Source organism: Manis javanica, chromosome 14 (assembly GCF_040802235.1).
Source record: "Manis javanica isolate MJ-LG chromosome 14, MJ_LKY, whole genome shotgun sequence".
Lineage (NCBI taxonomy): Eukaryota > Metazoa > Chordata > Mammalia > Pholidota > Manidae > Manis > Manis javanica.
In genome coordinates, this window is record NC_133169.1 from 68,508,933 (window position 1) to 68,653,111 (window position 144,179).

Below are 144,179 nucleotides of genomic sequence, written 5' to 3' on the forward strand. Positions count from 1 at the left end.
CATCCATGGTGTGTTCCCAAGTGTCACTGACGTAAATGAAGCACACATAAGTCACCAGGCAAGGGTGCCTCCATGTCCCAACTGCATAAAAAAACAACAAACAAAAACTTATAAAACCGCCTTTGGAGTGAATTACCGGTAACAAAGGCTAATTCATCCTAAAATGTATATTAACATTTTTGTGCAACGCAATTTGGATGTTTTTTAAATGACAGCAAATTGCATGTTTTTATGAAGCAAATGTGTGTCTCGCAAAATTATTGCAATATAAAACGTGAATCACTAGGAACCTGCTGTAATCAGGGTGCACCTCTCCATTATATTGCACTGTACTATTTTTTTTTAAAGCTGCAAACTCAAAACTTGCTTTATGTTCCTTGGTACTTTCCCAGAACTAACTGTGTTCTCTGAATATATTCATTTATTAATAGAAGGTTGAAGTGTTTATAGCTAATGTTTCAAATATTATTATATTCACAAGTGAAACTGCTTATATTAGGATTTTCCATAGAGGGCCACTCAGTTTGGTACTGTAATGGTAAATGAGACAAAAATATATACCCCCCAACTGGAGGTGAAGAATAAACTACATGTATTCTTTCATAGGTCTGTAGCTCCATGTTATTCATTATAATATAGGGAACATAATGTGATAAAGATTTGTGGAAGGATAAAATGTACAGATATTATGTGCACATAGTAAGAAGTCAGTAACATAGTGCAAAATTTGTTACAATTTCATACAGTGAAAATGCTGGCTTATGGACAGGTTTATACCACATAGTGTGTTTGTGATCTATTGTGTTACACAGTGATTTTAAGTCACACCGAAGTCCTGGTATTGTGGATATTGCCTCTGCCAGCCACCTGCCAAATAAATGAAACCTTGGGCACACTTTTCCACCTTAAGGACGCTCATCTGCAAAAAAAAAAAAAAAAAAAAAAAAAGAGTAAATAGAGGAGGCAGGTGCTCACAGGGGACTTTGTTGCATTATGTCATATCAAATGTAAAGACACTGGATTATTTCATTTATTCCTTGCAGTGTATCAAGGATTTTATTCTAGGAGAACAAAAATTCAATGGCTCCATGCAATAAAACAATAGCAGGACTAGGATTTGCCCAACTCCTGGGCAAACTCTGTGCTGGCTTTGGAATATGCAGAATGAAATGAACAAAAATTATGTAACCTATTAAAATACTTCCAGCACATGTTAAGGTAATAGGTATGGGTACTGTGCAATTTGATGGTGGCAAAAGGTAAATCACATAATTTACTGCCATTTCCTTTGATGGTGTGTGTATATACACATGCATGTTTGTTTAAAATTGCTTAATTAGTACATTGTGATTGTCATGTTGACCAAAATAAAACTGAGAATTTCATTGTTTTTAAAGGATGATTTTTTCATTGTATGTATGTAACACATCTTTTTTAACCTTTCATAATGAAAGGACATTTAGCTTGTGTCAGTATCCTGCTTATCGTGAATAATGCAGCTGACCCTGGGAATGAAGGGAAGACATTTATAATAGAAATATTTCCCTAAAGGTACTTTCCCCAACCCACAGCATTGTATTTTATGTTCATCCACTTTTAATACACTAAATATTTTATTTATTTTCTATGACCACAAGTATAACAAAATATTTATTCATTGTTGTATTTTCAAAAACCAGACAGAACCAGCCAAAAAATAGCTGGGTCATAGATATTTGTTGAATTAAAACACATGAATGAATAGATTTAAGTACATCAACAGAGCTATTTTTATTTTCTAGAATCATATGGTTTAAATTTCTTTATTATCAGTATTTAGCTATAAGCTTGCTTTCTTGTTTTATACCTTTAAGTAGATATGTCACCATAGATGAATTTCTTATCATAATTTATGCAAAATGTATAAAATTACTGCATAATTTGATATCACATAACATAATTATTAGCTTTTGAATAGATTTTCTTTAGAGTTCACAATTAACTGTTTTCATTATCTGGGGTTTAGTACTGTGTTGAGATAAATTGGAACCTTCAAATGTACAAAATTCTAATTGATACTCTACGAAGACAATGAACACTTGGCAGTGATCAGAATGGATAAAATGTGAGAAATATTTTTTCATTTCTATAGACAATGGCACATCACACTATGGGGAGTTTACTTACACGGTGGTTATGTGTCAGTCTGTGATGTGATGATGTTTTTTGAGAAGGTTCCTCTGTTTTTCCACAGCTTTGTCACATTCATTTGTGAATTTGAAGCTGTTGTTCTTTATACTGGCTTCACATTCTCAGAAAATAATAGAAAAAACATTATATTTGTACCAACCTTGAAACAGAAAGGACAACAATCAATCACAAGAGGATGGAGACTCTCCCCAGATCTGAGCAGTGAGTGGCCTCCTGGAATAAGATATGAACTGAGTGGCCTAACACGTCACGTCTTTTCAAGGCCTGGCCCAGCCAGGAGGGACGTGATTAGAGACCAGAGTGCAGGAGTGACCTGGAAGCTAAAGGAGTTCAGCATGCTGATTAAGCCCATGGGAAACAGAGAGTATAACATTAAATTTTGTGCAATAATTGAAGTGGTACTGGTGGGAGGTTGGTGACTCAGAAAGGGGAGAAAGTAATGAAAACTTATTTTAAGTGACATCAAGGCAAAGACTCTCACAGATTCAATCCATCCTTAGAGCAGAGAACAAAGCAGAACTACCCCATGGAAACTACACTGAACTCATGGCTTCTGATAAGGCATTTTATGCAACACAAGCTAACAGCTGTAACTACCTCTGCTACAGTAGAGTTATTACTATTTTTAGGGGCACAACTTATGCCTTCTTTGAATGATTAAGTGAAGTTTTATATCTAATATCATTTTCTGATTTCAATGTGTGTTGGGTAATATTTTAATAAAAATAATATACCTTGGAAATTACATATAGCTGAACTTGAATTTATTTTCTGTAAGGAAATTTCTATTTTTAGTATACTTAAGAGACAGTGCAGTTAGATATGTAGGATGATTTTCATATGTTCTACTACTGATTTTTTTAATATAAAATTTTCTATTTGTTAACCATATTGGAATAAACAACTCATGATTTTCATACAACTTTTATTATGACAGACATTTTAATTTATCATATAAATAGTGGAAGATTATGTTTGCTTATTTGATTCCAGGAATGTGACACATGCCACCTTACTGTGGTATCATAGTACCTCGTACAGGGAGAATATGTTTTCAACAGAAAGGTAAAGGTACAAGTTAAGAAAATTTCCCATTTGCCCAAGTTCACTCTGGGGACAAATCAAGCTAAGGCCCTCCTGAATTCACTCGTGTTGATTCAGGAACTCATTTTGTGATCATTTTTATCCAGCCATACTCAAATATAATGAATACATATACATTAAGGTGTTAAATGGGATGATTTGATGAGTGTACATGTTACAAAATGATTACCATATGTGAGCTACCACATACAGCACTGCACATTGGAACAGCATTTTCATTGTAATAAGAGGGTTTGAAATCTACTCTTTTAGCAAGTTGCAAGAATACAATGCATACGCATTAACTGTTGTCATGCACTGTATATTAGATCTCCAGGATTTAGTGAACTTATACCTGGAATTCAGTTCTTTGACCCCCTTCATCTAGCCTCACACTCCCATTTCCAGCCCTAGTATGCACATTGTATGCCTAGTTGCTATGAAACATTTTATTTTTATTTATAGTCCACATGCAAGTGAAAGAATATACTATTTATTTCTGTGTGTCTTATTTCACAAATCAGATTATCCCCCATGTTTACCCAAGATGTCACAAATCACAATATTTTTTTCTTTATGGCTGTATCATATTCCATGGTGTGTGCTATATATTACAATGTCTTAGAACATAAATACGTTGATTGAAACTTCTGCTGTTAGCATGTTTTGGTGGTATAAATAGTTCTGCAATGAGCACAGAGGGCAGATACCTCTTGGACACAGTGACTTTATTTCCTTCAGATATGTACCCACCTCCACTGTCAAACAGGTCAGTGCAGAGATGTTCACAGTGGGATTCTGAAGGAGAGTGACCAATGTGTTTCTCAATTTCAACCAGAGAGATCTGAAGTATCATTTTGATTATGAATTTCAATCCATTACTTGGACAGAGAAGACACTGGTGGTTGCCACAGGTGAGGGTGGTGAGGGGACTGATGAGCTAAGGGAAGGTAAAAATATTCTGCTATCACTTCACATCTTGACCTGGGGGATGGTAACCTGTGTATATCTGCATGTCTGAATTCATTTAACTCTAGTATTTGTGCATTTTATTGTATGTACTTCACAAAATCCAAAAACAAGTCAATAAATATGTACTCTGAACAGAGAAAGCCCATTTTTTTCAGAGCTAATGTATCTTAAAGAAAGATAAATTAATCATTTTACATGAAACAATATGCACATAGAATGAGTATTTTCATGTGCTGCTTTGTATAAACAGGAATAAAAGCAGTGATTAGTAATAATGAGAGGCAGGTGTTATTCTCAATGTAAAGGTCGCTTTATTCACTTAGTAACTAGGACAGAAGGATTGGAGAGCTGAAATGGCCTGGCCCTGGCAGTGGGGTCATCTGAGCGTCTCTATCTCTCAGGCCCAATCAGGGGATCACCCTTGTGGTTTGTGCAGCCACCTGATCTCTATCAAGAATTACAGAATAGGCCAGTTAGGAAATTCCTGTAGGATGCTGCAGACATGGCCTCACTGCACTGTCATACAAAACATATATTGCTGAATGTGGCTTTTATCACTGAAACTAGATGTGAGAGTTTCTATGTTGTTGTAGGTACTATTAGGAACAGGGAAAATGTGTGAAATGCACATGTGAGAGAATACATCCTGTTCTTAACAATTTTTATTTTCTGCAGACAGAGATGGTTCATCAACTACAAAATGAAACAATAGGCAGATGCATTGGTTAAGTCACTCCTCAACTTTGCTCCATTGCAGTCTGATTCTATGGCACTTATTGTGGGCACTGGGGGTTTTGCAGTGAATCCTTCTGCTCTACTAATGAAAGTGATGATGGAGATTTCTGGAACAATTCAGAATGAACTAGAGGCCCTTTGCTCAAGAGTTCACACTACTCAGTGCACCCTTATTTTTTTAGACTCATGATTCTGAAGAGAAAAAGCCAAATAACTCACCCTCCTCCTTCTAATCCCACTAAATTTGAACTAAACTGTAAATGGGCTCCACCAATGACTGGAATATTCTTCCAGAAACATTGTTCTAACCATTTTCATACTGCAAGTTTCAATGAAGGTTCATCAACTAAAGATCAACTATGAATCATCATCCTGTCATTATTTTGCAACAACGTAAATTGTAAAACACTTCTCTGCCTCAGTGATGTCCAATATGAAGCATGCACCTCTGTTAGAATTTAAGAAATGTATTATTTCCCCAGCACTCTCAAATATACATAAAATATTTTCTGTAGTACTTTAATCAGAACCCTGTCCAGAGCTGCCTTCATATCCTTATTTCTCAGGCTGTATATGATGGGGTTCATGACTGGAGGAAACACAGTATAAGAAACAGACAAAAGGAGGTCCAGGATGGTCTGAGAGGGGGAGGGCGGCTTCAAGTAGGCCAAGGCAGCTGTGAAAGTGAACAGCGCCACAACCACCAGATGAGGGATGCATGTGGACAGGGTTTTGGACCTTCCCTCCTTGGAGGAGATCTTCAGGAGAGCAAGAGAGGATGTTGACGTAGGAATATTAAATGGAAGTGAAGCACATTATTGTCATAATTACAGCTATTAATGTCACTGGAGCTTCATCTATGTTCATTTTGGAATTTGAGATCAAAATAATCTGAGAGATATCACAGAAGAATTGATGGATTTTATTGGAGCTGAAATTTGTTGAAAATGTCCCTGAAGTGTGCATGGCTCCATAAACCAGTGCTCTGACATGTGAAGCCACCATCATCTGCCCACAGGCCCCCTTGTCCATGATGGTCTCATAGTGCAGTGGCTGGCAGACGGCCACATAGCGGTCATAGAATAACATTGTGAGGATGGCAATTTCAGCATCACCAAAACCTGCAAAGAACAGCACCTGGAAAACACACCCAAGAAAAGATATTGTGTTCCTGTTCATGAGGGAGTTGAAAACAAATTTAGGAACAGTTACAGAAATGTAGCAGAGGTATATGAGTGACAGGTTCTTCAGGAAGAAATACATTGGTGTGTGAAGCTGAGGGTCTGACATAATGACAATGATTATGAGTCCATTTCCTAACAGGGCTGCTAGGTTAGCCACTAGGAACAGGACTCCAATAAGGTTGTGCCTCCTCAGGTCCTCAGAGAATCCCAGTAGGAGAAACTCATTGACTCCTGTGAAGCTGATCATCACATCCATGGTGTGTTCCCAAGTGTCACTGCTGTAAATCAAGCATACATGAGCCACTGGGCAAAAGTGCCTCCATGTCACAACTACACAGAAAAAAAACATCTTTGGAAGTGAAATTACATGTATCAAAAGCCAATGAATCCTAAAATGCATTTGAACCATTTGATGGAATGTAGTATTGCAGTTTTTACAGTGAGAGCCAAAAATAAATTTTTATGTAGGAGAAAGTGTCACTTACAAAATTAATGAAATATAAAATGTGAATCAGTATGAATCTTCTGTAATCTGAGCCAGGGAAAAACCTCTCTATTATTTTACCTAACTGCATTTTATTTTGTTTTGGATTTTATTGTGCTTAAAAAATTAAATGTCTTTAATGCACTTTTTCATTGGGAACATGACATTAAAACAATGCACCATTTTTCACAAAGATTTTCCTGTTGTCAGTCATCTAGGGTGCTTTCTGATATTTTTCCAACACATGTAACAGTATGAGTCAAGGATACCCATTATCATCATTTACTAGGTAATTTAACATTTTAGAATGACATGAAGAAGCCATAATCAGTAAAAGACAAAATCATCTCTCTTTTTTGGATAGATGATAATTGGAAACATATAAAATCAATGATAAATGATAAATATTGCATTAGAATGAATAAGAGAATCCAGCAACGTTGTTGGTTACAAGATCAGCATTTAAAAAAATCAGTGGTATACTTGTATACCAACAAAGCCAGTTAGAATATTACATTTGTAAATTTAGTTAGAAACCAGATCCCAAGAGGCATTTTAGAGAACCTTCATAGCTTACCCTAAAATTCATATGGAAGCATATGCTTCATTTTCTATTATCATGTACTCCCTGTCAGTGCTATCATATAATATACATTATCTTCAGTGTCTTGTTATTTTAGCCTAATGTTATTTATTTTATTAGATTCATCTTAATATATATGGATTTTTAAAAATTTGAAACTCAATACTTGCCCCTCAGTTCCCTTGTTGCTTTTCCAGGGCTGCCTATATTCTCCAAATATATTCCTATATTAACAAAAGGTTGAAATATCCATAATTAGTATTTCAAATATTGATATCCAATAATGAAATAAAGGGTATATTAGGATTTTCCATAGAGGCTTGCCAAGGGTGAGGATGACAGTAGTGAAGAGGGCTGCCCCCATGGGCCTCTAGAGGTATTGATTAAACTATATATATTTCTTCACAGGGTCAGGCTCCATGGTATGTCTCTGTGACACTGAGAAGGTAATATAAGCTACAAATATTTATTTACAGATACAGTGTATTGAAATTATGTACACTTAGTAAGAAATCAATAATATTTCATGCCATGAAAATGCTGGCATATGGACTGGCTTATCCCACCTAGTGGGTGTGTGATTTACTGTGCCCAACACTGATTTCAATCTTTGGTGGAGACAGAGTTCCTGGCATTGTGGACATTGCCTCTGCCAGTCACCTGCCAAAGAAATGAAACTTCCCGCGGAACTTCCCACCTTACGGATCTTCATCTGAAAAACAGGAGTAAACAGGTATCAAGAAGCTCTCTTGGAAAGTGAATCTGAGTCCATAATTTTTTAAATATGCATTCCCCCATTCTATACCAATGGCCACAGTTTCCTCCACATCAGCTTAGGGAGTTTTATACTTTCGTGGGGATTATGTGTCAGCCTACAATGCACTGAATGAAAATTGAGATGGTTGCTCTTTTTTTTTTTATCACATACGAGTCACTTTTATATTTGGGTATGAAAGCATTGTTCTATATAACTCCAACAATTCTGAAAAGATTAAAGCATACAGTTACATTTGTATACCAACCTTAGAATGGACACACAACTTCCTGTCACAGAGAACATGGGAAACAGTGGCAGATCTGAGCAGTGTGTCACCTCCTGGCACACTGTGGATTCTGAGTCCAAGCAGCATCCTAACATTTCAATTCTTTTCAAGACCTGGAACTGCCAGGAGGGACAGAATTGGAGAGAATCCAGTGGTGATGCGGCTTAGAAATTAAGGGACTTCAGCATGTTGATTAAGCCCATGAGACCAGACAGGGTGCCTTCCTCTTGTGTGCGGTTTGAGATGGTCTTGGTGTCAGGGGAGTGAGCTGGAAGGGGGTCAAAGCAATGAAAAGTCCATGTAGAAAAGATCTGAAGTGACATCAAGGTAAAGTCTATTCCATACCCAAAAGTCATTAGAGCAGAAGAAATGCATAGCCTCCAATGGAAACTTCATCCAAGTATATGTATGGAACCCTTAAGACTCAACAGCAAATCAAAAATTTTAAAATGAGCATATATCTGAGTTGACATTTTTCAACAGAAGGCATACAAGGGGCCAATAGTTTTATGAGGAGGTGCTTAATAGCACTTACATTATGAAAATGCAAATCAAAACTACAATATTACCTCACAAATATTACATGGGCTATTACCAAATTTCAGAAGACTGTAAGGGTTTCTGTGGGTGTGGATAATAAGGACACCTAGTACACTCTAGGTGGGAAGGTAAATTGGCACAGACACAAGTCAAAACAACATGATAGCCCCCCAAAATTAAAACTAGGACTACGATATGATCCAGCAAATCCTCCTCTGGACATGTACATTGTGGAAATTAAGTAGCTATCATGAAATTCAGAGGTACCTGAGTGTCACTTCTGTGTTATTTCTCCCCCCCCCAAGGCATGGAAACCACTTTTAAGTGTGCATCACAGAGGAATGGATATGGTGGCCCATTCAGTAGATATACTGGAGTGTCTATAATTTATGATTATTTTATTTTCCCCCTTTATTGACTATTTCTCATGTAGTGACTTTCTTAGTTTCTGTGAGGTTTTGACAAAGCCTGTATCCTTTGATAGCTGTACAACCCACACCCTATTTTTTGTGGTTTCCATTTGTATGGAATTTAGTTTTCCATCTCCTCACTTTAAGGCAATGTGTGTCTTTGGGCTACAGTGACTCTCTTGTAGGGAGCATGCATTTGGGCCTTTCTTTTTTAATCCATTCATCCACTCCAAGTCATCTAATATCTCTTTCCAGTTTGTAAATTATCACTATTCACATATTGTGTGAAAGTTAAAATTTTAAGTGTGTGAAAAGGAACATCAAAATCCTAAACATCAGGGCCAGAGCAAAGATGGAGGCATGAGTAGTTCAGTGGAAATCTCCTACCCAAACATATATATTTACGAATATCCAATAAATACAACTATTCCTAAAAGAGACACCAGTGGATACAGTACAACAGTTAAGATACATCTACATCTGTAAGAACTCAACATCACATGAAGGGGGTAAGACACAAGCCATGGCCCAGCAGGACCTGGGCATCCCCCACCCCAGAAACCGGTGGGAAGAAAGGAGTAGGAATGGAGAGGGAGTGAAAGCCAGGACTGCTAAACAACATCTAGAAATCCTCACCCAGATCACAGACACAAGGTGCACTGGGTGCTGGATATTAGAGAAATGGAAAAGCAAAACCTGTGGGCAGGTCTCCATACACAGAGCTCCTGAGACAAAAGAAAAGTGAATGCTTTTTGCAAGTCTTAAAGAGACAGGTACCCCACAGCTGGACGAAGTCATCCTGGCACACTTAGCCAACAGCTGGGAAAACCAAGTAACCTAAGGTGCCCTAACCCCCTGGGTGACCACACAGCTCTGAAGCCCCTCATGGCACTAAGCAGCCGGCCAGTGGCTCCCTGAACTGTCACGGACCCTGAAACACCAGTCCAGTAGTGGGAGAGTGGCAGCACAAACCAGGGTCGTCATCACCAGAGGTGAAAGGGAGTGGCCCATGCGAGCCCGCCATGGCGGTGACCGTGTGGCCCAGGAGTGGCCTGTGTGCACCAGCAGTGGTGGCAGAAGAACAGCCCAGGAGGAGCTGCACTCCCCACAGATGACCAGAATCCCAGCCCAACATATAGCTGCCCGGGCCAGAACCAAAGGCCGGTGCTGGCACACAGCTGCCCAGCAGGGGTGCCGGTATCATGGAGGAGAACACCCGGTGTGCCTGCCAGTCCCCACATGGCACTGTGCTGCTCTGACAGACACCCTGCCCACAGCAGCTTAGAGGATTAACCTGTTGGATGCTCCAGGCAGTGGAGAAGGTCAAGGCATCCAGAAAGTAGGAAAGAACTTTCTTCTCCCAGCTGACACACCTGCAACCTGCCTACAGCAACCGCTATCACCATGAAAAGGCAGAAAACTTAGTCCAGCCCAAAATAGTCCAGAAAAATCCTGAGAGAGGATCTGCAGAGATAGACCTAACCAGTCTCCCTGAAAAATAATTCAAAATAAAAATGGATCTGCAGATAAATATGCAAGAGCTAAAGGAACAAGTACAGAAGGAGACTACAGAAACCAAACAATCTCTGGAAGGACTTAAAAGCAGAATGGACAGGATGCAAGAGGCCATTAGTGGATTAGAAACCAGAGAACAGGAATGCATAGAAGCTGATGCAGAGAGAGATAAAAGGATCTCCAGAAATGAAACAATATTAAGAGAACTGTGTGAAAAATCCAAAAGGAAAAATATATGCATTATAGGGGTACCAGAAGAAGAAGAGGGAGAAAAAGAGATAGAAGGAGTCTTTGAATAATTGCTGAAAATTTCCCCAAACTGGGGGAGGAAATAGTTGCTCAGACTACGGAAGCACACAGAACTCCCAACAGAAGGGACCCAAAAGGACAACAACAAGACACATAATAATTAAAAAGGCAAAGATCAAGGACAAGGACAGAGTATTAAAGGCAGCATGAGAGTGAAAAAAGGTCACCTACAAAGGAAAATTCATCAGGCTATCATCAGACTTCTCAACAGAAACCTTACAGGCCAGAAGAGAATGGAATGATATATTTAATGCAATGCAACAGAAGGGCCTTGAACCAAGGATACTGTATCCAGCACGATTATCAATTTATTATCAAGTAGGGATTAAACAATTCCCAGACAAGCAAAAGTTGAGGGAATTTGCCTCCCACAAACCACCTCTACAGGGAATTTTAGAAGGACTGCTCTAGATGAGAGCACTCCTAAACAGAGCACAGAACAAAACACCCAATATATGAAGAAAGGAGGAGGAGGAATAAGAAGGGAGAGAAATAAAGAATCATCAGACTGTGTTTATAATAGCTCAATAAGAGAGTTAAGTTAGACAGTAAGGTAGTAAAGAAGCTAACTTTGAACCTTTGGTAACCACAAACTTAAACCCTGCAATGGCAATATGTACATATTTTTCAGTAATCACCCTAAATGTAAATGGACTGAATGAACCAACCAAAAGACACAGAGTAATGGAATGGATAAAAAAGCAAGATGCATCTATATGCTGCTTACAAGAGACTCACGTCAAACCCAAAGACATGCACAGATTAAAAGTCAAGGGATGGAAAAAGATATTTCATGCAAACAATAGGGAGAAAAAAGCAGGTGTTGTAGTACTAGTATCAGACAAAATGGACTTCAAAACAAAGAAAGACACAAGAGATAAAGAAGGACATCACATAATGATAAAGGGCTCAGTCCAACAAGAGGATATAACCATTATAAACATATATGCACCCAATAGAGGAGCACCAACATATGTGAAACAAATACTAACAGAACTGAAGGAGGAAATAGAATGCAATGCATTCATTTCAGGAGAATTCAACACATGACTCATACTCCAAAGGACAGATCCACCAGACAGAAACTAAATAAGGACACAGAGGCATTGAACAACACACTAGAACTGATGGACCTAATAGACAACTATAGAACTCTTCATACAAAAGTAACAGGATACACATACTTCTCAAGTGCATGTCGAACATTCTCCAGAATAGACCACATACTAGGCCACAAAAAGAGCATCAGTAAATTCCAAAAGATTGAAATTCTACCAACCAACTTTTCAGACCACAAAGGTATAAAACTAGAAATAAATTGTACAAAGAAAGCAAAAAGGATCACAAACACATTTAACAACATGCTCCTAAATAATCAATGGATCAACAAGCAAATTAAAATGGATATCCAGCTATATATGGAAACAAATCACAACAAAAACACAAAATCCCAAATTTGTGGAACTCCGTGAAAGCAGTCCGAAGAGGAACGTATATAGCAATCCAGGCATATTAAAAGAAGGAAGAACAATCCCAAATGAATAGTCAAATGTCACAATTATGAAATTGGAAAAAGGAGATCAAGTGAGAAATAAGTTCAGCAGAAGGAGGGACATAATAAAGACCAGAGAAGAAATAAATAAAATTGAGAAGATTAAAGTAATAGAAAAAAATCAATGAAACCAAGAGCTGGTTCTTCGAGAAAATAAAATAGATAAGCCTCTAGCCAGACTTATTAAGAGAAAAAGCATCCGCACACATCAACAGAATCAGAAACAAGAAAGGAAAAATCATGACGGACCCCACAGCAATACAAAGAATTATTAGAGATTACTATGAAAACCTATATGCTAATACACTGAAAAACCTAGAAGAAAAGGACAACTTCCTACAAAAATACAACTTTCCAAAACTGACCCAGAAAGAAACAAAAAATCTAAACATACCAATTACCAGCAACAAAATTGAAGCAGTAATCAAAAAACTACCCAAGAAAAAAATCTCTGGGCCAGATGGATTTACCTCAGAATTTTATCAGACAGACAGAGAAGAATAATACCCATTCTCCTTAAAGTTTTCCATAAAATAGAAGAGGAGGGAATACTCCCAAACTCATTCTATGAAGCCAACATCACACCAATACCAAAACCAGGCAAAGACCCCACCAAAACAGAAAACTACAGACCAATATCCCTGATGAACGTAGATGCAAAAATACTCAACAAAATATTAACAAACCAAATTCAAAAATGCATCAAATGGATCATACACCATGACCAAATGGGATTCATCCCAGTGATGCAAGGATACTACAACATTAGAAAATCCATGAACATCATCCATCACATCAAGAAAAAAGGAGAAAAACCACATGATAATTTACATAGATGCTGGAAAAGCAGTCGACAAAATCCAACATCCAATCATGATAAAAACTCTCAACAAAATGGGCATAGAGTGCAAGTACCTCAACATAATAAAGGCCATATATGATAAACCCACAGCTAATATCATACAGAACAGCAAGAGGCTGAAAGCTTTTCCTCTGAGATCAGGAACAAGACAGGGATGCCCACTCTCCCTACTGTAATTCAACATATTGCTGGAGGTCCTAGCAATGGAAATCAGACAAAACAAAGAAATACTAGGAATCCAGGTTGGTAAAGAAGAAGTTAAACTGTCACTATTTGCAGATGACATGATATTGTACATAAAAAACCCTAAAGACTCCACTGCAAAACTAATAGAACTAATATCAGAATTTAGCAAAGTTGCAGGATACAAAATTAACACACAGAAATGTGTAGCTTTCCTATACATTAAAAATGAAGTAATAGAAAGAGAAATCAAGGAAACAGTTCCATTCACAATAGCATCAAAAAGAATAAAATACCTAAGAATAAATCTAACCAAAGAAGTGAAAGACCTATACCCTGAAAACTACAAGATACTCTTAAGAGAAATTAAAGAGGTCAATAACAAATGAAAACTCATCCCATGCTCCTGGCTAGGAAGAATTAATATCATCAAAATGGCCATCCTTCCCAAAGCAATATACAGATTTGATGCAATCCCTATCAAATTACCAACAGCATTCTTCAATGAACTGGAACAAATAGTTCAAAAATTCATAGGGAAACACCAAGACGCTGAATAGCCAAAACAATCCTGAGAAAGAAGAATAAAGTGGGGGGAGGATCTTGCTCCCCAACTTCAAGCTCTACTACAAAGCCACAGTAATCAAGATAATTTGGTACTGGCACAAGGAGAGAGCCACAGACCAGTGGATCAGAATAGAGAGTCCAAACATTAACCCAAACATATATGGCTAATTAATATAAGATAAAGGTGTCATGGACATACAATGGGGAAATGTCAGTCTCTTCTACAGATGGTGCTGGCAAAACTGGACAGCTACATGTAAGAGAATGAAACTGGATCACTGTCTAACAACATACACAAAAGTAAATTCAAATGGATCAAAGACCTGAATGTAAGTCATGAAACCATAAAACTCTTAGGAAAAAACATAGGCAAAAATCTCTTAGACATAAACATGAGTAAATTCTTCATGAACATATCTCCCTAGAAAAGGGAAACAAAAGCAAGAATGAACATGTGGGACTATATTAAGCTGAAAAGCTTCTGTACAGCAAAGGACACCATCAATAGAACAAAAAAGGTACACTACAGTATGGGAAAATATATTCACAAATGACAGATCCGACAAAGGGTTGACATCCAAAATATATAAAGAGCTCATTGACCTCAACAAACAAAAAGCAAAGAATCAAATTAAAAAATGGCAGAGGAGCTGAATAGACAGTTCTCTAAAGAAGAAATTCAGATAGCCAACAGACACATGAAAAGATGCTCCACATCACTTGTCTTCAGAGAAATGTAAACTGAAACCACAATGCGATATCACCTCATACCAGAAAGGATGGCCACCATCCAAAAGACAAAGAACAACAAATGTTGGCGCTTTTGGGGAGAAAGGGGAACCCTCCTACACTGTTGGTGGGAATGTAAATTAGTTCAACCATTGTGGAAAGCAGTGTGGAGGTTCCACAAAAAGCTCAAAATAGGACTACCATTTGACCCAGGAATTCCACTTCTGGGAATTTACCCTAAGAATGCAGCACTCCAGTTTGAAAAAGACAGATGCACCCCTATGTTGATTTCAGCACTATTTACAATAGCCAAGAAATGGAAGCAACCTAAGTGTCCACCAGTACATGAATGGATAAAGAAGACATGGTACATAAACACAGTGGAATAGTATTCAGCCATAAGAAGAAAACAAATCCAACCATTTGCAACATGGATGGAGCTATAGGGTTTTATGCTTAGTGAAGTAAGCCAGGTGGAGAAAGACAAGTACCAAATGATTTCACTCATATGTGGATTATATGAACAAAGAAAAACTGAGGAAAAAAACAGCAGAAGAATCACCGAACCCATGAATTGACTAACAGTTACCAAAGGGAAAGGGACTGGGGAGGATGGGTGGGAAGGGAGGGTGAAGGGTGTGGAAAAACAAAGTGGGCATTACAATTAGCATGTATAATATGGGGGGGGTAACAGGTGGGCTCTAAAACACAGAGAAGACAAGTAGTGATTTTACAGCATCTTAGTTTGCTGATGGACAGTGACTGTGAAGGGGTATGTGGGGGTCTTGGTGAAGGAGGAGCCTAGTAAACATAATGTTCTTCATGTAATTGTAGATTAATGATAACAAAAAAATCCTACACATCATTTTAAAAAATTGTAATTTCCATAAAAGAGAAATATGAACAGCAGTTTCAATAACCCAAAATATACTATGACTGATGTGGGAATTGGTGGCACATCTTCATACCTCTGGTTAATATACTCACAGATAATTAATTTTTTGCCCATATTTTTCTATGCAGAATGTAACTGATTGAAAGACATAGAATGATAATGGAAATTATTTTAGCATACATAATTTGAAGCATTATAAAGAGTATTTGAATCTTTGAAAGTTGGAATATTTCTTATAAGAGAATTCAAATACCTATATATTTTTTTAAATGACCAAATATTGATTTCCCTACTCTTAAAGCAAAATATTGGAGATAAAGACTTGACAAAAAGTGCTTGGAAAAAAACCATTTCATCACTGAAATAGCCTACCAGAAAGATTAATTATAAGCACACACTCAGAAACATCAATATGGACTTTCATTAATTAATCCATCATTTGATATTATATGATGTAATAAAGAGATGTATAAAGGATAAAGAATCACAAGTGTGCTTTATTTTTATCAAGTATCACAGTGGTTGAAATACAATAGATCTTAAAAATCAAACATTTTGGAGGTTAAATCCATAGACATAAATTCTAGATATAAATTAATATATATACATTATATATCCATCATCTATATATGTGTATATAAATGGAGACAGGTCTTAAGAAGGGCATATTCACTGATATGGTGACTATAAATGTAACCCTTAAAATTTATAAGTGTGTTACTGGAATGCAAAAACTGAGCAGTGATGTATTTTCCCAGGAAACAACATTGCACGTGGCCCAGGTATGAACAAGTGTGTTTTAAGAGGAAACACGATGGAATGTTAAGTTAACGAATGTCTTAAAAGACTGAGAACATATTTCAGGCACTGGAGAATTGTGGCCAAAGTTCAACGTTGTTCAAGTATTTTTTGTTCAAGCTTTTCATACTCATTTATTACTTGTTTTTACACTAAAAAATACCTAATGAATCACCATAAATCTTTTAAGTCAGTTACACAAGTTCCTAAATCCTGAGCCTTTTGCTGATGGGGATTTGGATTCTGAAGTATAAGTGCAGACTTTTATGGGATTCAGTTCTCAGATATATAAGGTTAACATTTTTACCCAGGGGAATTCTGGCTTAGCTTTAGGAAATGACACAAATCAAACTGTTTCTGTTTGAAAAGTTTCACATTCATGTCACCTTTTCAGTGGGCAAAATTCTGGTACAAGGAACATCTGGTTCCACCCAGGAAAACTCCAGCACAAGTTATTGCCGCCTCTCACTCCACAATGTAGCTACATATTCCTTTAATTCCTCATGCAAAATGATTGGATAAATCAGGCATGACCTACATTTTTGCCTCCATAGAGGAAGGAGGGAACATGAGCATCTAACTATGTTCCTAGTTGAAGGTCAGTGGTTCTAAAGTCCACCATTGCACATAGTAAACTAAGGTTTCAAGGCTTCCAGAAACCAGAGAGAAGCTGGCTTCCCGTGGTCTCAATGTCTTTATCCTCCCCCTCTGTGTCTAAATTCCTTACTTATCTCTCAGTTCTAATCCTTCATTACTTGACCCACCTTCTTTTTAAGAATGAACAGAAATAGAAGAATATATTTTTATTTTTATTGAACTACTTTGATATACAACATTATATTGGTTTCAGTTGAACAATGTGGTAAATAGGCAAGTATATACATCACAAAATTCTCACCTGTACGAGCGTAGTTACCAAATGTCAGCATACAAAGAAACAGCAACATTATTGACTGTATTCCCTATGATGCACCTTTCATCCCCATAACTTGCTGATTTTAAATGAAAGTTTGTAGCCAAAGAGAACAATTTAAATAGTGAAGTTCTCCACCCAAGCCACTACAGTCAGCAGGACCCAGGATCCTGAAGATCTCTTATACAAACAGGTGCTTATAAAGAACTAATATACAGACATGATTTTCTCCATATGAGGTCTTCCTTTATGTTGTGATCAAATCATTCCAACCGTTTACTAAAACTCTTTCAGAATATTCTCAGGTTTTTTTTACTCTCAAGAATCATGTATCAATTATATGAAAAGTTTTCAGTAAGAAATAAACATAAGGAAAGCTAAAGGTGACTCCAAAAAGAGTATATGAAACATATAAAGAATACTAGCACTAGATATTTCATTAAAAGAGATTAAAAATTAAGTGTATCTGTTTATCCATCCACCTGTATTCACACTGTGGGATAAATGACAGAATTTCCAGAATCTCCTGCCCAGACTTTGTTCATTTATATATCAGTATATGTTTACCATTGTAGAGGCCCCGTGGATCTGGGGCAAAGGGTGGAGAGAAAATGGCCAGTCTCTCCTCTCCTCCATTCCTTGTACATAATTGGTCTGTCATCTGCTAGTCACCATGGACCCACCAATGAAGTTCCTCAAAGAAGGGGTGCACAGGAGGTAGAGAGCATGCCAGGGCAGCAGAGAGTGAGCCCCAACTGGAGGAGATTTACGGTGCCAAACCTGGCCAGCGAATTTGAGCAAGATGTGAGCAACAAAAATGGTTTCTCTCAATTTACCCTTTTCCTTGACTTATTATGGTTACTTTGGTATCACAGAGAATTCAACCCAGGCCAGAAACACCTTCCCCTTGGATCTGTACACACACACACACACACACGCTAAACTTACATCAGTCCTGTTTTTAAACATTTTTATTGGAGATAATTATTGTGCGTTTTTTCAAAATAGCTCTTGTACATCTTGCATAGAGCAGTGTTTATCTGCCTGTTCCACAGACTGTAGATGATGGGGTTTAAGAAATGGGGCACCATGGTGTAGAACATGGCTGTCAGCAGATTTTCAAGAGATGCATTATTTGCAATGGGACCTAAGATAGCAATCAATCCAGAAAATGTAAACAAAAGATTTACCAACTGAGGGGTACAGGTGGATAAGGCTTTATTGTGGGCTTCCACTGAACGGATCTTAAATGCTGTTGAGAATATATTGACATACGATATAACCAAAAAAGAAAAGCATACTAAGACAATACAAGCACTTATTACAAAGATCACTGATTGAGAATACTGAACATCTGAAGATGATATTCTCATTATCTGTGTACATCACAGAAATATTGGTTGATCACTTTGGACTTGGTGAAGGGAAGCCTGAACAGGTTACCAGAGTGGGTGGCAGAATAGACCAGCCCACTGCCCCACGAGTCCCTGCTGCCGGTGAGCACACACAGGGGGTGATGGACAACCTGTAGTGCAGAGGGTGGCAGTTGGCAATATAGCGGTCATAGGACATGAACACAAGGAAAGCAAGCTAAGCAAATGCTAAGAAGGAATACAGGAAAATCTGAGCAGCACATCCTGTGAGGGAAGTGGACTTACTACCTGTCAGGGAATTCACAATTGATTTGGGAACCACTACTGAGATGCTGCAAAGATCTATGAGGGATAAATTGCATATAGAGAAGTACATTGGAGAGTGAAGGCATGGGTCTGTCACAATGACAGCAATGGTCACCAGATTTTCAGTCAGGGCACCCTGATAGATCAGTGACAACAGCAGACCTTGCAAGACTTGGAGCTCTTGGGAACTTGAGATGTCCATAAGGAGGAATTCCGTGACGGTGGTGAGGTTGTCCATGCCTGCTAATATGCTGCGGGTGTCCTGGAGTCACAAAACAAAGGGATAAGCTGGAGTGGTAAGGGACCAAATGGAGATACTCCACAAAATCCATAAATTAAATTGGCATCACTGTATGGCTTTGAACCACAACATACAATAGAGGAAATGGAGAGAAAGAGAGAGCCTATCAAAATAAATGAATGTGCATATTTATTGTTTGTGTTTTCTTTCAGTTTTCGCTGAGATATCATAGGAGTTTCAACTGTCATAGGTTTGGAGAATTGAACATACATAGAATTTAAAATGAAACCAAGCCCTTGGCAACCATTTAGCTCATGAGACACATGCAGTATTTCTTTAAACATGTCTAATTCTGCCAGTACACATCCCATAACTATGTTCCCATTTATTTCAAAATCTAACATTTGTCCCAGAAATACTCTGTGCAGGATTCCGTGTCAGCCCTCAGGGTTTGAACACTCTGCAATCTGTCTGCATTATGCACTCTCATGTACTAGAGGACTGGGATGATTTTCATGTCTTCCATTCTGTGTCCAGCTGCTCTAGAAAGTTTTACTTAACAAAGTTCATGTTGACCCTGAGCTCCCTCAGAAGTATGTAACTTCACCAGATATGTCATAATTTCTTTCCATTTTTTAAGAAGTACCTTAATTTTTATTAGACTATATTTTAAAGCAGTTTATGTTCACAATAAAATTGAGCAGAAGGTACAGAGATTTCCCATGTATCTTCTGCCCAGACACATACATAGCCTCCCCCATTGTCAACATCCCCCACAAAAGAGGTATGTTTGTTCCAACTGATGAACCTATATTGACACATAATGATCATCCAAAGCCCAAAGTTCACGTTGTAAGTATCCTTTTATCATTTTGCCTCAATGAATGTCCATGATAAATCATCAGCCTGCACATTTCTCTGTTATGTTTAATATACAGCTCAAGAAATATATCATCTGTGGCACCTGCCGTCCTTCATTTCCATGACAATTTTTTGTCAGTGTAGTTTATATTTTTGCAAATACTCTGTATCACACACCTTCAGAGACCATTTTTAAAATAAAAATTAATCACCTAAAATAAATCTAGAACCAGAAACATTTAGTATACAATATAAGAACAGATGTTTTATATGGGAGGAAAAATAATGCTAGGGATATTGAGACATACCAGAGCTATTTCAGTGATGTATTCATTAGCAACTTTGAAGAAACACATAAAATACAACTTACCAAAAATTCCTGAGAAATGAAGTAAGAAGCTTATCTTCCCTAACAGGTATATTGCTTTTGTGCAGTTTGAAGGCAGTTGACTTTTTGATTGTGCCTCTTTCTTCAGTGAGTAAACTTCAAGTAGCAAATTTTCAGAGATGTTCCCACTTATAAATCATTCAAACAATTCTGCTTCTGGATTATTTAAAGATGTGGTTACCCTTTAAGAAGCAAATATCAGAGTCATACCTCTGGCGAGTCCTGGGGAATATGGAATTTTAGCCTTCAGGAAGGCCAGCCTTATTCAAATGCCTGGCTGTTAAATATTCTTTGACCACAATGATTTCACTTGTATGTGGAGTATAAGAACAAGGGAAAACTGAAGGAACAAAACAGCAGCAGAATCACAAGCCCACGAATGGACTAATAGTTACCAAAGGGAAAGGGACTGGGAAGGATGGGTGGGAAGGGAGGGACAGGGTGGGGAAAAAGAAAGGAGGCATTACGATTAGCATGTATAGTGTGTGGGGGGCACGGGGAGGTCTGTGCAACACAGAGCAGATAAGTAGTGATTTTACAGCATCTTACTACGCTGATGGACAGTGACTGTGAAGGGTTATGTGGGGGTTACTTGGTGAAGTGGTGAGCCTAGTAAACATAATGTTCTTCATTTAATTGTTGATTAATGATACCAAAATAAAAAAATTAAAAGAAAAAAAAATTCTTTGACCACACCATTTGAGATCAATTAAATATGTTAAAGGGTTTTATGGCAATGAAATTACTATTTTTCTTATGTGTGTGACACCTAAAAAAGAGAATTATTTTAAAGTGTTTCTTAGGTCACTGGAGATCCAGTATATTTTCAAATTGATATAAGTAATTAGAAAAGTTATTTCTATACATTACAGGAAATCCATAAACTACATAACTCCTAATATAATTATATTTTGTTATGGTTTTGGATTTAAATTATGGCATAAAATATCATATTCAATTAAAATTATTAAAAATCAGCAATCAATTTTGAAAGCAAGGAGCGACACACAGCAGCAATTCACCGGAGAATTCCGCTTTATTAGGGAAAGGTGCTGGGTTATATAGGAAGGGGCATGAGGTGATTGTGGTGTTTCTTCTATGGGGCTGGTGGCTATTGGGTAGGTGCTGGTATTGGGAGGGGGGAGTGAGGTGATTGGGCTTCAGGTGGTGCCAGCAGGAACCAAGGACCCTGAAGAGAAGCCAGAAGTTTGCCATCTTATTGGTGGGGGCCCTTCATTCAACCCTTTCTCCTCTATGGGGTTGTGGACATTGGTTTCTCTCTGACTGCTTCCTGCTGAATTGGGGTGGATAAGGGAGTGAGGGCTTGAGGATTGGGAGGAAAGGGTTGATAGGATTCCCCACAGTAAGGACGAGTAGATGTGGTCTTCTTCAGGTTGGAAATCAATGAAGGTTCCCTGTAACCATAGGTCAAGGACTTGTTGATTCCAATGGTGCCAAGAGGATACGGGTGCCAGAAGCCAGGCATCTGTGGCCAGTGTTTACAGGAACAGTTTCCAGTGGAGAGAGGGGTCCATCTCAGCATTTGCTGAGGAGGTTACATGAGGGTGAGGGATCTTCTGTGGCTAGAAGCTGATAGTTCCTGAGTAAAAGTTGGTTGAAAGTTTGATTAGAGATTTTACCGACTTGGGATTTGATGAACTTTATTATACAGGGTAAGAAGAGACAGGCGAGAAGAATGATTATTATGGGGCTTGCAATGGGTCAGAGCCAGGTGAGGAAGGGGTTTGTTAGTATTGAAGAGAATGGGTTGGAATTGGAAGCAGAGTGGAGGCTGGAGGCAAGGTTGGTGAGTCTGGTAATGTCAGTTTCTACAATGCTGGATTCGTTGATGTAATAGCAGCACTCTTCCCAGAGGAAGATGCAGGTGCTGCCCTTCTCGGCTGTAAGCAGATCTAAGGCCCGCCGGTTTTGAAGGGTGACCTTAGCTAGCGAAGTGACTTGTTTTTGAAGAGAGGCCAGGGAATCGGCAGTGGATGTCAGGGCCCCCTCAAGTTTGGTGTTGAGATCTCTAATTGCCCATAGAGAGTGACCCAATGCTCCTCCCCCTGGAAATCCTGCCCCAATGGTTGAAGTGGCTAGGGAAATACTGACCATAATGGGAAGGAAAGCAGCCCTTCTTGTGCGCAAGGGCAAAGGAGGTTGGAGCTCAAGGAATTCTGCCATGCTGTAAAGTGTAAACTGTGGGATTAGGGTGACGAGAATGCAGGGTGTGCTGGAGTCAGGAGGCAGTGAGTTAAAAAGACTGCCATTACACCAAAAGAAGTGTCCCAGCTGCATATAAGTTCTAGAGCCGGACGGAGGGGTGTGGATAGAGAGACAGTGAAGTGTGCTGGAGGGGGGTGGAGTTGGGCCTACACAGTGGTTGATAGTGAGATTGTTTGCATATTCTGGTTCCCATAGGGGTATGTCTTCCAGGGGTGGAAGGGTTGTTCTTATGCATGAAAGGAGTAATTGGAAATGTTAAGGAGCATGGCGGCTAGCAGTGGGCGCTGTAGTGATGCGCACAAGAAACAATTGGCGGTGTTAAGGGTGTGGTTGAGAAAGATGGTGGTGTCCTGAATGAGCTGTAACCAAGAGTAGGAGGAATTGGAAGAGGGGTGGGGGTGAGAAGATGAAGAGGCACCGTCAAGAGTTTGGATAATGACTTTTTTAGAATGTTCGATATTGTATGCAACTTGAGAGATTTGGGAATGAGAGGGAACATATTCTCAAGAGATATGAAGGGTACATTGGGGGGTCGAGGACCCCCCATAGTAAACTGAGGCTGTGACTCCGGCGGCCCATCGAGAGTCCCAGGGATCTGGGATTGATAAGGAGAATGAGCCATTGGGATATTTCATGAAACAGTTGGAGGAGTAATACTGTGGGTACTGGGAGTTACCCATGTAGTGAATGGTGCAAGACTAGTAGGGACATCCCCCGTAGGTGTCTTGCCATCGCCTGCAATAGGCTTGTTTTTGGTCATAGAGGAAGCAGAGGTAGGGAGAATAAAGGTAACTGCTAGTGAACACTTCGGTGGAGGGAGGAAAGTGGAGGTATAAAGGCCTGGGGCAGCCTTTTAGAGGGCAGTCTAATGTGGCAATGAGAGCAGTAACTTTTGTTCAATGCTGTGTGTAAGTCTGTCTGACTTTGAACTGCCATACAAAGGAGGCTGGAGTGGCGGGGAAGACAAAAGGAATGAGGAAAAAAAGCGAGAGAGCAGTAAAGAAGGAAAAAATCATGATTCGGGTATGGATGGCAAAGGGGGTGAATGGGAGATGCGGAGTTTCAAGGGATCAGAGGGATGAGACTTGGTAGAGTAGACAGCATCTTTGGCTGTATTCAAAGGACTCTGGATTGTGACTGATGGGTCTTGGGTATCCAGAGAAGGTGGGTCCTGGGTGTTTGGTTTCAACCTGGAGATATGAATCCAAGGGGTGACAGAGTTATCAGGCAGTAAGAGCTTGGCGGCTGAGGGGGTGCAGAGAATAACTGGGTGTGGACCTTCCCATTTCGGGGTGAGAGAGGGCCGATCCTCTGGCGGCTTATAAAACACTAGTTGGCCGGGCTGTAAGACAGGAGGATTTTGGGAGGCGGATGGATCAGGAAGGAGCCAATCCTGATATTTCCACAATTCAGTGTGGAGGAGAGAGAGTAGCAGAAGGGCCATATTGGGAGGAATCGATCCTTTGTGGGAAGGGAGCGCCGGGGGTAGAATTGGGCCTCTGTTCATGATCTCAAAGGGCGATAAGAAAGAAGGTTTTTTTGGGACGGCCCAAATGCGATTAGAGCTAAGGGAAGTAAGCGAACACAGTCAAGGTGTAGTTCTAGAGAAAGTTTGGTCAGGATGTCCTTTATAATTCTATTGGCTCTTTCTACTTTTCCTGAAGCCTGTGATCGATATGGACAATGTAAATGCCAGGGGAGCAAGAGAGACTTGGAGAGGTTCTGGATAATTTGAGCAGTGATCTCAGGGCAGTTATCTGATTGGAGGGAAGTGGGCATCCCAAACCTAGGAAAGATCTGGGTGAGGAGGATAGAGGCCAATGCGGATGCTCATTTGTTAGTGGTGGGGAAAGCTTTGACCCATCCTGAAAATGTATCTACTAACACGAGTAGGTATCTGGTACACCATACGGGGGGCATGTTAGTGAAGTCTATTTGCCAATCTGCGGCAGGGACATTACCCCTTGCTTGATGAGCTGGGAAGGGTCGGGCCTTGAGGGGGGTATTAGGGTTAGTGTGTTGGCATATGGTGCACCTGTGGGCGATTTGGTTAAGTAGGGTTTTGTCTTCAGGAGAGAGAGAAAAAAAGGATTGTAAAAAATGGATCAAGGATTGGGGGCTGGCATGGAACAGAGCATGTAAGAAGCAGAAGAGAGACTCTTTGTTCTGGGAACAGAGGGTGTCTTGTGATAAGGCTAAAACCGCAAGGGCAGACGAATTGTTGTCTGGTGTGTCCTCTGATAGGGCAACTGACCAGGCTACTCTGTTGGCTTTGTTGTTACCTCTTGCAATGGGGGAGTCATCCTTTTGATGTGATTTGCAGTGGACTATGCCCAGTCGGTGTGGGAGTTGTGAAGCCTCTAGAAGTTTAGTAATTAAGGCTGAATTAGTGATGGAATTTCCTTTTGTGTAGACGAGGCCTTGTTCTTTCCATACTGCTGTGTGAGACAAGAGAATGTGGAATACGTATTTGGAGTCAGTGTACAGTGTGAGAGACGTGTCCTGGGCTAGAGTGCAAGCTCTGGTGGCTGCAATGAGTTTGGCCTGTTGATTGGTTGTAGCGGGGGGTAGGGCTTGTATCTTGATGACATCTTCGAGGGAAACTACTGCATATCCTGCATAGTGGGTGCCCTCATGTTTAAAGGAGGACCCATCAGTAAACCAGATGAGGTCGGAGTGTGAGAGGGCTCCTTCGGAGATCGTGGAGTGGCACGGAAGGAAGTTGTGAAGGGCTTTCTGGCAATCATGTGAGGGAGTATGAGGAGAGTAGGTTAGAGGAAGAAGAGTGGCCGGATTCAGGGGTCGGTAGGGGAGGAAAGAAATGTCTGGATTTTGTAGGAAAGAGGACAGTAAGATCAGGAGTCTGGAGGGAGGGAGAGTCTGTAAACTTTTGTAGGTTAAGAGATCTTTTAGGTGATGTGGGGACAGAATGGTAAGAGGTGCCCTGTATGTTACTTTATGAGCTTCTTTCTGCAAGAGTTGCCCAGCAGCTAATGCCCATAGGCAGGGGGCCCATCCCCGAACTGTGGGGTCTAATTGCTGGAAGAGATAAGCTACAGGGGCTAAGGATGGGCCATAATATTGGCCTAGGACTCCTAGTGCTTGATTGGAACTTTCATGGATGTATAATGAGAAGGGCTTCGACAAATCAGGAAGATGGACAGTTGGGGCTTCCACAAGGGCTTGACGGAGCTTAATGAAGGAGTGTCGGGATGAGGAGGATAATGGTTCTTCAGGGTGCCCTTGCTGAGGTCGTGTAGCGGTCTTGCCAACAGGGAGAAGTTAGGGATCCATGCTCTAAAATACCTGGCCAGGCCAAGAAAGGAAAGGATTTCTGCCTTGCTTTTGGGAAAGGGCACGTCAGAGAGGAGTCATTTTCTGTCTAAGGTAATGGACTTTCTTTATTGCGACAGAAGAAATCTGAGGTAAGTGACAGAAGGGGAAGATATTTGAGCTTTGACGGGGCATACCTAGTAACCTCTGGAAGCTAGAAGGTTAAGTAGGGAGGCAGTGACAAATTGAGACTGTTCCCACGAGGGACTGCAGAGTAGAAGATCGTCTACATATTGTAATAAGGTGGACTCGGAGTGATCATGATGAAACTGTTTGAGGTCCTGAGCTAGGACTTGTCCAAAAATACGGGGAGTATCTTGAAAGCCTTGTGGCAAAACTGTCCAAGTGAGTTGCTCAGAATGTCTTGTGTATGGGTCTGTCCAGGTGAAGGTGAAAAAATCTTGGGAGGAGGGGTCCAGAGGCATAGAAAAAAATGTGTCCTTGAGATCTAGGACTGAGAAGTGGGATTCCGAGGCAGGGATCTGCGATAAAAGGGTGTATGGATTTGGACCTAAGGGATGGATAGGGACAACGGCCATGTTGATGAGGCGAAGGTCTTGGACAAGGCAGAAAGATCTATTGGTTTTTTTAACAGTTAATATGGGGGTATTAAACGGAGTGAGTGTGTCAGAGGTAATTTTTGTTTAAGAGATCTTGAATGAGGTGTTGGAGGCGTATGAGGGCTGAAGTGGTTAGGAGGTATTGGGCCTGACAGATATACTGAGAGGGGTCACATAATTTGATAGAAGCAGGAGGACATAGAGCCATGGAGGGGCTTGCAATGTCCCAAACTTTGGGATTTACAGGGTGTATGAAGGTGGAACTGGAGCTTTCATTGGGTAAAGGGGGGTCATCGGCTATGAGGGCCATCAGAAAGGGAGTACTGGGGGCTGTGGGAGTGGATATAGTTATGGAAACATGGAGGAGAGAAAGGATGTCCAGTCCTAGTATAGGGAAGGGACACTGGGCATAACCAGGAAGGAGTGCGAGAAAGGTATGGGATTGTCTTGGATTGTGCATAAAAGGGGGGGGGGAGTTTAATGGGAAAATCTGTTTACCTCCTAGCCCAACTATAGGAGTAATGGCAGGCATGGTAGGGTCCTGGTATTCTCGCAAGACTGAGAAGGTGCCTCCTGTATGTAGAAGGAAGGAGATGGGGCAACCGTCTACTATTAAAGTAACCCTGGGCTCCTGTTTGGTGATGGAAATGGTCAGGTGAGAAGCCCCCAGGCCCCGTCAATCTTCTTCTGCCAGCCCCACTACGGCTGACTTTGGATGGGGGTTGTTCGTCCAGTCTCCCCTTACGTGGTTGGGCACTCAGACCCCCAGTGGCCCTTTTTGCGGCATCTGGGGCATGGGGTGGTAGGAGATCTGGGAGAGGGGCATGCCCTTGACCAATGTCCCTCTTTTCCACACTTGAAACAAGCTCCTGGGGGGGGGGGCTTGTTTGTAGAGGGGTGCCCAGTTTGTGGTTTTATCAGCCTGGCCAACATTTGGAAACTGGCCTGATCAGCCTTTTGTTTATGGCGTTCTTTCTCCTCCTCCTGGTTATGGAAGACTTTAAAGGCCACTGTTAGGATCTCAGTCTGTGGGATAGCAGGGCCCTGTTCTAACTTCTTCAGTTTAGCTTTAATGTCGGGGTAGCTTTGAGCTAGGAAGTATGTCATAAGGACATGTCTTCCTTCAGGTGTTTCTGGGTCTAGGCTGGTATATATACTGTAATAGGGCTTGAGTGAGTCTGTCTAAGAACTCGGAGGGAGTTTCCTCCCTCCTTTGAATTATGTCTTGGAGCTTTTGAAAATTGACTACTTTATGAGCCGCGTTTTTCAGACCTGCTATTAAGCAGGAGGTGAAAATATATCGAGAGTGGAGACCTACGGCGGTGTTATAATCCAAGTGTGGGTCTTGTTCAGGGACAGCGGTGGGGCCAGGTTAATAGGTGGGGTCAGTCCTCTGGGTTTTGGTAGCGTGCATTTGGGCGAAGTCCCAAACTTGTCTATGCTCTTCAGGGAGGAGAGTGTTGGCCAGGAGCATGAAAATGTCATGATGTGTGTGGCTGTAAGACTGGAGGGTCCATTGAAACTCCCTGATGTATGTTGTGGGTTCAGTGGAAAATGAACCTAGGCATTTCTCAAGTTGGACTCAATCTCCTAAGGAGAAAGGGACATGAAAGCGCATGATGTCTTTGTATCCTGCTACCTCCTAGAGGGGGGCAATAATTTTGGGAGGCCCTCGGAACCGAGTCTGAGGGGGACTGAAGGGTTCTGGCTCAGTCTGTGGTGGGGAAACAGGTGATGGGGGCAAGGACGGAATAATTTTAGGAGGCCCTCAGGACCGAGTCTGAGGGGGCAAAGACGGAGGAGGCTCCTGGGACTTAGGGGAGCTGAAAGGTTCAGGCTCCATCTGACGGGGGGATGAGGGTGACGAAGGCAGAGGGGGTGTGGTGGGGGAGGATGTGGTGGGGGAGGAAGGAGAGGAGGGGGACGGGAGAGGACAGGAGGCTTTTGCGGGGGAGGAGGTGGAGGTGGCAGTGACGGCGGTGGTGGAGGAAGGGGGAGGGGCTGTTGTAGGAAAGGAGGCTGAAGGGAGAGGACAGGAGGCTTCTGCGGGGGAGGAGGTGGAGGCGGAGAGAGTGGTAGAGGGCAGAGTGGTTGTAGGAGGGGGAGGGGCGGAATTGGGAAGCCTGTAGGGTGGAGGCTCCAGCTGGGTCAAAGGTAATCAAAGAGGGACTGGGAGTGTGTGGAGGGGAGGGAGAGGGCTTGCAGGCTAGGAGAACTTGGGGTGGGGAAAAGGTGGTGCAGAGGTTGGGATTTTGAGCTAGGAGGTGAAAAGCTTTGATATAGGGAATCTCCTTCCATTTTTTCAGGCGCTGGCAGTAGTTAAAAAGATCATGAATATTGTTGGGATCAAGAGTTCCCCCTGCAGGCCATTGGTTGTTATTGTCTAGGGGGTATGTCGGCCAATCTTGGGAGCAGTATTTACGGAGAAGTTTTGGTTTTATATCAGGTGTCAGGGAGAGGGTAGCTAGATGCTTAAGCAGGCATTCAAGAGGTGAACTTTCAGGGAGGGATGAGGAGGCTCCCATGGCTAAAGGACAGAGAAGGAGATGAACAGGGGAAGACAAAAGGAGATCCTCGAACTGGGAACAGACCGCAAGGAGACAAAGGGCGTCCCCGATGATCCTTGGTGGTCTTCAGAAACTCGTATAAGAGTCAGAATTTCTTAGGAAGTGTGGGTCATCACCCAGACTTCTCTAAGAAGGCAGAGTGCCAGAGTCACGAGGAACCTAGTACTAGCAATTTTCGGCAGATGGAACAGAAGGAGGAGGGGGAAAAAGGGAGTGTTTTCATCTGCAAAGAAGTCACCTCATTTACGGCTGTTGGAGGAGGGGCCTGAGGGTCCGCTGCAGCTGTGAAGGCCTAAGGCAGGGAGAGTTCCCTCCTCATCCCTGAGCATCAGAGCCTTGCCGGACGATCACTGTCAATGGAGCTGTGATAGCTCAGGGGAGAGTGGCCCATCCCAGGGAAATTTTGCTTAAAAAGTTCAGCACTAATGGAAGGAGTGGTGAGTGCGTTTACGGCTGTCAGAGGAGGGGCCTGAGGGTCTGCCGCAACTGTGAAGGCCTGAGGCAGGGAGAGTTCCCTCCTCATCCCCTAGCATCAGAGCATTGCCGGATGATCACTGTCAATGGCGCTGTGATAGCTTGGGGAAGAGTGGCCCACTCTGGGGGAAAACTTACCCAAAGGCCAAAGAAGAGTGGTGAGTATGATGAGCCAGCACCGGAAAAAGAGGATGAGTGCAAGCTGCTGCTGGTGTCGGGGGAGGGGAAGACAGGGCCCAGTTGGGGTGTCCCGTCTCCGGGTTTCGGCACCAATGAAAGGAAGGAGTGACACACAGCAGCAATTCACCAGAGAATTCTGCTTTATTAGGGAAAGGTGCTGGGTTATATAGGAAGGGGCATGAGGTGATTGTGTATTACTTCTACAGGGCTGGTGGCTATTGGCTAGGTGCTGGGATTGGGAGGGGGGAGAGAGGTGATTGGGCTTCAGGTGGTGCCGGCGGGAACTGATGACACGGAAGAGAAACCAGAAGTTCGCCATCTTATGGGTGGGGGCCTTCAAATTTATTGATCTTAATTTAAAGAAACCTATGTAACAATTCTCAATGGAATTTCAAAAGAAGGCAAGTAAAAGAAAAAGAAACCATGGCACCTATTGGGACACATCTAACCAAATATGCTGGGAGCAGATCCTCACACAAGCAATACAGGAGCCAGTAATAGTTCCCCTCAGAATGCAGGCACCACGCCTCAGAAGCAGTTCTTAGGGAAGAATCCAATTTGTCAATATTCAAAAGGTCCTTATTAGTAGCTGCCTCATGGAGAGAAGCAAAATGAAGCAAAGTTGGAGAAGATACAATGAAATGAAGACTGAAATACCACACTCTCTATTCCCCTATCACAGAATGTGGACACAACTGGGAAAATCCACAGAGATTCACCAAAATTTATTGAGCATCAATAAAACTAAAGCCTGTTAGCAAAAATTGCTCTGATGCTACATAACATTTAGGCTTCTCCAGAATAGGGAGCCTGTAACTAGGATATAACAGAGCTCTGGAAGACCTTCATCTACCCTCCACCACTGCTCCTTGTGCTCAGTCTATGTCTGTGTATATTTGGGCAGAAAGCAACATACTGGTGGCTTGTGCAACTTGATTATTTTATAAACAGTCCCTGACATGTCAGTGGCAACTCATATGGTGTCACAGTTCAGAGGTGAAAGAGGCTTTGATTTTGCTGATTCATGGTTTTGTAACATAAGGTTTTGACCACTTGGAATATATTGGCTCACAGTGTGGTATAAATCTTACAAACGTGACATCTTTCATTACAGAATGCCAGAATAAATAACTGTTTTAAATATCACTACTAATCTTATTAGGAAGGTCTTCACTTATTACAAAAATATCAAGCTCATGTGGAGAATGTATTTCTACCTTCTAATTTCAAAATTCTAACTTTGACTTATAGCTCAAATTTTATCATGAGCAGCTCATTTTATAAATTGTTTTCACTTTACTTTTGAGACAATGTCAAGCACAAAAGTCTGATTACTTGTATGTCTGTCAGGAAGAACCCCTATTTTTACTAATATACGCATTTTTTCCCAACTTTTTAAAGATATATTTGACATGCAACATTGGGTAAGTTTAAATTGTGCAATATGATAATTCAAGGCATGTGTATGTCATGAAATAATTACAATAAGGTTCATTAGCATATCCATCAACTCACATATTTATTGCAAATTTTTGTGGTGAAAACATTTAAGATCTGTTTTCTTAGCAACTTTCAGTTATACAATGCAGTATTTAACTATGGTCCATGCTGTACATTAGATTCTCAGATTCTTAATTCATCTTTAAATTGGGAGCATATAATTTCTTTCTATCCCTTTTTCAGTTATTTTCTTGAAGAGAGTTTTGTCTACCTCAGCTGCTCCATTTTATCCATAATGCACAAAGCCAAGTGGAGATTGGTGAATATTTGGTTAATGGGATCACAATAACAAGATGTTCCTTCAATTGTTACTTATCTTTTTTCCATATTTCTTGGGATATAATTGACAGAGATCACTGTATAAGTTTAAGGTGTACAGAATAATGATTTGTGTTTTATATATATAGTGAAATTTCTACTAAAATGATTTTAGCTAGCATCCATTATCTCATACAGATAGGAGAAAAAGGAAAAGCAAAGAAAATTTTCCTTGTCATGAAAACTTAGAATCTGCTCTCTTAATATGTATGTGTATATTATATAGTAGTGTTAACTATAGTCATTTTGTTGTACATTGTATTATGTTTACATATTGTAATTACTTATTTTGTAACTGGAAATTTGTGCCTTTTAATCACCTACTACCAATTCTCTCTCTATCCATCCCTTACCTCTAGTAAATAACAAACATCACAAATCTGATCTTTGTCTCTATAAAGGTTTTTCTTTTTTTAGTTCCCACAATTAAGGGAGATCTAACATTATTTTTTATTTGTCTGATTTTCTTCACTCAGCATAATGCCTTCAAGATCCATCCATGTTGTTGCAAATATCAGGACCCCTCAATTTTATGACTGAATATCTTATCTTGATCCTTTCTTCTGTTTATAGTACTAGGATTTTTTCCTATTTCCTAGTTACTGTAATGAATGCTGCCATGAGCATGGGGTAAAGGTACCTGTTAAAGTCAGGGTGATTGTTTCCATCAAATACATGCCCAGAAGTGCAGTACCTGGATCATAGTGTAGTTCTACTTTTTAATTTTTGAGGATCCTCCATAGTGTTTTCATAGTGATTATACCAATTTATAAGCCCAGGAACAGTGCACAAACTTTCTCTTTTCTCTGCATCCTCACTAGAATTTTTTTGTCTAATTGATGATGACCATCCTAATATGTTTTAGGTGATATTGTAATTTTGTTTTGCATTTGCCTCACGACTGGTGCTGTTGGGTGTCGTTTCAGGTACCTGTTGGCCATTTATATATCTTCTTTAGAATGTCAATTCAGGTCTTATGCCTACTGAGATTGGACTATTATTTTCTGCTACTCAGTTTGATGAGTTTCTTATGTATTTTTCATATTAATATATTCTCAGATATCTGGTTTGCAAATAGTGTCCGATTATGTAGGCTATCTTTTCACTTTTGATTGTTTCCTTTGCAGTGCATAAACATTTTAATTTGATGTGTTCCCACTTGTTTACTTTTTATTTTTGTGCTTGTGCTTTAGGTGTCATATGAAATCATTCTGTAGACATATCAAGGAATATTTTTCCCACAGTTTTCCTCTAGTAGCTTTATGGATTCAGGTCTTCCATTTAAATCTTTAAAGCATCTTTTATTGAAGAATAGTTGATATACAATACTATAAAAATTCAGGTGTATAGTAAAGAGATTCAACAATTTTATGGGTTGCAATATGCTCATCATGATAAGGGTAGATACGATGTGTTACCTTACAAACATTACAATATTATTGATTACATTCCCTATGTTGCAGTTTTAAGGATACATATTCTTTCTTTTTTTTTTATTATGGTATCATTGATATACAGTCACATGATCAACACTGTGGTTACTACATTCCCCACTTTATCAAGTCCCCACCACATACCGCACTATAGTCACTGTCCATCAGTGTAGTAAGATGCTATAGAGCCACTACTTCTCTTCTCTGTGCTATACTGCCTTATCTGTGTCCCCTCTATATTAGGTGTGCTAATTGTAACGCCCCTTATTCCTCTTCTCCCTCCCTTCCTACCCATCCTCCCCAGTCCTTTTCCCTTTGGTAACTGTTAGACCATTCTTGGGTTCTGTGATTCTGCTGCTGTTTTGTTCCTTCCGTTTTTCTTTGTTCTTATACTTGACATATGAGTGAAATTATTTGCTGCTTGTCTTTCTCTGCCTGGCTTATTTCACTGAGCATAATACTCTCTAGCTCCATCCATGCTGTTGTAAATGGTAAGATTTGTTTTCTTTTTATAGCTGAATAATACGCCATTGTGTATAGGTACCACATCTTTATCCATTCATTTACTGATAGACACTTAGGTTGCTTCCATTTCTTGGCTATTGTAAATAGTGCTGTGATAAACATATGGGTGTACATGCCTTTTTGGATCTGAGATCTTGTTTTCTTTGCATAAATTCCTAAGAGTGGAATTCCTGGGGCAAATGGTATTTCTATACTTAGTTTTTTGAGGAACCTCCATCTTGCTTTCCACAATGGTTGAACTAATTTACATTCCCACCAGCAGTATAGGAGGGTTCCCCTTTCTCCACATCCTTGCCAGCATTTGTTGTTTCTTGTTCAAGGCAATTCGTATCAAATTACCAACTGCATTTTTCAATGAACTAGAGCAAATAATGTTAAAATTCATATGGAACCACAAAAGAACCCAAATAGCCAAGGAAATATTGAGAAAGAGGAAAAAAACTGGATATTTTGCTTTCTGGCTTCAAGCTACATTTCAAAGTTACAGTAGTCAAAACAGTACGGTAGAGACACAAGAACCAACTCATAGATCAATGGAAGAAAATAGAGGGCCCAGAAATAAACCTAAACATATATTGTAAATTCATATATTTCAAAGGAAGGAAGAATAAACAATGGGGAAAAGAGCGTTTTTAAATAAGTCTGTAGGGGAAAGTGGACAACAAGATGCAGGAGAAGAAATCTAAATCACTCTCTAATCCCATACAAAAGTACAATCAAAATGGTTTAAAGTTCTAAATATGACATGAATACATAAAACTCTTAGAGTAATAAATATGCAGAATGTTATTGAGTGCTAGAATAACTTTTTTCTGGACAGTTCTCCCTGGGCAAAGTAGAAAATAGAAAATGAAAATAAGTGAGACTATATCAAATTAAAATTCTTATGCACAGTCAAGGAATCCATCATCAAAATAGAAAGACAACCCACAGTGTAGAATAATGTGCTTTTAAATGAAATATTCAATAAGGAGCTAACATCCAAAAATATATTAAGAACTCATATACCTCAACACCAAAAAAATTAATCCAATTAAAAAATGGACAGAGGATGTGTGTAGATATTTTTCAAAAGAAGTCATACAGATGGTCAACAGGCACATGAAATGATTCTCCACATCACAAATCATCAGAGAAAGGCAAACAAAATGACAATGAGTTATCACCTCACAGTAGTTAGAATGGTCACTATCCAAAAGACTAAAAACAAAAAAGTGAACAAATGGCTATAGAGTTATAGACACTGAGAAATGACAGGTGAGGGAGGAGTTAGGGTGGGTGGGTGAAATAGATGAAGGGGATAAAGAGGCTAAAATCTCAATCATAATATATATATAAATTAGTCACAAGGATGAAAGCATAGAGACAATAGCGAACAGTTCCATAACATTTGTCTTCATTGAGAGATAGCAACTATACAGTCTTTGTGGTGAGCACTTTATAAGGTATATAATGCTAAAGTGCTGTTGTATAATTAAAAACCAATAAAATATTGTCTATCAACTTTACTTCAATAAAAATTTTAATAGAATAAAATCACACACACAGGCCTATTCTACTATGTTAGGTTCTTGTTTGGATATTCAATTGATGTTGCTTTCTATTGCTCCACTTCTAGGTGTCCAGTAAGTGTTTGTTGGATCAGTGACCTCTAAATAAAGTTTTTAAATAATTAAAAAATCTTATTACATACCTTTCCTATATATTAAACAAGATGGACAAAGTAAAATTTAACATTCTGTGCTTTTTAGTCAACCTGTGGGTGAATTTATATGAAAATAAATGGCCAAAATGGTGTTTTTGCTTTTCTACAAAATGCTGCTAAACATCAAAGGCACCATTCCTTTTCTTTATAACTCTTGATTTATTTTGCACATTTTAATAGTCATTTTATTGAAATACATTTTCTATACAATATTATATTGTTTTCAGACAAACAACACAGTGATTCAGCAATGAAATACATCAGTGATGCTCACCATGATCAGTGTAGTTGCCATCGGTCACTTAACAAGGATATTAAAATATTATGATCTATGTCCCCTATGCTGTACTATTACCCCTGTGAACTATTATTTTATATGTGTTTCTCTTCATCCCTCTCACCTATATCACACATCATCCCTCGCCCATGGTAATCAACCACCTGTTCTATGTGTTTATGAATTTATATATGTTTGCATCCATCAATAGATGAATGGATAAAGATGTGGTACACATATGCAATGGAATATTCTTCAGTCATAGAAAAGAAAAAAGTCCTGCCATTTGTGACAATGGGGATAGACCTAGAGGATATGATACTAAATGAAAAAAGTCAGTCAGAGAAAGATGAATACCATATAATTTCATTTGTAAGAGGAATCTTAAAAAAAAAACAGAAAATGTCTCACACATCTCTTTTGTAATGGCTTTATTGATATATAATTTATATACAAAGAATGATGCATATTTTAATGTGTGCAGTATGATGACTTTGGGCATATGTATGTGCCTGGTAAAACTATCATGACAATTAAAGTAATATGTGTATCTGACACCCACCTTATTTCACTCTATTTCTGAGGGTTAAAAACACTTAATATCTACACTCTAAAAAATTTTGAGGGAAACACAACTACAGTGTTAAAATTAGGCACTATGTTGCACATCAGATTTCTGTCTTCTTTTATATATTCATATAGCATAGCTTAAATTTCATATCCTTTGAATATAACCTCCCTAATTCTTCTACCCACCAAGGCCGCAGCAACAACTATTCTATTTTCTGCTCCTATGAGCTTGATTGTTTTAGAAGCTCCATATAAGTGTAATCATTCAGTATGCATACTTCTATGACTGACTTGTTTCACGTAACACAATGTGCTCCAGATTAATTCACATTTGTATATATGCAGGGTTTTTTGCCTTTTCAAGGCTAAGTCATAATCCATTGTGTATATAAACAGCACTCTTTTCATCCATTCATCTGTTTATGGACACATGAGTTGTTTACACATCTTGGCTATTGGGAATATTGATGCAATGAACATGGGAGTATAGATATCTTTTCAGGATCCTGATTTTAGTGTAACCTCCTCAATACAATATTATGTCCTCTGCATCTTAGATATTTCTCAGATAAAATCATTTTATGACTTAGCCCATCCTTTGTCTAAGGCTGAAGATAAAGAGGTGATTTGACAATGCCTCTCTAATACCAACTGCTCAATATGTTCTTAGAGCTTGGCAGTGCGCACCACCCTGAAGTTCTCTCAAGAGTATAACACTTGTTAATGTAGTAATGAACAAGGCATGGCCTTCTCAGTAGGCTGTCCTCCTTTTGTTTAGCTAGAAACATAACATTTCCACAATAGTTTGACAATGTGGGTCAGGCTTCTAATATTTCAAGAACTATGAACAAATTATACAAAACAGTATTGATGAAGAAAAATGAAGACACAGATTTGTAGCTTATTATCACAAAAAAGACAGTAACAATATATGTAGACAAACATAATTAATCCATCGGGGATATATTCAAATATAAGAATATACATAAAATATAAATTTTTATAAATATAAATATAAACACCAGCATCAATGTTGGCTTCTAACCAAGAAGTCAGGATAGGAAAAATAGATAAATTACCTTGAAATTAAATGAAAATACATATTTCTCTGTATTTTCTTTCCCAACTCTACTGAGTTAACATTAATTTAGACATTTGTAGCGTCAGAGAATCTAAGCACATAACATATTAAAAGTAAGATTCATTCTCACCAATGTTTTACTTATTGAGTACATTACAGTATTATGTAAAAGGCTTTAAAAATTCTTCCTAGACACATCCATGATTTTTTATATCACTTCTTCAGCATCGAATAGTTGTCCTAGGCAGCTTCAAGAGGAGTTTGATATTCATGTTTGAAACTTGAAGTTTTATTCATTCCCTCCAAGCACCAGGAATATAAATGTCTTTTAATGTATCCCTTTCTGTGATTAGCTGCTCTAGAGTTTCTCTCACAAATTTTTGAATGACGGATCTCCTCTGAAATGTTTTTAACACAAATGAGAAAAGATAAGTTATGCCAAATTTCTTTCACTTCACTTTCTCAATAGAACTAGTATGCGAACCCTTTCTTTCTTCCTTTACAGCACATAGTCCATAGCAGGTGTGGTTCAATTCATATTTGATTTATTCTGTTTTCCTCCTGGCAAGCATTTAGCCATTTCTCTTGCTGTACTCTACTTCACCCCTGCACCTGCACATTTTATCTCAGAAAAGCATCCACCCTGAAATTATTCCTTCAACAAGCACCCCTCCTTCTGTGTAGCATGCATTTGTTTTTAATACATTGCTAACCTTCTATGCAGTCCTCTCCACCTGCTTACATAGCTTTTGCTGAAATATCCTTATTCTAAAGTAACTATTTTAAATTTATTTCAGTTACTTGTGCTTGCCTTGAGCATTTCAAATCATAAAGAAATCTCATTTATATCTTAATTGCTTTTCAATAATAATGTTAGTTAATAGTGGTACAATTACAGTATTATTTAATATTCATCTGTGAAAAATCTAAAGGATTATACCATTAAAAATGTTAGTGTTTGCATTTCTGTATCTTATTTATATGTAATTCATGTCATAAATGTTTTATAATTTTATTGTCATATTTTGGGAATAATATTGACATTATTGTAAACAATAATATTTATATGCATGCAATAGTGGCATTTGTATGACTTTTCCATTACTTTACCAAATTATTTTATGTTAGTTTTTTCTATAACAACTGTCTGAATTATATTTGGTTTCTTTTATTACCTTCATTTTTCTAATGAAAAGGAAGTCCTTTTAGCAGAGAATATCATCTTCCAAAACAACACTCTTTGATTTAGTTGATATTATAGGTTTATATTTTTAGTTACTGAAGGAAATCATGCTAACAATTAATTAATTAATTAATTAATTTTTATTAAGGTATTATTTATATACACTCTTAGGGAGGTTGCACATGAAAAATCAATGTGGTTACTACATTCACCCTATTATCGTGTCCTCCCCCTCCCCCATTGCAGTCACTGCCCATCAGTGTAGTAAGATGTTACAGAGTCACTATCTGCCTTCTCTGGGCTACACTATCTTCCCCCTTGTCCCCCCACCCCATACCATGTGTGCCAATCATAATACCCTGCTGAAAGCTATTTTTAACTGACTTAATTTTTTTAAAAAAACAAATTTTAGCTATAGGTCATTAGAAGTTTCGTTTCCATCTCCCTGTCTTCAATTGCATCTTCTTTTTCCTAGATCTAAAATTCTCATGTTTCCCTCTGCCAACTTTGCCTTACATCTCGTGTCTCAGAGTGTATCTGTGGCCTTCTGAATAGTCTTGTTCAGTAGAGAATGTTCAGGACTTTTTCCCTTCTTATTATCTCAATTATATTTATAAATTATTTCGTTCACAAAACTTTCAAATGTGGACAACTGAATGAGTAGAACTGCTAAGTCCGCACAAGTGATTAAGCAGAAGAAATTAAACCACATATTAAAATAATCACTAGAACCATTTTAAGGGCTCATAAAATAAAACTGTCATAAAAATTGATCATACTTATAAACATACAAAATGTTTTACATTTTATATTTTGTATTACATATTTTGCTTATGTGGTTCAATTTCTATGAAACATTACTACAACTTTTTTTGGCTGGTTGATTTTTTAGTTACTTTAAATTCAGCTCAAGTGATATTTAACTCATAGGGCCTGCATTTCAATGCACAGCGACTTTTTCTGTCACCTGTGTTTTAATACTTTGATATGTATCAAGCACAGATATTCAGACTATTTTAAATTAATCATTTAAAATAAACACTAGAATCAGAACCTTTTAGTCTATTATATTAGCATATATACATTATATAAAGCATAAACAATTAAATATGCTTAAGATACTCAAATGTATCTTGGTTATGTCAGGGAATTATTCATTAGTAATTTTAAATAAATACATAAATTAATATATACCAAATACCTGAGAAGTTAATTCATGACTTTAACTTCCCTATAATGAATATTTATTTTAACACAATTTCAAGAAACAACATAATCTTAGAGCCTTCTTATTCATTGAATAGAATTCATGGAGTTACTTCCCATGGATATTCATACTTATCATAGCCCATATGAACAATTCTGCTTCTGGGTTATTTATAAGCATGACTCTTTAGTAAAGGACTTGTACAGGTCATATCTCCGATGAGACCTGGAGAACCAGGTAGGTTTTACTTCCAGAGAGTCCAGCTTTCCTCTGACTGTGGACTGGTAAGGATTATCTGGCCATGCCATTGAGATAAATTAAATTTGTAAGAGTATTTCTTAGCTGTAAAATGACAAAGCTTTTGTGATACTTAACAAATGAGAAGTATTGAAGAAAAGTTTCTGGTCCACTGCAGAGTCAGTTAAATTTCAAGTTCATGTCTGATTACAAAGGCAATTTATTTACTATTCTAGTAACTTCATAAATATGTGAAAGTCCTATACATTTAAATTTTCTTAAGATCTGGACTCCAATATGGCATGAAAGAAATCAAATACAACTTGAAATTAATTTTAAAAATCTTTTACAAGCCAAATCAACAAGCAGATATTAAATGAAAGAAAAGTGGATATTTTCAAATGACTTATTAAAGGAAAGCAAGTAAAAGAAAAAGTAATTATGGTATGGAGTGGCGTTCCTACTCGCCCAAACTGACTGAAATACACCTTTGCACAGGACACATAGCCAACAATGTGATTATCATTGAGATGTTAAGTACTACACATTAAAAGCAGTTATTAGAACAAGAGGCCTTTTGTCAACATTATAAATGTTCTTAAGTGCCACCAACTTGGAAAGAAGAAAAATGAAGAGGCGGTTAACAAGCTACAAGGAAATTGTAGGACATGAGCACTCAAAATTCAAAGTTTCAGAAATAGACTCACAAATACAGAGAACAGACTGCCATACGCCATACAAAGGAGTGGTGGGGAGAAGGGTGAAGTAGGTGAGGGGGATAAAGAAGTACAAAATTCCAATGATAAGGTTAATTAGTCATGGTGATAGAAGTACAGTGTATGGAATATTGTCGGTAATATTTTAATATCTTTGCCTGCTGACAGATGGCAGCTACACTTACTGGGCAGAGTATAATTGCCAAATCACTGCATTGTATACTTGAAGCCAATCTAATATTGTATATCTGCTATGCTCAATTTAAAATATTGAAGTTTCTCCTTCTCCAGTACACAATGTCACCACAGTCAGAAAAATCCAGAGGAAGTCCTGCGAAGTGTGCCGAGAAGTCTCTAGAAGCAGGAATTGCCCTTGACTACATACAGGACATTTTCTACTTCAACAGAAAGGGGACTGTATCCCTCACCCAGTTTCACAGCATCACAAGTCTTATCATTATTCCTTGTTCTCACGCTACCCAGGTGTGCATTTGGACAGAAAGCCACTTTCTGAAGGAAAACTCAAACTGATAAAGTTTGCAAATTCTCTCTCTAATGTAAAGACTGTTCACACTGTATCAGGCTTGTTATGTAACTGGGAAGGATTGGCAGTCTGAGATAAGAGGAAAATGACAATGTTTAAGCTATAGTATCTCATGGCAACTAATAAGTTATAGTATTTTTATTTTCATGGAAACAGAGTACTCTGAAGAGAATAATGGTAGAAAAATTACCAAGTACCTATACAAAAGGTAAGAGCCACAAATAATATGGCATTTTAAAGGACACAATTGAAAATAATATGAAAATATGCAGCACATGTATCACAAATATATATGGCAACTCTGGAGACATTTTTAAATTTATTGGAAGATATTTAAAAACTAAATGGAGAAATAGAGTATACTCATGGATTATAACACTCAGTATAAAGACGTCAATTACATTTATTTATCCCATGAAACCTAATTTTTAAACCTTGGTAATATTTTTCTTTCTCTAGAAAATGTCATGTGCTCTAAAATAACCTAAACAATTAGATTCAAATAGTCTAAATAATTCTAAGGAATAAAAGGTTCAAGAACTGGATTATCACTTCTTGAAATAAAACAATAGTAATCGAGTAGTGTGATTTGGGAGCATAATAGGCAAATCCTACAACAGGGCAGAGCACAGTTACAGAGTTTTGCATAAAGGGAAACTCAACAAATGGCAGGAACACTATGGTTCTGTGAACAATATGTGTACCTCAGTAGTTTGTTCCAGGAAAACTGAGTAACAAATACTGGACAAAGTGAATTGAATTCCTTTTTCCTGATCTACTCTCATCAATTGTAAGTAAATTAAATAATGAAATATGAAAACCAATATTACAATATTTTGGAATATGTCTTCAGACCCTCAAAGTAGGATATCATTTTAAAAGGAAGAAAAGGAGTAAGAGAAGGGCTCAGAGAAGGTGCAGGAGGAGAAGGGAGAAGAGCTGGGAAAAACCCACCAAATTCACACAGTGGAAACATACCCCTGAATATAATTTCATTCTAATGAAGATTCTTTTTCTCAAGAGACACACAGGTGAGTCACAAGATGCACATTAGAAATAAAAGCAAGTAAGTGCCACTCACAAAGCCCAAAAAGGAATTTCAGAGAAGAGGAAGTACACATATGTCATTAACACATGGGAGTGTGTTGTGCACTATTTGTATTGAAGGAAAATTAATAGTAAATCTCAGTGAGGTCTCACTGCACATTAGTAGATTGAAAATATAAAGTCTGAAAGCACCAACTCTTGACAAGCATACAGAGCAAAGGAAATGCTTATGTAGTTAGTGCTGGTGAGTGCCTGAGTTGCTGTACCTGCTTTGGGAACAGTGGGACATCCTATCAGCCAATGAAGTGTAGGTGATGTGTTGGTACCAATTTAATTGAAATTCTGGTGACCAGTGCAACAAAGATTATTTCCCACTTATGCCCCTGAGTGTGGGCTATGGCTCTGGGGCTCAGGACCCACACTCTGGCAGGTATCAGAACAGCTTCTATGGGGGATGCTACCAGTTCCTCCACCAGGATGAAAAGAAATAGATGAAGGGGATATATCGGTACAAAGTTTTAATTATAAAATAATTTAGTTACAGGGATGGAGATATGTCATAAGTAGTATAGCTCAGAATATTGCAATATGTTTCTAGGGTAAGCAATGGTAACTATACTTAATTATGTTGAGCATTTATTTATATAATTGTTGAATCACTAAGCTGTTTATCTAAAACCAAAATAACATTGTATACCAACTATATTTAAATTCAAATGAATGAAAAATATCTTTTACTGTCTATTCCAAAATTTTGCAAAATATAAAATAATAATAATAATAAATTCAAAACACATTGCCTAATATTCTCTGGGCAATAACGTCATTCCATAGGCGTAAGGATTAAATGATTTAGAATTGTTGTCATAAACAAAACTATAAATATAGAATGAATCACTTAAATGTACTTCATTCTAGAACTCTAAATTATTTCCATATCAAAATAGTGGAAGTACAGTGACTGCACAAAAGGAAGTCCATGCATTGTAGGAATGATTCAATATCTTCATCATTAAACTGATCATGAGTCTAACAATGGTGCACTTTACAAATGTAATTGTGTAAGTTTTACACATAAATACAAAATATGAGACAGGGAAATGTATTATTTCTATACTATATGTAAAATAATATAAATGTTGGTGTATAAATAACTGTACTTTGTATTTTAATATCCTGAAATTTGAAATTAAATTATAAGATAATCAAAACTTTTTTTAAAAGCATCTATACATTGTTTAGCAGAGAACCCCTTAATTGCTTCAGATCTCCCAATTTGTATTAGTAAAATATTACATGAATTGCACTTTAAGGTTATGAAAATTTTGTAATCTAATTTATGAGGTTGCATATTTAGGGTGCTTGAGAAACAGGTCTATACCCTGAAGATTTTCAAGTAGGATCTGGCTTGTTTTCAAAGTTTTGTGTAGGGTGATGTTACACTCAATTTTTAGAAAACTTAATTTTTAACATTGATTTGTTAAAAAATTCATATTTTACTTTGAATGAGGACCCAAATCACACATACAAAGCAATAATGTACATTAAAGGATGGCTTATGGAGTGTAGAAACACTACTGCTTTTATTTCATAGCATGTAAAAATTGAGCTTGAAAAGTACTGTTGAGTGTATATGAATTACGAAGACCTATATATCTTTAAATTCCATTATTTATTTATTTATATTGCGGTACATAAAATAAAATCCACAAATCTTAGTATATAGCCTGATGAATTTTGACATGTATACACACTCATGAAACTGTTGCTCTGACCAAGACACCAAACCTTCTCACTAATTTATTTTTACCCTTCACCTATTTCACCCATAACTCTTTCCATGGTAATCAGCTATCCATTCTCTGAGTTTGTGAGTCTGTTCTGTTTTTTTCTGTTTTGTTTTTCAAATTCCATGTGTGAGACCATATAGTATTCCTCTTCCTCTGACTGAATTATCTCACTTGGCATAATACCTTCTAAATTTAACTTTGAGACATACTGGCCAGCAAAACAAATCACCCATCTTTTGAAGGAGAATCACTACAGCAAAATAAATGATAAAAGTGCTATTGGAATGATAAACACTACAGCATAGATTGATGCAACAAAAATCCGTGAAGGCAGCAAGCAGAGAGTGCTCAGAAATATTTGCATATATGCAAAGTCATTTTATGCCTTATTAAAAGAGTAGTCGTAAAGTAAAAGGGAAGTAAATTAGGGAGATGGTGATAGGAAACCTGCATCATCAGAGGGAGAAAAATCACCTGTATCTTTTCTGCTTTAAATTTACTTCCAGATAAATGAGAACCCTAAAATTAAAGGTAAGAGCTAGTAATATTGGGGTAAGCTTGTGGTGATAAGATATCCCTAAACAACATCTAAATTGCAAGACATGTTATAAATGAGTTTTTTAAAAAAAAAAGATTACAAATTCAAAAAGTATGCTTAGATATACAAAGTTTAAAACATTGAAGATTATTTCTCTTGCGCTAATTTCACAAGGTGTAAGTCCATATTAAAAAAAAATAACAAAACCTTTCTAAAACAAAGGAATAAACAGAAACCCAATAAGGATGTGAAATTACTTTTATAAGATCCAAATTCCCAGAGGGCTATCAACTATAAGACATTTTAATTCACTGGTCATCTGTCACATAAAAACTAAGCTTTCAAACAAAAAAACATAGCTTTCAAACAAAATAATAATATTGGAACACTAGGCTTTATCATGCTTTAGCCAGGAACTGGCATAAGCATAACAGTGAAGCATTGTTGATGGGAGTATACATGGACAAAGATATTCTGCAGACAAAATTAATTCATTAACCAGACATTGAAACAACTTAGGTTAGGCAATGTATAAATAAAAAGCACCACGAAATATAGTGCCATAGTTAAAATAAATACATTTGGTTTTACTTTCAGGGAATTTTTATTACCTTAAACTGAATAAAAGTACAAGATATATTTATTTTAAAGCAAGATTTATTAGAATTAAAAAGCAAACAAATCTATACAGATGTCTGCATTCTTATTGAGTCCTTGTATTTGAAGGAGAACCTCATGCAGATTTTGCCAAATTGGGGCATCAAATCATAGCAGTCATACATTTAATATCTTTTATCAAAAATGTCGTTTTTCTATATATCTAGATACAATAGAAATGACAAAGCCAGTGTTTTATCAGCATAAACCCAATCCATTCCTGTAGTGCGGCTGTTTAGGTGTACACTGAATACACATTACATAGATAGTAGAAGAAATATTTCTTAGTGTACTGAGAGAATAATCATTTTGTCTCAGGTAGGAGCCATTTATTTATTTATTTATTTGTTGGCCTCTTATTTTACTCTTATTCATTTTTATTTTTATTTTTATTATTAATTTTTAAATTTTATTTTTATATCATTAATCTATAATTACATGAAGGATATTATGTTTACTAGGCTCTCCTGTTCACCAAGTCCCCCCTACATCCCTGATCACAGACACTGTCCATCAACATAGTAAGATGCTGTAAAATCACTACTTGTCTTCTCTGTGTTGCACAGCCCTCCCCGAGCCTCCACTCACACTATACATGATAATTGTAATGACCCCTTTCTTTTTTTCCCACCCTTATCCCACCCTTCCCACCCGTCCTCCCAAGTCCCTTTCCTTTTCGTAACTATTAGTCCATTCTTGTGTTCTGTGCTTCTGCTGCTGTTTTGTTCCTTCAGTTTTCCTTTGTTCTTATACTCCACATATGAGTGAAATCATTTGGTACTTGTCTTTCTCCACCTGGCTTATTTCACTGAGCATAATACCCTCTAGCTCCATCCATGTTGTTGCAAATGGTAGGATTTGCTTTATTCTTATGGCTGAGTAATATTCCATTGTGTATATGTACCACATCTTCTTTATCCATTCATCTACTAATGAACATTTAGGTTTCTTCCATATCTTGGCTATTGTAAATAGTGCAGTGATAAACATACGGGTGCATCTGTCTTTTTCAAACTGGAGTGCTGCATTCTTGGGGTAAATGCTGAGAAGTGGAATTCCTGGGTCAAATGGTATTTCTATTTTGAGCATTTTGAGGAACTTCCATACAACTTTCCACAATGGTTGAACTAATTTACATTCCCACCAGCAGTGTAGGAGTGTTCCCCTTTCTCCAAAACCTCACCAACATTTGTTGTTTGTCTTTTGGATGGTAGCCATCCTTACTGGTGTGAGATGATATCGCATTGTGGTTTTAATTTGCATTTCTCTGATGACAAGCGATGTGGAGCATCTTTTCATGTGTCTGTTGGCCATCTGAATTTCTTCTTTAGAGAACAGTCCATTAAGCTCCTCTGCCCATTTTATAATTGGATTATTTGGTTTTTGTTTGTTGAGGTGGGTGAGCTCTTTATATATTTTGGATGTCAAAACTTTATCAGATCTGTCATTTACAAATATATTCTCCCATACTGTAGGATAACTTTCTGTTCTATTGATGGTGTCCTTTGCTTTACAGAAGCTTTTCAGCTTGATATATTCCCATTTGTTCATTTTTGCCTTTGTTTCCCTTGCCCAGGGAGATATGTTCAAGAAGAGGTCACACATGTTTATGTCTAAGAGATTTTTCCCTATGTTTTTTTCTAAGAGTTTTATGGTTTCATGACTTACATTCAAGTCTTTGATCCATCTTGAATTTCCTTTTCTTTTTTTGAGAGGGCTTCTCTCATATTTATTTATCAAATGGTTGTAAACAACAATAAAATTCTGTATAGGGGAGCCAATGCTCAATGCACAATCAATTATCCACCCCAAGCCTAATTTTCATAAGTCTCCAGTCTTCTGAAGCATAACGAACAAGTTCTTACATGGTGAACAAATTCTTACATAGTGAATAAGTTCTTACATGGTGAACAGTACAAGGGCAGTCATCACAGAAACTTTCTGGTTTTGATCAAGCATAATGAACTATAAACAATCAGGTCAAATATGAATATTCGTTTGATTTTTATACTTGACTTATATGTGGATCCCACATTTCTCCCATTATTATTATTATTATTATTATTATTTTTTAAATAAAATGCTGAGGTGGTAAGTAGATGCAAGATAAAGGTAGAAAACATAGTTTAGTGTTGTAAGAGAGCAAATGTAGATGATCAGGTGTGTGCCTGTAGACAGTGTTAATCCAAGCTAGACAAGGGTAACAAAACATCCACGGAAGCAGAAGATTTCTCTCAAAACAGGGGGGGTGAGGTTCTAAGCCTCACCTCTGTTGATCCCCAATTTCTCACCTTATGGCCCGCCTGCAACTGTGCCTGTCTTAGGTTGTTCCTCTCTTGAGGAATCTTACCCGTCTCTGGCTAACCAGTCATCTTACGTAGCCATACAGGGAAATGTAAAGTTGGTAAATGAGAGAGAAGCCATATTGTTTGAAAAGGTTAGCTTTTTACTTCTTTGCAGATTTATGCCCTGTGGCTTCTATGCCCAGCATTTTTCTTGAGGTATCTTTACCACTTGGAGGAATTATGATAGTCGGTGAAATCAATATGACTCATGAATTCTATTTAAGGGTTGTAATTAGGAAGGAAGAAGAAAAGCTATAGAAGTAGCAGGCGTAAGAAAACATGGGAAGATTGATTATTTCTTTGACATATCTTCTTGTAGAGTAACTTAAGCATGTATAGGTTTTAAGCTTCTAATTAAATTGTGCACACACATTAACATAATAGGAATACAGTGACATAAACAAAGCAGATCTATAATTACCAGCCATCTTCAGTGAAAACAAGAAAACCAGTTAGGCATCCTAGGCATTTGTGAAAATTTTTCTATAATATGATTGATATTGTCCAACTGTACTTGAACAGTCTGAGAGAAATCAGACAAATTAAAACAACCCATTCCTGGGAACTGTTCACATCCTGTATGTTCTTTCAACAGTAGATAGTCTGTAGTTGTAAGATTTTGGAGCGCTATAACTTGCACTTCTCCTAATTCTTGGTTGAGTTCCAACAGTATAGATCCATTAAATTTGTTGTTTCACTGTAGGCACAGGCCCGCTTAGATATCTCCTTCTTCATTCCCAATGCAAGTCCAGTAACCAGTGGGATGAATGCAGCTACAGCTGTTGCAGCACTTGGAACTTTGTTGAGGTTTTTTGATGATCATCTTCTGGTATGAGTCTTCCAGAGAGTGCTGATGTTGGAAGTTCTTCTTCATATCGTATTTTAGTTCATTTTCTGGGTGGCCAAATTAGGCTTTGATCCTCTGCATAAACACAAGCAGACCCTTTGCCCACACTTTGATATGCCCTTTATACCATTGGGTAGAATTCATTGGAGTTCACCACACAGGAACTGCTTTTTTTTATTTAAGAGAAAGGAGTATAATCAGAAAAATGTCCCTCCATAGCTGATCATCTGACACCCTTTAAATGATCAAAATTAAGGATATTTAAAGCATGAATTAATAGTTGTTTTACAGTTAGTTTTATTCTATCAGGGAGTAATCCCACTTTTCTTTCTTCTGTTTTCTTTTTTTGTTATCATTAATCTACACTTACATGAAGAATATTATGTTACTGGGATCTCCCCTATACCAGGTCCCCCCTATAAACCCCTTTAGAGTCACTGTCCATCAGCATAGTAAAATGTTGTAGAATCACTACTTGTCTTCTCTGTGTTGTACAGCCCTCCCCTTTCTCCCCGCGCCCACTATGCGTGCTAATCTTAATAGCCCCTATCATCTACCCCCCCTTATCCCTATATACCCACCCATCCTCCCCAGTCCCTTTCCCCTTGGTACCTGTTAGTCCATACTAGGGTTCTGTGATTCCACTGCTGTTTTGTTACTTCAGTTTTTCCCTTGTTCTTATACTCCACAGATGAGTGAAATCAGTTGGTATTTCTCTTTCTCTGCTTGGCTTATTTCACTGAGCATAATACCCTCCAGCTTCATCCATGTTGCTGCAAATGGTGCGATTTGCTCTCTTCTTATAGCTGAGTAGTATTCCATTGTGTATATGTACCACATCTTCTTTATCCATTCATCTATCAATGGACATTTAGGTTGCTTCCAATTCTTAACTATTGCAAATAGTGCTGCGATAAACATAGGGGTGCATCTGTCTTTTTCAAACTTGAGTGCTGCATTTTTAGGATAAATTCCTAGGAGTGGAATTCCTGGCTCAAATGGTAAGTCTATGTTGAGTATTTTGGGGAACCTCTATACTGCTTTTCACAATGATTGAACTAATTTACATTCCCACCAGTAGTGCATGAGGATTCTCCTTTCTCTACAACCTCGCCAAAATTTGCTGTTGTTTGTCTTTTGGATGGCAGCAATCCTTACTGGTGTGAGGTGATATCTCATTTTAGTTTTAATTTGCGTTTCCCTGATAATTAGCGATGTGGAGCATCTCTTCATGTGTCTGTTGGCCATCTGTATTTCTTTTTTGGAGAGCTGTCTGCTCAGTTCCTCTGCTCATTTTTTAATTGGGTTATTTGTTTTTTGTTTGTTGAGGCCTGTGAGCTCTTTATATATTTTGGACATCAAGCCTTTATCGGATCTGTCATTTACAAATATATTCTCCCATACTGTAGGGTACCTCTTTGTTCAATTGATGGTGTCTTTTGCTGTACAGAAGCTTTTCAGCTTGATATAGTCCCACCTGTTCATTTTTGCTGTTGTTTTCCTTGCCCGGGGAGATATGTTCAAGAAGAGGTAACTCATGTTTATGTCTAAGAAGTTTTTGCCTATGTTTTTTCTAAGAGTTTCATGGTTTCACGACTTACATTCAGGTCTTTCATCCATTTTGAATTTGTTTTTGTGTATGGGGTTAGACAGTGGTTCAGTTTCATTCTCCTACATGTAGCTGTCCAGTTTTGCAGCACCATCTGTTGAAGCGACTGTCATTTTGCCATTGTATGTCCATGGCTCCTTTATAAATTATTAATTGACCATATATGTTTGGGTTAATGTCTGGAGTCTCTAATCTGTTCCACTGGTGTGTGGCTCTGTTCTTGTGCCAGTACCAAATTATCTAGATTACTATGGCTTTATAGTAGAGCTTGAAGCTGGGGAGTGAGATCCCCCCTACTTTGTTCTTCTTTCTCAGGATTGCTTTGGTTATGTGGGGTCTTTTGTGTTTCCATGTGAATTTTTGAATTATTTGTTCCAGTTCATTGATGAACGTTGCTGGTAGTTTGATAGGGATTGCATCAAATCTGTATATTGCTTTGTGCAGGATGGCCATTTTGACGATATTAATTCTTCCTAGCCACAAGCATGGGATGAGTTTCCATTTGTTACTGTCCCCTTTAATTTCTTTTAAGAGTGACTGGTAGTATTCAGATTGTAAGTCTTTCACTTCCTTGGTTAGGTTTATTCCTAGGTATTTTACTCTTTTTGATGCAATTGTGAATGGAGTTTTTTTCCTGATTTCTCTTTCTTTTGGTTCATTGTTAGTGTATAGTAAGGCCATAGATTTCTGTGTGATAATTTTGTATCCTGCAACTCTGCTGTATTCCGATATCAGTTCTAGTAGTTTTGGGGTGGAATCTTTGGGGATTTTGTGTATAGTATCATGTCATCTGCAAATAGTGACACTTTAACTTCTTCTTTACCAATCTGGGTTCCTTGTATTTCTTTGTTTTGTCCAGTTGCTGTGGCTAGGAGCTGCAGTACTACGTTAAATAACAGTGGGGAGAGTGGGCATCCCTGTCTTGTTCCGGATCTCAGAGGAAAAACTTTCAGCTTCACGCTGTTCAGTATAATGTTGGCTGTGGGTTTATCATAAATGGCCTTTATTATGTTGAGGTACTTGCCCTCTATTCACATTTTGCTGAGAGCTGTTATCATGAATGGATTTTCAATTTTGTCAAATGTTTTTTCAGCAACTATGGAGATGATCATGTGGTTTTTGTCTTTCTTTTTGTGGATGTGGTGGATGATGTTGATGGATTTTTGAATGTTACACCATCCTTGCATCCCTGGGATGAATCCCATTTGGTCATGGTGCATGCTCCTTTAGATGTATTTTTCAATTCGGTTTGCTAATATTTTTTTGAGTATTTTTGCATCTACGTTCATCAGGGATATTGGTCTGTAGTTTTCTTTTTTGGTGGGGTCTTTGCCTGGTTTTGGTATTAGGGTGATGTTGGCTGCATAGAATGAGTTTGGGAGTATTCCCTCCTTTTCTTTTTTTTGGAAAACTTTAAGGAGAATGGGTATTATGTCTTCCCTGTATGTCTGATAAAATTCCGAGTGAATCCATGTGGCCCGGGGATTTTGCTCTTTGGTAGTTTTTTCATTACTGCTTCAATTTTGTTGCTGGTAATTGGTCTGTTTTGATTTTCTATTTATTTCTGGGTCACTCTTGGAAGGTTGTATTTTTGTAAGAAGTTGTCCATTTCTCCTAGGTTTCCCAGCTTGTTAGCATATATGTCTTCATAGTACTCTCTAATAATTCTTTGTATTTCTGTGTGGTCCGTCGTGATTTTTCCTTTCTCATTTCTGATTCTGTAGACTTGTGTTGACCCTCTTTTCCTCTTAATAAGTCTGGCTAGAGGCTTATCTATTTCATTTATTTTCTCGAGGAACCAGCTCTTGGTTTCATTGATTTTTGCTATTGTTTTATTCTTCTCAATTTTATTTATTTCTTCTCTGATCTTAATTACGTCCCTCCTTCTGCTGATCTTTGGCCTCATTTCTTCTTCTTTTTCCAACTTCGATAATTGTGACAATAGACCATTCATTTGGGATCGTTCTTACTTCTTTAATTATGCCTGGATTGCTATATACTCTCCTCTTGACTGCTTTTGCTGTATCCCACAGTAGCTGGTGCTTTGTGTTGTTTTTGTCATTTGTTTCCATATATTGCTGGATCTCCTTTTTGATTTGTACATCGATCCATTGATTATTTAAGAGCATGTTGTTAAGCCTCCATGTGTTTGTGAGCCTTTTTGTTTTCTTTGTAGAATTTATTTCTAGTTTTATACCTTTGTGGTCTGAAAAGTTGGTTGGTAGAATTTCAATATTTTGAAATTTACTGAGGCTCTTTTTGTGGGCTAGTATGTGGTCTATTCTGGAGAATGTTCCATGTGCACTTGAGAAGAATGTATATCCTTTTGCTTTTGGATGTAGAGTTCTACAGATGTCCATTAGGTCCATCTGTTCTAGTGTGTTGTTCAGTACCTCCGTGTGCTTACTTATTTTCTGCCCTGTGAATTTACACTTTGGGGTGAGTGGCGTGTTGAAGTCTCCTAAAATGAATGCATTGCAGTCTATCTCCCCCTTTAGTTCTGTTAGTATTTGTTTCACATATGCTGGTGCTTCTGTGTTGGGTGCATATATATTTATAATGGTTATATCCTCTTGTTCGACTGAGCTCTTTATCATTATGTACTGACCTACTTTATCTCTTGTTACTTTCTTTGTTTTGAAGTCTATTTTGTCTCATATTTGTACTGCAAACCTCAGTTTCTTCTCTCTGTTGTTTGCTTGAAATATGTTTTTCCATCCCTTGACTTTTAGTCTGTGCATGTCTTTGGGTTTGAGGTGAGTTTCTTGTAAGCAGCATTTAGATGGGTCTTGCTTTTTTATCCATTCTATTACTCTGTGCCTTTTGGTTGTTGCATTAAATTCATTTACCTTTAGGGTGACTATTGAAAGATATGTGCTTTTTGCCATTGCAGGCTTTAAATTCGTGGTTACCAAAGGTTCAAGGTTAGCCTCTTTAGTATCTTACTACCTAACTTAGCTTTCTTGTTGAGATGTTATATACTCTGGAGATTCTTTTCTTCTCTCCCTTCTTATTCCTCCTCCTCCCTTCTTCATATGTTGGGTGGGTTTTTTTTGTGCTCTTTTGAGAAGTGCTCCCATCTAGAGCAGCCCCTGTAAGATGCCCTGTAGAGGTGTTTTGTGGGAGGCAAATTCCCTCAACTTTTGCTTGTCTGGGAATTGTTTAATCCCTCCTTCATATTTATATGCTAATCATGCTGGATACAGTATAGTTGGTTCATGGCCCTTCTGTTTCATTTCATTAATTATGTCATGCCATTCTCTTCTGGCCTTTTAGGTTTCTGTAGAGAAGTCTGATGATAGCCTGATGGATTTTGCTTTATAGGTGACCTTTTTCTCTCTAGCTGCCTTTAAAACTCCTTGTTCTTGATCTTTGCCATTTTAATTATTATGTATCTTGGTGTTGTCCTCCTTGCATCCTTTCTGTTGGAAATTCTGTGTATTTCTGTGGTCTGTTCAATTATTTCCTCCCCCAGTTTGGGGAAATTTTCAGCAATTATTTCTTCAAATATACTTTCTATCCCTTTTTCTCTCTCTTCTTCTTCTGGTACCACTGCAATACGGATATTGTTCCTTTTGGATTGTTCACACAGTTCTCTTAATATTGTTTCATTCCTGGAGATCCTTTTATCTCTCTCTATGTCAGTTTCTATGCTTTCCTGTTCTCTGATTTCTATTCCATCAATGGCCTCTTGCATCTTATCCATTCTGCTTATAAGTCCTTCCAGAGTTTGTTTCACTTCTGTAATCTCCTTCTGGGAATTTGTAATCTCCCTCTGGACTTCATCCCTTAGCTCTTGTATGTTTATCTGCACCTCCATCAGCAAGTTTATGATTTTTATTTTGAATTCTTTTTCAGGAAGACTGGTTAGCTCTCTCTCCTTCTCTGGTGTTGTTTCTGTGATATTTGTCTGCCTGTAATTTTGACTTTTAGTGGTGATAGAGATAGTTTTAAGTGTTGGCATGAGTGACAGCTGGAAGAACTTCCCTTCTTGTTGGTTTGTGACCTTCCTCTCCTGGAAAAACAGAGACCTCCAGTGGCTTGTGCTGGGCAGCTCCACGCAGACAGGGCTTCCAATTCCCGCCCAGCTGATATGGAGCTTATCTCTGCTGTTGCTGTGGGACTGGCCTGTCTCAGGCTGATGCTCCAAAATGGTGGAGCCACATTGGAGGGGCAGCGGCCAGGAGGCTATTTTTCTCCATGAGGAGCCTCTATCCTCCCCACTGCTCAGGGAGTCAGAGTGCCTGGAGAACCCCAGATTCCCTTCCTCTGGACTAAGTGTCCTGGGACACTTCCATCTGGTTTTGGGGTCCCTGTCCCTTTAAGACTTCCAAAAAATACATGCCAAAAAAAAATTAAATTAAATAAATAATTTTTTTAAAAAGCCGCTCACTTTTCTTTGTTCTCAGGCGCCAGCCTCAGGGTCCCACTCATTGGTCTTGCTGCCCTGTTTTCCTAGTATCCAGCACCTCACGTATGCACTGTGTCTGCTCTTTGGTCTGGATGGCTGGGGCTGGGTGTTCAGCAGTCCTGGGCTCCCTCTCCCTCAGTGCTCTGACTCCTGTCCTCCTGCTGGGAACTGGGGAAGGGGCTCTCTGTTCCCACCAGGCTGGGGCTTGTATCTTACCCCCTTCATGAGGTGCTGGGTTCTCACAGGTGTGGATGTGGTCTGGATGTTGTCCTGTGTCCTCTGGTCTCTATTCTAGGAAGAGTTGTCTTTGTTATATTTTCATAAATATATGTGGTTTTTGGAGGAGTTTTCTGCTGCTCTACTCATGCCACCATCTTTGCTCCACCTCTACACCATATTTTTTGATGCCCCCCATTTTATGTATTTTTAAACCACTTACACTTACTTGGATACATATTAAATTGATTTTATAGGTTGTTAATAGCATTCATAACATAGAGAAATGATCTTGATTGTATAGTTTCTAACCATATCAAAATTTGATTATGGTTAAGAAACACATAATTTTATTTAAATCAGAATGGAGTATTTATGTTATTTTAGATAATCAATGTCATGGGTAAAGTGTGTTCTTAAAAGGTATATTAAATGAATCTTTACCAGAGGTGGCACCTTAGACCTTAAAATGATCATTTTCACAAACAGCAAGACAGCAATGGTAGCACCAATTAACTAGTGATAACAAAATTAAAAGATAAATAGAAATGGCTTCAATGAGAAAAGACATGCATACAAACTCCCCAGTGATTTATGGTGCTAAGGGCTCTGATGCTGTGAAAGCCAAGTGAAATCTGAAGGTGAACCCAGATCTCTGAACCCTGACAGGATCACCCTATTCCTTGCTCAAGCACCTGTGACCCAGTTCATTGATAATTCTTTGCCACTGTGAGCTGGGAAGGGAACAGCAGAAACAAAAGGGCCACTTGGAAAGGCTGGAACCTGAACTTGATGTTACCAAGTACTTCCCTGGTGAAGTCATTTGATTTTTCTTACTTCTTTGAACTTCCTCTCAGTGGAAACAGATGCTTTAAAACATTTTACCTCTTTTGTCATGAAAAACAATATTCTTTTGATAGAAAGAATTTTTTACAATTATTTATCCATATTTTCCTTTTGGTGGCTATATTTCTGATATGTTCAATTCATATTTTTACCCTTTTGGAAGATGCTACTTGTTTTCTAAATAATGCATTTCCTTCTGAGAAATTTTTGTCTGGAAATATATTTTATGTTCTTTATGTGATTTTTGCAATATTTTAAGCACTTATAACACACTTGTAATTATTTTTACTTTCCATAATTTTAATGAAAAATACAATGCCAAAACAGGTACCTCAGCAAGAGATAATAATTACATGAAGTTAATCATTGCTACAGAACACATATATTAATCTTGCTAGACTTTCAAAGCCAGTTGTACATATGTAAGCACTAGATTCTAATTTAATAATACCAACATCTATAACTGAAATATAAAGGAATTTTAAAGAATCCCTAGATAATAATATCTTTAATAAAAAGCTAAAGATATGTGTACCATGGAAGCAGAAATTAGCATCAATCCACTATTTAGTATAGAACTTATTATGAAGACTCACTTTGTATATATGTCTGTGTAAGTATAGATGTAGAAACAATTTAAAGACCTAATATTTAACTTTTACTCTGAAAATTATTGTTGCGAACAACTTGTATCCTTAAATTTCTTATAAGCAGTGTTTCCACTTCAAGGTACTGAAATGATTCATTTGGTAGTTGAGCATCAGAGATTTCTTAGGAAATCCCTTGGAGATCTCTGAGCTTTATTTGACCTGTTTTGTTGAGCATGTTCCCTCCTCCACAGTCAGTATCATGGAAGAAATATTTTCCCCTGAAATAGACCCAGACAATATTTCTGGAAAGTCTGTTGAAATTCCCTAGATCCCCAAACTACTACCACTTGTGCTGGTCTCTCCTGTCTCTTCCTCTCCAGGGTGTTCTTGAAAATATTTTGAGACATAGCACAACCTCAGAGCTGAAATAATTAAGCATTTTCTTACAAAACTGTAAAGTGGTTCTTCCCTCACTCAGAGGACAACTAATTTCTCCCAGTACTGAAGTAGCATGAAACCTGCGACTTACTTTTATTGCATTAGATGAAAGCAAATCATCCTGGCTGAAGAGAATCTAAGAAGAGTGGAGAGTTCAAGGCACATGTGAAGGCACTAACATAAGGAAGTATAGTCTCTTTATATACCAGGTTTTCAGAGCTTAATGCATGATCACCATGTGAGTAATACCTGTTTGTCACTTTTGGAAAATAAAGTATTCCTTGTCTGTGATAGTAAAATAAGATTATATTTCTAACATATTATCCAATTAAATGGTTAAGTGTGATACTTTCACCTTTAGATATGTAGATCCTGATCTAAAATCTGTATTTTTTTCTCAAACAAATTTTATTAAATTTAATTTTATTGAATATTTCAAGTATTTGTTCTCATATACAATTAAAAGAAAAATCCTGGAGTTAAAAACAGACAGTGTGATCATAAGGAAAAACACAGAGCCTTAAACACATGAATGCACACCCCCACACACACATATGCACACAAATAGAAAAGTAGGAGTGTGGTACAGATAAAGTCATTTTATCAAATTATAACCAACTCACTGACATAGAATAAGTGGAAATTTTTCCTGACAAATGAGAAATACTAAAAGCTTTATGGTAAACTAAAATCAAAATATCTTTTCTTATTTTCTACAGGAACTTGTAGAAAATACACACTCTTAAGAATCATCTTTGAAATTAATGGTTACAAATAAATCCTGACAACATTTTGAATTTAAATAATGAGAAAGTTAGTATGTATTATAAATTAGTGTTATAATTGAAAATATGTTTCTTATTTATGCATAAATTTATCCTGCAAATCATTCTACAAGCAAGAAAGTTCAATGATTCATAAGCTCTTGCCAATCATGACTGAACAAGCGTCAGAAGCAGTGGTTATCAAAGTTATAATAGGAAAAACTGATTTATCTTTTATTATCCATTTATCCTTGGCTCTGTAAAATAGAAGATTTGGAGAGATAAATTCACTCTTCCAGGATTCCCTTGTAAAATAAATTATCTGCCAAATGTATTCACATCATATTTTGTAAATCTGTGCTTTACAGTATTATCTCCGTTAGAGGACTATGTCTTATCCTTGTCAAAAATGGAGAGTTGTGAGGTCATTATGCCAGAATTAGTTTGATGTGCATCATTACAATGTGGAAAGTAAAACACAGTAATTTTATGTAGAGACGCGTCAGCATATCAATCTATCACCAAGACAAATAGAGTGCAGGTTCCACAAACACAACAACAGATTTTTCATTTCTCAACCCTCAGGTGCCCTGGATCAGGGAGTGTCAGACATTAGTAGACTGGGCAAAGTGGGAGTGGCCTGACCTAGGAATGGCCCACCAGTTATCTTTGGAAAATACTGCATCAGCAGGTGAGTGTTAATCAAGGGCTTTCCAAAGGTACAGGGTTTTCTAAGCTACAATAGTTGACAATGACATGTGATACTGGGAAACCGAGTTACATTTTCTGATTTGCACAAACATGAAATCCATGTTTAGTTGGATTTGGAAGTCCCAAAATACAGTCAGTGTGAACCAGAGAACTTTCTAGCCCTACCTATATGGAATCCATTTCATAGAATTAGTTCCTTCATATTTTTTCAGTGTTCTTAAAGCAATTCAGAGATGAGAAAGAATTTGCTGTATTATTCGTCTGAGAATTAAGGCACAGAAACTAAGCAAAGCCAGGAACTATGTCTCTTAACAATGTTTGGTGTTATTTAGACCATGACAAGAGGATGAGAAAGTGTACTTTTTGCTGACTTTTGGAATTTTGAGTTTGAATTTTCATCATTCCTTCATTTTAAGACAGAAAATTGCCCCCAGGTTAGGAAACAGATGAAACTGTAGGTAGTGGAACATTGCCTACTACGCCAAGACTGAAGTAGGCAAATAATCTGGGGAGAAATTATTCTGAAAATACATACACAATGTTAACTGGTAAAAAATGTTTATCAAAAAAATAACCTGGCAGAACTTAGACCAGCATCTAAACAATATTACCCTCTTTTAACCCTTCACACACCAATGTTTAAGTGCAACAGCTACACCCAAATAAACACCCTATCCTTCAGTGAGAATGACAGAAACTACTGAGATGACATTGTTCGCACTGATCAAATGGCCTGCCTCTAGGTTTCTATAATGCAGCATAAATGTTTCATTAAACTTAAACTAACCTTTTATCATTTTCTATACTATATCTACTGCCTCTGGCCTGTTAAGATCTCCTTATGCTGAGTGTGTTTCTTCAGAGGACTGGCAGGTGGAGAACTCAAAGGAGCCATTTACCTGACCATCTCTGCCATTGATTGGCTATGCCCCTTGAACCTGGGGTAGGAGGTGGGCTAGCTGTCAACCTCTCTGTGTCTTACTATCCGTAGTTTTGAAGTGACAGTAGTATTGGCACCTTACTCTCTTATTCACTGTGTCAATTAAAATTATTAATAAATAATAACTTCAACATCTTCAACAATTCATTAGTAATGATGACTATGACATTGCCAAAATAATTTTATTAGTAAAGTGCTTCAGGAACTTCTAAAGATGTGTTTACTAATTTAGTGCCTAGAATCATCTTGTATCAAATTGATGAGTTAGGCACAGAGGGTGTAAGTCACTTAACAAATGCCTGTGATAGTAAGGAGCAACAATAAGGAACACACACAGATATGTTGGTAGCCTTGCTTTTAACCAGTACATTTAACTTTGCCTGATGCACAATAAATACTGGACAAATGTATATTATCAATGTGTAATAATAATGAAAACAAACAATAAATCTGATAATTATTATTTTACCACTCTTATTTACTAACTGCTTATATACATTAATGTTAATACATTTCAGATACTGTATACAAAATATGCTTATTCCTCTAAATAAACCTCATGGGCTCCACATATAATCTCTTGCTGTAATAAACTTAGTCACCTATAATATTAAGCAAATACCAAAAGGTAACTCACCCACTACGTGACAGACTCAGACAGAAAACAAGAATCTTTCTAAACTCTGATCTGTCCTTTTTCCTGTATTACACAAAACATAGATTACACAAATCATACATTGAAAACCTGTAAAAAAAATCCACTTTTTTCCCAAATGAACTGGCTGAAATTCAGATATGGATTAAATTTTTTTAATACCTTCTACACAAATCATAAATGTTCCAAAAAGTATCAACAAATGTTGAAAGTTGTATATTTTAAAGGCTGTGACTCTAAAATATGTACTACCATTTATTATTTTTCAAATATTCACACTCCTGGGATCATTTCTCAGGGTTAAAAATTCTTCCTGCTCACTGTTAAATTATTATTAATTGCAGTAAAATACAGGTAACATGAATTTTCCATCTTATCCATTGTTAAGTGTACAGTCAAATAGTGTTATGTACACTCACATAGTTGGGAAACCATCTTCACACCATCTCCACAACTGTTTCTTTTGGCAAAACTGAAACTCTGTATCCATTAAACAATAACTCCAAGTTGCTTCAACCCCTCAGCCCTTCCCGCCACTGTTAGTCTCTGTCTATATGAATTTATTCCAGGGACCTCGTATAAATGTAATCACATAGCATTTCTCATTTTGTGACTGGGTTATTTTAATAACCAAACTGTACTCTATGTCAGCTCATGTTTAAAGATAACAAATAACCCAAGAAGCAATATTAAATATGCACATTATGAGAATGTGTAAATAAGTTTCCAGGAAGACCTTGGTTTTGCCTTTGCTTGTGTTTTCCTGTAACCGTTATTATGGTGTGAGGTAGAGTTTCCTGCAAGAGCTTGGACGGAAGTATGGCGCATTTCTTTCTAACTTGGTGTTAGGTGTGACACTTTGAGGGGTTGGTGCAGCCATAATGGTGAAAATAACCCCACTGGACCACACAAACATTAAATGGTCACCTTATCCATCTATTGAAGCCCCTATTAACATTTTTGCGCCCATCACTGAAAGAGAAAACCAATGCATCACTGTAACTTGGATTCAGTAAAGTTAATTAGCTGCTAGAATTACTACTTTAACATCTAAATTTATTTCTTGATACTGCTCTTCTTGTTTAATTTTTCACATTTTCAGGCTAATTGGCAAATATAGATGTTTATATATTAATTGTTAGTATTTATTATTTAAGGATAAACATACATTTTATAAATATGCTTATATACACATTATAAAATACACAAATTTAGATAATATATTGGCAAAAGTAGATGACATTTCATTTATTTCTATGATTTCAATTACAGAAAAGAGCTCACTCTTGGGGAGAATGCTATTGGATGAAGTGACCAACCACACAGGCATCACTGAGTTCCTCCTCCTGGGATTCTCTGAGGACCCGAGGATGCAAACCCTCCATGGCTGCCTGTTCCTCGTGGCTTACCTGGCAGCCCTGTTCGGAAATGGCCTCATCATCATGCTCATCACTTGGTATCCTCAGCTTCACACACCCATGTACTTCTTCCTGAAGAACCTGTCACTCATAGATCTCTGCTACATTTCTGACACTGTTCCTAAATTTGTTATTAACTCCCTGATGAACAGGAACACAATATCCTTCCTTGGGTGTGTCTTCCAGGTGTTTTTCTTCATGTGTTTTGGTGCTGCTGAACTGGCCATCCTCATGGTGATGTCCTATGACCGCTACGTGGCCATATGCCATTCACTGCACTATGAGACCATCATGGCCAAGGGGGCCTGTGGGCGGATGGTGGTGGCTTCATACATCAGTGCGGGAATCTATGGAGCCATGCACACGGCAGCAACATTTTCCACAACGTTTAGTTCAAATAAAGTCCATCACTTCTTCTGTGATATCCCTCAGATTATTTTGATCTCAGACTCCAAAATGAACATAAATGAACTGTCAGTGACTGCAGTGAGTGCAATTATCTTACTAGTTTGTTTCCTCTCTATCTTATATTCATATGTGCACATCTTCTCTGCTGTCTCAAGGATCTCCTCCCTGGAGGGCAGGTCCAAAGCCCTCTCCACCTGCCTCCCTCATCTGGCTGTTGTGACTTTGTTTCTTTCAACAGGTGCCTTGGCCTACCTGAAGCCAGTCTCTGAGGTGATGTCAGATCTGGATGTCATTCTGTCTATGTTTTACACAGTGGTGCCTCCATCATTGAATCCCATCATTTACAACCTTAGAAACAAGGACATAAAAGTATCTCTGGGAAAACTCCTTGGCATGGTATCATTTAAGTCCAATTAAATGCACTCAGGTAGTTTAGAAAGAAGTTTTTCTTTAGTTCCAAGGTATATTGTTTTAAAATTCTATAATTTATGTGATGGGGATGTATATTAAACTTAATGTACTATTTTAGCCACTTGGAACAGGGATAGAGCTGACATTGCACAATGTTCTTCAGACACATGGAGAAAACACAGAGGTATCAGTGGAACATGATTTTTGTGGTACTTTGTTGACAGTGCCTTCAAAGTATATTTAGCAATATTAATAAAGGGATTACAAAGAAATCTAGGCTTCCTCGTTGAAACACCAACATATGAGGGTAATAATATTTTTATTTGGTACAATATTTCAAAAATTATTGCATCAGCAGTGTCTTTTCAAACATAATCCAATGAAATTGGGAAAACATTGACCTTCAAAAACCAAAATGATTCTACAATTTAGAAAATAAAATTTCCCTATATATTTTCTAGATTTGGTGATCTTACTGCTATATCATTTCATGGTCAATGAATCTCAGTGGGCACAGATTTGCCCCGGTATGAACCCCTGGCTCTTGGTATTTAGACTGCAAGCCTGAGAGATTCCATTTTATCTTTATCATATAAAAATGAAGTTTATCTCCCCTTTGCATGCTCATGTGTAATTAGAAATGGCAGGAGTGGGAGGGTGGAGGGAAGGCTCCTTGCACCTGTAACATTGTTTGTTTCTTCCTGACGACAGCCTGGTGCCCAAGGAGGCTCCTGCACATGATGGTGAGACTGCAGGCCACTGTGTGCTGTGCTCAATCACTGCTCTGCATGCTGCTGACACTGCATGTTCTGATCTGCCTCATGCGCCCCTTCGGGTGTGATTCCCTGTGCTGTTTATGCCATTTTTTAAAGAAAAGTCTCCATGGCAACTAGTTGCATGCATGACTGAGGTAATGTGACATGAACCTTAAAGGACATGTCCTCATGCTCAGGAGGCCCCTTCTCCTTGCCCTGCCCCATAGTGCTCACAAAATGCAGCTGTGATGTGTGGCCCTGGGGAGCAAGCCCATGAGCCTGGCATCCTGGATATTCACTTAATCAGTGACAGAGCTATTCCAGGATTTTCCAACAGGACCCTGGTGCTGTAACCAATTTGTCTTCACGATTTCCACATCAATGGAATAAAATATATAAAATAATTTTATTATAACAAACACTGGGTGGAAATAAACAAATGTGCCCTTATTGGTTGTGTATATAATGTTACAAAAATACTTCTGTACATATAATATGTAGGGAAACCTGCCAGTTTCCACAGCACACATATAGCTGGAAGTCATTTTGTTAAGTGAAATAAACCAGACAGAAAAAGACAAACATGTGATGTGGCTTTTGTATCAAATCTAAAATAGTCAAACTCACAGAGGCAGAAAGTAAAATGGTGGTTGCCAGGGACTGAGAAAGGAGAACAATGGGCAGGTTATGGTCAAAATGGGCAAACATTCAGTCATGCAAATGAATAACTTCTGGAGATCCATTATAAAGAAAACTATATGTACCTAACAATATTTCACACTTGAATCTTGCTAAAAGAGCAGATCTTACCATGACATAAGAATACTGAAAGGAACATGAGGAAACTTTGAGAGATGATGGTGTGTCTATGGCCTCGATGATGGTGATCATGTCATGGGTACACAACTATCCCCAAACTATTGAATTGTGCACACGGAATATGTGCATAATTTGTATGTCATTCACACCTAAGTAAACTGATATTTTAAATTCTGTATATGAATGATTACAATGAATAAATGTACATATAGTAAAACATGATTCCATTATAAAGAAAACACGCTATGAGAAAATATTTTAAAATATTATATTACAACAAGAATAAGCACGGAGAAATAATGTACTGAAAATGCACGTCTCTATTCCAAAACTATACAACTAAAGAACACCTACTTAAGTGAAGGATACTGCTTTTTCATGGATACAAAATTGGAATTTGTGTTGGTATCAACTATACTCCATCAAGATTTTCTTTATTATTAAGGTATCATTGATATACAATCTTATGCTCAGGTTTGACATCAGCAACTCTGTAGTTCCTAGATTCCTCCAATTATCAAGTCACCCCCACATACCCCATTAAAATCACTGTCCATCAGCATAGTGAAATACTACAGAGTCACTACTTGTCTTCTCTGTGCTAATTGTCCTTCCCCATCCCCCACCCCCACATTATGTGTGATAATCATGATGCCTCTTATTCCCCTTCTACCTCCCTTCCACCCACACTCCCCAGTCCTTCCCTTTGGTAACTGTTAGTGCATTCTTGGGTCCTGTGAGTCTACTGCTGTTTTGTTCCTTCAGTTTGTGCTCTGTTGTTATACTCCACAGATGAGTGAAATCATTTGGTACTTGTCTTTCTCCACCTGGCTTATTTCACTGAGCATAATATCCTCTAGCTTCATCCATCTTGTTGAAAATGGTAGGATTTGTTTTCTTGCTATGGCTGAATTATATTCCATTGTGTATATGTACCACCTCTTCTTTATCCATTCACCTACTGATGGACACTTAGGTTGCTTCCATATCTTGGCTACTGTAAATACTGCTGTGATAAACATAGGCGTGCATATGTCTTTTTTAATCGGTGGTCCTGTTTTTTTAGGGTAAATTCCTAGGAGTGGAATTCCTGGGTCAAATAGTATTTCTATATTAAGTTTTTTGAGGAACTTCTATACTACTTTGCACAAGGGTTCAACTAATTTACATTCCCACCAGCAGTGTTAGGAGGGTTCCCCTTTCCCCACATCCTCACCAGCATTTGTTGTTCCTATTATTTTCTATGTTGGCCATCCTAACTGTTGTGAGGTGAAATCTCCTTATGGTTTTAATTTGCATTTCTCTGATGATTAGTGATGTGGATCATCTTTTCACACCCCTGTCGGCCATCATAATTTCTTTTTTGTAGAAGTGTCTGTTCAGATCTTCTTCCCATTTTTTAATTCGGTTATTTGCTTTTTAGTTTTTGAAGCTCATGAGATTTTTATATATTTTGGATGTCAGGGACTGAGAAAGGAGAATGGATATGTATTTTATGAATATATTTTTTCCAGAAAGTCAGAAGCCTTTTTGCACTACTGATGGTGTCCTTTGCTGTACAAAAGTTATATGTTTGATAAAGTCCCACTTGTTCATTTTTCCTTTGTTTCCCTTGACCGAGGAGATATGTTCATGAAAACATTGCCCATGTTTATATTCAAGAGAGTTTTGCCTATGCTTTTTTATAAGAGTTTTATGGTTTTATGACTTACATTCAGGTCTTTGATCCATTTCGAGTTTACTTTTATGTATGAAGTTAGACAGTAATCCAGTTTTATTCTCTTACATGTAGCTGTCCAGTTTTAGCAACACCAGGTACTGAAGAGGCTGTCATTTCAAAATTGTATATCCATGACTATGTTATCATATATGAATTGACCATATGTGCTTGGGTTAATATCTGGATTCTCTATTCTGTTCCAAAGTTCTGTGGGTCTGTTCTTGGACCAGTATCAAATTATCTTGATTACTGATGCTTTGTAGTAGAGCTTGAAGTTGGGAAGCATGAACCCCCTGCTTTATTCTTCCTTATCAGGATTACTTTGGCTATTCTGTGTATTTTGTGGTTCCATATGAATTTTAGAACTATTTGTTATAGTTTGTTGAAGAATGCTGCCCCTATTTTGATAGGGATTGCATGGAATCTGTAGGTTGCTCTTGCAGGGTGGCCATTTTAACAATATTAATTCTTCCTACCCAAGAGCATGGGATGAATTTCCATTTACTAGTACCATCTTTAATTTCTCTAGAGAGTGTCTTGTAGTTTTCAGGGTATAAGTCTTTTACTGCCTTTGTTAGGTTTATACCTATGTATTTTATTATTTTTGATACAATTGTGAATGGAATTGTTTTCCTGATTTCTGTTTCTGATAGTTCACCTTTAGTGTATAGGAATACAACTGATTTCTGTGTATTAGTTTTGTATCTTGCAACTTTTATGAATTCAGATATTAGATCTAGTAATTTTGGAGTGGATTCTTTAGGGTATTTTATGTACAATAACATGTCATCTGCAAACGGTGACAGTTTATCTTCTTCTTTACCAATCTGGATGCCTTCTATTTCTTTGTGTTGTCTGATTGCCATGGCTAGGACCTACAGATCTATGTTGAACAAAATGGGGAGAGTGGACATCCTTGTCTTGTTCCCAGTAGTAGAGGAAAAGCTATCAGCTTTTCATTGTTAAGTATGATGTTGGCTGTGGGTTTGTCATATATGGCCTCTATTATGTTGCTGAAAACTTCCCCAGTCTGGGGAAAGAAATACTCTATAGGGCTATGGAAGTGCACAGATCTCCCAGAGACCTAAAGAAGAAAACACCAAGACATATAATAATTAAAATGGCAAAAATCAAGGACAAGGACAGAGTAATAAAAGCAGCCAGAGAGAGAGAAAAAAGATCACATACAAAGGAAAGCCCATCAGGCTATCATTAGACTTCTCAGCAGAAACTTACAGTCCAGAAGGGAGTGGCATGATATGCTTAATAAAATGAAACAAAAAGGCCTCTAACCAAGAATACTCTAGCTGGCAAGATTATAATTTAAATTTGAAGAAAGGATTAAAAAATTTCCAGATAAGCAAAAGCTGATGGAATTTAATATCCACAAACCATATCTACAGTGTATTTTAAAGGGACTGCTCTACATGGAAGTGCCTTTAAGGCTAAATAGCTGTCACCAGAGAAAATAAAACCACAGTAAAGGACGTAGAAGGATTAATTATGAACCAAATTCAAAATTAAATCAGCTACCCAAAAAGTCAAACAGTGGATACACAAAGAGTACAGAATATGACACCTAACATAAGAAGGGAGGACGAAGAAAAAGAAGGAAGAAAAATAAAAAGAAAAATCTTTAGAATGTGTCTATAATAGTGTAATAAGCAAGTCAAGTTAGGGTGTTAGATAGTAAAGAAGCTGCTGTTGAACCTTAATAACCACATATCTAAAGCCTGCATGACAATAATTACATATCTATTGATAATCACCCTAAATATAAATGGACTGAATGCACCAACAAAAAGACAGAGTTACAGAATGGATAAAAAAGCAAGACCCAGAAGCATAAGAAAAGATGGTGGCATGAGAGGCGAGACAGTGGCCCCTTCCCCAAACCACATACAACATGAAAATATAGTAAATACAACTAATCCTTAAAAACAACAGGAAAGAAGGCTGTGCCAGACTGCATATGCCTGGAGAACAGAAGAGATCTCATGGAACAGGGTTATTACAAAATATGTGATCTGGCAGGACCCAACAACTTCCCACATGCCAGCTCACTGGCAGAAGGAAAAGAAACGCAGTGGGGAGGGGGTAGATACCTAGAATTGTTGAACACCCAGCCCTGGAGATCTGCTCTAGGAGTATAACCTACATTGCATAATGCTCTGGATATTAGTGGGTTGTAAAGGTAAGGCAGGAAAAATATGTGGAGACACTGAGATTCCAGCTGCTTGTGTTAAGCAGGGATATAAATACGGATGCTCTGGGACAAAATAAAGGGAGGAACAAGTATTTAAGATGGCGGCGTGAGTAGAGCAGTGGAAATCTCCTCCCAAAAACACATAGATCTATGAAAATATAACAAAGAAAACTCTTCCTAAAATAGAGACCAGAGGACACAGGACAACATCCAGACCACATACATACCTGCAAGAACCCAGTGCCTTGGAACAGGGTAAGATACAAGCCCCAGCCCGGCGGGACCTGAGCGCCCCTCCCCCCTGCTCCTGGCGGGTGGAAAGAAACCAGAGTGGGTTTTTTTTTGAGTAGTGCTTTTTGGAAGCCTTAAAGGAACAGGGACCCTGGTGCTAGGGAGGCAGGACAGCAGGACTGGTGAGCGGGTGCCTGGGACCGGAACCTGAGGACGGAGTAAATCACGCATTTTCCCCCTTTTTTATTTCTTTTTGGCGAGTGCTTTTTGGAAGCCTTAAAGTGACAGGGACCCCAATACCAGTGAAACAGGGCAGCAAGACTGGTGAACGGGTGCCTGAGACCAGCGCCTGGGGACAAAGAAAATCACGCTTTTTTCCCAAAACTACTTATGCACGGTGGCGCGGACCGGTGGGCGGGGACCTGGGGCTGGCGCCTGAGGACAAAGAAAATCGCACGTTTTTCCCTTTTTTTTTTTTTGGCAAGTAATTTTTGGAAGCCTTGGAGGGACGGGGACCCCAATACCAGGGAGGAAGGGCAGCAAGACCGGTGGGTGGGTGCCTGGGACCAGCGCCTAAGGACAAAGAAAATCGCGCGTTTCTCCCTTTTTTGTTATTTTTGGTGAGTGCTTTTTGGAGGCCTTAGGGTGTCAGGGACTCCAGTGCCAGGGACGCAGGGCGGCAGGGGCGGTGAGTGTGTGCCAGGGACCGGCGCCTGTGGACGGAGAGTGTCGCATGTTTTTCCCTTTTTTTTGGCAAGTGTTTTTTAAAGACCTTGGAGGGACGGGGAAACCAATGCTAGAGAGGCAGGGCAGCAGGACCAGTGGGCGGATGCCTGGGACCTGCGCCTGAGGAGAAACAATATCACGCATTTTTCCCTTTTAAACAAATTTTTTTTTGGTTGGTGCTTTTTGGAAGCCTTTAAGGGACAGGGACCCCAGTGCTAGGGAGGGAGGGAAGCAGAACCAGTGAGCGGTGCCTGGGACCAGTGCCTGAGGACAAAGAAAATCAAGTGTTTTTTTCTTTTTTTTTCCCTTTTTCCTCTTTTGTTGTTGCTGTTGTTGTTTTGGTTTGGAGAGTGCTTTTTGGAAGTCTTAAAGGGGCAGTACAGGGCACTTAGACCAGAGGCAGGGAATCTGGGGATCTCTGGGTACTCTAACCCCCTGGGCAACAGGAAGCACAGAGGACCCTTATGGAGATAAATAGCCTCATGGCTGCTCCCCCTGAAACGGGGCTCCACCATTTTGGAGGAGCAGCCCCAGCCATGCCACACCCACGGCAAAAGCGGAGATAAACTCCATAGCAAATGGGCAGGTAGCAGAAGCCCTGTATGCGCACAGCTGCCAAGCATAAGCCACTAGAGGTCGCTATTATCCCAGGAGAGGAAGGCCACAAACCAACAAGAAGGGAAGCTCTTTCAGCTGTCACTCGTACCAGCTCTGCAAACTATCTCTATCACCATGAAAGGTAAAAATACAGGCAGACAAAGATCACAGAGACAACACCTGAGAAGGAGACAGACCTAACCAGTCCTCCTGAAAAAGAATTCAAAATAAAAATCATGAACATGCTGATAGAGATGCAGAGAAAAATGCAAGAGCAATGGGATGAGATGCAGAGAAAAATGCAAGAGAAACGGGATGAAGTCCGGAGGGAGATCATAGATGTCAGGAAGGAGATCACAGAAGTGAAACAATCCCTGGAAGGATTTATAAGCAGAACGGATAAGATGCAAGAGGCCATTGAAGGAATAGAAACCAGAGAACAGGAACGTATAGAAGCTGACATAGAGAGAGATAAAAGGATCTCCAGGAATGAAACAACACTAAGAAAACTATGTGACCAATCTGAAAGGAATAATATTTGTATTATAGGGTAACCATAAGAAGAAGAAAGAGGAAAAGGGATAGAAAGTCTCTTTGTAGAAATAATTACTGAAAACATCCCCAAACTGGGAGAGGAAATAATCGAACACATCACAGAATTACACAGAACCCCCAACAGAAAGGATCCAAGGAGGACAACACCAAGACACATAATAATTAAAATGACAAGGAACAAGGACAAGGAAAGAGTTTTAAACGCAGCTAGAGAGAAAAAGGTCACATATAAATGAAAACCCATGAGGCTAACATCAGACTTCTCAACAGAAACCCTACAGGCCAGAGAGAGAATGGCATGATATATTTAATGCAATGAAACAGAAGGGCATTGAACCAAGGATACTGTATCCAGCATGACTATCATATAGATATGATGGCAGGATTAAACAATTCCCAGACAAGCAAAAGCTGAGGGAATTTGCTTCCCACAAACCACCTCTACAGGGCATCCTAGAAGGACTGCTCTAGATGGGAGCACTCCTAAAAAGAGCACAGAACAAAACACACAACATATGAAGAATGGAGGAGGAGGAATAAGAAGGGAGAGAAGAAAAGAATCTCCAGACAGTGTATATAACAGCTCAATAAGTGAGCTAAGTTAGGCAATAAGATACTAAAGAAGCTAACCTTGAACCTTTGGTAACCAATAGCAAAAATCAACGAAACCAAGAGCAGGTTCTCTGAGAAAATAAAAAAATAGATAAGCCTCTGGCCAAACTTATTAAGAAAAAAAAGAGAATCAACACAAATCAACGTAATCAGAAATGAGAATCGAAAAATCATGACAGACTTCAGAGAAATACACAGAATTATGAAGACTACTATGAAAACCTATATGCCAACAAGCTGGAAAACCTAGAAGAAATGGACAACTTTCTAGAAAAACACAACCTCGAAAGACTGACCAAGGAAGAAACACAAAAGTTAAACAAACCACTTAGGAGCAAAGAAATTGAAATGGTAATCAAAAACTACCCAAGAACAAAAACCCCGGGGCCGGACGGATTTACCTCGGAATATTATCAGACACACAGAGAAGACATAATACCCATTCTCCTTAAAGTGTTCCAAAAATAGAAGAAGAGGGAATACTCCCAAACTCATTCTATGAGGCCAACATCACCCTAATACCAAAACCAGGCAAAGACCCCACCAAAAAAGAAAATTACAGATCAATATCCCTGATGAATATAGATGCAAAAATACTCAATAAAATATTAGAAAACAGAATTCAACAGTATATCAAAAGGATCATACACCATGACCAAGTGGGATTCATCACAGGGATGCAAGGAAGGTACAACATTTGAAAATCCATCAACATCAACCACCACATCAACAAATAGAAAGACAAAGCCACATATCATCTCCATAGATGCTGAGAAAGCATTTGACAAAATTGAACATCCATTCATGATAACAACTCTCAGCAAAATGGGAATAGAGGGCAAGTACCTCAACATAATAAAACCATATATGATATACCACAGCCAATATTATACTGAACAGCAAGAAGCTGAGAGCATTTCCTCTGAGATCGGGAACAAGACAGGGATGCATACTCTCCCCACTGTTATTTAACATAGTACTGGAGGTCCAAGCCACGGCAATCAGACAAAACAAAGAAATACAAGGAATCCAGATTGGTAAAGAAGAATTAAACTGTCACTATTTGCAGATGATATGATACTGTACATAAAATACCCTAAAGACTCCACTCCAAAACTACTAGAACTGATATCGGAATAGAGCAATGCTGCAGGATACAAAATTAACACACAGAAATCTGTAGTAGCTTTCCTATACACTAACAATGAACCAATAGAAAGAGAAATCAGGAAAACAATTCCATTCACCATTGCATCAAAAAGAATAAAATACCTAGGAATAAACCTAACCAAAGAAGTGAAAGACTTATACTCTGAAAAGTACATGTCACTCTTAAGAGAAATTATAGGGGACACTAATAAATGGAAACTCATCCCATGCTCATGGCTGGAAAAATTAATATCGTGAAATTGCCCATCCTGCCCAAAGCAATATTCATATTTGATGCAATCCCTCTGAAATTACCAGCAACATTCTTCAATGAATTGGAACAAATAATACAAAAATTCATATGGAAACACCAAACACCCCGAATAGCCAAAGCAATCCTGAAAAACAAGAATAAAGTAGGGTGGATCTCACTCCCCAACATCAAGCTCTACTACAAAGCCATAGTAATCAAGACAATTTGGTACTGGCACAAGAACAGAGCCACAAAACAGTGGAACAGATTAGAGACCCCAGAAATTAACCCAAACATATATGGTCAATTAATATTTGATAAAGGAGCCATGGACATTCAATGGCAAAATGACAGTCTCTTCAACAGATGGTGCTGGCAAAACTGGACAGCTACATGTAGGAGAATGAAACTGGACCATTATCTAACCCCATATACAAAGGTAAACTCAAAATGGATCAAAGACCTGAATGTAAGTCGTGAAACCATTAAACTCTTGTAAAAAAATTTAGGAAAAACCTCTTAGACATAAACATGAGTGACCTCTTCTTGAACATATCACCACAGGCAAGGAAAACAACAGCAAAAATGAGCAGGTGGGACTACATTAAGCTCAAAACCTTCTGTACAGCTAAAGACATCATCAATAGAACAAAAATGAACCCTACAGCATGGGAGAATATATTAGAAAATGACAGATCCGATAAAGGCTTGACTTCCAGAATATATAAAGAGCTCACATGCCTCAACAAACAAAAAACAAATAACCCAATTAAAAAATGGGCAGAGGAACTGAACAGACAGTTCTCTAAAAAAGAAATACACATGGCCAACAGACACATGAAAAAATGCTCCACATCGCTAATTATCAGAGAAATGCAAATTAAAACTACAATGAGGTATCACCTCACACCAGTAAGGATAGCTGCCATCCAAAAGACAAACAACAACAAATGTTGGTGAGGATGTGGATAAAGGGAAACCTCCTCACTGCTGGTGGGAATGTAAATTAGTTCAACAATTTTGGAAAGCAGTATGGAGGTTCATCAAAATGCTCAAATCAGACCTACCATTTGAGCCAGGAATTCCACTCCTAGGAATTTACCCTAAGAACGCAGCAATCAAGTTTGAGAAAGACAGATGCACCCCTATGTTTATCGCAGCACTATTTACAATAGCCAAGAATTGGAAGCAACCTAAATGTCCATCGGTAGATGAATGGATAAAGAAGATGTGGTACCTATACACAATGGAATACTACTCAGCAATAAGAAGTGGAAAAATCCAACCATTTGCAGCAACATGGATGATGCTGGAGAGTATTATGCTCAGTGAAATAAGCCAAGTGGAGAAAGAGAAATACCAAATGATTTCACTCATCTGAGGAGTATAAGAACAAAGGAAAAACTGAAGGAACAAAACAGTAGTGGAATTACAGAACCCAACAATGGACTAACAGGTACCAAAGGGAAAGGATCTGGGGAGGATGGGTGGTCAGGGAGGGATAAGGGGGGGAAGAAGAAGGGGGGTATTAAGATTAGCATGCATGGGGGGAGGGAGACAGGGGAGGGTGGGCTGTACAACAGAGAGAGGACAATTAGTGATTCTACAACATTTTGCTAAGCTGATGGACAGTAACCGTATTGTGGTTTTTTGGGGGGACCTGATATAGGGGAGAGCATAGTAAACATAGTATTCTTAATGTAAGTGTAGATTAAAGATTAAAAAAAAAAGAAAGTAAGAAAGAAAAGGGGGATTACTCCTTGATAGGATAAAACTATTGGTAAATCAAAGATCAACGCATGCTTTAAATATCCTTAATGTTGATCACTTAAAGGGTGTCAGATGATTAGCTATGGAGGTACTCTTTTCTGATAATATTCCTTTTTCTTAAAAAAAAAAAAGCAGTTCCTGTGTGCTGACCTCCAATGAGTTCTACACAGTGGTATAGAGGTCATGTCAAAATGTGGGCAAAGGGTCTGTTTGTTTCTGTCCAGAAGATCGCGGCCTAACTTGGCTACCCAGAAAATGAACTAAGATACGATATGAGGAGGACCTCCTGGCATCAGAACTCTCTGGAGGACTTGTGCCAGGGGATGATCATCAAAAAGCCTCCACAGGCATCCGGACGATGCTGCGGTTGTGGCTGCATCCACCCCACCGTTTCCTGGACTTGCCATTGGAATGAGGAGGGAGATCTCTAGGCTGGCATGTGCATACAGTGAGACAACGAATTTGACCAGATCTGTACTGTTGGAACTCAACCAGGAGTTGGGAGGGGTGCAAGTTGTAGCACTCCAAAATCTTATGACTATAGACTCTCTACGGTTCAAAGAAGATATGGGATGTGCACAGATCCCAGAAATGGGTTGCTGTAATTTTTCTGATTTCTCTCAGACTGTTCAAGTACAGTTGGACAATATCCGTCATATCATAGACAAATTTTCACAAATGGCTAGGGTGCCTAAATGGTTTTCTTGGCTTCACTGGAGATGGATGGTAATTATAGATTTACTTTGTTTTAAAAAAATAATAAAGAAAAGGAGGCAGTCTGACAAACTTCTTAATAGTGAGAGGGTTGCTAAAGCGGCAAGGACTGCACAGAGCTTCCTGCTCAGGAGAAAATTGCTCAGGCACACTCTGCCCAGAAGTTTAGGAACTTCCATGAGCTTCAGTAACTCCATTACCCAGGCCAGTGATACAGATCCAAAGCCCCCCATGATTACACACACCCTGCTGCACCTTCCTCCCAGCCAACCAGCACTGGCTTGCAAACTGGCATCCCATGCCCTGATGTCAGGCCAGCCAGAGAGAGTCCCTGCCTATGGCAGCTAAAAATGAAAGGCATCGAGGCTTATACCTGTGAGCTCAGCCTACTGTTTCTGGCAGTGGAGAGAGGCACAGCAGCAGGGAATCAGGAAACATCTCTTTCCTTCCCCCAGGCATTAGTACCACTCCCCTGCAATCCCTGACATCACTCCAGAAGATGAGAAGCTCCAGAAAGGAGAAATTCTGTGCCACTAGATGGGCCCACATATAAATATGAAACATCAAAGGAACCTGGTTCTAACCAAAATCCCATAAACACCAGAAAGAAGGCCAAGTGAAACCGAGCTCATCAATATTCTTGAAAAAGATTTCTAAATAAAAATCATAAACATGCTTATGGAGGTACAGAAAAATATTCAAGAACCCAGGGACAAATTCAGGACTGAGATCCAATCATTAAGGAATATAATATCTGAAATGAAACATACAATGGAGGGATTTTAAAGCAAATCAAGTGAATTAGAGGAGATGGTAAATGCAATAGAAATCAGAAAAGAGGAATACAAAGAAGGTGAGTCACAGAGAGGAAAAGAATCTCTAGGAATGAAAAAATATTGAGAGAACTGTGTGGCCAATCCATCTTACAGGGGTACCAGAAGAAGAAGATTGAGAAAAAGAGATAGAAAATGTCTTTGGGAAGGTAATTGCTAGAAATTTCCCCAATCTGGGGAAGGAGATATTTCTCATGCCTTGGAGATGCACAGATCTCCCAACACAAGGGACCCAAGGAAGACAGCACCAAGACATATAAAGACATAAAATGCAAAGATCAAGGATAAGGACAGATTATTTAAAGCAGCCAGAGAGAGATAGAAGATCACATACAAAGGAAAACCCATCACGCTATCATCAGACTTCTCAACAGAAACCTTACATGACAGAAGGGAGTGGCATGATATATTTAATGCAATGAAACAGAAGAGCCTCGAACCACGAATACTCTACCTGGCAAGATTATCATTTAAATTTAAAGGAAGGATTAAAGAATTTCCAGATAAGCAAAAGTTGAGAGAATTTACCTCCCACAAACCATTTCTATAGTATATCTTGGAGGGATGACTTTAGATGGAAGTGTTCCTAAGGCTAAATATCTGTCACCAGAGGAAATAAGACCACACTGAAGAATTAATTACTAAGCAGATACAAAATCAAATCAACTAACCCCAAAGTCAGTCAAGGGATAGACAAAGAGTACAGAATCTGATACCTAACACATAAGGAATGGAGGAGGAAGAAAAAGGAGGATAAAAGGAACCTTTAGATTGTTTTTGTAATAGCATACTAAGTGAGTTAAATTAGACTATTAGATAATAAGGGAATTACCCTTGAACATTCGGTAAACATGAATCTAAAGCATGCAATGTCAATAAGTACATACTATCATTAATGACCCTAATGTAAATGGTCTGAATGCACCAATCAAAAGACATAGAGTCACTGAATGGATAAAAACACAAGACCCATCTATATGCTGCCTACAAGGGACTCACTTCAACCCAAAAGATATGCACAGACTAAAAGTCAAGGGATGGAAAAGATATTTCATGCAAATAATAGGGAGAGAAAAGCAGGAGATGCAGTACTTGTATCAGACAAAATAGACTTGAAAACAAAGAATGTCCCAAGAGACAAAGAAGGACATTACATAATGATAATATGAGTCAGTCCATCAGGAGAATTTAAACATTATAAATATCTATGCATCCAACACAGGAGCATCTACATATGCAAAACAAATACTAACAGAATTAAAGGGAGAAACAGAATACTATCATTCATTTTAGAAGACTTCAACACACCACTCACTCCAAAAGACAGATAAAACAGAAAGAATATAAGTTAGAAGACAGACGCACTGAACAACACATTAGAGCAGACGGACCTAAGAGACAACTAGAGAGCAATCCAACCAAAAGTAGTAGGATACACATTCTTCTCAACTACACATAGAACATTTTCAAGAATAGATTATATACTAGGCCACAAAAAGAGCCTCAATAAATTAAAAAAGATTGATATTGTACCAACCAGCTTCTTAGACCACAAAGGTATGAAAATAGAAATAAATTATGCAAAAAAAATTTAAAAACCTAAAAACACATGGAGGATTAACAACATACTCCTAAATAATCAGTGGATCTATGACCAAATAAAACCAGAGATCAAGCAATCTATCGAGACAAATGACAATAATTCAACACTGTAAAATTTGTGTGATGTAGCAAAGACCATGCTAAGAGGGAAGTATATAGCAATACATGCCTACCTCAGGAAAGAACAATCCCATATGAACAATCTAAACTCACAATGAAACTAGAAAAAGAAGAACAAATGATGCCCAAAGTCATTAGAAGGAGGGACATAATAAAGTTTGGAGCAGAAAGAAATAAAATAAAAAAGAATAAAATAGAAAGAATCAGTGAAACCAGGACCTGGTTCTTTGAGAAAATAACCAAAATAGATAAAACCCTAGCCAGACTTATCAAGAGAAAAAAGTCCACATTCACTAAACAGAATCGGAAATGAGAAAGGAAAAATCACTACAAACACCAACAGATACAAAGAATTATAAGAGAATACTATGAAAAATTGTATGCTAACAAACTGGATAACCTAGAAGAAATGGACAACTTTCTAGAAAAATGCAACCTTCCAAGTCTGACGAAGAAAGAAACAGAAAATCTGAAGAGACCAGTTACCAGCAACGAAATTGAATTGGTAACCATAACACTACCTAAGAACAAAATACTTGGACAGATAGCTTCACCACTGAATTTTGTCAAACATTTAGTGAAGACCTAATACCCATCCTACCTAAAGTTTTCCAAAATGTGGAAGAGGAGGGAATACTTCCAAACTCATCCTATGAGGCCAACAACAGTCTAATACCAAAACCAGGAAAAGACACCATAAAAAAAGAAAATTACAGACCAATATCCATGATGAACATAGGTGCAAAAATACTCAAACAAATATTAGCTAACAGAAATCAAAAATACACAAAAAAGATCATCCATTATGACCAAGAAGGATTTATTCCAGGGATGCAAGGGTGTTACAATATTGAAAAATCAGTCACCATCATCCCTCACATGAACAAAAACAAAGACAAAAACCACAAGATCATCTCCATAGACTGAAATAGCATTTGAAAAAATTTAACATCCATTCATGATAACTCTAAACAAAACGGGTATAAAGGGTATATACCTCATATATTAAAGGTGATATACAAAAACCCATAAAAAAACACAATTAACATTGAAAAACTGAAACTTTTCCTCTAAGTTAGGGAAAAGGACAAGGATACCCACTCTCACCACTTTTATTCATCAAAGTACTGTAGGTCCCAGACACAGCAGGTCTTCTTTTCTTCCCCATATGTAGGTAGTCTGTTTTGCAGACATCAGGTCATTTTCAGGTTTTGTTGTTTTGCTGTATTTTTGTGTTTTGTATGTTTTTGGTAGGAGGTTTCTACCTTGTCGACCAACTCTGCCACCTCTTTCTCTGCTCACCACTTTTCTGTATTTCTAAAGCACTTAGACTTATTCAGAAAAATACTCAAATATTTTTATAGGTTCTTAGTAGCATAAATAAATTATCTGTATTGTTCTACAAGTTTCTGGCCATGTCAAAATTTGATGATGGTTTAAGAAATAGGGGTCCTTTCATTTAAATCATAATGGAGTACTTATGTAATTTTGGATAATCCAATGTTATGAGAATAATGTATTCATGACAAGTATATTAAATTAATCTTCATCTGAGGTGGAACCTTAAAATTCTAATTTTAACAAACATCAATGAGAGCAATGGTAGCACCAATTAAACAGCAATAACTAAATTAGATGAATAGAAATGGTTTCAAAGAGGAAAGACATGCTTACAAACTCCCTGGTGATTTTCAGATACTGTGAAAGCCAAGGGAAATCTGTAGGTGACTCCAGACCCCTGAGCCCTGACAGCATGACCTATTCATTGTTCAGATTCCTGATGACCCTAGATTCCATGATAATTCTGAGCCACTGTGAGCTGGGTGGGTAAAAGTAGAAACAAAAGGGCCACTTGAGAAATGCTGGAGCTTGAACTTAATGTTAGCAAGTATTTCCCTCATGTGATCATTAACTTTACTCAGTTCTTTGACTTTTCATTCAGTTGACAAAAATGCCTTACAGCTTCTTGAGCTCTTTTCTCATGCAAAACACTCTTCTATTGATAGAAAAGGTGTTCTCCAATTATTTCTCCATGTCTTCATACTTCTATTAATATTAGCTGTATATATGAAATGTTCAGTACACTAAGGGAAGCTACCTCTAGATTTCTAAACAGTGCATTTCCTATTCAATATAATGTGTCTGGAATGTAATTCTGTATATATTCGTTATGTGATTTCTGATGTATTTAAGCACTTTCTACACATGTACATTTGCAATTATTATTTTAACTTGTCATAATTTTAATGAAATATATAAAAGACCAAAATATGTAAAACAAGTACCTCAGCAAAAGAAACTAATAATAACATGAAATTAATCATTGCTACAGAACACATATGTTGGTCTTGCTAGACTTTCAAAACCAGTTTTATGTAAGCATTAGATTCTAATTTAAAGAACTTAATATGTATTACTGTAATATAAAGTGGATTTTGAAGAACCCCTACACAATAATATTTTTAATATAAAACTAAAGATATGTGTACCATGGAAGCAGAAATTAGCACAAATCAACTACTTAGTATAGTCCATATATTGTGAATATTCACTTAATGTATATGTCTATGCAAGCATAGATGTAGAGATAATATTAAAGACCTAATAGATAACATATTTATAAAAATTATTGTTGTAGAAAAGGTGTATTTTATAATGGCACATAAGGAAAGTTTCCACTTCAGGTAATGAAATGATTAATTAGGAAGCGGAGCATCAGCGATTTCTTGGGAAATCTCTGGGAGATCTCTGAGCTTCACATGGACCTGTTTTGTTGAGCATGTTCCCTTCTCCACACTCGGTATCATTAAGGAAATTCTTTCCACTGAAATAGACCCAGGAGAATTAGTTGAAAATCTGTTGAAATTTCCCATATCCCCAAACTACAGCCACCTGTATTGGTCTCTCTTGTCTCACCTCTTCCTCTCCTGGGTGTTCTTGAAAATATTTTGAGACACATCAGAGCCCCAGAGCTGAAATCATTCACCTTTTTCTTAGAGTGATTTAAGGTGGTTCTTCCCTCATTAGAGGATAACTAAATGCTCCCAGTCTTCAAGTAGCATGAAGCCCACTACTTGCTTCTATGACATTATATGAGAACAAATGTTCCTGGATGAAGAGAATCTATGGAGATTGGAGCGTTCAAGATACATGTGGAGTCACAGTAATGAGGTAGTCTCTTTACATCCCAGATTTTCAGAGCTTAAACCATGATCACCATGTAAGTAACACATGTTTGTCACTTTTAGGGCAATAAAATATTCCTTGTCTATGATAGAAAAGATTATATTTCTAACATATTATCCAATAAATGCATAAGTGTGAGACTTTCAGCTCTAAATAAATAGACCCTGATCTAAAACCTGAATTTTTTTAAACTAATTTAATTTTAATTTTATTTTATTGAAACTTTTAAATATTTTGTCTCAGATACAATTAAGAGAAAAATCCTGGAGTTAAAAATACTGTGAGCATTAGGTAAAACACAGAGACTTATATATATGCATTCATACCTGAATACACACATATGCACACAAATAGAAAAGTAGAATTAGGAATGTGGTATAGATTAAGTAATTTTATCAAATTCTAATCATCTCACTGATATACAATGAGTAATTGCAAATTTTTACTGAGAAATACTAAAAATTTTATAGTAAACTAAAATCAAAATAAATCCTCTTATATTCCACAGGAACTTGTAGTGTTTGGTACTGCTGCCTACATACACATTCTTAAAAACCATCTCCCAAATTAATAGTTACAAATACATTCTGATCACATTTTGAATTTAAGTTGTGATAAAATTAGTGTGCTTTATACATTAGTGTTACAATTGAAAATACAGGAATTTTTCTTATTTATGCATAAACTAATCCTGCAGAGTATTCTGCAAGTAAGAAAGTGAAATGATTCACAAGTTCTTGCTGATCATAACTGAATAAATGTCAGGAGCACTGTTTATCAAAATTAAAACAAATGAAAAAATGGATTCCTCTTTCATTACACATTTGTTCTTGGCTCTCTAAAACAGAGGATTTGGAGAGACCAACTCACTCTTCCAGGATTCCCTTATAAAATGAATTATCTGCCAAATGTATTCACATCATATTTTGTAAATCTGTGTTTTACACTATTATCTCCATTACAAGACTATGCCTTATCCTTGTCAGAAATGAGCAGCTGTGAGGCTGTAACATTCGCATTAGTTTGATCTATAGAATTGCAATACGGGGACTAAAACACAGTGCTTTTATGTAGAAATGCCTAAGCATATCAGTCTATCACCAAGACAAATAGTGTCCAGGGTCCACAAATACAACTGATTTTTCATTTCTCAACCCCCAGGTGCTCTGAATCAGGGAGTGTCAGGCAGCAGTAGACTGGACAAAGTGGGAGTGGCCTGACTTGGGAATGGCCCACGCATTCATTATCTTTGGCAAATTCTGCATTGTCGGGTGAGTGTTAATCAAGCCTTCAGATGCAGTACAGGAGTTTCTAAGACACAATAGTTGCAGTGGCATCATACTGAGAAACTGAGTTACATTTTTTTATTTGTACGAACATGAAATATAGTTTTAGTTGGATTTGGAAATCTACAAATATAGTCAGGGTGAATCTGAGAACTTTCCAACCTTAACTACAAGGAGTCTGTTTCATAGAATGAGTCCCTTGGTATTTGCTCAGAGTTCATAAATTTAGAGGTCAGGAAGAACTTGCTCTTTATATATCTGAGAATAAAGGCACAGAAACTAAACAAAGCAAGGAACAATGTCTTTCAACAATGTTTAGTGCTATTTAGATCATGTTGAGAGGAAGAGAAAGTGTACCTTTTTCCAAATAATTATACTAACAATGCCTACACCACTTAATAAATTTCTACTGGACTCCACATTATAATCTCCTGCTAACTAGTTGTAATGTGAAACCACCTATGATCCTAGGCAATGACACAGAGTAATTTGCCCACTACATCACAGAATCACAGTGAAAGGAATTTTTCTAATCCCTGGTCCTTTCTCCTATATTAAACTGACTCTCAGAGTTCTCACTTTGAAACTGTAAGTAATTCTCCATTTTTCCCCAAAGAAGCTGGCTACCCATGAAACAAGAACCCCAAGTTTCTTCTGCCCCCAGCCTCTCAGAATGAGCATTTGTTCCCTGTCTATATGTATTTAACTATTCTAGGTACTTTATATAAATGGCAACACACAGTGTCATTTTGTGGGTTGTTAAAATTAGCATAATGTACTCAAAGTTCACTCAGAGTTAAATAAAATGAATAAAACTATTCAGAAAAACTAAACACCTATGCATATTTGCGAGCATTTAAATAATAAGTTTCCCTGAATGCCTATTTTTGCATGCTTCTTTGATTTTCTGAAAAACGCTTTGTAGGGATGAGCTGCAGTTTCCTGTAACAGCTGAAGAGAAATTTTGACCATGTCGTCCTCACTCTGCTTTGAGCTGCATAACACTGATTCACTGATACACTTATAATAAGACTGTCAACACCCCAGAAATTGACAAATGCTACTCGATAAGCTCATCCTTCAACCCCAGACACTCATTAATCATTTGTAAGCCCGTCACTGTACTAAAAAAACCAAAGCAGTCCTGCCACTTGGATTAGAAATGTAACTTTTCCTTGCTTAGAAATACAACTTTACACCTTAATTTTTAAAGAAGCGATTTTATTTTTCCTCTTCTTTTGACATATAATGGAAAAATATTTTTCTTCTATTTTTTAAAATTGAAATACATATCTCATTGATCTAAGATGAACAACTTAATGATTGATCAATTATACACATTACTAAGGGCTCCACAGTAAGTATAGTTACCATCTGTCACCATATAAAGCTATTATATTATGAGCTATGTTGCCTAGGACATAGTTGCATCCTGTCACTAAATCATTTTATAATTTGAAGTTTGTATCATTATCCCCTTCCCCTATTTCACCCATCTCCTCTACCATGGTAACCAACTACGCATTCTCTGTGTTTGAGTCTATTTCTTTTTGGTTTGTTTGTTCATTTTTGTATCTCAATTTCCCAAACTGAAATCATATGGTAGAAAAAAAAGTAATATATTTTAAAAGATATATTCACACCAATGTTCTTGGCAGCTATATTTAGAGTAGCCAAGATATGGAGGCAAGCAGTGTCCATCAAAAGATGAATGGATAGAGGAGATGAGATGCATTCACACAATGGAATATTATTCAGCCATAAAAAAGAATGAAATCTTCCCTTTTCTTTACTAAGTGGGTGGACCTACAGTGTATTATGCTAAGTGAAATGTCAATTGAATAAAAATTTTATATATTTAAAATACTTATCTTCATCTGTAGATATACACATACATTAACACACACAGATATACATACAAACACACACACACTACACATTGTGAAATGGACACTACAGATAATTTGACATGTCCATTAACACAACTAGGTAACATTTTCCTTTCTTTTGCATATGTTTGTTGACATTACACAGCTCACTCTTGGGAACCACATCATTGGATGAGATGATCAACAATACAGGGTAACCGAATTTTTTCTACTGGGATTCTCCGAGGACATGAGGATGCAAACCCTACATGGCTACCTGTTCCTTGTGGCTTACCTGGCAGCCCTCTTAGGAAATGGACTCATCATCATGCTCATTACCTGGGATCCTCAGCTTCACACACCCATGTACTTCTTCCTGAAGAACCTGTCACTCATAGAACTCTGCTACATTTCTGACACTGTTCCTAAATTTGTTCTCAATTCCCTGATGAACAAGAACACAATATCCTTCCTTGGATGTGTTTTCAAGGTGCTGTTCTTTGTGAGTTTTTGTTCTGCTGAATTGTTTATCCTCACAGTGATGTCCTATGACCGCTACGTGGCCATCTGCCATTCGCTGCACTATGAGACCATCATGAACAATGGGGCCTGTGGGTGGATGGTGGTGGCTTCATATGTCAGTGGGGGGGGTCTCTGGAGCCATGCACACAGCAGCTACATTTTCCACAACCTTTATTTCCAGTAAAATCCATAATTTCTTCTGTGATATCCCCCAGATTATTTTGATCTCAGACTCCAAAATGAACATAAATGAACTGTCAGTGATGGCATTTGGTGCAAGTACCTCACTGGCTTGTTTCTTATTTATTTTATATTCCTATGCCTACATCCTCTCTGCTGTCTCAAGGATCTCCTCCCTGGAGGGCCGGTCCAAAGCCCTCTCCACCTGCCTCCCTCACCTGGTTGTTGTGACTTTGTTTGTTTCCACAGCTGCCTTGGCCTACCTGAAGCCAGCCTCTGAGTTGAGGTCAGACCTAGATATGATTTTGTCTATATTTTATACAGTGGTGCCTCCATCATGGAATCCCATCATTTACAGCCTTAGAAACAAGGACATAAAACTGAGTCTAGGGAAAGTCCTGGGAATTACAGAATATAAATCAAATTAAGGGAGTTTTTTGGGTAGCTTAGGCAGTGGATGCTCTTTAGTTCTGAACACATATTATTTTCAGCTTTACCATTGATATAGTGGTATGTATCTCAATATTAATGTTTATTTTTACCATTTCAGATTAGTGATTGATCTTTCATTGCAGGATGTACTTCAGTAACATTATAGATATAAAACAGCAGATATCAGTGGGACACTATTGTTGTGCTGTTTTGGGCTGCGCCTAATAATTTTTTTATAAATATTGGGAAACACAATTTTAAAAAATCATTGTACTTCATATTTTTTAAGTTTTGTATCAGCAATGTTCTTTGTTAAACAAAATCCAATGTAATTTTCAACCTGAGCCTTCAGAAGCCAGAATGATTCTACATTTTAGAAAACAGTATTGCTGCTTTCATTTCCTGTATTTTGGGTGAATTTCTGCTTTATCTCATCACAGCAAGTGGAAGCAATCCATGTGTTCCCAGAATCTGTTTCCCAGCTCGTCTTGATCATGAAACCCTGATCATCGGTATTCAGACTGTCAGAGTCTTTATAACGTCTAAATGAAGGCTCCCTCCTCCCAGTAGGTTCATATATAAGTAAACTGCGCAGGGATGGTAGGGTAGAGGGAAGCCTCCTTCCTCCTAGTGTGCTTCTCCTTGAGAGCAGCCTGCTGCCCAAGCATGCCGCTCTGCAGGACGGTTAGGCTAAGGTGATCTGTGCACCGTGTTGTCCCACTGCTCCAGCATGTTGTTAACAGTACACTTGTCAGTAGAGCTGTGAAACTTAAGGGAGATGTCCTTACAGGTCAGGAGTCCACACCTCTTCTCCCCATGTTGCTGACTGGAATGTGGCTTGGGTGTGGAGACATTTGGGAGCATGCCAAGAGCCTGGCATCCTGGACATCCACTGACCATGACACAGCATTGCACGGGTTTCCAATAGAAATGCCCACCTACAGTCACCAAAAGATACGGACACCAATTTTACATTGCACAAACAGGAAACTAACATAATGGTGTAAAATAGAGAGCTGAATTATGATGTAGTGATGGCGACACTGAGAAAACTAACATTGATTCAGAAAATCATCATCATTAACAGAAGGAGACAGACATGAAGCAGAACTCTCAGAATGATTCAATTTTTAAAAAACAAAAATATGCATACAAATTGATCATTTGAAGTCATTTTATTGTTTTATGATGGTTAAGGATTGAAATGGGACAAAGACGATACTCTTGGAATGTAAGTGCACTTTTTGTTGATTTTGGTTCTAGTTAAAATGGTATGTTAATGCTTTTAAAAATGATCAAGTTATATGCTTATGATCTATTTCCTCATATTCTTATAATGGTATAATGAAACAAACTTACAATAGTTTACCCATAAGCCAAAACAAAAGGGGAGGAAGGGAATCTCAATGTCAAAATGAGCATAACACTGAAATGAGCTATAATATAAATACTCTATAGTGTTTCTCATAGGGTATACCTAAGTCATGATCAAAGACAAATGGTCAGGTTTAGCTTTGCATTTAGATATTTTAAATGGAATGTAATCAATAGCCTATTAACTCAAAATTAAGAAGCACAAGGAAATCTATCACAAAAAGATTATAAGCAGTATAGATAATATCAGTAAAAAGCAAAGTAGAAAAAGAAGCTTACAAATGTTAAACATACATAAAATATTGCAAATTAAAAACACTAATAAAATTAATAAATGCCTGGGGAAATTAATGAAGAAAAAAGCAAGTTACTACCTATTGCAAAGGTTCAAACAAAGGAGGGCTCCAATTTTACTCTGTAGATATGTCCTACTGGTTTAAATGATCAATATAGAGGTATGTTTATTTCATTATATTTTATTGACTTATACATATGAGGTGCATAATTTTTATGGGAAAATATATCTAGAAGACATAATTAGAAATGTTATATCAAAGATATATATATCTTTGATATATATCAAAGATATAACATACTCAAAAAATGAGACACTATTCTAAACATCTTCACCGCAATTAAGAAGATAATAGAAAAAAGAATATTTCTGTACCTATTAAATAAATCAAATTTTCAATTAAAACATTCAAAATGATAAGATTCAAGACATTAGTATTTGTTAGAGAAAAGGATATCCCTATAGAATGAAGTTACAGCATAGAATATATAGTCATTTAGTTCTGTAACATTTTCTACACCCACAGTGACTGCACTAGTTGGGATGAAAATTTAATAGTGTATGTAACTGTTGAATAACTATATCGCATACTCTAAGCAATATAATGAATACCAACTATGTTTCAATAAAAATATATCAATAAAATAATCAAAGCTATTATAGTAAAATCCTACAGCCCCTTCCGATTATAAAAATCTCAGAAAATAAAGAATGTTAGGACCATATTATTTCTGACAATAACTAAAACAGACATCATACTTCAGACAAATTTGACATGTTTTCTTCTGTTTTGAATTCAAGAAAAAGACACTAATGTTATAATTTCAACTTACTCTGAATTTCCTGGCCAATGTGATAAGATATAGAAAATAATATTATCTATAACAAACATTGGGAAAAAAGAAACAAAATTGTACCTATTGTGTATATTGAAAATTTTTCAAAAAATATTCCACCCCTAAAAAGCAGGAAAACCTGCTATTTGCAAATGAATAAACCAGAAGACATTGTGCTAAGTGCAATACTTAAGGACAAATACTGTATAATCTCACTTTCATGTAGAAACTAAAATAGTCGAATGCATAGGAGCAGAGATTTAAATAGCATTCACAGGGAATTGGGGAGGTGGGATGGTGGTCAAAGAGAGGTGGTTGATAGTCAAAGACTGCAAACATGCAATCATGCATGATGAGTAAGTTTTGGAGATCCAGTATTCAGCATACAGTCTATAGCTAACAATACCCAATAGGATGGAAGGTTTAGGGAAGACTGTGTTGTAACAGAATGTTTGCTGAGGCAATGTATTTAGGCTTATTAGAAATCTGTATCTTTCTCCAGTCTAAGACTGATGACAATCACTGTGTGAAATAGAGATTTTGGGAAGACAGAAATATCCTGATAATCAAAGAACTGAAATAAAACATAAGACGATGCAAATATAAAGAGCATCTTGCCAAAGTGAGCAACCACAAATGGCATCAGGGATTGGTGTGTTTGCCATGTGTATTATTTGCCACAAGTATTTGCTTTTTCTAAACATGTATGATTGCACATTGTTGACAATTGACATAATCAATATTTTCCAACTACTATCATATTTTCAGAGAGCTAATGTAATAGATCTTTTCCCAAGGATGCTAATTGTTGTTCCCTATATAGATTATTCCCAATGTTCTAACATTTTCTTCCCTTTGACAAAGAGAAATGTGCAATATAGAGTCAGATTGGGTCCATGAAAGAGTTTCCTTTTTAATATGTAACATTATTGTTGATAGAAAGAGTGCTCTACAGCATCCATACATATCTGACAGTGGGAGATGTTGGGAAAGAGCATCTGTAAATGGTGTTTCATATGACAGAACAGGGCATATGGCTGTAGACCAGTGGTGGGTGAAGAAGTGTGTTGAGGTACACAGGCTGGGTACATAGGAACTGTGTGCTGTTTCAAGCAGAATCTTGCTGAGCAGCCACCAGGTGAAGGGATGTAAGGCCTTGCTGGGAACCCACCTAGAAAACCAGTAAAACTTTGAAAACACTCTCCTCCACTTACTAGCAGTCATTCCATTGAAAGAGAAAGGAAACCTCTAGATCCAAGACAAGCCCCTGTCCTTTGTGTGACCCCCAACACCATCTACTGAAAAACATAACTTCAGTCAAAAATTGAAATGTTTACTTTACATTTCCCTGTATGGCCCCGGAAGATGACTGGTTAGCCAGAGACGGGTAAGATTCCTCAAGGGAGGAACAACCTAAGACAGGCACAGTCGCAGGGGGGCCATCAGGTGAGAATTTGGGGATCAACAGAGGTGAGGCTCAGAACCTCACCCCCCCTGCTTTGAGAGAAATCTTCTGCATCCGTGGATGTCTTGCTGCCCTTGTATAGCCTGGATTAATACTTAGTCCATAGGCACACACCTGATCATCTGATCATCTACATTTGCCTTCTTACAGCACTAAACTATGTTTTCTACCTTTATCTTGCATCTACCTACCACTTCAGCATTTTATTAAAAATAAAAATAATAATAATAATAGGAGAAATGTGGGATCAACATATAAATCAAGTACAAAAATCAAACGAATATTCATATTTGACCTGATTGTTTATAGGTCATAATGCATGATCAAAACCGAAAGTTTCTGTGATGAATGCCCTTGTACTGTTCACCATGTAAGAATTTATTCACTCTGTAAGAATTCGTTCACCACGTAAGAACTTGTTCGTTATGCTTCAGAAGATTGGAGACTGATGAGAATTAGGCTTGAGATGGATTAATGATTGTACATTGAGCATTGACCCCCCTATACTGAATTTTATTGTTGTTAACAACCATTTGATCAATAAATATGAGAGATGCCCTCTCAAAAAAAAAAAAATCAAATGAATATTCATAAAAAAAAAAAAATTGAAATGTTTATGGATTCCAAATTGCTTATCACAAGGCAGCCTAGAATGGGATAAAGTGGGGCTGAGATGCAATACTGAGGATATAGAAGTGATCAGATGATACATCGCAGGCATTGCCTCCTCTGCTCTTAATACTGCCTTCATCATTCAGAAAACACATACTCAGCACTCCATTTATGACCACAGAGAAAAGTATTGATCTTCTTATCTAAGACCAATTCCTCCCTTTCTGCACTAGTGCTCATCCTCTTTCCCAGCATCTATGGAATCCATCCAGGAATCGCTCTATTTATCTATCTTGCATTACAACACTTTTATTGTTCTCTCTGTGGATATTCCAATTGTCTTGCAAATATAGTATCTTGTAATTTTATAATAATCTTTTTAGTTAAGTGCTCCTGAAAATTATCAAAAAATGTCTGCTCCCATTCACAAAAATATCCTTGAAAATAATTATCTACAGCTGTCTCCCACCTTCCCCTGCTATATCCTCTAAAACCCACTCTGATTGCGCATTTCATTCAAAATTCCACCATACCTGTCTTGTCAAAGTAGTTGATGACCTTCACGTTTTTAATTCCAGTAGTCAGTTTAGGTCCACATCTTACTTGACCCATCACTATGAGAATATCACAGCTTAGGTTTCTTCTTTCTTTTTGAAACAGATTATGAAATTGGCTTCTAGAACAACATACATTCCTAATTTGTTAATCCTTGAAACCTTAAAAATGATCTCAGCTGGAATGCTTGTATAGACCTCTACAGTTTTGAAGTTCAAAGTGCAACATTTATATCTGAAAGTCACACAAAAAAATACATGTTCTTCCTAGGTGTTCCTTCATTCCTTTCATGGGAGAATTTCTACAGTACCTAGTAGCCATTACAGTCAAATAGGGTAGGTTTTGGATTTGATAAAAGGATTGGTTGACTTTGAATTGTTACTGGAGCCACACTTCTGGTCCTGTAAATATTAGATTTTCAAAACAAAGACAGCTGTATTTAATTCTTCACATAACTGGGATGCCACCTAAATGATACTGATGACTGGCACAACCATCAGTCTATCTTAGAATGTTTTTCTTTCCTTCTGTGCATGTTTTGCTTAAGGGAAAAGTCTTAAATAATTTCTATCAGGCTTGGAATATTAGTTTTGATTGGCCAAATACTAACAATATGCTTTTAAATCCTTTCAAACATCTTGTCAAGTCCTACCTGGGATAAATATTAAATAATTCTGACAGTATGCAACAACCCGATGAACTCAAGAGTTCATTAAAGAGAAGTAAAAGATGCTACCTTCTCACAACCCAGAGCCATTCTCAAAAGGAGCCAACAGTCCTCAGCAACCTGCATGTCCTAAACAGGCAGAAAGCCAAACCCAGTCTTAGGATGTAAAACGAGACAAGTAAGAAGGCAATCACTATCAGTGGGAGAAAGAGGATGAATAACCAGTGATTCTGGATTTGGAAAGGAAGACACAACAGGAAATTTTATTTTATTTTCTCATTGTGCATTGCAGAGAGAAAAATTTGGAATAGATGATTCTGATAAGAATTTTGACCTTTGCAGGCTTCTGCCAGTGTTTCCGGGACCCTTTATATGGTCTGCTACATACCAGAGTCCCCACCTAGGCTTTCTAAGGCACTAACGTAGCATTTCAGCAGAAACTCGCTCAGTTTTGCCAACTCTGGGAGTGCCTCACATACATATGTCACTAAGCCACTAATTTGGCAAACTTTTATTGACACTGATGTGCTCTTTTTAGAAGTGGGTAACTGGGATTGAGTTTTTATGTTTTTATTTTTATTTATTTATTTGTTTACTCATTCATTCATTCATTCATTCATTCATTCATTGGGATATATTTTTAAAGAAGGAAGTGCTCAATCTCATACCTTTTGTTGAAGGATCTCGTATCTTCCATTTCTCATTAGCTTTTTGCTACTGTTAATGAAACTAATCTGGAATTTTAAAGACTTTTTTTAAAATACACTTTTAAATGATTTTATATAACTGGAATGTACTTCATAAGGGCCACAGTCATTCTAGGTTGTAATTCCCTAGAAGGCTGGCAATTACTGGTAGAGCTAAAACTGCAAATGTAAATCAACCCACACTTCTGTCTAGCCATTTGGCCACAAATGGAGTCCAATACACATTTCTGTCTGGCCACAGGGTCTCCAACCCGACATTCACTAAGTCAAGTTCACAGGACACACAGAAAACTTATTAAGATACTGTCACATTTCCCAGATATTCAATGCATCCAGAACTTCAGTTTTTATAGCTGGAAGGTGGTGATTTGACTCTTTACAATTTAAAGACCTCATTAGCTAAAACCTTTCTGTTTCTTGGAGTGGATGTGATACCACAAAGGAATAAGCCATGGGGTTGAGGAATGTGCCTGTTTTGCAATGTAACTCCTTGCACGGAAGCTTTTTTGAGGTTGGTGATTGAATTAGTATCTAACCCACTCCATCAACAAGCTATCATGGAGTATTCTTGATGTGGTGAGCACCTTAACAGCCTTTCAACAGTCGGATTTTGCCCACCAATTATAATGACTATTTTGTCCTGCTGGAAATATCCTTGTTTACATAAAACAAGGCCAAAAATGCACATGCAAACAGTAGCAATAACCAAAAGATGTTACTGCATCCTGGCCAACAGGTCCTTATATAAAATATCACCTTCCTGTAGAACTTTGTCTAGTTTTCCACCCAGGAAATTATGATCTGGAAGGTAAGGGTTCAGGTCTGGGCAGAACATTCTGTAAATTCAGCTGAACTTGAAAGAAAACTAACCAAACTGAGTGGTAGGCAATATGGCCAGCTCAGTACAGACCCAGGTACTACTGTGTACAAGCTCATGTTCATCTGCCCTGCAAAGACAATTATATCTGGAAAATCAATGCAAAAATAGCAACCATGTTGCTCAAAAATAGTCCTCAAAAATTGTGAGCAGGGCAGCAGCAAACTCAAAAGGATTATATCTTTTGTTTAATGGAGAGGGTACAAATGATGGACTACTTTATTGATGATCAATGGAAATTTGTGACTGACCACTACATTTCTGGGGAGGGTGAAGTACAATTAAGTTAAGTACTAAGTCCTAATTTGGTGATTTGGCCTAGCATATGTGACCCTGTGATGGACCTGTGTTTTTTCTGTTTAACAGATAACTTGCTTATCACAGTGATCATTTTATAATATAAATATATCCAATCAGTATCTTCTATCCCTGAAACACAATAATATTGTGTGTGTCATTCATTACTCAATACTAAAACCATAAATTTCCTAGTAGATAATATATGAGAAAATATAGATGACTTTGTGCTTGGTGATGCCCTTAGATACAGCACCAAAGGTATGATCCATGAAAAATATACCTGATAAAACTGGACTTCAAAAAATTTAACAATTTCCTCTCTTTCAGGGAACTGTCAAGAAAGTTAGAAGATAAGTCCCAGCTTATGAGAAAACATTTACAAATACATATCTGATAGACCACTGTACAAAGAACATTCAGCACCACAAGAAAACAATCTGACGTAGGATATGCCAAAGCCTTTAACAGTCACATCATCAAATTGCATATGAACAAATTATCTGCATCATCTACCATCACAGAAGTGCATCAAAGCAGCAGTGAGATGCCACTACACACCCACTGGAAAAGCCAAAATCCAGAGAACCAGCCACATGAAATCACATTGTTTGTTGAGCAAAAGGAACTCTCATATGTTGCTGGTGGGAATACATAACGGTGCAGCTGCTTTGAAAGACAGTTTGGCCATTTCTTACAAAACTAAACATATTCTTGCTATATGACCCAGCAACTGCACTTCCTGACATTTTCCCAAAGGATTTGAAGGTATATGTGCACAGGAGTGCCTAGAAAAGGCTGTCAACACCAGCTTTATTCATAATTATCAAACATGGAAGCAACCATGATCTCCTTCAGCAGGTGAATTGATAAAGTGGGTTGCACTCAACAATAGAATATCAGTCAACACTAAAACTGAATGAGCTGTCACGCTATGAAAAAGACACAGACAAATCATAAATGCATATCACCAGTGTAAGGCCAACCTTACAAAGCAACCTAGAGTATGGTTTGAAAAACATGAGCTTCTAGAAAAAGAGCAAAACTCTGGGAACATTGAAAATATCAGTGATTGCCTAGGGGAAAAGGGGAGACAGGATGAATAAGTATTAATGCAGTATTCTCAGTGCAGTGAACATACTCTGTGTTACACCATAATGGTGGATTCATATCACAGTACATATGTTCAAATCTATAGAGTATACACATGAAGAGTGAACCCTAATGTAAACTATGGACTTTTAGGGTCAAAGGATGCTCATCAATTTTAATACATTTTCCATTCTGGGGTTCATTGTTGATAATGGTGAATCTTTGCCTGTATGAGAGTAGAGGGCATATGGGAATCTCTATATCAACCCCTTAATTTTGCTATACATTTAAAACTTTTTAAAATACAGTCTATTAAAACATGAGTGTGGATCAAGGAGTCAAATAATGGCAGGTTTGAACTGAAAAAGGAAATGAAGAAACGTTTGTTCTTTTTTCACATACTTACTTTTGTTAATCTGGATCTTTTGTGGATACATATAAATTATCCAGAGCAAATCTGAGAAAGAAGAACAAAGCAATAGTCATCAAATGTCTGACTTCACACTAAATGAAAAAGGTATGAATTTGAAACTGTATAGTTTCATCATAAAACAGACACATAGACCAATGGGACAGGAATGAAGGATGGGAAAGAAAGTTGACATTTATCCAACATATTTGACAAGAGAACAAGAATACTCTTTGCAAAAATTCCCCTTCTTAATGGTGCTGGAAAAACTTAAGATTCACATGTAAAGAAAAATTGCATCTGTACCTTACACTATTCACAAATATTATCTCCATAACTATGAAGACTAGAAAAATGTAAAACTTTTAGAAGAGAGCATAAAAGTATTTCCTTCATGTGCATCTTGGCAATATATTTTTGAGTATGACACAGAAAGCAGAAGAATCAGCAATAAACAACTTGGACTTTACCAAATGAAAATGCAAAAGAAATTATCAACAAAATGAAAATACAACTTACTGAATGGGGAAAAATTTCCAAATCAGGTCCATCTAACCTGCCAAACATGCCAGGCACATGCTGTCTAAATAAGGGAATCTCCTACACAAGGCTATTCCTGAAATTGAGAGAAATAATGGCTGTGCTTAGTTCTTAGCTACAAACCCAGAAAGTCATACAACATGAGGAGACAGAAGGATATATCCCAGAAGATGAAGCAAGGAAAATGACAGCAAATCTACTAATGAAATGGACATAATATGCCTAACAAAGAGTTGAAAATAATGGTCAAAATGTTGGTAACCAAAGTTAGGAAAAAATTAGAGAAGCACAGTGGAAAAACCAAAAATTGGAAGTATAAGAAAGAACAAATGAGATCTGAAGAATAAAATAAAATAAATGAAGAATACAATAGGTGGTATCAAGAAAGGATAGAGGATTCAGATCAATGGATCAGTGATCTGGAAGACAGAATAGTGAAGGTCATCCAATCAGAACAACACTAAAGTAAACAAATTTTTAAACATGAACACAGTGTAAGGGACTTGTGGGACAATATCAAGCATGGGAACATTCACATTATAAATGTCCTAGATTGATAAGAAGGAGGGAAAGGGGAAGAAAACTGGTTTGAAGAAATAATGTCTGGAAACATCCCTAAGCTCAGTTAAGAAACAGACATCCAGGTCCAGGAAGCAGAGAGATTCCAAACAACATGAACCCAAAGTAGCTAACAGGAAAACAAATCACACTTAAAAAGGCCAAAGTTAAAGAGAATGAGAGATCGAAAGACAGCAGGACAAAACATATGGTCACATGCTGATTTTTCTTCAGAATCTTCAGAAGCCAGAAAGAGGAGGCAGGATATATTTAAAGTACTGAAAGGGAAAAACTTAAGACCAAGAATAGTCTACAGAACAAGACAGTCATTCATAATTAAAAGAGAAACAAATATTTCCTAAAACAAAATTAAAGGTGTTCATGACCTCTAAATTAGCTTTAAAAGAAATGGTAAAGAGTCTTTAAGAAGAAAGGAAAGGCTGTAATTAGAAAAACTGATACAGGCAAATGTAAAGACCATGAATCACCCACTTAAAAATGTTCTATGAATATAAAAGTTGAAAATACTAAAATCAACTATAGCTTCAATATGTAGTAAAGAGATGCTACATATGTAGTAAAGAGATACACAAAACAAAAACCATTAAATATGGTGGAAGGAGTAAAACTGCAGTACTTTTAGACTACTGAAGTGTAAGCGACTATCAGCTTAAATAGAGTATTATGTATATTGGCCAGTATATATGTACCTCAAGGTAACCACAAATCAAAAATCTATAATACACAAAAGCACATCAAAGAAAACAAACACAACTCCAGAGAAAAACATCAAACCACAAGGGTAACAACCAAGAGAAAGGAAATGTAGAGAGAAGATCTACAAGAACAACCAGAAAACAATTTTAAAAACAGCATGAAGTACATACTTATCAATAATTACTTTAACTATGATGGACTAAATCCTCCAATCATAAGACATAGGATGGCTGAACAGATAAAAGAAAAATCTAGGCATATCTACATACCACCTACAAGAGACTCACTTCAGATAAGAAGTCATACTGTCCAAAAGTGAGGGGATGGAAAAAGAATATGGAAATGAAATAGAAAAAGGAAATAGAAATGAAAATAAAGCTGGAGTAGCTATATGTAGACAAGAAAAATACTTTAAAACAAATATTGTATCAGAAGACATAGAAGGACATTACAAAGTGAGAAAAGGTACAATCCAAATGCAGGAAATAACACTTGCCAATCTCTGTGCCCTCAGTGTAAGAGCATCTATGTATATAAAGCAATATTATAGAATAAAGGGAGAAATTGACAGTAACACAATAGTAGAGGATATTAGTACCCCACTTCCATCAATGGATAGATGATCCAGACACAATATCAATATGGAAATGTTGTCTTTAAAAGAAATTAGATTAGATGGACTTAATAGATATATACAAAACAATTCATCCAAGCTAAAGAAAATATTCTTTATAAATCCACATAGGATATTCTCAAGAAAAGTCCATGTTATGCAACAAACCAAGTCTAATATATTCAAGGTGACTGAAATCATATCAACATCTTTTCCTACTACAACAGAGATAGAACTAAATCCATTACAAAAAGAAAACTGGAAAAATACAAACACAAGGACACTAAACACTGTGCTACTCAACAGCCAATGGACCAATAGGAAATCAAGAAGGAAATTAAAAAATACCTTGGGGCAAATAAAAATGGAAACAAAATTGCCAAAATCTATAGGAAGCAGCAAAAACAGTTCTATGAAGGAAATTCATAGCAATGCAGGACTACCTTGAAAACTAAGAAACATTTGGAAAAAAGCAATCTTTACATTTAAACTACAGAAAAGAAAAGGTGAAACCCAAAGTTACTAGAAGGAAGGATATAATAAAAATAGGAGTGGAAATAAATTATACAGCAAAAACCAACAATGGAAGAGATCACTGTCCTAACAAGTCTTTTCAGACCATAAACAATATATGTAATCCTCCAGACAGTGTAATCCAAGTGAGAGAGAGAAAAGGCCCAAATAAACAAAATTATAAATGAAAAAGTGGAAGGTACAGCTGACACCACAGAATGCAAAGGTTAGAGACATTACTAGAAACAATTTTATGACAAAAATTGGAAAAATTCGGCCAGGGGCGGAGCCAGGATGGTGGCGTGAGTAGAGCAGTGGAAATCTCCTCCCAAAAACACATAGAGTTATGAAAATATAACAAAGAAAAATCTTCCTAAAATAGAGACCACAGGACACAGGACAACATCCAGACCACATCCACACCTGCAAAAACCCAGCGCCTTGCGAAGGGGGTAAGATACAAGCCAGGCCCAGAGGGACCCGAGCGCCCCTCCCCCCGGCTCCCGGCGGGAGGAAAGAAACCGGAGCGGTTTTTTTTTGGCGAGTGCTTTTTGGAAGCCTTAAAGGGACGGGCCCCCGTTGCTAGGGAGGCAGGGTGGCGGGACTGGTGAGCGGGTGCCTGGGACCGGCGCCTGAGGTCAAAGAATATCGCGCGTTTTTCCCTGTGGGAACGGTGGGCGGGTGCCTGAGCCCGGCATCTGAGGACGGAGGAAATCGCGCGTTTTTCCCCTTTTTTTCTATCTTTTTGGTGAGTGCTTTTTGGAAGCCTTAAAGGGACAGGGACTCAGGTGCTAGGGAGGCAGGGCAGTGGGACTGGTGAGCGGGTGCCTGGGACCAGCACCTGAGGACAAAGAATATCGAGCTATCTTTCCCTGCAGGACCGGTGGGTGGGTGCTTTTAGGAAGCCTTGAAAGGACAGGGACCCTGGTGCTAGGGAGACAGGGCAGCAGGACCAGTGAGTGGGTGCCTGGTACGGGCACCTGAGAACAAAAAAAAAAAAAAAAAAAAAAAAAAAATCGCATGTTTTTTCCTTTTTTTTTCTTTCTGTTCCCTCTCTCATTGTTGCTGTTGCTGTTCTGGTTGGAGAGTGCTATTTGGAAGTCTTAAAGGGGCAGGACAGGTCACATAGGCCAGAGGCAGGGAATCTGGGGATCTCTGGGCACTCTAACCCCCTGAGCAGCAGGGAGCACAGAAGCCCCTTACGGAGATAAATAGCCCCCCGGCCTCTCCCACTCCAACGGGGCTCCACCATTTTGGAGGAACAGCCCCAGCCAGGCCAAGCCCACAGCAACAGCGGAGATAAACCCCAAAGCAACTGGGAAGGAAGCAGAAGCCCTGTCTGCGCACAGCTGCCCAGCACAAGCCACTTGAGGTCGCTATTCTCTCAGGAAAAGGCCACAAACCAACAAGAAGGGAAGCTCTTCCAGCGGTCACTTGTACCAGCTCTGCAAAATATCTCTATCACCATGAAAAGGAAAAACTACAGGCAGACAAAGATCACAGAGACAACACCTGAGAGGGAGACAGACCTAACTAGTCCTCCTGAAAAAGAATTCAAAATAAAAATCATGAACATGCTGACAGAGATGCAGAGAAAAATGCAAGAGCAATGGGATGAGATGCAGAGAAAAACGCAAGAGCAGTGGGATGAGATGCGGAGAAAAATGCAAGAGCAGTGGGATGAAGTCCGGAAGGAGATCACAGATGTCAGGAAGGAGATCACAGAAGTGAAACAATCCCTGGAAGGATTTATAAGCAGAATGGATAAGATGCAAGAGGCCATTAAAGGAATAGAAGCCAGAGAACAGGAACGTATAGAAGCTGACATAGAGAGAGATAAAAGGATCTCCAGGAATGAAACAACACTAAGAGAAATATGTGACCAATACAAAAGGAATAATATTCGTATTATAGGGATACCAGAAGAAGAAGAAAGAGGAAAAGGGATAGAAAGTGCCTTTGAAGAAATAATTGCTAAAAACTTCCCCAAACAGGGGGAGGAAATAATCGAACAGAGCATGGAATTACACAGAACCCCCAACAGAAAGGATCCAAGGAGAACAACACCAAGACACATAGTAATTAAAATGGCAAGGATCAAGGACAAGGAAAGAGTTTTAAAGGCAGCTAGAGAGAAAAAGTTCACCTATAAAGGAAAACCCATCAGGCTAACATCAGACTTCTCGACAGAACCCTACAGGCCAGAAGAGAATGGCATGATATACTTAATGCAATGAAACAGAAGGGCCTTGAACCAAGGATACTGTATCCAGTACGACTATCATTTAAATATGATGGCAGGATTAAACAATTCCCAGACAAGCAAAAGCTGAGGGAATTTGCTTCCCACAAACCACCTCTACAGGGCATTCTACAGGGACTGCTCTAGATGGGAGCACCCCTAAAAAGGGCACAGAACAAAACACACAACATATGAAGAATGGAGGAAGAGGAATAAGAAGGGAGAGAAGAAAAGAATCTCCAGACAGTGTGTATAACAGCTCAATAAGCGAGCTAAGTTAGGCAGTAAGATACTAAAGAAGCTAACCTTGAACCTTTGGTAACCACGAATCTAAAGCCAGCAATGGCAATAAGTACATATCTCTCAATAGTCATCCTAAATGTAAATGGACTTAATGCACCAATCAAAAGACATAGAGTAATAGAATGGATAAAAAAGCAAGACCCATCTATATGCTGCTTACAAGAAACTCACCTTAAACCCAAAGATAAGCATAGACAAAAAGTCAAAGAATGGAAAAACATATTTCAGGCAAACAACAGTGAGAACAAAGCAGGGGTTGCAGTTCTAATATCAGACAAAATAGACTTCAAAACAAAGAAAGTAACAAGAGATAAAGAAGGATACTACATAGTGATAAAGGGCTCAGTCCAACAAGAGGATATAACCATTCTAAATATATATGCACCCAATACAGGAGCACCACCATATGTGAAGCAAATACTAACAGAACTAAAGAGGGAAATAGACTGCAATGCATTCATTGTAGGAGACTTCAACACACCACTCACCCCAAAGGATAGATCCACCGGGCAGAAAATAAGTAAAGACACTCTGGCACTGAACAGCACACTAGAACAGATGGACCTACTAGACATCTATAGAACTCTACATCCAAAAGCAACAGGATATACATTCTTCTCAAGTGCACATGGAACATTCTCCAGAATAGACCACATACTAGCTCACAAAAAGAGCCTCAGTAAATTCCAAAATATTGAAATTCTACCAACCAATTTTTCAGACCACAAAGGTATAAAAGTAGAAATAAATTCGACAAAGAAAACAAAAAGGCTCACAAACAAATGGAGGCTTAACAACATGCTACTAAATAATCAATGGATCAATGAACAAATCAAAATAGAGATCAAGGAATATATAGAAACAAATGACAACAACACTAAGCACCAACTTCTGTGGGATGCAGCGAAAGCAGTCTTAAGAGGAAAGTATATAGCAATCCAGGCACACTTGAAGAAGGAAGAACAATCCCAAATGAATAGTCTAACATCACAATTATTAAAACTGGAAAAAGAAGAACAAATGAGGCCTAAAGTCAGCAGAAGGAGGGACATAATAAAGATCAGAGAAGAAATAAACAAAATTGAGAAGAATAAAACAATAGCAAAAATCAACGAAACCAAGAGCTGGTTCTTTGAGAAAATAAACAAAATAGATAAGCCTCTAGCCCAACTTTTTAAGAGAAAAAGAGAGTCAACACAAATCAACATAATCAGAAATGAGAATGGAAAAATCACGACAGACTCCACAGAAATACAAAGAATTATTAAAGACTACTATGAAAACCTATATGCCAACAAGCTGGAAAACCTAGAAGAAATGGACAACTTCCTAGAAAAATACAACCTCCCAAGACTGACCAAGGAAGAAACACCTAAGTTAAACAAACCAATTACGAGCAAAGAAATTGAAAGAGTAATCAAAAAACTACCCAAGAACAAAACCCCAGGGCCGGACGGATTTACCTCGGAATTTTATCAGACACACAGAGAAGACATAATACCCATTCTCCTTAAAGTTTTCCACAAAATAGAAGAAGAGGGAATACTCCCAAACTCATTCTATGAGGACAACATCACCCTAATACCAAAACCAGGCAAAGACCCCACCAAAAAAGAAAATTACAGATCAATATCCCTGATGAATATAGATGCAAAAATACTCAATAAAATATTAGCAAACAGAATTCAACAGTATATCAAAAGGATCATACACCATGACCAAGTGGGGTTCATCCCAGGGATGCAAGGATGGTACAACATTCGAAAATCCATCAACATCATCCACCACATCAACAAAAAGAAAGACAAAAACCACATGATCATCTCCATAGATGCTGAAAAAGCATTTGACAAAATTCAACATCCATTCATGATAAAAACTCTCAGCAAAATGGGAATAGAGGGCAAGTACCTCAACATAATAAAGGCCATATATGATAAACCCACAGCCAGCATTATACTGAACAGCGAGAAGCTGAAAGCATTTCCTCTGAGATCGGAAACCAGACAGGGATGCCCACTCTCCCCACTGTTATTTAACCTAGTACTGGAGGTCCTGGCCACGGCAATCAGACAAAACAAAGAAATACAAGGAATCCAGATTGGTAAAGAAGAAGTTAAACTGTCACTATTTGCAGATGTTATGATACTGTACATAAAAAACCCTAAAGACTCCACTCCAAAACTACTCAAACTGATATCGGAATACAGCAAAGTTGCAGGATACAAAATTAACACACAGAAATCTGTAGCTTTCCTGTACACTAACAACGAATCAATAGAAAGAGAAATCAGGAAAACAATTCCATTCACCATTGCATCAAAAAGAATAAAATACCTAGGAATAAACCTAACCAAAGAAGTGAAAGACTTATACTCTGAAAACTACAAGTCACTCTTAAGAGAAATTAAAGGGGACACTAATAAATGGAAACTCATCCCATGCTCATGGCTAGGAAGAATTAATATCGTCAAAATGGCCATCGTGCCCAGAGCAATATATAGATTTGATGCAATCTCTCTCAAATAACCAGCAACATTCTGCAATGAATTGGTACAAATAATTCAAAAATTCATATGGAAACACCAAAGACCCCGAATAGGCAAAGCAATCCTGAAAAAGAAGAATAAAGTAGGGGGGATCTCACTCCCCAACTTCAAGCTCTACTACAAAGCCATAGTAATCAAGACAATTTGGTACTGGCACAAGAACAGAGCCACAGACCAGTGGAACAGATTAGAGACCCCAGAAATTAACCCAAACATATATGGTCAATTAATACTTGATAAAGGAGCCATGGACATACAATGGCAAAATGACAGTCTTTTCAACAGATGGTGCTGGCAAAACTGGACAGCTACATGTAGGAGAATGAAACTGGACAATTGTCTAACCTCATATACAAAGGTAAACTCAAAATGCATCAAAGACCTGAATGTAAGTCATGAAAACATTAAACTCTTGGAAAAAAAACATAGTCAAAAACCTCTTAGACATAAACATGAGTGATCTCTTCTTGAACATATCTCCCCGTTCAAGGAAAACAACAGCAAATATGAGCAAGTGATACTACATTAAGCTGAAAAGCTTCTGTACAGCGAAAGACACCATCAATAGAACAAAAAGGAACCCTACAGTATGGGAGAATATATTTGAAAATGACAGATCCGATAAAGGCTTGACGTCCAGAATATATAAAGAGCTCACACACCTCAACAAACAAAAAACAAATAACCCAATTAAAAAATGGGCAGAGGAACTGAACAGACAGTTCTCCAAAAAAAAATACAGACGGCCAAGAGACACATGAAAAGATGCTCCACATCGCTAATTATCAGAGAAATGCAAACTAAAACTACAATGAGGTATCACCTCACACCAGTTAGGATAGCTGCCATCCAAAAGACAAACAACAACAAATGTTGGCGAGGCTGTGGAGAAAGGGGAACCCTCCTACACTGCTGGTGGGAATGTAAATTAGTTCAACCATTGTGGAGAGCAGTAAGGAGGTGCATCAAAATGCTCAAAACAGACCTACCATTTGACCCAGGAATTCCACTCCTAGGAATTTACCCCAAGAACGCAGCAATCAAGTTTGAGAAAGACAGATGCACTCCTATGTTTATCGCAGCACTATTTACAATAGCCAAGAGTTGGAAGCAACCTAAATGTCCATCGATAGATGAATGGATAAAGAAGATGTGGTACTATACACAATGGAATACTACTCAGCCATAAGAAGTGGAAAAATCCAACCATTTGCAGCAACATGGATGGTGCTGGAGAGTATTATGCTCAGTGAAATAAGCCAAGTGGAGAAAGAGAAATACCAAATGATTTCACTCATCTGAGGAGTATAGGAACAAAGGAAAAACTGAATGATCAATACAGCAGTGGAATTACAGAACCCAAAAATGGACTAACAGGTACGAAAGGGAAGGACCTGGGGAGGATGGGTGGGCAGGGAGGGATAAGGGGGGGGGAGAAGAAGGGGAGTATTAAGATTAGCATGCACGGGGGGGAGGGAGAAAGGGGAGGGTGGGCTGCACAACACAGAGAGGACAAGTAGTGACTCTACAACATTTTGCTAAGCTCATGGACAGTAACCATAATGTGGTTGTTAGGGGGGACCTGATATAGGGGAGAGCATAGTAAACATAGTATTCTTCATGTAAGTGTAGATTAAAAATTAAAAAAAAAAACAATAAAGAAAGAAAGAAAGAAAAGGGGGATTACTCCTTAACAGGATAAAACTATTGTTAAATCAAAGATCAACACATGCTTTAAATATCCTTAATGTTGATCACTTAAAGGGTGTCAGATGATCAGCTATGGAGGTACACTTTTCTGATAATATTCCTTTCTCTTAATTAAAAAAAAAAAAGCAGTTACTGTGTGCTGACCTCCAATGAGTTCTGCACAGTGGTATAGAGGGCATGTCAAAGTGTGGGCAAAGGGTCTGTTTGTTTCTATGCAGAAGTTCAAGGCCTAGCTTGGATATCCAGAAAATGAACTAAGATACGATATGAGGAGGAGCTTCCGGCATCAGCACTCTCTGGAGGACTTGTGCCGGGGGATGATCATCAAAAAGCCTCCACAGGGATCTTGGCGATGCTGCGGTTGTGGCTGCATCCAGCCCACCGTCTCCTGGATTTGCCATAGGAATGAGGAGGGAGATGTCTAGGCTGGCATGTGCATACAGTGAGACAACGAATTTGACCGGATCTGTACTGTTGGAACTCACCGAGGAGTTGGGACGGGTGCAATTTGTAGCACTCCAAAATCTCATGACTATAGACTATCTATGGTTAAAAGAACATATGGGATGTGTACAGATCTCAGAAATGGGCTGCTTTAATTTGTCTGATGGTACAAGTACAGTTGGACAATATCCATCATATCATAGATAAATTTTCACAAATGCCTAGGGTGCCTAAATGGTTTTCTTAGCTTCACTGGAGATGGATGGTAATTATAGATTTGCTTTGTTTATGTCACTGTATTACTATTATGTTAATATGTGTGTGCAAATTAGTTAGTAGTTTAAAACCTATACATACTTAAGGTACTATCCAAGAAGATACGTCAAAGAAATAATCAATCCTCCCATGTTTCCCTCATGTGCTACATCTATAGCTTTTCTTCTTCCTTCCTAATTACAACCCTTAAATAGAATTCGTGCCTCATATCGAATTTACCGAGTATCATAATTCCTCCAGGTGGTAAAGATACCTCGAGACAAGTGCTGGGCATAGAAGCCACAGGGCATAAATCTGCAAAGAAGTAAAAAGCTAACCTTTGCAAACAATATGGTTTCTCTCTCACTTACCAACTTTACATTTCCCTGTATGGCCCCGGAAGATGACTGGTTCGCCAGAGATGGGTAAGATTCCTCAAGGGAGGAACAACCTAAGGCAGGTACAGTCGCAGGGGGGCCATCAGGTGAGAATTTAGGGATCAACAGAGGTGAGGCTCAGAACCTCACCCCCCCTGCTTTGAGAGAAATCTTCTGCATCCGTGCATGTCTTGCTGCCCTTGTATAGCCTGGATTAATACTTAGTCCATAGGCACACACCTGATCATCTGATCATCTACATTTGCCTTCTTACAGCACTAAACTATGTTTTCTACCTTTATCTTGCATCCACCTACCACTTCAGCATTTTATTAAAGATAAAAATAATAATAATAATAGGAGAAATGTGGAATCAACATATAAATCAAGTACAAAAATCAAACGAATATTCATATTTGACCTGATTGTTTATAGGTCATAATGCATGATCAAAACCGAAAGTTTCTGTGATGAATGCCCTTGTACTGTTCACCATGTAAGAAATTATTCACTATGTAAGAATTCGTTCACCATGTAAGAACTTGTTCGTTATGCTTCAGAAGATTGGAGACTGACGAGAATTAGGCTTGAGATGAATTAATGATTGTACATTGAGCGTTGACCCCCCTATAATGAATTTTATTGTTGTTAACAACCATTTGATCAATAAATATGAGAGATGCCCTCTCAAAAAAAAAATTGGAAAAATTCAAAGAAATAGTAAATAGATACATACAAACTTCAAAGTTTGAATTATGAAGAAAGAGAAAATGCAAAAAGGATGATTACAATAATTAAATTGAACAACTAATTTGAAAAACCATAAAAAGTAAAATCACAGCTCTGAATATTTTCACTAGTGAATTCTAACAAACATTGAAATAAATGTCAGTACTATCCTTCTCAAAATATTCCTAAATAATTTAAGAGGCATGAACACTTAACATTCCCAGGATAAACCTATTAAAGCTAAAGACACCAAGGAAATTAAAAGCCAGTAATCCTGATGAATGTAAATGTAACAATCCTCAATAAATATTAGCAGACTGTTGCCAGTAAATTTAAAATGTCATGTACTACCCCAAATAAATTTTCCTAGGATTCATGGATGGCATAATACCTAAAAATCAATCACATTGGTACACCACATTAACGGAATGAAGGATAAAGGACACACGATCATCTCAATAGAGGCAGAAAAACATTTTTCAAATTAGGCATAAGTTTACAATAAAAACTCAATAAAATGTTTATAGAAGGAAAATAACCAAACATAATGAAGGCTATATATTAAAGACCTCAGTGTTAAGATCATATCAGTGGTGAATTAAAGGCTCAAAGCTTTTCCTCTAAAATCAGAAACAGAATAAAAATGCCCATTATTGGCTCTTCATTCCACATAGCACTGGATTTCCTAGTCACAGCAATTAAACAAGAAAGGTAAATAAACAACATCCAACTTGGAAAAGAAGAAAAACTGTCTTTAGAGATGACATGCTACTTTATGTAGAAAATTCTAAAGACCCCACCAGAAATCCATTAGAAGAAGCAAGTAAAATAAGAAGCAGAATATGATACTAATACACACAAATCAGTTTTGTTTCCATACACTGATCACAAGCTCTTATAATTAGCAATTAAGGTAACAAATTCATTTGCAACTGAAAGCATTATAATTAAAAAAACATAAACAATAAGAATGACCTGTGTACTGAAAGTTAAAAGACATTGCGGAAAGAAATTTGAAAGGACACAGATAACTGTAAAGATATTCCATGCTGATGAATTGGAACAATTAATATTGTTAAAATGTCCATACTACAAAAAGCATGTATAGATTCAATCCAATTGCTATCATAATTATAATGGCATGTTTTACTGCTACAACCAATCCTAAAATTTGTATGAACCCAAATAAACCCAGATTGCTAAAGCATTTTTGAAAAAGAAGAACAAATTTAGATGCATCATGCTCCCTGATTTCAAACTATACTACAAAGTTATGGTAATGAAAACAGTATGGCTGTGTCCTAAAATGAGACAAATATATGCTTGGAAAAAATAGAGAGCCTGGAAATAAACATGTACAAGATAGTTAATTCACTTATAAGTAAGCCGAATAAATACATAGTGAAAAGGATGGTCTCTTCAACAAATTATGTTGGGAAAACTGAACAGCCACATGCAAAAGAATGAAAATGGACCAGTATGTTACATCTTACATAAAATTTAACTCAAAATTATTTCAAGACCTGAACATAAAACCCAAAATCCTAAAACTCCTAGAAGAAAATATTTTTAGTGAACTCCTTCACATGTGTCTTAGTGATGTTTTTTTCTGTGCATCACACCAAAAGCAACGGCAAAAACAATTATTTTTTTCCAATAATTTCTTAATATCTTCACCCTTCTCTTTATTGTAGTTGTATATTTGATAAGCTCAGTTCATATTTGTACACTTTGAGTAGTTGCCTCTGGGTATCTAAATGGTGCATTTCCTCAGAATAATGTGTTTGGAATTTAATTTTATGTTCTTTATGTGATTTGTACAATATTTTAAGCAATTCATACACATTGTATATTTGCAGTTATTATTTTTATTTTTCATCTTTAATGAAAAATATAAAATACCAAAACATGTAAAATAAATACTTCAGCAAGAGGAAATAATAATTACATTATTATGAAATTAATATTTGCTACAGAATGCCCATGTTGATCTTGCTAGACTTTCAAACCCAGTTGCATCTAAGCACTAGATGCTAATTTTAAAAATCTTAATACCTGTTACTGAAATATAGAGGAATTTTAAAGAACCCCTACACAATAGCAGTTCTAATACAAAACCATGGAGGCAGAAATTAGCATAAATAAACTATTTAGTATAGCCCACATATTGTGAATATTCACTTCGTGTATATGTCTGTGCAAGCATAGAGGTAAAGATATATTAATGACCTGATAGATAACTATTATTTATAAAAAGTATTGTTGCAGACAAAATATATTTTATAATGGCTCATAAGGAAGGTTTCCACTTCAGGTAATGAAATGATTAATTAGGTAGCTCAGCACCAGGGATTTCTTGGGAAATCTCTGGGGAATTCTGAGCTTCATGTTGAGCTGTTTTGTTGAGCATGTTCCCTCCTCCACAGTCAGTATCATGGAAGAAATACTTTCTCCTGAATTAGACCCAGTGGAAATTGATGAAAATCTGTTGAAATTTCCCAGTTCCCCAAACTACAGCCCCCTATGCTTGTCTCTTCTCTCTCACCTCTTCCTCCCCTGGGTGTTCTTGAGGACACATCAAAGCCTCATAGCTGCAATCATTCACCATTTTCTTAGAGTTTTTGAAGTGGTTCTGATGAAACAAATCTTCCAGGGTGAAGAGAATCTATGAAGATTGGAGAGTTCACAGCACATGTGAAGTCATTATAATGAAGTAGTCTTTGTATGCCAGATTTTCAGAGCTTAATGGACAATCACCATGTGAGTAACACTTGCTTAGCACTTTGGGGGGACAACTGTCCTTGACTATGACAAATAAAGAGATTATACTCCTCACATATTATCCAACTAAATGGTTAAGTGTGATACATTCACATTTAGATATATAGACTCTGATATAAAACCTGCATTTCTTCTAAAATTAATTATATTTGAATTTAAAAATCGCAAGTGTTTTCTCTCATAAAATTTAAAACAATTCTGGAGTTAAAAACAGAGCATAAGGGAAAACACACGCAGACTTACACAAATGCATGCACACCCACATACACACATATGCGCACAAATAGAAAAGTAGAATTAGGAATGTGGTATAGATAAAGTCATTTTATCAAATTATAAGCAACTCATTGATGTATAATAAGCAATTTCAAAATTTTTATTCCAAAGAGTAAAAAATGTATACTAAACTAAATTCAAAATATCTTCTCTTATATACTACAGGAACTTGTAGTATTTAGTACTTCTGCCTACATACACCTTAAGAATCATCTTTGAAATTAAGTCCCTTCGTATTTGTTCAGAGTTCTTTAAACAATTTAGAGGTGAGGAAGGACATGCTGCATTATACATCTGAGAACTAAGGCACAGAAACTAAACAGAGCCAGGAACTATGTCTCTCAACAATGGGTCGTCATATTTAGACCATGATGAAAGGAAGAGAAACTGTACATTTTGTTGACCCCTGGAATTTTGAGTTAGAATTCCCAGAGGTTAGGCAACAGCTGAAACTATAGGTGGTGGATCGTTGCCATTTAAACCCAGACTGAAGTAAGCAAATAAACTGGGAATAAATTATTTTGAAAGTATAAATACTGTTTAATTGATAATAAATGCTTACTTATAAGTCCTGGTAGAGTTAGACATGTCTCTAACTGAGAATATTATCCTGTTTTTCCCCCCTCACTCATCAACGTTTAAGTGCACAAGCTGCACACATATGACCACACCCTTTCCATCCAGTGAGAATGGCAGAAACTACTGAGATGAAGCTGTTAGCTGCAATCAAAGGCTTGGTTTTATTTTCTAATTAATGATAATGTTGGGATAAAAAACCCAACTTTTTTATTGTTTTCTGAGCTACATTGATTCCCTACTGTTGGCCAGGAACTCTCTATGCAGGGTATCTTTAAAGAAAACAGGCAAGCATAGAAGTCAAAGAAATCACTGCCCAGCCTTGACACTGGTGTGGAGAATGAGTGGTGTCCACTCTTCATATCTCAATTCTTCATCTGGAAGATTACAGTAGTCTTGAACTTTACTCTCTTGCTTATTGTTCTAACTACAATTATTAATAAATAACAACTTTAATATATTCAGCAACCACTGTTGATGATGAACATCACCAATGCCAACTCTTTTTTATTGAAGTATTGTTGATATACAATTTTATATTGGTTTCAAACACACAACACAGTGGTTCTATTATTAAATCCTCACCCACTGTAGTGTGGTTACTATCAAATTAGAAAGATGTTAAGAATAATTGACTATACTCCCCATGCTGTGACTGATTTATATTTTCATTGCAAATTATGGTGCCTCTTTACCCTCCTCACTCACACCCACAGCCCACCCGAACCCCTCCCCCGCTGTAACACTAGCCCCTTCTCAGAGTCTGTGAATCTAGTGATGTTTTGTTCCTTCTGTTTCTCTTTTTTTTAAATAGTATACATAAAGGTGAAATGACACAGCATTTTTCTTACTCTGTCTGGCTTATCTCACTGAGCATAATACCTTCTACATACATCCATGTTGTTAAAAATAACAGGATTTCTTTCCTTTTTATGGCTGAATAACATTCCTTTGCATATATGTACCACCTCTTTATCCATTCACCTAATGATGGGCACTTAGGTTCCTTCCATACTGGCTACTGAAAATACAGCACCAATAAACACGGGGTGCATGCATCTTCCTGAATCATGGATTTTGTTTCCTTCAGGTAAATTCCTAGGAGATTACTGGGTCAAATATATTTCTATTTTCAGTTGTTTGAGGAACCTCCATAGTGCTTTCCATAGCATTTGCAACAATTTACACTCCCACTAGCACTGTTGGAGTCTTCCCATTTCTCCACATGTTTGCCACCATTTGTTATTTCTTATGTTTTGGATAGTGGCCATGTTAATTGGTATGAGGTGATATCTCATTATAGTTTTGATCTGCATTTCCCTGATGATTAGTGATGTGAAGCATCTTTTCATGTGCCTGTTGGCCATATTATTCTTTGGAGAAGTGTCTGCTCATGTCCTCTGCTCATTTTTTAATTAGGTTATTTGTTTTTTGCATGTTGAGGCAAATGAGTGCGTTGGATATTTTGGATGTTAACCCTTTATCAGATAAGTAGTTTATGAATATATTCTCCCATACTGCTGGATTTCTTTTTGTTCTGCTGGTGGTGTCCTTTGGTGTACACATGTTTTTTAGTTTGATGTAGTCTCACCAGTTCATTTCTCATTTTGTTTTCTTTTAAAAAGTTGCTCAAAAACTTCTTAGCATATAAATAAATTAATTTAAAGCTGTCCTGTTAGAAAATGATGAAAGAGGTATGCAGGATTTAAGAAAATTGACAAATGTCTAAAACTGATAAGTACAAAGAGATGCTATAGACACACACACACACACACTGCACATTGTGAAATGGCCACTACAGATAATTTACATGTCCATCAACACAAATAGGCAACATTTTCTTTATTGTGTATGTTTGTTTACATTGCACAGTTCACTCCTGGGGACCACAGTATTGGATAAAATGATCAACTATACAGGTATCACTGAGTTCCTCCTCCTAGGATTCTCTGAGGACCCAAGGATGCACACCCTCCATGGCTGCCTGTTCCTCGTGGCTTACCTGGCAGCCCTGTTAGGAAATGGACTCATCATCATGCTCATTACTTGGGATCCTCAACTTCACACACCCATGTACTTCTTCCTGAAGAACCTGTCATTCGTAGATCTCTGCTTCATTTCTGATACTGTCCCAAAATTTGCTTTCAACTCCTTGATAAATAGGAAAAAGATATCCTTCCTTGGATGTGTTTTCCAGCTTCTGTTCTTTGTGACTTTTGCTGCTGCTGAATTATTCATCCTTACAGTGATGTCCTATGACCGCTATGTGGCCATCTGCCGTCCGCTGCACTATGAGACCATTATGACCAAGGGGGCCTGTGGGCGGATGGTGGTGGTTTCATGTGTCACCTCAGGGATGATTGGATCCATGCACACAGCAGCAACTTTTTCCATAACGTTTAGTTCCAATAAGATCCATCATTTCTTCTGTGATATCCCTCAGATTATTTTGATCTCAGATTCTAAAATGAACATAAGTGAAATATTAGTGACTGCATTCGTTGCAATTATCTCACTAGCTTGTTTCATCTCTATTTTATATTCCTATGTACACATCTTCTCTGCTGTCTCAAGGATCTCCTCCCTGGAGGGCAGGTCCAAAGCCCTCTCCACCTGCCTCCCTCATCTGGCTGTTGTGACTTTGTTTCTTTCAACAGATGCCTTGGCTTACATGAAACCAGCCTCTGAATTGAAGTCCATTGTAGACATGGTTCGGTCTATATTTTATACAGTGGTTCCTCCATCAGTGAACCCCATCATATACAGCCTTAGAAACAAGGACATAAAGGTAACGCTGGGAAAACTCCTTGCAGTTGTAGTAATTAAGTCAAATTAAATATATTTGACTAGATTAGATAGAGTATTCTCCTTAGTTCAAACACATATCCCTTTCAAATTTTACCAATCATGTAAAGGGGATGTATCATATTATTAATGTTCTCTCTTAGTCATTTGGGAATAGAAGTAGAGATGTCAGTGCAGAATGTTCTTCAGAAAAATGGAAGAAAACAAAGATGTCAGTGGAATACTATTACTGTGGTGTATTTTGGGCAGTGGCTAGCAAAATTTCTTTAGCAATATAAATATATAGGTTTCTAAAAAAAATCTAGACTTCCTCATTGCAAAATTAGTTTAGGTGGATATGAGTAATAACATAATATTACTTATTTTTAAAAGAAAATTTAATTGGCAGTGTTCTTTATTAAACAAAATCCAATATAGTTGATATAACCTGGCCATTCACAAAAACGATCCTATGGCTTAGAAAATATGTTACTTACATTTCCTATATTTTTAGTACCCTTATTGCTGCATCATTTCATGTCATGTAGATCTACATCCAGTTCTTATTGACCCTAGAAGCTCAGTGTGGACACCCTGGCCCAGGTATCAAACAATGGTCCTTACTGTTCACACGGTCAGAATGAAGATCATTTATCTTTACAGTAGAGAAATGCAGTATTTGTTTCTCCTTTAAGCTCACAATTAAATAGAAAATAAAGGAGTATGCAGGTGGAGTGAAGACTACTTTCTCCTAGTGTTTCTACCTTCTTCCTCCTGACAAGAGATTTCCCAGGTATGTCCCTCTCCAGGACAATGAGGCGAGACCACCTGTGCACCACACTGTCCTAGTGCAACCATACGTTTACTACACACATTCAGTAAGTGCCTTATATCAACAGTCCTATTTCCTGGGTTCATCATGACACTTGGCCTTTACAAAAACCCTCCATTACAACTGTTAAAGAACATGTGATTATGTTCTAAGCAGTGTCAGAGGTGAAGCGACATGTAAGTTAAGGGAGATGTCCTCATGGTCAGGAGCCCCATCCTCCTTCCCCCCGTGGTGCTCATGGGAATGTGGCTGTGGTGTGGAGGAATTTAGGGGCATGCCATGGACATCCACTTACTCAGGACACAGCCATCCATGAGATTCCAGCAGAAATGCCTACCTACATTCATGAAAAGACATGTCCAGTAATTTATGTTGCCCACACTGGAAACTAACATTATGCTACAGCCTAGTTAAAGAGTTATATTATGTTACTGATGGTGACACTGAGGAAAGCAATATTGATTCAGAAAATCACAATCATAATAAAAATGAGATTTACACAAAGCAGACTTCATAGGATGATTCCATTACTAACAGACATAAAGTCATGCATATTAACTGACAGTTTGAAGTCATTCAGTTGTTTCACCTTGAAAGGTTAATGAATGAAAGTGCACAAAAACTATACTGCTCAAATGGTAGTAATTTCTAGTCTTGATTTGTTGGTCTGTTTCAATCCCATAGTAAGTTTATAAAAATGATCAAGCTGTATGCTTTATTTTTTGTTAATTAGTCATATTGTTACACTTTTATATACAGGAAAACCTTATAACACAATATCCACAAATCATAGGATAAGATAAAATGTTTTGTAGTACAAATATTCTATAATCTTTCTCATAGATATAATTAATTCATGGTTAAGGAACAATAGTCAGGTTTAACTTTATATATTAAAATTTTTAAAGGATGAGGAGAAATGACAACCCTCCTACCCTCATGGTGGGAATGTAAATTGGTGCAGCCACTGTGGAGAGCAGAATGGAGGTTCCTCCAACTCTAAAGTAGAAATACCACACAACCCAGTAATTACTCTTCCAGGAATTTACCAAAGGAAAAGAAATCTGATTTGAAAAGCTATATACACCCCTATGTTTATTGTTGCATTATTTACAAGAGTTGTTCATCGACAGATGAAACCATAGAGCACCCGTAACCACATTTGGTTTGGTGCTACATGCACACCCAAAGAAATCCTTGAAAATTAAAAAAATAATAGATGAATGAATGAGGTGGAAGAGGGACATATATACAATGGAAAAGTATTCATCCAGAAAAAATAAGTGTTGCTATTTCCAAAAACACAGATAAGCTTAATGGGCATTAGGTTAAGTGAAATAAGCCATTCAGAGAAAGACAAATGCCATATGATTTCACTTAGAAGAGGAATATAAATATAAAACAAAACAAAATGAACAAAACTGTAATAGTTAGAGACACTGATAAGAGACTGGTGATCACAGTGGGGAATGGGATGTGATGGGTGGGTGAAACTGATGGAGAGGATAAGAGACACAAATTGGAACAAATAGTTCAAAAATTCATATGGAAACACCAAGACTGTGAATAGCCAAAGCAATCCTAAGAAAGAAGAATAAAGTGGGGGGATCTCACCCCCCAACTTCAAGCTCCACTACGAAGCCATAGTAATCCAGACAATTTGGTACTGGCACAAGAACAGAGCCACAGACTAGTGGAACAGATTAGAGACTACAGACATTAACACAAACACATATGGTCAATTAATATTTGATAAAGGAGCCATGGACATACAATGGCAAAATGACAGTCTCTTCAACAGATGGTGCTGGAAAACTGGACAGCTAACCCCATACATGAGTGTAAATTCGAAATGGATCATAGAACTGAAAGTAAGTTATGAAATCATAAAACTCTTAGAAAAAAAGATAGGCAAAAATCTCTTAGACATTAACATGAGTGACCTCTTCTTGAACATATCTCCCTGGGCAAGGAAAACAAAAGCAAAAATGAACAAGTACTATATTAAGCTGAAAATCTTCTGTACAGCAAAAGACACCATCAATAGAACAAAAAGTTACCCGACAGTATTGGAGAATATATTTGTAAATGACAGATGCAATAAAGGCTTGACATCCAAAATATATAAAGAGCTAACACACCTCAAAAAACAAAAAACAAATAATCCAATCAAAAAATGGGCAGAGGAACTGAATAGACAGTTCTACAAAAAATAAGCTCAGATGGCCAACAGACACATGAAAAGATGCTCCACATCGCTAGTTATCAGAGAAATGCAAATTAAAACCACAATGAGATATCACCTCACACCAGTAAGGATGGCTACCATCCAAAGGTCAAAAAACAACAACAAATGATGGTGAGGTTTTGGAGAAAGGGGAACCCTCCTACACTGCTGGTGGGAATGTAAATTAGTTCAACCATTGTGGAAAGCAATACGGAGGTTCCTCAAAATGCTCAAAATAGACTTACCATTTGACACAGGAATTCCACTTCTAGGAATTTACCCTAAGAATGCAGCACTCCAGTTTGAAAAAGAAAGGTGCACCCCTATGTTTATCGCAGCACTATTTACAATAGTGAAGAATTGGAAGTAACCTAAGTGTCTATCATATATGAATGGATAAAGAAGATGTGGTACATATACACAATGGAATATTATTCAGCCATAAGAAGAAAACAAATCTTACCATTTGCAACAACATGGATGGAGCTAGAGGTAATTATGCTCAGTGAAATAAGCCTGGTGGATAAAGACAAATGCCAGATGATTTCACTCATATGTGGAGCATAAGAATAAAGAAGAACTGAAGGAACAAAACAGCAGCAGAATCACAGAACCCAAGAATGGACTAACAGTTACCAATGGGAAAAAGACTGGGGAGAATGGGAGGCTTGGGTGGGATAAGGGCGGGGAAGAAGAATGGGGGTATTATGATTAGCATATAAAGTGTGGTGGGTGGGGGAAATGGGAGGGCTGTGCAACACAGAGAAGACAAGTAGTGATTCTACAACATTTTGCTATGTTGATGGACAGTGACTGTAATGGGATTTGTGGGGGGGACTTGGTGTAGGGGAGAGCCTAGTAAACATAATATTCTTCATGTAATTGTAGATCAATGATAACAAAAGACAAGAGAAAGAAAAGGGGGATTACTCCCTGATAGGATAAAACTAACTGCAAATCAATGATTAATGTATGCTTTACATAACCTTAATTTTGATCTTTTAAAGGGTGTAAGATGATCAGCTATGGAAGTATATTTTTCTGATAATATTGCTTTCTCTTAAAAAGAAAAGCAGTTCCTGTGTGGTGATCACCAATATGTTCTTCACAATGGTATAAAGGTCATATGAAAGTGTGGGCAAATGTTTGTTTGTGTTTATACAGAGGATCAATGCCTAATTTGGCTACCCAGAAAACGAATTAAGATACTATATGGAGAAGAACTTCCAACATCAACATCCTCTAGAAAAGTCATTCCAGAAGATGATCATCAAAAAACTTCAACAATATCCTGGCGCTGTTGCAGTTGTAGCTTCATTCATCCCACCAGCTCCCGGACTTGCCATTAGAATGAAGAAGGAGATATCTAAGCTGGCCTGTGCATACAGTAAAACAACAAATTTGACTCGATCTATACTGTTGGAACTCAACCAAAAATTAGGAGAAGTGCACGTTGCAGTGCTCCAAAATTGTGCGACTATAGACTTTATACTGTTAAAAGAACATATGGGATGTGAACAGATCCTGGGAATGTGTTGTTTTAATTTGTCTAGTTTTTCTCAAACTATTCAAATTCAGTTAGACAGTATCCATCATATCACTGATAAGTTTTCACTAATGCCTTGGGTACCAAACTGGTTTTCTTGGTTTCACTGGATATGGCTGGTAATTGTGAGTCTGCTTTTGTTACATAGCTGTTTTCGTATAATGTTAATGTGTGTAAGCAATTTAATTAGCAGTGTGTTAAAACGTTTACATGCTTATGGTACTCTACAAGAAGATATGTCAAAGAAATAATCTATCTTCCCATGTTTTCTTCCGTCTGCTACTTCTATAGCTTTTCTTCTTCCTTCCTAATACAACCCTTTAGTAGAATTCGTGCCTTATATCAAAAATTACCGAGTATCATAATTCCTCCAAATGGTAAAGATACCTCAAGGCAAATGCTGGGCATAGAAGCCACAGGGTAAAAATCTGCAAAGAAGTAAAAAGCTAACCTTTTCAAAGAATATTGCTTCTCTCTCACTTACCAACTTTACATTTCCCTGTATGGCCCCAGAAGATGACTGTTTAGCCAGAGATGGGTAAGATTCCTCAACGGAGGAACAACCTAAGACAGGCACAGTCACAGGGGGACCATCAGGTGAGAAATTGGGGATCAACAGAGGTGAGGCTTAGAACCTCACCCCCATGTTTTGAGAGAAATCTTCTGCATCCGTGGATGTTTGGTTGCCCTTGTCTAGCTTGGATTAATACTTAGTCTACAGGCACACACCTGATCATCTCAATTTGCCCTCTTACAGCACAAAATTATGTTTTCTACCTTTATCTTGCATCTACCTACCACTTCAGCATTTTATTACAATAATAATAATAATAATAATAATTAATAATAATAATAATAATAATAATAATAATAATGGAGAAATGTGGGATTCACATATAAATCAAGTATAAAAATCAAAATCAAACAAATAATCATATCTGACTTGATTGTTTATAGTTCATGATGAGTGATCTAAACTGAAAGTTTCTGAGATATGACTGCCCTTGAACTGTTAACCATGGAAAAACTTATTCACTATGTAAGACCTTGTTCATTACACTTCAGAAGATTGGAAACTGTTGAGAATTAGGCTTGGGGTTGATTAATGATTGTACATTGAGTCCCCTATACAGAATTTTATTGTTGTTAACAATCATTTGATCAATAAATATGAGAGATGCCCTCTCAAAAAAACAAAAAAAGGAAACTAAGAATACAATTTAGTGCTAAACATTGATATAAAGTATTTCAAAGATATAATTTCTGGAAAATAAAACAAGCTAAAATTTTTGATATATTGAAAAACATTCATATGCTTTATTGAGCAAATATGAATGGCTACCTTCTTTGTGGCTTTCTCTGTCTAGTTACTGATAACACATCAAAGAGTAAACATTGCACTCTATTGATTTATGATAGACTAAATAAGTAAATAAAATGTTTAGTAAATTGCACAGTGATTACTATTAAAAATGCAAATGTAATACAAATAAGTGGGTTATGGAGGGTGTCCTGGAAAAACATTTTTTATTTAAATTTAAATACTGGGATCTTGTGGCAGTATCTGTAGCCCCATGTTTACATTCCTATTATTCACAATAGCCAAGAAATGGAAATGTCCTAAATATCCACTAATGTCTAGATGAATAAAGAAAATGTGTCATATACACACACAATGAAATGTTAGCCTTTAAAGGGAATGAAATCCTGCCATTTGCAATAACATAGAAGATATTAAGCAAAGTGAAATATGCCTATCACAGAAGAAAAAATATTATGTGATTTCACTTACATAAAGTATCTGAATTGTCAGTCATAGAAGCAGGGAATATAATGATGATTGCCAGGAGCTGATGGAAGGGAAAATGGGTACTTGCATCTCCATGGGTATAGTTTCAGTTAGGCAAGATGAGTAAGTTCTAGAGACCCACTGCACAGTATCATGCCTGTTGTGATTGTCCCTGTGATGTGCACCTAAAAAACTTTTAGGAGGTAAGACTTAGTGTTAGGTGCTCATACTACAATAATATAAAAGAAATACTCTAAAGGCATCACTGGAAACAGTTTTGTGAGCAGACATGGGAAAGAAGTGAGGGATAAGCACACAGCAGAGTGGGGAAGAGCAAATGCCCCCAGACATCCTGGCCCGGAGGGTGGGGTGAGCTGTGTGTCACTCTGGGAGAGAAAACACAGTGTGAGAAGGCTGAGAAGGCTGAGGGGGTGGGTGAATTAGGTCTGGGTCTGTGAAGTGCCCGCGTTTATAGGCCATGTGGATTTGATTTTAAATTGTTATTCCCATCATTTATGAATATTAATATATCTTATTTGTATTTATCACTTTGCCAAGACTTTACAACACATGTAAAATATACAAATTCTTATTATTTGGAGGCATTGTTTAAACAAAAAGATCAAATTGAAAGTTCCCATCACCCACAAACTCAGAGCAAAATTATTTATTGAGGAAAAGAAAGTAAAAAATATTTAAACCTTTTATTACATAATTATGCACAAAGAAGAAAATGACATTGCTACTGATATTTCCAGCAGAGTTCATCAAGATATTATCCATATTTCTATGTTCCTCCTACTGCCCATGGGTGTTTTAGAAATTCTGTCTTTACAGAGCAAAATTGGTTTTCTAAAATAATTATTACATACACACTGTAAAGCTGAATGATATTCTATCATATAGCAAGTCATGAGAGCTTTGATCTTTAAATGCATGTAGCCATTAAATTCTGCTGATTAACAATTGTTAAATATTCATGTTATATATTTCTATATGTTTAACATGTTCTATGGTTGATTTTTTTTTTTTTTTTTTTTTGCTGAAACACCAAGAAATATTGTTGCACTTGTCTTTAAGCCTCAGGTAGAGGTAGTTTTAAAGCTACAGAATGAGCAACAACTGTTATTAACAAATTATACCATGTTATTACACCTACATGTGGAATCTAAAAGCAAAATAGATTTTAAAAAAGCAGTAGACTCATAGACACTGAAAAGTCACTAGGTGTTACCTTGAGGGAGGAAATTGGGTGTGTGGGTGGGGAAGGTGAGGGGGATAAAAGGACACAAAAATCTCAATTGTAATGTAAGTTGGTTACGTGGCTGGTAGTGTAGAATGGAGAATGTATGCAGTGGTTCTGTATGATCATTCTATGTTGACAGATAATATCTGCACTACAGGGGGTGAGGATTTAATAATGTGGGTAACTGTGGAACCACTGTGTTGTGTATTTGAAACCAATATTATACATCAACTAGTGCAAATGGACTGATAATGCACAAGAAAGAGAAAAACAGATTTCACTGTGAACAGCTATCCCTGGTAATCAGCAAGTTGGTTGTGGGGTTCCCAGACAAATGCACCTTTACAGGATACTAAAAATTAACAGTCCAGGACATTCGTCTCTATAATAGAACACCCAAAATAAGAACAGTTTATAAACTAGAGTGTTATGTCCCTCCAGGGCCAGTTTAGCTAAACTGGATTATGGGAGGCTGATTAAAAATGGCCCAAATACTTCCCATCCCACTATCTATACCTTTTGAAACAGATTCTCAGACTGACCTTCTGATTGGTTTTAGCCAAGGTGACATTCATTACAGGTATAACATGGGGTTCTGAAAAGCACTTTTGCTCTTTGGGACTTGCCTTCTTCCAGTGCTTTGAATGCTGAGACAACCAGGTGAACAAGCCTTGGAGAGGGAGCTCACTTATGACAGTCACAGTACCAGTCACCACCATTACCCCACAAGGATAGAAATTCATTTCTAGATGGAATATTGAGCATCCAAAATTACCCATCACTCAGCAGGTTCCAGCTATCCCATGCAGTAAATACATGCACAAGCTCATGTGAGATCACTCAGACTTTAAGAACCACCTGCCCAAATATACAATATACTAAATAATGTCTGAATGATGCCTAGTTACACTACAGAGCTCTTAGCAGCCTTGTTATGCTATAAAGCTAATCGATGCATGATGTTAATATTTTCCTAAAGTTATGTAATTATATTCCAGTTTGCATAAGTACTGCACATATCTATGCCGACTTTGCATCACAAAATTTAATATCTTTTTTTGTATTTCTCTATGGTCAAATTCACTAGATGAGCTAAGTTTAGCCCAATTCACTTTTTGTAGGAATATAATATTCTCCCATTGTGTGAATATCTTTTAAGTCGATTTATACATTTCTTTAAAAGAAATAAAAGATTGAATGAAAATGAAAATGGGAATAAATTTTACACCCTTGTGGCCAATTAACAAATACTTTCAGAATAATTTTTGAAAAGTTTTCTCATAGAAATAATTAACAACTCTTTATCTAATATCAGAGTATCTTTGACCTATATGCAATGTAGGTCATGAGAGAAATCATTTAAACCAGAAGAGAAGCCCCTTCTTATTGCACGGCCACCCAAACCCAACTACTGACAGGCATGTTTCAGTCAACAAAGTAGAAATTTTTATGGGATCCATTTTGGTTGTCACAAAGCAGCTCCAAACAGTGTTAACTGGGTCAGAGAGACAATACTGAGGAAATAAAAGTATATTTTACAGGCAATTCCTCCAGTGCTCTGAGTACTATCTACCAAACTCAGAATCACACACTCAGCTCTCCCTTTGTGACCACAGATGAAGTGTCAGTCCTCTTATCTAAACCCAATTCCTCTCATTGAGCTTTAGCTCACAGCCCCTTTCCCAGGCTCTACGAAAACAGTTCAGTAATTGCTCTTTTTATCTCTCTTTTATCATCATAATTTTTGTCAAATATAGAAGGCAAATACTAAGAGACAAAAAGGAATAAAGAAACACTAATACATTAATAGTAGGGGATTATAGTACCTCACTTCAATGGATAGGTCACCCAGTAATATCAATAAGGAAATTTGGGCCTTAAATGACATGTTGCAATGAATGGACTTACTGATGTACACAGAACATCCCATCTGAACAGGAAAACACATTCTTTTCAAGTGCACATGGAACATACTTGACATGACATCAATGATAAGCCACAAAACAAGTCTCAATAAACAAGAAGCCTAATGTAAAATCAAGCATCTTTTCTGACCACAATGGAATAAATATAGAAAAAAATTACAAAAGTAAAATGGAAAAATGCAAACACATGGAAACTAAACAACATTGTATTAAACAATCAAGGCGTCACCAAACAAGCAAACAAAAAATACCTTGACACAAATGCAAATGGCAACACAATGTTTCAAAGTATTTGGGAACCAGCACTTATGGGTATTTATGAAGAAAACAAAAAAGACCAACAAAATCATAGATGACCCTGAGTTTGGTGATAAACTTTTAATACAACAAAGGCATGATGCAAAAAGACAAATAATAAACAGTCAGAATTTCACTAAAATATCAAATTTCTTCTTGTGAGCATCACTCTCAAGAGAATGAAAAGCCAAGCCACAGACTAGGAAAAAATATTGGCAAAAACCACATCTATTAAAAGCCTAATATCCCTTATGTGCAAAGAACTCTTAAAAATATCCAATAAAATCTGACTTAAAAATGTTCCAAAGACTTTCACAGATGCCTCACCAAAGATGTCACAGAGATGCCAAAAAGCACATGAATAAATATCACACATCCTATGTTATCAAAGAAATGCAAATTAAAGCAACTAGGATATAACCATTGAACACAGAGAAAGTCAAAATCCCAGAAAACTGACATCAAATATTGCCAAGTATGTTGAGCCACAGAAACATTTAAACTTTTCTTGTGGGAACACAAAATGATAGTCACTTTGGAATAAAGTGTGGCATTTTCTTACTAAACTAAACATGGTCATACCATAAACCCCTGAGGGTGTGCTTGTCCCAGAGGAGGGGGAGGGTTCCCACCACCAACACTCGGGTGTTAGCAGACAAAGCTCCTACCTGCAAGGAGGTCTCGAAAGTTGTAGCTTTGCTCATGTACATGTCCACGAGAGTGCCTCATCCCAACTAAAGGCTGTGGCAGAGCAAGATCTGCATGGGCGAGGTCTCCAGTGAAGGCTCGCACTCCCCTGGAATGTGCTTTACCTTCCCTTCAAGCAGGGGAGCTGATCACAGGTGGGAGCATGGCTGAGTGTAGCTCCTGGTCCTGCCACCAGGATGCCTTGTTGGAGCACCTAGAAGTTGTGTAAATCAGCAGGGCTTGACCAGACAGCATGTTTATCACACTGATCATCTGTGCAGCAAAGGCAGGGGCACCATTTATGCAGAGAACCTGGGAGTAGGTGGGCTTGATCGAAGCAAATACTTGATAAGAATTGTGGCCCATGCTGCCCAGGCAGAAAAGCTTATTTAAACCCCACCCCTGCTGAATGGAGCTCCAGGCCCATGTGGTTATTATAAGGCAATAGCAGGAGCATCTATAGGAAACTGGGACCAGCCCTCTAATGCTTCATGAGTGTGAATCTGATAGCAGCTCCACTGATTTCAGCATAGATACCTCAGCCTGACTGAATAAGGAGCCAGATCAGAGTAAAAGAGAAGCTGCATAGCAAAGCAACAGTCCTCCTGCCAGTGACACTTAAACAGAGAACACTGCCCATGGATTACCACCTGCAGAGGAAACCTGCAGCTCTGTCCCACCAGGGAATCCAGTGCCCAGTCTTACACAATCTGGGTCCACAGACAATGAGCAATACAGGCCGTGGGAACAGTTTTGTTATCCAACGAGGCAGATAAACTCATTAATAGAGCTGCACACTGCTAAGTATATTAACAGTCCCAATTATTTAGGAAGCCTGCCAGCAAGCCAAGACAAACACAGAGCACATTCTACATCCTTGTTGGTCAGGACACCGAATCAGGTGTCTCTTTCAATATGTCATACAGGGGACCCCACCCCTGATAGTAAATCTCAATTCAGAGCCTCCCCTGATATCAACCACTGATAGGAAGCCCCATGTGCCTTATGACACACCCAGGAAAAAAACCTGGGCTGACTGGTGTGCACTGTCCCTGACTGAGACCTAAAGCCTGGACTAAGGTCTCACTCACTGAAATGTGCTGCCACCCACACAGGGCATCTAAGGAAAACCAGGGAAACATGGCACCAGTTAAAGAAATCAACAAATCTCCAATAACTGACTCTAAAGAAATGGAGATCTCTGAAATGTCAGAGGGAATAATCCAGAAAATCCCTCTGAAAATGTTAGTGAAATACAAGAACACAGAGACAACCAAATGAAACTAGGAAAAGAAGGCAGGTACACACAAAGAAATTCAAAAAGAAACAAACATATTAACAATATCTTAGAGCTGAGACATTCAATGAGCTGCAGAATTCAATAGTTCAACTGATAACTTAACCATGTCAAAGAATTAATCTTTCCCTTAGAACACAAGATGGTTGAAATTAACCAGAGAAAGAAATGAAAAAGCTTGTTAAAAAGCCACCCTGCGGGAATTACAGACATAATCAAAAGTAACAGCATCCCCATTATGGGAATTCCATCAAGAAAAGAGAAAGAGTCTGTACAAAATGTATATTCAAAGAAATAGGGTCTGAAAACTCCCAAACATAAGGAGAAAAATCCATTAGGATCCACAAGAACACAGAACACAAAAATGTTGAGCTCAGTTAGGACTGCACCAAAGACACATTAGAATAAAATGGTCCAAACTCAGTGACAAATGGAATTTCATGAGTGATTACAAAATCAAGTAAATCTTTAGGTAGGAAACACCATAATATTGCCAGGGTATTAGTCAACAAAAATTTCCAGGCTGGGAGAGAAAAAGATTATATAATCAAATAAGGAGAGAAAAACATCCTGGCAAGCAGGATTCCCATAAGCAGCAGAGCTGTAGTTTAGAAATGAATGACAGATAAAGACTTTCCAAAAAGAAATCTGAGGACATTCATCACCACTGGACCAGCTTTACAAAAAATGCTAAAGTGAGTTATCTGAGTGGAAGTAAAATGAGTATAATTATCATCATAATATAAGAAGATAGGGTAAAATTCACTGGTAATAGTTAAAATATATTCAAAGTTTCTCTAATACAGTAAAATTGCACCTTAAAACTTACATTGATATCTCTAGATCAAAAGTTAAAAGCACAGTAAATATAACCATAATAAAAATAATATGCTGGGTAGAAAACATTTTTAAAAGTATAAAAACTGTAGCATCCATTACCAATATGTGAGGGGGAGGAGAAGTAAAAGTATAAAGATCAGAATGCTATTGAACATCAGTTGTTTGCTTAAAGTGTTATATATTAAGGTATGTCATTTAAGTTGCATGATAACTACAAGGAAAGTGGGTATTATTACACAAAAGTACATAACAAAAACATCAAAGCATAATGATATCAGAATATATAAAAACATATGTAAGACAGCAAGATAGGAAGCAAAGAATAATAGACCATCCAGACTGAATATAGATATAAAAACAGAACTTGAACAATGTAGACAAAATGTGGCTAACAGAAATATATAGAACTTAGCAGTGGACAAGAGCAGAATCTTTCCAGGTAAACATATGACATATTCTGGGACAGATCATCCATTAGGCCTCAAAAAAAATCTGAACATATTCAATAAGATTGAACCGATACAAAGTAAATTCTCTAACAATTATGTGAAACTAAAATCAATAAGGATGAAAAATAGAAAAAGCTAATGATGTAAGAAAACCAAAACTTTCCTGAAAAAAACAAATCATGGAGCAAAGAAGAAATCAAAGTGGAAAAACAGTATTTTTAGACAAATGAAAATGGAAATGCAACATACTGAAAATCATATGATGCAGAAAAATTTCCATATGGGAAGTACATGACAATAAACACCTACATTAAGAAACAAGAAACCTCTCAAATAAACAACCTAAATCTATGCTCCCAGAAACTAGGGGGGAAAAAAACAGAGTCAAAAGTTAGAAGAAAAACAATAGAAAAGTTTAACCAATGCAAGTGCTGGCTTATGATGAGAAAACATACATTTCGAGTTGCTGCCTAGGCATTTTATAGTATGAGAATCTTGCTCACAATCAGAGTCTGAACATTTAGACAAAGACCTGAGCTTCATAGTCCCGCAATTCCCACTGTGCTCTTCCCAGGCCACCATTTAAAATAATCACTCAGAGTTGAGCCTGCAAAACGTTAGAGTTTCCCCCACAGTCACTAATAAGTATTAGGTGCTCCTCACCCTGCTCTCTACCTCCTGCTCAGTCATGACCTGGGAGGCAGGAGTTCCCTTACCTGGGGTTTAGAAGCAATAAATTATAACTTTTCTTGCTTTTTGTGAGTATATTAAAATTTTGCTTCAATCTGGAGGTTTTCATGCCATCAAAATGAGACCTCGGATTTGGAGGGTTATTTCTGAAAATGTACTACGTGACCATAGTGTCTACTTATTCAGCGTGCCATAATATCCATATATTTAATTAACAAATAACTTACAGGCTATATGACATATGGGGCTTATTTGAAAAGATCAACAATATTAACAAACAACTAAAAAATAAAAGCAAACAGAGAAGACACAATACAACGTTGTAAATGAAACAGGAGGTATCATTTACAACTGATACCACTGAAATAAAAAGTTCATAATAAGATACTATGAAAAATCATATACCAGTGAGGAGTCAGCAGAGGAGGAGGTCACTGTGAAAACCTCTTCCAAAGTGCACACCAAGGAAGGAACTACATTAAGCATCAACAAATCTCAAAATGACCTGAAGACTGCAGAAGAGACTTTCTACACATGGCAAAGATAAAGGGGCAGAACCATATCAACTGGGATTCATGATGTTCCCCCATCCCAGCCTAGAAGCAGGAGGGAGAGTAGTGGAGTGGAAAACAGGTAAATGCTGAAGAGCATGGCCAAACTGGCACTGGGGATATGCTCTGGGAAGACAAGTTCACATTTCAGTGGGCTCTTATGATTAATGAGGCTGGACAGCAGGGAGAACAGGGGCACTATTGGGGACTGAGCCTCTGTCACTTATAAAGACAGTCATTTCCTGTTGGTTCCAATAAAACCCAACACAGAAGCAGCATTTTGAAAAATATGCTAGCCTTGGGAAGTGTGCTGCAGGGATGGGGATATGAGACAGCTCCCTCCCGAGGAGAAAGAGCAGAACTATGCTGCTTCTCCAGGCCTCCTTCAGCCCAACTAGTCAGCACAAGCAGGAGCCAGCTCCAAGTTCTCTGACTACCTCACTGGCAGCACAAAACTTAAAAACTAAAGGAAAAGGCACTAGACAAAGAAGAATAAACAAAGCGAATAGGTAGTCGGAGGAGGGACATAATAAAGATCAGAAAACAAATAAATAAAACAGAGACTAATAAAATGACAGAAAAAATCAATAACAACATGACTTTGTTCTTTGAGCAGGTAAAGGAAACAGACAAATAGTCATACTTACCAGATTAAAGATGGCGGCATGAGAGGGGAGACAGAGGCTTCCTCCTAAAACTGGATACAATTAGAAAATGTAATTGGTGCAACTAATCCTGAGAGAGCAACAGGAAAGAGGATCGCATCAGACTGCATACACCTGGGGAAATGAGCAGACCTCACTGAATGGGGTAACGTCCAGAGCTGTGGCTCACTGGACCCAAGGCCCTCCCCCACCCCAGCTCACCTGTAGGAGGAAGAGAAACAGAGCAGGGAGGGAGTGGAAGGCTTGGGACTGCTGAATACCTAGTTCCAGAGATCTGCTCTGGGAGCACAAACCTACATTTCATGGTGCTTTCATGAGACTTGCATGACTACCAGTTTGGAAAATTAATACAGGCAGAGTTCCAGGGGAGACTGGGATTCTGGCTGCTTGTGGAAATCAGGGATCCATATCTGTCTGTTCTGGGACAAAAACTTATACCTATGTGACCAGTCCACTGGCTCAGGCAGTAGAGACAGGCACAGGAGCCAGGAGGTGGGGAACAGCTCTTTCCTACACCTAGGAACTAGTACCCCTCCCCTGCAACCCCCGACACAACTTCAGGGACTGAGCAGCTCCAGAATAGAGCTTCTGGACACTAGAGGGTGCCATACAGAAACAGGAAAAGCCAACTCCCAAGAATGATTTAAATGATATGGACCTTGTGACTTTTCCTGAAAGGGAGTTCAAATAAAAATCATCAACAACCTAATGGAGGTACAGAAAGACATCCAAGACCTCAGGAAGGAATTCGGCTCAGAGATCCAATTGTTGAAGAACACGATGGAGAGTATTAAAAGGAGGTTGGATATGGTGGAGGAGACAATAAATGAAATAGACTCTAGTGAAGAGGAATACAAAGAAGCTGAGGCACAGAGAGAAACAAGGATCTCTAAAAATGAAAGAATATTGAGAGAACTGTGTGACCTATCGAGGTGGAACAATATTCGCATTATAGGGATACCAGAAGAAGAAGAAGAGAGAGAGAAAGGGCTAGAAAGTGTCTTTGAGGAGGTAGTTCCTGAAAACTTCCCCAATCTGGGGAAGGAGATAGTCTCTCAGGCCATGGAGATCCACAGATCCCCCTACACAAGCGACCCAAGGAAGACAACACCAAGGCACATAGTAATTAAAATGGGAAAGTGCCAGAGTCCAGCTCCAGTGGGGGAGTGTGAAACCCAAAAGGATGAGACAGAGTCGGCATGTGTAGAGACAGGACATGGAGTCAGATCAAGGTGGTCTCTCGACAAAGTACCAATGACAGCTTTATTTATACCATTTTGCACAAGGATATGATTATTTTTTATTATTTTGATGATTAACTAGAATACACATTTGGTTAATAAGTATAGGCAAGCTTTTTTCTTTCTTTTACTTTCTAATCTATTCATGGTTGTTCAAGCATTATACAGGTGATTGTTTTTCTGTTCTTTGACTAAAACTTTTCTTATAACATGTACTCTATTGTGTTTTACATTTTTATGCAACACAATTTCTAAGTAGTGCATGTGACCATAGGACCGTGCAGTATGTAGCAGCGACTATGGAGTCTATCAGCTCAGCGTGAAATACAGGTCACCCAGTGCCACAGTTAGCTAGGATTCTTTCCTGCAAAAATTTTCTTAGAGGCTTTCATAAATTTATAATCAATCTAAAATCATAAATTCATATCTTCACTTTATCTTCCTTTATAGGGCACAGTAGGCAGCAAACTAAATTTCTCCTTCTTATCTATATTTCTCTTTATTCTGCGTAGATACCAAAATCTCCTTGACATATGGTACACAGGTCTTCAAGACTCCACTACTGCAGGGACTAAACAAGTTTTTACATGGTGAAAAATGCAAGGGCATTCATATCATAGAAACTGTTTCTGTTTTAACTACAAACCTTAAACTATAAACAATCAAGTCAAATATGATGTATGATTATTCATTTGATTTTTATACTTTATATGTGAATCTAATAAAATGTTAATGTAGTAGGTAAATGCAAGATATAGATAGAAAGCATGATTTAGAACTGTAGGAAGGCAGGTGTAGATGATCAGGTTTGTGCCTACAGACCAGGTCTTAATCCAAGCTGAGCAATGGCAACAAAACATCCACAGGTATAGAAGATTTCTCTCAAAACTGGGGGGGGGGTTGAGGTTCTAAGCCTCACCTCTGCTGGCCCCCTTTTTCTCACCTGATGGCCCCCCTGTGACTGTGCCTGTCTTAGGTTGTTCCTCTCTTGAGGAATCATACCCATCTCTGGCTAACCAGCCATCTTACGGGGCCATACAGGGGGATGTAAAGCTGGTAAGTGAGAGAGAAGTAATATTTTTTGAAAAGGTTAGTTTTTCACTTCTTTGCAGATTTATGCTCCATGGCTTCTATGACCAGCACTTGTTTTGAGGTAACTTTACTTCCTGGAAAATTATGGTTCTTGGTAATTTTACATAGGAGGCACAAATTCTAGTAATGGGCCATAATTAGGAAAGAAGAAAAACAAAGTATAGAAGTAGTAGAGGGAAGAAAACATGAGATGATTAATTAAGTGTCAACAGGGTTATTCTATTCAATATTTTCTCATGACTCTATTTCTACAAAACTTTCCATCACTAGTTTCACTAGCATTGTAAACAAGGGAGGCATTCTCAGTGGAAATGGGGTGGTCAATGTTTGACTAACTAACAGCAGGTTACGGCACATTATGCTAAGATCGCCATTTGGCCCCTGCATGTTCTATTCTTCAGGAGCACTGTCCTGAAAAGCTTTGGGGAAGTTTATGTTCTCATCTTTTCCGTGCTGCTTAGCAAAGGTTAGCTTAGTCTTTAGCAACAATGCAAGTAAAAACAAAGCCAATAGTATAATGGAAAATAACAAAATCAAGGTGGGTAATAGAGGGAGCCAGCTGCAAAGGCCCCTGCCTTATGGGGTCATCTTTCAGCCTGAGCTTCGCTACACAGCTTGAGTAGCATGGCTCCCCGCAGAAAAGATGAAGGATAAGGACAGACTGTTAAAAGCAGCCAGAGGCAGAAATAAGATCACATACAAAGGAAAGCCCATCAAACTAACATCAGACTTCTCAACAGAAAACTTACAGGCCAGAAGGGAGTGGCATGATGTATTTAATGCTATGAATCAGAAGGGCCTGGAACCAAGATTACTTTATCTGGCAAGTTTATCATTTAAATTTGAAGGAGGGATTAAACAATTTCCAGATAAGCAAAAGCTGAGAGAGTTTACCTACCACAAACCATATCTGCAGTCTATTTTGGAGGGACTGCTATAGATGGAAGTGTTCCTAGGGTTGCATAGCTGTCACCAGAGGTAGTAAAACCATGGTAGGGAGGGTGGAGCAGCTGATTGTGAGACCAATGGAAAATTAAATTGACTATCCCCAAAGTCAATCAACGGATAGACAGAATTTGATAACTAATATATAAAGAATGAAGGAGGAAGAAAAAGGAGGAGAAATCGAAAAGAACCTTTAGATTGTGTTTGTAACAGCATACTGAGTTAAGTTAGACAGATAGTAAGGAAAGAAACCTGGGACTTTTGGTAACCATGAATCTAAAGCCTGAAATGGCAATAACTACACACCTATCGATAACCACCCTAATTGTAAATGGACTGAATGCACCAATCAAAAGACATAGAGTCACTGAATGGATTAAAAAAAAGACCCATCTATATGCGGCTTATGAGAGACTCATATTAAAACCAAAGACATGCACAGACTAAAAGTCAAGGGATGGAAAAAATTATTTAATGCAAACAACAGAGAGAAAAAGTAGGTGTTATAGTACTAGTATCAGACAAAATAGACTTCAAAACAAAGAAAGTAAAAGATAAAGAAGGACATTACATAATGACAAAGGGTTCAGTCCAACAAGAGGATATAACCATTATAAATATATATGCACCCAATACAGGAACACCAGCATACGTGAAACAAATACTAACAGAACTAAATGAGGAAATAGACAGCAAAGCATTCATTTTAGGAGACTTGAACATACCATTCACTCCAAAGGACAGATCCACCAGACAGAAAATAAGTAAGGACACAGAGTCACTGAGCAACACGCTAGAACAGATGGACCTAATAGACATCTACAGAACTTTACAGCCAAAAGCAACACGATACAGATTCTTCTCAAGTGCATATGGAACATTCTCCAGAATAGACCACATACTAGGCCACAAAAAGAGCGTCAGTAAATTAAAAAGATTGAACTTCTACCAACCAACTTTTCAGACCACAAAGGAATAAAACTAGAAATAAATTGTACAAGGAAAGCAAGCAGGCTCACAAACACATGCAGGCTTAACAACACACTTCCACATATTCAATGGATCTATGACCAAATTAAAATGGAGATCCAGCAACATATGGAAATAAATGACAACAACAACAAAAAGCCCCAACTTCTGTGGGATGCAGCGAGAGCAGTCTTATGAGGAATGTATATAGCAATCCAGGCATATTTAAAGAAGGAAGAACAAACCCAAATGAATAGTTTAACATCACAATTATCAAAATTGGAAAAAGAAGAACAAATAAGGCCTAAAGTCAGCAGAAGGAGGGACATAATAAAGATCAGAGAAGAATAAGCAAAATTGAGAGGAATAAAACAATAGAAAAAATCAATAAAACCAAGAGATGGTTCTTTGAGAAAATAAACAAAATTGATAAGCCTCTAACAAGACTTATTAAGAGAAAAAGAGAATCAACACACATCAACAGAATAAGAAATAAGAAAGGAAAGATCAGGACAGACCCAACAGAAATACAAAGAATTATTAGAGAGTACTATGAAAACCTATATGCTAAGAAGTTAGAAGACCTAGAAGAATTGGACAACTTCCTAGAAAGATTCAACCTTCCAAGACTGACCAAGGAAGAAACACAAAATCTAAACAAACCAATTTCCAGCAAAGAAATTGAAGTGGTAATAAAAAAAAACTACTCAAGAACAAAACTCCTGGGCCAGATGGATTTACCTCGGAATTTTATCAGACATGCAGAGAAGATATAAAACCCATTCTCCTTAAAGTTTTCCAAAAGATAGAAGAGAAGGGAATACTCCCAAACTCATCTGATGAACATAGATGCAAAAATACTCAATAAAATATTAGCAAACCGAATTCATAAATATATCAAAAGGATCATACACAATGACCAAGTGGGATTCATCCCAGGGATGCAAGGATGATACAACATTCGAAAATCCATCAACATCATCCACCACAGAAACAAAAAGAAAGACAAAAACCACATGATCATCTCCATAGATGCTTAAAATGCATTCGACAAAATTCAACATCCATTCATGATAAAGTGTCTCAGCAAAATGGGTATAGAGGGCAAGTACCTCAACATAATAAAGGTCATATAAGATAAAACCACAGCCAACATAATAATGAACAGCGAGAAGCTGAAATCTTTTCCTCTGAGATTGGGAACAAGACAGGGATGACCACTCTCCCCACTGTTATTTAACATAGTACTGGTGGTCCTAGCCACGGCAATTAGACAAAACAAAGAAATACAAGTAATTCAGATTGGTAAAGAAGAAGTCAAACTGTCACTATTTGGAGATGACATGTTATTGTACATAAAAATACCCTAAAGACTCCACTCCCAAACTACTAGAAATAATGTCGGAATACAGCAATGTTGCAGGATACAAAATTAACACACAGAAATCTGTGGCTTTCCTATACACTAACAATGTGCCAATAGAAAGAGAAATCAGGAAAACAATTCCATTCACAATTGCATCAAAAAGAATAACATAGATAGAAATAATCCTAACCAAAGAAGTGAAAGACCTATACCCTGAAAACTATAAGACACTCTTAAGTGAAATTAAAAAGGACACTAACAAATTGAATCTCATCCCATGCTCTTGGATACAAAGAATTAATATTATCAAAATGGCAATCCTGCCCAAAGCAATATACAGATTTGATGCAATCCCTATCAAATTACCAACAACATTCTTCAATGAACTGGAACAATAGTTCAAAAATTGATATGGAAACATCAAAGACCCTGAAAAGCCAAAGCAATCATGAGAAAGAAGAATAAAGTAGGGGGGTATCACTCCCCAACTTCAAGCTCTACTACAAAGCCATAGTAATCAAGACAATTTGGTACTGGCACAAGAACAGAGCCACACACCAGTGGAGCAGATTAGAGACTCCAGACATTAAACCAAACATATATGGTCCTTTAATACTCAATAAAGGAGCCGTGGACTTACAATGGGGAATGACAGTCTCTTCCACAGATGGTACTGGCAAAACTGGACAGCTTCATGTAAGAGAATAAAACTGGATCACGGTCTAACCCCAAACACAAAAGTAAACCCCAAATGGATCAAAGAACCGAATGTAAGTCATGAAACCAAAAAACTCTTATTAAAAACATATGCAAAAATCTCTTGGACATAAACATTCATGTCTTCTTCCTGAACATATCTCCATGGGCAATAAAAACAAAAGCAAAAATGAACAAGTGGGCCTATATCAAGCTGAAAGCTTCTGTATAGCAAAGGAAATCATCAATAGGACAAAAAGGTACCTTACAGAATTGGAGAATATATTTGTAAATGACAGACCCGGTAAAGGCTTTACATCCAAAATACATAAAGAGCTCATAAAAGCTCAACAAACAAAAAGCAAATAATCCAATTAAAAAATGAACAGAGGAGCTGAAAAAGTTCTCTACGAAAAAATTCTGATGGCCAATAGACACATGAACAGATGCTCCACATCACTAGTTATCAGAGAAATGCAAATTAAAACCGCAATGAGATATCACCTCACACCAGTAAGCATGGCTACCATCCAAAAGACAAACAACAACAAATGTTGACGAGGTTGTGGAGAAAGGAGAACCCTCCTACATTGCTGGTGGGAATGTAAATTTGTTCAACCATTGTGAAAGCAATATAGAGATTCCTCAAAATGCTCAAAATAGACTTCCCATATGACCCAGGAATTCCATTTCTAGGAATTTACCCTAAGGATGCAGCACTCCAGTTTGAAAAATACAGATGCACCCCTATGTTTATAGCAGCACTCTTTACAATAGACAAGAAATGGAAGCAACCAACTATCCATCAGTATATGAATGGATAAAGAAGTGGTACATATACACAATGAAATATTATACAGCCATAAGAAGAAAACAAATCCTACAATTTATAACAACATGGATGGAGCTAGAGGGTATTATGCTCAGTGAAATAAGCCAAGTGGAGAAAGAAATACCAAATGACTTCACTCATCTGTGGAGTGTAAGAACAAAAGAAGAACTGAAGGAACAAAACAGCAGCAGAATCACAGAACCCAGGAATGGACGAACAGTTACCAAAGGGTAAGAGACTGGGGAGAATGAGAGGGTAGGGAGGGATAAGGATGGGGAAGAAGAAATAGGGTATTATGATTAGCATGTATAATGTGGGGGGTGGGGGAAAGGGGAGGGTTGTGCAACACAGAGAAGGCAAGTAGTGATTGTACATCTTACTATGCTGATGGACAGTGACTGTAATGGGGTTTGTTGAGGGGAGTTGGGGTAGGGGAGAGCCTAGTAAACATAATATTCTTCATATAATTGTAGATTAATGATAAAAATAATAAATAAATAAATAAATAAATAGGCAATAAATAATGAATAAACTGATTCAAAAAATAAACATTTTAAAATGAAAAAAATATATAGTCATAGTTACCAAGCAAAAAAGGAGAGGACACAGAAACAATATCAGACATGAAAAAGAAGTTACATGTCTCATAAATTTAAAAGTTATATGAAAATTATACAAACTATATAGCAGTAAATTAGACAGCCTAAAAAAATGGGAAAAATTTCTAGAAATGTACAATTATCCAAGACAGACCCAGGAATAAAAAGAAAATTTTAACAAATTAGTAGTAATGACATAGAATAGGTAATACTAATTTTAAAAACTCACCAGAAGGAAAATACCAGAACCAGATTGGGAAAGTTTTCAGAAATTACTTCCTCAGAGAAAATTTCTATCCGTTTTTCTCTCTTGTCTTCTGGTACCCCTAAAATGTGAGTAGTATTCCATTTTGATTGGTCACACAGTTCTCTTAATATTTTTTCATTCCTAGAGATCCTTTTTTCTCTCTTTGCCTCAGCTTCTTTGTATTTCTCTTTTCTAATTTCAATTCCATATATCATCTCCTCTACATCTAATCTGCTTTTAAATTCTTCCATTATGTTTCATTTCAGATATTGTATTCCTTAATGGTTAAATCTCAGTCCTAAATTCTCCCAAGAGTTCTTGAATATTTTTGTACCTGCATGAGCAGGTTTATGATTTTTATTTTGAAATCTCTTCCAGGAATATTGAAGAGTTCAGTTTCACTTGTCCCTGTTTCTGGTGTTTGGGAGATTTTTGGTTGAACCAGGTTCCTTTGACATTTCATATTTGTATGTGGCACTCTCTAGTGCCCAGAAGCTCTACTCTCTGGAGTTACTCAGCCTCAGGAGTGATGTTGCAGGTCACAGTGGCATGGCGCTGGTGCCTGGTGTTTGGAAAGAACTTTATCCAGTTTCCCAGCTGCTGTGTCTGTCTCCACTGCCAGAACTAGTGGGCCGAGAACATAGGTGCAAGCTTCTATGCTTTGCAGTTTTAGCTGTTGTAGGAGGGGCCTTTCTCTAGGTGGCCTGACTCCACAGCTGCTGCTTTGTGTGCCTGTGCTGGCCAGGAGAAAGGTGCAACAGGCTGCATATCATGGTGGGGTGCCTCGTAGCTGTGTAGCTAGCCAGGGGGATGGAGCACCTGAAGCTCCTAAAACTTCCCAACCTGTTGGGCAGTATGCGCTCAACAATTTTGTCCACATGTCCTTTCTCCTGAGCAGCAAGCTCTGTGAAATTCTTGCTCCTTTAGCAGCCCTCTCACTGTTAGGAAGTCTCCCAGACTACCCCCTTTTCTTTTCTCCCTGAGCAGTAAGAAATGGATCCCTGTTTTCCATAGCAGCTGGAATCTTCCTCTCCAAGAATTTCTCATATTTTAGCTTTCCAACTCTAGTAATCTCCAGATAAACATGCAATGTTGGTTCATGCTCCCAGAGGAGATCTCCAGGGCTGCGTGTTCAGCAGCCCTAGGCTTCCACCTCCTCCCCACACTATTTCTCTTCCTCCTGACAGTGAGCTGTGGTTGAGGAAGGGCTTGGGTCCTGCTGGATCACAGCTTTGGTATGTTACCCTCTTCTGTGAGGTCTGTTCTTTTCTGGAGGTTTATGCAGTCTGGCACAGCCTTCTTTCCTGTTGTTCTTTTAGGATTAGTTGAATTAACTATATTTTCGTATTATATGTGGTTTTGGGAGGAGGTCTCTCTCTCACCTCTCACACTGCCATCATTAATCCGCTCTCATCTTTTCCATCTTAAATACAGTTGGGGTTCTTCTCCCCAGACAAGTGTTGCACACCAGGCATCTCAGATTGTTTTGTGCCAGATTTACTCTCTAACAATCCTCCAAGTCCCTCACCTCCAGTGGGGATCCCACCAATTCTGAGGCCACCGTCGCTGCTTTTCCTCATAGATGTTATCTTGTAACTATGAGTGTTCAGGTCTCAGTTTGTGTGAAAACTAAATCAAATCTGGAGGGGGCTCCTGATCCTCGAGCTCTGAAAATATGACCCTGCTCTTTACCTGGGGGTGAAGAGCAGGAATGAAAAGGCCCCGTGGGAATGGCTGGACCTTGAACCTGAGGTTAGCAAGTATTTCCCTGATGATTTCTTTCCTCAGCTCCTTGAGCTTCCTCCCAGTGGACAGAGGAGCCAAACAACTTGAGAATTTCCCACAGAAGAGAATTTCCTACTGATAGAAAGAAGGGCTTCTCTCTAATTCTTTGTCCATGATTTCAGCCCTCTTGTATGTGTTATATGTCTGAAATGTGTATCACCTACTTCTACACACATTGGGAAGCTACATCTGGATTTTTAAGCAGTGCATTCCCTCCTCAAAAATTTTTCTCTCAAGTTGAATGTTATGTTCTTTATGTGCCTGAGGCAGTATTTTAGGCACTTCCTATTCATTGTACATTTGCAATTATTACTCTTGCTTTCAGCATTTAAGGAAACAGAGGATAGATTACAAGTAAAAAGAATAATCACATCTATTTCAGCATGAGGAAATAATAATTCATGAAATTGTTAATCCCTACAGAATATATGTTAATTTTTCTAGATTTCTGAAATAACTTCTTATAACTAGCAATAGATCCTAATTTTAAAATATTAATACCTGGCAGTGAAATATAAATAAAATAAACACTTAAAAAACCCCTAGGTAATATAATTTTAATATAAACCCAAGAAGCATACACAATGAAGGCAGAAATTAGCTCAAATGATTTCTTTAGTATATTCCACATATTATGAACACTCAATTAAAGATATGTCTGTGTAAGATGTGGAGACACTGTAAAGAACTAATACTTAACTTTTTCTTATAAAAATTCTTGTTCAAGACAACAGCTTTTTTGTAATGGCTCATAGAAAACATTTACACATCTAGGTACTGAAAGAATTAATTTGGTAGATCAGCATCAAGGATTTTAACTTTCTCTGAGATTTCCTAGCTTAATGTTGAGCTACTTTGTTAAGCCTGTCCTTTTCCACCCAACCAACATCAAAAAAGAAATGCTTTTCCCTGAGGCACACCTGTGGGTTTACTCTCTGGTTTGATTCCCCAGGTCCCTGACTGGCAGCTGCCCCTCCTGGTCTGCTCCCTCCTCCTCCCCTCCTGGGAGTTCTTGGGAGGACTCTAGGGGAGGCCCCAGAGCCTCAGAACTGCAACCATGTGCCTTTTCTTAGGGATCCACAAAATGGTCTTTTGTCAGTGAGAGGATAAGTGACCTGAGTTCTGGGTGGGATGGAGGCCTAATACTACTTCCTATTACAATAGATTAGAACAAATCTTCCTGGATGAAGAGAATCTTCACATCACATGCAAAATTTTTTAATAAGGAAACAGTCTTTTATAGCAAAGCTTTTCAGAAATTAAAGCATGATCAAAATGTAAGTAACCTTTATTTAGCACTTTTGGATAGAAAAAATATGCCTTGTCTATACAAAGGATTATTTTTCTGACATATTAACAAATTTTTCTGGTAAGTTTGATCCTTTCATCTGATATGTATATATGTAGACCCTGATTCAAAACCTATATTTACTCTAAAATGATCATGAGTTTCATTAAAAATTTCAATTAGTCTCAAATACGATTAAAAGAGAAAAATCCCAGAGTTAAAAAAAGATAGTAGTGAGCATAGGTAAAAGCAGACACACATGCATAGACATGTAGGCATGCAAAAGCACACTCATATATATGCAAATAGGGAAGCATAAGAATGTGGTTTGGATAAAGCCATTTGTCAAAACATACGCAGAAATACAATAAGTAGCATTTGTTCCTGTCCCAATGAATTCCAAAATATAACAAAAAGTCACACAGTAAAGTTAAAAGTCAAAACACCTCTCTCGTATCCTTCAAGAACGTGTAATTTTGGATACTTTGCCTATGTATTGTAAAATCACCTCCCAATTTCATTTTTGAGAATAAATTCTGTCAATATATAATATTTAATTTATGAAATAGATAGTGAACATTTTAGTTAATGTTATATATTAAAGATATATTCCAATAAGTATGTTTTTATTTACATATAAATTAACCCTACAGATCATTCTGTAAGCCAGAAAGGACAATGACTCGTGAGCCCTTGCCAACTAAACAATGATTAGAAACATTTATCAAAATTAAAATACAGGAAAAAGGGTTTCTCTGTGGTTATTTCTTTTTCCAAAGCTCTCTTTAAAATAGATTTAAGAAAAATACCTCACTGTTCTAGAAGTTTGTTATAAAAGAATTTATCTGCCAAATGTATCCACATCTTAGGGCTTAATATGTGTGTTTTACAGCACCATCGTCATTAGCAGAATATGCTTTATCCTCATCAGAGAATGAGCTGTTCTGAGTATTTCAGCTCTGAAATTAGTTTTATGTGTAGAACTGCAGTGTGGCCACTCAAACCCAGTGGTTTTCTGTAGAGGTGCCTCTGTATTTCTTCTGCTACCAAGAGAAGTGGTGTCCAGGATCCACAAAAAGGACACCAGCATTTCCTGTCTCAGCGCTCATGTGCTCTGGGTCAGGGAGCTTCCAAACCCAGGAGACCACATAGACCGGGAGCAGCTCGACTTGGAAATGAGACTGCTCACTATCTTGACAAATTGTGCATCACTGGACAGTCATTATCTGGACTCCAGACACAGTAGTTTTCTAAGCCAGAACAATACTTGATGCTGACATATCCTAGGAGACTGAGTTATATTTGCTGATTCATATACACACGCAATCCAGGTTCAGGTCAGATTTGGAAATCTATAAATGTACTCAGGCATTATCAGAAATGTTTCCATCACCTTTTCATGTGCTCCTTTTCACGGTTGAATCCTTTGTTATTTGTTTGGACTTTATAAAAGCCATTTGAAGATGAGGAAAAAATTGCTGTTTTATATCTTAGATAATTGAGACAGAGACACTGAACAAAAATCAGGAACATTTGAATAATAGGCAATTGTATTTAAGGTCATGGCCAGAGGAGGAGGAAATGTAACTTTTGGTGACCCATGTAATTTTAGTTAGAAGTTTTGCTATTCTTCCTATTGAATTCAGAAAATTTCTTAGAAATTTGAAAAAGCTGATATTAGAGGTGGAGGGTCTTGTCATCTAGACCCAGGTTGGAGTAAACAAATAAACTGGAAAGAATATATTCTGAAAGTGTAAACACAAGCAGTAAGTGATACATAATTAATTCGTATTAAAAAACAGAACTAGAAGGACTTACACATACTTTGAATTGAGAGAACGTTCTCTTTTTCCTGCCGTTTATATACAAATATTTAAGTGCAGTAGCTGCACACGTCCTTAAACACCCTTTCCATTGGTGAGAATGGCAGGACCTACTGAGATGAGGTTGTTAGCACCAATCAATGGCCTGGTTCTAGTTTCCTATAATTTAACATTCATGTTGGATTAAAATTAAATGTATTTTATTGATTTCTAATCTACATCTATTGCTTACAGCCTGCCAAGATCTCCCTATGCTGTGTGTCTCTTCAGAGAACAGGGAGGCATAGAAGTCAGTGAAAAACCATCCTCTCCCATCTAGGCCATTTACTGGTTATGTCCCTTTACTGGGGCTGGAGGTGGGGGAACAGTCACCCTCTCTCTGTCCTACTATCCTCAATTCTGAAATCATTGCAATAGTGGCACCTTACTCTCTGTTAATTGTGCAGACTAAAGTTATTGATAAGTAACAACTTCAAGATCTTCAACAATTCATTAACGATGATGACCATCACCAATTCCAAAATCATTTTATTAGTAAAGTGCTTCAGGGCCTTCTAAATATATGTTAATTAATTTAGTGCCTAGAAGAGTCCTGCATCAAATTGATGATTTAGGAAGAGAATTTAAGTAACTTGATGAAAGTCTATTACTAGTAAGGAACAACAATAAGGAATATACACAAAAATGTGGGTAGCCTTGCTTTTACCCACAACATTTAACTTTGCATGATGCACAGTAAATACTAAATGTCTATTATCAATGTTTAATAATAATGAAAATAAATAATAAATTCTTATTTTAACTGTCTTATTTTGTAGCTGCTTATAGACATTGATGTTTACTACATTCCACATGTTATATAAAAATATGCCTATTGCCCTTGATCAACTCTTATTGGACTACACATATAATCTCTTAACTGTCATAACACTTAGTCATCTACAACATCAATCAAATACCACAAGTAAGTGATGTAGTAATCCATAACATTAATCAAATACCACAAGTTAACTCACCCACGACAACACAGATTCAAACTGAAACAAGAATTTTTCTAATCCCTGATCTTTCCTTTCTCCTAAATTATGTGAATCTCAGAGTCTTTAAAGCCTTTAAAAATTCCACTTTTTCCCTAATGAACTGGCTAAAATTCAGAAAGGTATTAAATTATTTGTAAACTTTCTGCACAAAATAGGAATATTCCAAAATGTATTTAACAAATGTTGAAAATTAGGCATTTTTTGGCTATGACTTTAAAATGTATACTACCATTTATTATTTTTCAAATATTCACATCAGAGGGATCCTTTCTGAGTGTGAAAAATTCTGACTTCTCAATGTTAAAGTATTTTTTTTAACTGTGGCAAAATACAGGTAACATATATTTCTATCTAACCATTGTTGTGTACACCCAAGTGGTGGAAAACAGTCCCGTCGTTGGGCAAGCATCCCATCCCCTCCTCCAGATGGTCTCCTTTTGTAAAACTGGGAACCTGCGTCCATTACACAATAGCTCCGAGCTGCTTCACCTCCTCAGCCCTTGCCGTCAGAGTTTAGTCTCTGTATGTATGAATTTATTCCAGGAACCCCAAATAATGGAATCATACTGCATTTCCCATTTTGTGACTAGGTTATTTTAATAACCATATTGTACTCAAGGCTAATTCATGTTTAAAGATAACAAATAACACCAAGAAACAATATTAAATACCTATGCACATAATGACAATGTGTTTGTAAGTTTCCAGGAAGACCTTGGTTTCGCCTTCTGCTTAGGTTTTCTTGGAACTGTTTTTACGCTGTGAGGTAGAGTTTCCTGTATCAGCTTGAAGGGAACTTTGGTGCATTTCTCCCTAACTCACTGTTAGGTAAAACACGTTGGAGGGTTGGTGTAACCATGATGGTGAAAAAAAAAACCCACTGGATCCTACAAACATTAAATGGTCACCTCATCCATCCATCCCTGCCCCTTTTAACTTTTGTGCATCCATCATTATAACAGAAAACCAGTGCATCACTGCAGCTTTGATTCACTAAAGTTAATTACGCTGCTGGAATTGCAACCTTAACATCTTAATTTATTTCTTGGAACTACTCTCCTTTTTCATTTTTCACAGTTTATAGGTTAATTGGCCAAAACAAATATTTATGTCTATTCTCAGTATTTAATATTTAACTTAATACAAAGATACACATATACATTTTATAAATATGATATTTACACATTGTGAAATAATCAACTAGGTTGGCACATGTAGATACCATTTTCATTTATTTCTATGATTTCAATTACAGAAAACAGCTCACTCTTGGGGACCACACCACTGGATGAGATGACCAACAATACAGGGGTCACTGAGTTCCTTCTCCTGGGATTCTCTGAGGACCCAAGGATGCAAACCCTGCAGTGTGTCCTGTTTCTCGTGGCTTACCTGGCAGCCCTGTTAGGAAATGGGCTCATCATCATGCTCATCACTTGGGATCCTCAGCTTCACACACCATGTACTTCTTCCTGAAGAACCTGTCACTCATAGATCTCTGCTACATTTCTGACACTGTTCCTAAATTTGCTCTCAACACCCTAATGAGCAGGAACACAATATCCTTCCTTGGATGTGTTTTCCAGGTACTGTTCTTTGTGAGTTTTGCTTCTGCTGAATTTGCCATCCTCACAGTGATGTCCTATGACCGCTACGTGGCTGTCTGCCGTCCGCTGCACTACGAGACCATTATGACCAAAGGGGCCTGTGGGTGGATGGTGGTGGCCTAATACATCAGTGCAGGCATCTCTGGAGCCATGCACACTGCAGCAATATTTTCCACGACTTTTACTTCCAACAAAATGTATCATTTCTTCTGTGATATCCCTCAGATTATTTTGATCTCAGACTCCAAAATGAGTATAAATGAAGCATCAGTGACAGCATTTGTTACAAGTATCTCACTAGTTTGTTTTCCTCTTTATTTTATCTTCCTATGTGCACATCTTCTCTGCTATCTCAAGGATCTCCTCCCTGGAAGGCAGGTCCAAAACCTTCACCACCTGCCTCCCTCATCTGGTTGTTGTGACTGTGTTTCTTTCAACAGGTGCCCTGGCCTACCTGGAGCCAGCCTCTGAGCTGAGGTCACACCTAGATATCACTCTGTCTGTGTTTTACACAGTGATCCCTCCGTCCCTGAATCCCATCATTTACAAGTCTTAGAAACAAGGACATAAAACTGACTCTGGAGAAAGTCCTTGGAATTGTAGCATTTAAGTCAAATTAAATATACTCAGGTAGATTAGAAAGAAGTTTCTCTTTAGTACCAAGGTATATTATTTTAACATTGTAGAATTTATGTGATGGGGACATATCTTAAAATTAATGTATAACTTTAGCCACTTGGGATAAGGGATAGAGGTGACATTGAAGAATGTTCTTCAGACACATGGAGAAAATACAGATATCAGTGGAACATGATTATTGTGGTATGTTTTTGGCAGTGGCTAACAAAGTCACTTTAGCAATACTGTAATATTAATAAAAAGAGTTATAAGAAATCTAGACTTCCTAGAAGAAATGCCAACAAATGAAGGTATTAATAGTATTTTTATTTGGTGCAATAACTTCAGAAACTATTGCATCAGCAGTGTACTTTATATACACAATCCAATGAAATTGGAACAACCTGGGCTTCCACAAATGAGAGTGATTCTACAATTTAGAAAACAAAATTTTCCTATATATTTCCTAGATTTGGGTGATCTTACTGCTGTATCATTTCCTGCCCAATGAAGCATGTCCTTCTGTTCCCAAAATCTCAGTGTGCACAGATTGGCCCAGATATGAGCCCCTGCTTCTTGGTATATAGACTTTTAGACTGAGAAATTTTATCTTTATCTTATAAAAGTGAAGTTTTTCTCCCCTTGCAGGCTCATGTGTAAATAGAAACGGCAGGGCTGGGAGGGTGGAGGGAAGGCTCCTTCCTCCTGTAACTTTGCTTGCTTCCTCCTGATGACAGCCCGGTGCCCAAGGAGGCTCCTGCACATGGTGACGAGGCTGCAGGCCACTGTGTGCTGTGCTCACTCCCTGCTCCACATGCTGCTGACACTGCACGTTCTGATCTGTCTCACGTGCCAACACTGCTCTGATTCCCGGTGCTCTTCATGATGCTTTCTTTCTTCAAAACCCTCCATCACACCTAGTTGTGAATATGTAATTAAGTTCTGTGCAATGTCGAGATAATGTGACATGAAACTTAAGGGACATGTCCTCATGGTCAGGGTCCCCCCTCCTCCTTCCCCCTATGGTGCTCACGGGATGCGGCTGTGGTGTGGGGCCCTGGGGAGCAAGCCCATGAGCCTGGCATCCTGGATATTCACTTAACCAGTGACCCAGCCATTTAGGAATTTTCAACAGATCCCTGATGCTATAATCTACTTCTATTCAGGATTTCCTCATTAATGCAATAAAATATATAAATGATGTTAGTATAATAAACACTAGGTAGAAATAAAAAAATGCATCCTTATTGTGTATATTATGTTATGAAGAATACTTTTCTACATATAAAATGTGGGAAAACCTGCCAGTTACAGAGGTAGAATTTCCCCTGTGACTGCGGGTGTCGGGGCTTGGGTGCTAGGAAAGCCCAGTCAAATATCTGTTAGCCCAGATGTCTGCCCCCAGAGAGTGTGGCTCTGCTCCTTCCTCTGGTGTATGATGACTCACTCACATGTTCCCATACTAATACTGGGCCTCTGTGGCTTCTGCATGGAGCAGACAATAAAAGGGTCACTTGGTAAAGCCTGGAACTTCAACCCAATGTTAAGTAGTATTTGCTGGATTTGGTCATTTTCTTTTCTAAGCTCCTTGAGCTTTCTCTCAGTTTACAAAGCTGTCCTCCAACTTTCCTGAGCTCTTTTCCCATAGGAAATAATTCCTTCTGAGAGAAAGAAGTGATTCATTCCATTCCTTTCTCCAGGACTTGGG